The sequence below is a fragment of the Anser brachyrhynchus genome (assembly GCF_964034855.1).
Source record: "Anser brachyrhynchus genome assembly, chromosome: 3".
NCBI classification, from domain to species: domain Eukaryota; kingdom Metazoa; phylum Chordata; class Aves; order Anseriformes; family Anatidae; genus Anser; species Anser brachyrhynchus.
The window spans coordinates 63,230,202-63,373,453 of record NC_137696.1 but is presented as its reverse complement, the minus strand read 5'-3'; the positions used below and the strand labels follow the sequence as shown (position 1 = coordinate 63,373,453).

General features: G+C 42.7%; 4 protein-coding genes across 8 annotated transcripts in view; 2 read left to right on the top strand and 2 right to left on the bottom strand.

Moving 5' to 3' along the window:
• The first annotated feature begins 24,413 nt into the window (after nucleotides 1-24,413).
• HECA (hdc homolog, cell cycle regulator) lies at nucleotides 24,414-51,528 on the top strand. 3 transcript variants are annotated; one of them, XR_013949597.1, is made up of 5 exons: nucleotides 24,414-24,802; nucleotides 39,892-40,932; nucleotides 44,089-44,243; nucleotides 47,119-48,199; nucleotides 51,282-51,528. XR_013949597.1 is itself a non-coding variant. In XM_080588086.1 (5 exons), exons 1-4 carry the CDS (start codon nucleotides 24,553-24,555, stop codon nucleotides 47,281-47,283), a joined length of 1,611 nt encoding a protein of 536 aa, XP_080444212.1. In that variant the 5' UTR covers nucleotides 24,414-24,552; the 3' UTR covers nucleotides 47,284-47,317; nucleotides 48,031-51,528. The 3 variants fall into 3 exon arrangements, 2 of the variants coding, with proteins under 2 accessions (XP_080444212.1, XP_080444211.1); XM_080588086.1 differs by having other exon boundaries at nucleotides 47,119-47,317; nucleotides 48,031-51,528; XM_080588085.1 differs by having other exon boundaries at nucleotides 47,119-51,528.
• On the bottom strand, nucleotides 47,316-101,283 carry TXLNB (taxilin beta). 2 transcript variants are annotated; one of them, XM_080588074.1, is made up of 10 exons: nucleotides 100,241-101,283; nucleotides 94,126-94,557; nucleotides 92,069-92,160; nucleotides 86,828-86,998; nucleotides 80,171-80,365; nucleotides 78,386-78,505; nucleotides 73,101-73,175; nucleotides 68,294-68,386; nucleotides 67,993-68,088; nucleotides 47,316-66,879 (listed from the first exon to the last, which is right to left on the bottom strand). In XM_080588074.1, exons 2-10 carry the CDS (start codon nucleotides 94,541-94,543, stop codon nucleotides 66,088-66,090), a joined length of 2,052 nt encoding a protein of 683 aa, XP_080444200.1. In that variant the 5' UTR covers nucleotides 94,544-94,557; nucleotides 100,241-101,283; the 3' UTR covers nucleotides 47,316-66,087. The 2 variants fall into 2 exon arrangements, with proteins under 2 accessions (XP_080444200.1, XP_080444201.1); XM_080588075.1 differs by lacking the exon at nucleotides 100,241-101,283 and having other exon boundaries at nucleotides 94,126-100,221.
• A 16,167-nt stretch (nucleotides 101,284-117,450) lies between these two features.
• On the bottom strand, nucleotides 117,451-119,471 carry CITED2 (Cbp/p300 interacting transactivator with Glu/Asp rich carboxy-terminal domain 2; the record flags this gene model as incomplete). The annotated part of the gene is made up of 1 exon (XM_080588094.1): nucleotides 117,451-119,471. The coding sequence occupies one exon, from the start codon at nucleotides 119,469-119,471 to the stop codon at nucleotides 118,737-118,739; it is 735 nt and encodes a 244-aa protein (XP_080444220.1). The 3' UTR covers nucleotides 117,451-118,736.
• A 760-nt stretch (nucleotides 119,472-120,231) lies between these two features.
• LOC308193398 (uncharacterized protein) overlaps nucleotides 120,232-143,252 on the top strand; it is a gene marked incomplete at its 5' end in the record, with an annotated part of 251,784 nt that continues 228,763 nt past the window's right edge. For both annotated transcript variants that reach the window (XM_080588091.1, XM_080588090.1), the window contains one exon: nucleotides 120,232-121,998. In XM_080588091.1, coding sequence (XP_080444217.1) covers nucleotides 120,232-121,326 — 1,095 coding nt within the window. In that variant the 3' untranslated portion in view covers nucleotides 121,327-121,998. The remainder of the gene's footprint in view (nucleotides 121,999-143,252) is intronic.

Here is a 143,252-nt window from a genome sequence, read left to right as displayed (position 1 = left end):
ACTCATTGCCTTTTAATTGTATTTTTTGGTATTGTCTTTAATTTTTCTCATGCATCTTTAAGAGACAAATGTTCACTTGCTTGCATCGGATTTTGTTCAAGGACCAGATTGTGCACAGAAAGCCGTGAATGATAATGCACCTTGTTCATCTCTAGCAATGTGGCAATGTAATATGTTTTTTATTTTTTCCCTAAGTTTCTGAAAGAGGTAGGTGTGGAGCTCCCTGAATGCTTTCATGCAGTCTTCTCCAGGAGGGGTATAGAAACTCTAGGTTGTGATTATTTCCCCTCACAGAAATCTTAGGTTCTTTAGATCCCTTCAGGAGAGGAGAGGGGAAAAAAGCCATTCTGAAGGTTTTCTAGCTTACTGCTAATCCTTGGCAGGCAAAAATACCCTGTTGTGTGGGGAGAAAGAGTTGCTGCGTGGGGAAAGCAGCAGTGGGTAAGCAAGCAGTGTGCTGCTCTGTGCTGCCCATCCTTACAGCTCTTGCAGTTATCGGGTGGGTGAGTTTCATAGAACCACAGAATGGTTTGGGCTGGAAGGGACCCGAAAGGCCACCGAATTCCAACTGCCCTGCCCTGGGCAGGGATGCCACCCACTAGACCAGGTTGCCCGGGGTCTCATCCAACCTGAACGCCTCCAAGGATGGGACATTCACAACTTCTCTGGGTGACCTGTTCCAGTGCCTCACCACCCTCTGAGTAAACAACTTCCTCATATCTAATCTAAATCTACCTTTTTTTTTTTTTTTTTTAGTTTAAAGCCATTACTCCTTGTCCTATTGTGACACTCCCTGATGAAGAGTCGCTCCCCAGCTTTCCTGTATGCACCCTTTAGTTGATTTGTATTTTTTGCAGTCTTTTACTTGTGTTTTACAAGTGCAAAATACTTGAAAAAGTCTTACTTCCAGATGCAGGGAGTGCATGTATGATTATGGATTCTCCACAAAGCCGCGTTAAGCTCAGCTGCTGGTCCCTTTCATCTCTGTTTGCTCTGCTTGGTGCAACAGGAAAACAGCTGAAACCCTGTGTGCAAACAGATCTGGGCTGCCTCTGCCTGTGCTGGCCTCAGCATCTGGAGAACGTGGGGAAACTTGAGCCGTCTGGGTACGGGCCGGCTGTGGTCAGAAGCAGCGTGGGCTGCTGGCACGGCTTGCTGGTGTCAGCGATTCTGTTTGCTGACCTGAGTGCACGCACCGCTGTGCCCTGCTGCGGGGAAGAGGGGGGGCAGAGGCCAGGACCCCTGCATTTGGGAGGAGGTCTGGCAACTCTGTGTTACTGGATAACCACAATTGTTTTTTCCTCTGTGTTTTGTCGAAAGCCTGAGTCATTGTCTGGCTTCGCAGGATAGCCTGAGCATGCAGACAAACTGAGTGCTCTGTGATCTTTTGAGAAGTGAGTTTTGGCACGGAGAGTAGCAGCTTGCCCCAGCCAGGCTGTAGTTCTCTGTTCATGGCACCTCTTGAAGCACAGGACGGGCCTCCCTCCCTCTTAAAAACTGAGGCAACTGTAGATTGAAGGCTCAGTGCTGGGCTGGAGCTGAGACAGGATTATGAAGAGACTTTTATGTCTCATTTTAGATTTATCCTCTTAACTGTGCTGATAAATGTATTCAGTGCGTCTGCGAACACTTGGTAGCAAGAGACAGAGAAACTTGGCACTAAAACAAACCTGGGACAACCAGAGCAGCCTGTGACTATGTGCTGCTCAGGGGAGCTGGGACTCATTGTCCCTCTGTTTCTGAAAGTAGACGAGGAACAACGTGAACAAGAGTGCATCTCCAAGAACTAACTGCATTGTGCAATGTGTCTAGTGGCCACAGAAGTGTGCAGGCTTCTTTAGGCTCTATGCAAACACTCATGGCTTCATTTCTAATATATTTTTTTTCACGTGTGGGACCACACCTCTGCGAAGGAAATAATTACCACAGCTGACTGCCTGGATACAAGATGTGGTTCCTGGAGTACTTGACACAATAATAGAAAAGCTAAGTATGGGAAAGCCATTACCTATTTTTTGAGCAACAGGATGATCAGCAGTCCCCTGTGAGGCGTTCGTGACCTTACTAGCTGTGGGTCTGAGGGAGTTTTTGTAGGTTGGCCAGGAGCACCAGTGATTCCAGAATAGCAAGTGTCATCTCCTGACTGCCCTGAGCAGGAAGTCTTTGATAGGAGCATGAAAGAGTGACCAGTAGAGTGGTTGCCCGCATATGATGATGTTGGGAAATGAAAGAGTGGCTTAACTAATTTGGTTTCCTATCTGTGTAAGGCATGAGAGCATGGTGGAATCTGTGAGCAAGGTTAGACAAGCAAATCTAGCTGTTGCAGTTTAAGATGTTACTACTGTCTGTCTTCAGCAGGGATTGTTGGAGTAATTGTGGAGTGAAGCGTGTGCAATCACCTCAGCTGTTTCCATGCAAAATCCGGTGACTGAACATAGACGTGCCTTTCAAAGCAGTTTTGGCTAAGCTGATAATTTGCTGAGGCACAGGTTTGTATAACCTCTGCCAATGGGTGGTAACAGCTTCAACTGTCACAACTATTTCTCATGTGAGCGTGTTTTTTTTTGCTGAGAACTTGAGCAAACGAAGGGTAGAGATATATGCAATAATATCTTTTTTATGTCTTTTTCAAGTTGGAACGCATTTTGAAAATGCATGTTGTTTTTGCTTGTTTCTCATCTCCCCTCCAAAGCTTTTCTGGAGGTGTTCTTTCCACTTCGGGGGATTCCTCTCAGTGACAGCCATGCCACTTTTGCCATTCATATCTGTGTAAAGCTGGTTGTCTTCACTTGGTTTGTCACAAACAACACTTGAATGAAAGAAGAAGAGTAGGAGGAGCAGGAAGTTCGTCTATGCTAAAAACTGATTATATTGCCACTCATACTTAGCAGCTTTATTTACACATAGTTGGATGTTTCAGAAACAGGCTGAGATTCTCTTCTCCTCCAGCAGCACTGAGTAGTTAGTAAGCAAGTTTAAACAGTTGCAGAGCCTTTGTTAAGCCAATGCAGCATGAACCAGTGGATGCCACAGGCCTGGCCTTATGACTCGGTATCAAAAGATTAACCAGTAATGGTATCTTCATATCAGCCCCTCCTAGTATAAAAGAACAGTCCTAAGGGTTTGGTCTACACAGTTCAGCATGAGTCATGTTCACTGTTGCCTGAAAATCCTCCATCTGATATATGATGTCTGATGTATGGTGGGAATCACGGTTTCAAGGACTTAAAGCAGACCAGCCAACCAAACAACAACAAAAAAATGAATATGCTTTTCTTTCAGAAGCTGGCAAAGGCAATAACGTTATGAAAGTGTTCATGTCCTTCTCAAGCAAATATAGCACGTGTTTGCTCTGTAATGAAGGATTTTTTCTTACGGAGTATAAGAAAGCAATTAATCCCAATGTCAGCTGTGAAGGTTAGACCTAAATACGAACAATTTGAAGGAAAATGATCCTCTGGACCAAAAAATATGTTTCAGTGTCTGACAGCTGTCTGGAACAACATATGATCTGCCTTGATTAAAAATTAGTTTGGTGACCTGATGACATATTTAAGTCTGAATATATCTCAGTACAAAAGTCAGTATGGTATAGTTTGTTTCGCAACACAGAAGATGATGATATATGCCAAAATACTCTGTCTGTTTGTGCTGGCCTACAGACAAGTCTTTTTTTTTTTTTTTTTTACTTTGGAAACCATCCTCTAAGCTTATGATAAAGACCCAGACTTACCCCTTTGGGGCATTTATTGTGTATCACAAAAAAAAAAAAAAGACAAAAACACGAGGACAAAGGAAATGCTTAGTGCTCTCAAATATGTGCAGACAGGATTGAAGTTAAAACTGTTGATGTCACAGGTGACACTAAAAAACAAAACTCTTCCTTTGCTCAAAGATGCAACCCTTGTACCAACTTAGATCTTCTGAGGTTTGATTTTCAACGAAAGGTATCTTCTGCATTTTGATCTGAAACGGCATTCTTAAATAAAATCAATAGCAGACTGAAGAGTAGCTCCAGTACAATAATTTCAGAGAATTTGTTTGGTCAATATTTCCAGGTATTCCTTTTTTAAAAAAAAGAATGGTATGGGTTAGGTAAGGGTAAGTGCTTAACAGTGTTTCTAAAAAGCCAGTGGATTTAAGATCTAGTTACATAAACTACTCAATATGAAGTTGTTCTAATAAAGTTTTCCAGAGGGTGGCAGTTCAGTGTAGTACTCTAAATACAGCTTTAGCCTCAGATACAATACAGATGCATATTTCAGTAGCTGAAGCTAGGCTCCTGGCAGGTATTTTGAATACAACACCTGAAGTCCTGTTTTGTGATGCAGCATAGATATCATGCAGATGACGCTTATTTGAGCCAAAGCACCTGAATGACTCCAGAAGGTCAAGCACCAGGCTGGTACCCAGGGAGGGAGTGGTGCCACCTACAGAAGCATCCCCAGACTCTTGTCACATCAGGTCCAGATCCAACATCCTTTTGGATCAATGCTTAAAGCCAGATACAAATGTTTTCACAAATGCTGCGGATTTATTTTCATGACCTTGCTCCTTTTTGGAGCTCACTCACATACAAACACTGCATGACACTGAAAGTCTTACAGCCACCTTGCCATCCTTAATGTTCTTTCTCCAGATAGGACAATAGTATATACCATGTATTTGTATATGCATGTTATGTAAACATATTGGCACAACATGTACTCGAAAACGGACTGTTTTTTCCTGGTGGGGAACTGCTCAGTAAATGACAATTATAGAAAGAAAAAAAAAATATATATATATAGTGAGCAGCATTTACTGGTCTTTTCTAAGTCTTCTAAATGTTGCAGAAGATCACTTTGGAGGAATTTAAATAATCTGGATGCAGGACTCGAAGGTAAACTAAGTAAGTCTGCAGATGACACTAAATTGGGAGGAGCTGTTGACTCCCTCAAGGGTAGAGAGGCCTTGCGGAGAGACCTTGACTAGTGATAGGGCTGGGCAATCACCAACTGCATGAAGTTTAACAAGAGCAGGTGCCAGATTCTGCACCTGAGATGAGGCAACCCTGGATCACAGAGTCACAGAATCATCTAGGTTGGAAGAGACCTCCAAGATCACTGAGTCCAACCTCTGACCTAACACTAACAAGTCCTCCACTAAACCATATCACTAAGCTCTACATCTAAACGTCTTAATGACCTCCAGGGATGGTGACTGAACCACCTCCCTGGGCAGCCCATTCCAATGCCTAACAACCCTTTCAGTAAAGAAGTTCTTCCTGATATCCAACCTAAACCTCCCCTGGCGCAACTTTCGCCCATTCCCCCTCGTCCTGTCACCAGGCACGTGGGAGAATAGACCAACCCCTACCTCTCTACAGCCTCCTTTCAGGTACCTGTAGGGTGCGATAAGGTCGCCCCTGAGCCTCCTCTTCTCCAGGCTGAACAATCCCAGCTCCCTCAGCCGCTCCTCGTAAGACTTGTTCTCCAGACCCCTCACCAGCTTCGTTGCCATATGTACAAACCAGGGAACGAGGCTGGAGAGCAGCCCCGCAGAAAGGGATCTGGGGGCTCTGGTTGACATCGAGTTGAACGTGATTTGACATGTTAGCCAAAAGGGCTAACCACATCGTGGGTATATCAGGCATGGCATTGCTAGCCTGTCAAGGGAGGGGGTTGTCCTGCTCTGCTTTGCACTGCTGCAGCTTCACCTCGAGTACTGTGTGCAGGTTTGGGCACTACAATAGAAGGACATAAAACTAATACAGAGCATTCAAAGGAGGTCTACAAAGATGTCGAGGGCAAGTTGTAGGAGGAGCAGCTGAAGTCACTTGTGATTCATGACATTTACAGGGTAGTCAGGCAGCTACAAGTCCATAGGCATCTAAATTCTGACTGGAAAATTTTGATGGGAACCCAAAATCGCATGAGTCTCCATATAGCCAGAGATATTGCCACCTTATTAGTGTTAGAATATCAAAGTGCTTTTCTCAGATCCACGTCTGTGAGGGATCAGCACACACTCATGCCTGAATTCCCCCAGGATCTGTGCTGGGAAGCATGGACGCTCAGCCCCATACAGAAATATCTGTAATTTTCTTCCTGAGAGTCCACCAAGAGACCTTTCATTACCTGGGCAAATCTTTCTGGTTTGGAGGGGGCAGGAGCGTGCTTGGAGCAGGTGAGTGCAGGTAGTTGCTGGCCATACGTGCTTACCTCCTGCATGGCACGTAGTGTGCTGGAAAACATGTCAGCAGATGGAGAGAGGGCACTTTATAAAACCTTGTGCCTCAGGCTCCTAGGGGAGTTGGTCAGGGCTTCTCTGCTAACCACGCAGAAGGAAACAACTTGCTCAAGCAAATGCATCAGGGTGAGATTCCCGAATCCCCGTCTTACTCTGCCTTGCGGAAAACAAAGCACGCTTTGTGTATTTACATTTGTATTGTATTACGTTTATACAAGCCCAGGCAGCTGGCTAGATAGAGGGGAACTGCCATGGTGTGGCTTCTCAGAATTGTTTTCTTCTCTATAAACACATTTGGCAGCCTGCAGCCTGCATCAGCTTGGTTCCCCGTCAAATACCTTGCACAGTGAGGAAAAGAACTCCTAACTGTCCTTGGGACCCCATGCATAAATGCATGCCCTAATAAGGATCTCGACAGCTTTGCTGACATTATCGAACACATCTAGTCTCACAAGGCTAACAATATGCAGGCTAGAAAATGAAGGGTTAAAAAAAATGACAAAGCCACAGTCCCATTATCATCACTGTGTTTAGGCCAAGAGCCAACATACTTCTGTTACATTTTTAAATCAGCCAAACACAGCTGGCTCTGCTTTCGGGTTTAGAAGTTACACGTTCCCCTGAGGTCTGCAGCCCCAGCACAGTCAAGATGCACTGCTGCAGGAAAGCTGGGCTGAGACGTGGTGCGCTCTGCAGTTCTGCAGAAACGAAATCGAAACCAGCTTATTTCTACAGAAGCAAGAGGAAATAAATGGTATAAACAATGCAAAGTAAACGATACTGTGAATTTTTCCTTAATACAGACTGCTAGCAATCAGACAAGCACCTTTTTTTAAGTTGTTATATTGATCATCTCCATTTTAAGTGAAAAAAGAAACATCTGAAACTGTCTACAAAAATCCTGATTTGTGCCATACCTTGCAATGTATATATGTGTGTGTGTTGCTGTCAAGCTTTATGACACTCCCCTTTAAATTTAAGAAACAAAACTAATCATCTTTGCCCATCTATGTCATTATAGGCTATAGATGATAGCAACAATCTTGGCCAGTTAATAATGTCTTGAGGATAAAATGCAGACAGCTGGTGTTTTATCTATTTATAATCATTTTTAAAATGGCAGTGCCATCCCTTCACTCCCACTCTACCTCTCCCACACGCACTCAGCATTTTATGAGTCAGGCTGTGAAAATATGGAGAGGCTGATGTAAAGATGAGGTTTTAGAAAGTTCTTTTGTAAAGAATGGCTGAGTCTCTTCTTAGCTATCCTTTTTTCTGACTGTAAATGGGTCATGTCTTCAAGCCACTGTCTACAGGATGAGGGCAAGGCTTTTAAAATCTGAAAACTGAGGGTATTCTATGGTTAAGGTGAGGTCACAAGAAAAATACATTTTTTTGCATCAAATTTCCAAGAATGTTTCTGGATTTCACAGGACATTTATTTTTTTGCCAGTGTTTAGCAGTCAATGGGGCCATTCATATGATAAAAGGGTATGACCGTGGCTATAGGAGCAAGGGAACAGTCAGAGTGAAAATCACAGATATAATAACTGCATTCACTGTTTATGCATGTCCACATCCTCTGCACAAGTAGTTTGTGAGACATCCAGGCATAATGTCATGACCTTGTGGCCATGGCCAACAACAGTTAGTGGCACCGTACTCTGGATTAGTGACACCATACCATGGATGGTACCAAGGCCACAGCTCAGATGTTAAATGATGTTCTAGATACACAGTCTTTTATTGTGATTTTAACACCTGACAGGTGAGCAGCCCAGTCCTGCCCACGGTGATGAGATGGGGAAGTGGAGCGTGGGGACACGGTGTGGGGACATCCGCCCTGCTCCTCCTCGCTCGGTGGCACGCAGCAGGAGGGTGGGCATGCTGCTTCTCCACCACCACAGCTCTGAGATGTGGCTCGTGGGGTGACTGCCCCAAAGGGTGGCTGTCTCTTCCCTCGCTGGAGAAAGTTAAAGGCAGCTGATCAAAGAGACAGCCATCTGCCTTTCCGGATAGCACCAAGGATTTTTGCTGGAAATTCTTTGAAATAAGTATTGTTTCTTTGAATAAGTCTATGCATGCAGACCTGGATGCAGCACCCCAGTTGGGCCTCACAGGGGCAGAGTAGAAGGGGACAAACGGCTTCATAAAACATCCATTTTAATGATGCACAACAAAGAGAGGAATATAAATAGGGAGTAATTGAGACGATAGGCACCAGTTATTTGTGCAGCATCTGGCGGGCCCCAGATGGATTTTCCCGCAGCACCCTGTGCAGATCCCCTGCATGGAGAGGTTCCTCCTCTTTGGCCCTTTGAGATACTTTCTTTACAAGAAAACAACCCTATTCCTAAACCGTGTTCTCATGAGAACTTGTTACTGCATTCCCAGACAAGGGCAAGGCCACGCAGGTGGCCTAATCACCAGCAGTGAGTGGGAGATGCCTGCAGGCTCCTCTGCTGTGGTGAGGTGACCGGGTTTGTCCTGCGGCCAAGGGTGTGGGCAGCACAACGCAGCCCCCGAAGCCATGCTGTACGAGCAGCACGTGTGCTGTTGGACTGCTCAGGTTCACTGATGTGGGTCACTGAGTCCTCCACGTAGAGTGGTCCCCTGGTCAGGAGCACTGCAGAGATGCTTTCATGTCTTTATCTCTTACAGAGTGCTAAAGAGCTACTTGACTCACATCTGACAGTCTTTTATCTTACAGGTGGTTATGGCAAGGAGGACTGGGGAAGCACTTTCTGTTGTTGTTTTTCAAACAGTGACTGGTCTTTCAGAAAACTTGGGTGTTTCACGTGTTACGGTGGAGCTTAGAAGATGTCCCAGGGGAATTTTTCCAACTGCAAATTTTCTATTATGGAAGAACTGTACCGTATCACATGGAGTTAGGATATTAATAGCTACACAATCCCACTTGGTGCTGTGTCCTGTTTTTGTACCTTCCTTTTCTTACAGATTCAGTCTCGCCTGTTCTTTCGTAGCTGACAGATACTGTAATATTGGCCCATATTATACTGACTCTCCTACTTCTTTGCCCTGTCGAAAATGTAGATTCACTGCCAGTGAAACAGAGTGAGGGAGCTGTGGTTATGGTTGGGGAGGAAGTCTGCAGTAGTTGCAGGCATACAACTGAATTTTATTTTGTAATATTCACTTGCTTTATTCCAAAAGCCATGATCTCTATTGCAATCTCCCACTTTTGGTCTTTGCAGAAGTTTCATTTCCTATACGATGGAGCAAATGAAGCAAGGAGAATCATTACTTCCCAATCTTGCTTCTATTTCTTATCACAGTTCTCACCATATGACAAGATCCCTGTGGAAAATAATAATAATAATAATAATAATAATAATAATAATTAAAGGTTATCTCCCATTGCACATTCACAAGAAACTGCATTAAGGCTGCGTGGAAGGTACCATTGATAATTCTGACATGTTTAATCTCAGTTTAGAGCATATTATGTAAGTAGTGTGTGTAAGAGCATACGTACATATCAGTATCAATAGTTACATATCGCTAAGCATATATACACGTATGCTTATGCAAACACACACACACGCAGAGGTATATTTAATGCATATGCATTTCCTAAGGATATAAAATATGTGATTCCTTGTCTCTCTTTATTTCTCCCTTACAAGTTTTGAACCTATCAGCTGATTTCAACCAAACCTGATGGAGCAGTTGACGTCCTGGAGACATTACGTTCCTGCAAATTCTGCAAAAATTACAGTTTGGGTAAAGGAGATGATGGAGACAGGTGCTTTATCACTGACCATGCTGAGAAGCCTTTGGCATGGTGTGGAGCTCCTTCTTTTCCTACCCGTCTGCAGGCTGATGGGAACACTTTCTCTTCGCGGAGTCCTCTGCAGGGGAGGTGGCCAAGCAGGGTCTTGCTCTGGATCCATGTATGAGTGTTTGCAGTAGCACTCTCCATCCTCCTTCTTTGGCACATACGTGGGCACAGCCCTTTGGTAGGGCTCGTGCAGTTATTTTGGCAGGATCTTGGGTGTGCAAATGCCGATGGCGGAAGGACCGCGGCAACCTAGAAAATGCTGCTTGTCATCCCAGCTTGAACGGAGCTCTGTGGAAGGCAGGCAGAGCATTTGTCACCATTCCCCTCCAAACTTGCAGAGGCCTGCTGCAAGGCAGTGGTAGCGACTGAGCTCCTCCAAAAAGGTCAGACATCTTTTGCAATAGCAAATACTAACGGAGCTGAATACGCAGCTCCTCACAACCTGCACATACAAGTCCAGTTTGCTCTCACACCAGCTTTACTGCTGAACTAAGTCATGCCAAAAGGCAGGGAAACTTGTTCAGGAGAGAATGATTTTGGTATGCTTAGAAATTTGGTAAACCTAGTCTTCTCTGTGGATAAATGATGGCTTTAAGAAGTGAGTGGAATGTTTAAAAGCATCCTGTCCGATCCACTGTCACTAATTACATCATACTGAGCATCAATAATTGACAACTATTTGTTCTTGAATCCTGTTTAGAGCTTTCCTTTCTTAAAATTTCCCATTAGCACACTAGAGCTCTCAACCAGGGCAGGTCTAGCATAAATAACACATAAAACAGTTGCAAGCTGTGCTTTCCCTGCAGTCCTCAAGACTGACTGTGAGCAAGGTTAGAGGACAAGACAGTAAAGATGATGATGTTTACCTGCTCTCCATCTGATGTTACTAGTGGGAGTGAAGCTGCTGTGCTTCCATTTTTTTCTACTTCCATTTTATGTAACTTCCACAATTTTGCAGGCACCCTTCGTTTTGCCATCTTTTTCTGCTTATTATAGCCTGGCAATCTTGTCGAAGTGAGAAAAGTGTCACTCTAACTTCTTTCTCCTTACAGAATAAAAGCACTCGTTCACCATGGCTTTGCACCTCACGAAGATGGCAAAATGATGTACAATTATTACTGGATCAAAAGAGGTGTTTTCTGCTCAGTTTGCACAACAGCGGGTGATTACGCCAAGCGCAAACTGCTGTACAATTAGGCCCAGTGTTTCTAAATACATGCAGAGCTAGAAAGGCTAAGTTTTACTGAAAGTTTTCCAGCAGAAAGTATTTGATCTTGCAGCTTGTGCTTTGATGTTTGTTGCACATGTCTCAATCAGAGCTGGAGGACTGGGCTCAGCATATTCAAAGCGGTTTGAATCTTTCAAGATCACGCCTTTTTTCCATTTCCAAAGCTGATGGTTTCGAATCATCACATTCCGCTGTAGCTGAAGTGATTTATATGTTTCAGCAGTGCTGCAACTGCAGTCTTCCAACCTGGAACTCTCCCCGCGAGGTATTAATGCTCCCCAATGACTTCAAATCACTTCACACGCTGTAAAAAGGGCTATGTGATTAACACTCTTAAAAACTCCTACGTTTGGCAAAGATTTACATTTAAATCCTAGGCATGCAGAAAGCCAGGCTGATACAAACTACAAGACGTATTATTTTGTGCATTTGAATGTGAAAGGTATTTCCCAAGCTTTTTGCTCTATCGTTCAGCTAAATGTGTCAGAGTCTGTAAAATCGCACTCTGCCTCCTTACTTCAGCAAGTTTTAGTAAAAAAAGCCAAAGAAACTGGTGGAAATCTTTTGGCATAAATCACAAACACTGCCTCTGCTGTAGTATGCTTACCTGAACCGTACAGTGCCTCTGATTCTCACTGCCCTTTCTTCTCTCCTTGTTCCTCTCATGGGCAGGATAGAGTTGCCTGTTCAGCATGGGGCATTGCTCATACAGGCAAGGGGGTGGGTCAGACACCATACAAAGCAGATCCAAAGCTACATTCAGGGATTAAAGTAAATCCCGTGGATTTCTCCCTCCTCCTCCCTTTCTATGATCTGGTAAAATGAAGGGGCATAAAGTAAGAGCACGCAGAGCTGGATCAGGGGGTGTCGGTGTGTTGGCTGGAAGCAGATGGACCTTGGAGATTTGTTGCCAGTGGATACAAAGGTATTTGCACAGGTGGGCTAAGAAGTGTCCAGTGTCGAAATTCTCCAGTTTTGCTTTTTTATTATTTTCATTTTTAATGCAGAACAGGGTGCCTTTTTACCTTCCAGAAAGAAATAGGCAGAGCAGATAGACTTCCCCGACCAGCTGCAAGCACAAGACGTGTCCTCGCTGTCCGTGTGCACACAGACACCACTGTCACTTGTGCTCGTTCAGTCAGGAGGTAGACTTCTCAGGCCAGGTTCAAATCCCTGTCTCAACCTCATATTCCCTTTGTTGTATCACATTTGTTTTCTCATGCATCCACAGAGTTTTCCCACTGAGCTACTAATATCCACAGAGACCTCCTCCTTGTTGTTAGCCCTCCCAAACATGACAAATTCTCTGCACTTGCCTTATCCCATCAAACTGTGGCTAAATTCTGCTGTTGCCACATTGCTGGCTCGTTGCTACAGCCAGTCGCATCAAGGGTATCATGGAAGGGCAATATCAGCTACGTGCAGTACTTGCAATGCAAAGAGCACATTTTTTTTGATAAAAGGATTCCCTCCTGAGGATGTGGCTGGGGGATTTCAGCCCCAAAGCCAGGACACCAAACAAGCTGAACCAGACACTTTTTTGTAGCATGGAGAATTACTGATGTGTTAGTAGGATAAATCAGCTTTTGTCTCCCCCAGAGTTCCAGGCTTGGCCAAGCATTTGTTTTCTCTGCTAAGTTTGATGTTTGTTTGTTTGTTTATTTATTTATAATATTTTCTTTCCTTGTTCTGTTGCAAGAGGGAAGCACTGCAAGCTGAACAACACCTGCTGGCTTATTTCAAGACAGGCAGTCTCATGGGCCTGCAGGCAGCAAGTCTGTAGGACGAACTGACTTACAAGTACAGGGGCAAGAAGTTTGCATTGGTCTGCCTCTGAAAAGGACAGGGTTGGATATGGGACCTGTGAAGCATCTTCTGTGACACGTGAGTTGAAGAAAAGTCCAGGATACTGTTTGTTTGTTTGTTTGTTTATTAATGAGAAGCATTAATCTGCACCTATGTTTGCATGCATGTATGCGAAATTCTGCAAATTAAATAGAAATGAAACATTAGCTTGCCTTCGCAGCTTGTCAGTGCTATTTTTTGTGCTTGCTGCTTTGGTATTATAGATGCAACTGGAAGCCACTAGAGCTACTGCATGGGGCTGCAGGGCTAAAAGGGGGGACTTGAGTCATCAGATGTAGACTCCCATGGAGAGAGGCAGGGACCTGCTCTTTTATCCAGAATCCCTCAGAGAACATTGATGAGATGTTGCTCCTCAAGCCCCCAGCTCCCCCCAACAAATGACGAATGATCTAGGAGAAGCCAAAAGCTGGGAAGCGTGATGTGCTCCTGGCAAAGAGGGCGATTCTGCAGGGCCCTGCTGCCCAGGACAGTCCATGGGACATCAGGACAGGTTGGCTGCGGCCTTCCTCTGCTGCAGAGGAGCCAGCTGGAGTCTGACTCCATGGGAAATCAGTTTTGTTGTCTGAGAGAAGCTGGGCAAGAGCCAGCAAACTTGAGACTCTGGATACCTGTTTCCCAGCCCTGGCACCGGCCCCAGCTCTTTCGGCAATAACTTGATGACTCGTTTTTCCTGTAGGTAAGATGAGGGTAATAGCATTTACTAAGGTGGCAAAGTGAAATGATGATTATTTGGTCTTTATTTAACTGTCTGATGTGCAGAGTGTGAGAGTCACAACACATGCACACATCCCCTGGGCTGCTGGCAGTGTGAGCGTGAAAGCCAGTAACAGCGGCTGGCCTCCATCCTTCATCCTCATCCTCCTTCATCCTTCATCCTCATCCTCCTCCATCCTTCATCCTCCTTTCTGCACTGGGGAGCTGCGGGCAGGGGGCGTCTGCATCTTCCCTTCCTCAGCCCTGTGCAAAGGTCTGCGTCTGCCTTTTGTCCGAGGGATTCGCACGACGGGGGTATTCTGAAACCACCAGGTTAAACTGGCCCTATGCAGAGCGATGAAGATAGAGCGGGTGTGAGCTGGCAGCTTTCGGTGCCAAACTGTATTACAGGTTGCCCAGGAATATCATGCTTGTCTTCCAGCGAGGGCAACGTCTCTCATGAAGACAAATTTCAATCTAATTGTAACAATATTCAGTGAATATAATGAAACAATACCAAAAGATTGTGATGACAACAATATAAATCAGCACAGCAGCTAATGAGAAAACGCTACAGGCTGTTCATGCATATACTCCCATTAACTGGTCTTTGTTCTGTAACTGCTTTTTTTTTTTTTTTTTTTTTTTTTTTTCTGTTTCACTGCAGAGGATTTACAGGCCTGGACATTAAATATATTTGACTTTTGTACCAGAGCACTGAACAACACTGCAACCTAAAACTAAACTAAATACCTGACAAAAGTACTCTTGCTCATTAGAGACGAGAGAACTTGGGAAAAAAAGCTAATTTTTTCCAAGAAACTTCAGCCATTCTCTGTTTCCAAAGACTGAACGTAACTCTCACTCTCTCTGCCCTTCTGATCATGTACCTGGGGTTTTCCTCCATAAAGCTCTATGGAGTCTTATCACAATGCTGGGGACCACAGCATCCCCACGGGTTCCAACGCTGGGCTCATTTTCCCGTTGTGCCTCCACCTATATGACAGCAAAGAAGGAAGGAGTCTTAATGATCCACCCCAGAGTCACTTGGAGAAATCAAGGAGTGATGGCAAATTAGAGAATGAAAAAGGCCTCTCAATTTTCTCCTAGTTCCTCCTTTTTGACTGGTACCAGATTATTGGGGGTTCTAGAATGTATATCTATACTACATTTTCATTATTTTCATTTGTGCTGAGTTTGTGCATGCTTCCTGGTGTGGTCATCTGTGATACACGATCCACTTTTCCTCTGGGAGTTAATCAACAGGCTTCTCCTTCTTACAGCAACACGGGAGGTTCAGGTTGCGTGAAGGTGTGTTGAGAGCCAGGGGTGGCTGCTGTGTGAGGCCGAGATGCTGCTGGTGCCTGTGGGAAGTTATCGACCACTTTTACCCAGCACGACCCTGCATGCATCATCCCGACCTGCTGCCTGCACGGTGTCCCCATGAGCCCTGCCTGAGAGACAGGAGGGATGGCCAAGGACACGTTTTGGCATGGGAAAACCTCCCGGGGTGGGAGCTGCCCCTTCTGAGTGGCCACCTCCAGCTCGCTACAATGACGTCCACCTCTCTTATCATTAATTGCTCTTCCTGACATAAAATAACTACAGAATCTGGAATTTTGGCTAAGGTTTAGGGTTAAAAAAAAATAGAAAAAAAAATAAAAAAGAGAAGAGGAACAGTAATTTAAATGCATGAGGTGCGTCTGGTTCTCTGCAGGCATCCTGCAAGATTAATTTTCTTTTCCTCCTTACCTCCTACCTGAGGCACCCATTGTCTACAGTGCATGATTCACTTGGGAATGTGATTTTTTTTTTGGAAACTCTCCGTCTTTGGTATTTCTGTGTGTTTTTTATTTTGTTTTGCTTTTGTTTTCCTTTCCTTGGAACATCCCAGTTGCAGGAAATATTAATCACTTCCGAGTTTGCTGTGATTTGGTCCAAAACCAAAAATAAAAATAAAAAGGCAAATTGTAAAAAAGACATACGGGAAATGTGTTCTTTTCAGACAGCTTTATCTAATTAGAATATTCATGAGTGAATGTGTGTGTTTTTGTCTAATTTTAGGATAGCTTTCTGAGGTTGTTAGAAATCTCTGTGTAAATGTTGGTGATTTTTCAGTGTAAGGTTTGACTTCATACATGGATTTCAAGGCATTTTACAAGGGACAGACACACGACGGTCCTTATTTTAAGGAAGGAAGAATCTTAAGCTACAGAGAGAGGTTGGTTTGCTCTACACCATGCTGCAAACCTGTGGAACTGCTGAGATGAGCATGCCGATCTCCTGCACTGAGAGCCAATGCCCACAAAAAATAGCCAGCGGTCCCGATTGCTGTGTCTCTGCGTGAACCGACAGTTTAACTGGCTGTGCGCGCACATCTGAGTCACTAACACAAGGGCTATCGAAACTGAAGCTGTTTCTGAGTGGGCTCTCAAAGCTGGTGGTTTCATTTATTCAGGGCGTTTATTACTGTCTTCAGGAGCATACTGTTAGTCTTTTTTTGTTGTTGTTTAGCCTGTAGAAGAAGGTAACGTGCTACTCTGCAGACACCTGAGTCTACACAAAGAACGACAGACTATTGGCAGATAAAACTGGAAAAATACAAAATAACTAAGCTAGATTAGGCATCTACTGATCAAGTTAGATTAGCTGGGAGAGAAAGGTCAAAGTACTGGCAAATTCCTTCTCTCAGCTGGGGGAAGCAAGCAGAAATCTTAGGAGCAGAAATACATCCCTCGGTGGGGAAATTTGACTTAGAATAGAATCGCCTGAGCTGGGAGAAGGAAGAGGGGAAGGAAAATCTTCACTGGTGTAAGTTATATTTAACTGATATAGCTATAAGGCAGTAGGTTTTGTTTCTATTTAATATTCATGCAAAAGGTTTGGAAGTAAAACTACTTGAAAAATTAAATTAAAAGCAATTAGTTGGAAGACATCTGTCAATGACATCATTGAGGTTAAGTCTATGCCTAAGAAGATTTTCCCAGTTTTAATTTTTCGTTGGGTTTTTTTTTCATTGTTTTCCTACAGCTGCAAATTATATCTCCCCTTTTGTTACAAAATGTCTTGTTCAAAGCAATTTTCTAAAATCTCACACATAATGTTTTGGTGAACAGCAGAACTTGAAACCAGAACCAGAAATTCTCTGAAAACACAGACAGTCTTATTTGATTTTTAAATGGGAAACTACAGATTTGATTCTCCTTAAAGCAAGTGACTAGAGCCTGGATCCTCAATATGGGCTTCAAAGTGCTCATGACAGTACACCTATCTTATTTTCTTTCCTTTGCCACCCATTCGCTACGAACTCCTTAAGAACAGCACCGTCTCTTCTTTTTGGTTGGGGTCCACATAAGAATATGCCCAAATGGGCATTGTCCTAGGACCTTGAAGCTGCCCCCTGCAGACTGGTACCTGTGCTCATAAGCAGGTCCAAGGCAGGTCCCCTGCTGGCTAGGGGGCCTTTGTAGGGCTGGGATGTACATCCACCTGTTTTTGTCAGGTACTGGACTTGTGACTGCTGTCACTTGGGATTTCAGTCACGGTTTGAGCCATATGCTGGAGCACAGAACGTGATGGGCAGCTACGGCAGGTTAACAATCCACTACTGCTAATTATTGCATCCTACCAACCCACATCTCCCATGGGCCTGAGGGGGAAAAGAAAAAAAAAGCTCACAGACTTACAAGCTATTCTATGAGAGATTTAAAGCCTGGAATATGCATTTCTACAAAATATACTTACCCCTCGCTATACTTACACACGCTTCCAGAACAAGCAGCCTGGATGAGCTCTTAAAATAAAATTAAACTCGCAGCAGCAGCCCTAACAGGGTTCTCATCAGCAGGACCCAGACTTGGTGCATGCTGAGGGGAACAGCTGGTGCAGAGAAATTAATAGCCAGGCATTGTCCTTGCACCTGGCTGGTACCAGTTCTCGCAGCCGGAGACGATAAACAGGGTGACCACTGAGACGACTGGTGCATTTTTCTGGAGAGGCATAAATTAAACTATAATTGTGGCAGAAATATGTGATGTGTAAGAATTATGCATAAAAGAGTTGTGATGAACACGATCTTTTGCCCTCCCATCAATGAAAGCTTTTTAGCGCTCTTGTCTGAGGGACAGACAGCCGTACGTGTGCGTGTAGGGTGCTGCTTTTATACAAGGGAAAAAGGGGAGCAGCCAGACCAGGGAATGCAAATGAGCCTCCCGGCACGCTGGGCCGGACTCTAAGCCTCATTATTCTTTGTAGACGCAGTGGTAATTTTGATCGTTGCTTTTGATAGCTGAATGCATCCGAAACCTAACTTGTGCATACGGCCCATCTGTTTGCAGGAGCGAGGGTGCTGGGAGCATAGCGAGCGCTGCCCTGCTGCTTGAAGAGCAGCGTGCCCTTAATTACCGCAAAAGTCGGCGGTGTCTCCAGAGATGCAACATGCCATAGCTGGTGGCTGTTGCCACGCAGGGCTTTCCCCCGTGCTAGGAGGAGGTAAGCCTGCTGCCGTGGCTGTGCTCAGCAAGCCCCATGTCCGGGATGCAGCCACAGCCACCTGGTCGCAATGCTGGGAAATGCAGCGGGTACCAGGCTCGGCACAGGCTGAACCTCGTGCTCCTGCTTTGCTGGAGACAGGTCCTTCAGTTCTGATTGTCAGTGCTCAAGCTCACTTGAGCACAAGGGATTACACACAACAGCACTTCTCTTAATTTCGTGTAAAGCTCCACAGTGCTTTGTAGTTTGCCTGCCACAGATGTCTAAACAATCTTCCTGTTCAAACGAGTAACAGCAATTAGCAGCAGCAGAACCCATCTCCTGAGAGCTCAGTACAAACCCCCAAACCCAGACGTTTACACATAGTTAGTTATAGCAGGAGGCTGACACCGTGTCCCTCCCCTCAGAGCCAGACGGCAGGGGTGGCAAATGCTTCCCCACTGCATGTTTTGAAACGCAACCCTATTTTTAAGAAGTAAACACCACGACAGTGATCTGAAGACTTCATTGGTTCCCCTGCAATGGTTGTTGGTGTGGCACCTTCCTACAGATGCCAAGAAGACTTGACTGTGCATTGCTTGGGGCCTTTGTGAAAAATAGAATCCATTATTCAATGAATGAATAACAGATTACATATTGTCCCATATTGTCCTTTTTTTTTTTTTTTTGGGGGGGGTGGGGGGGGGAGGTTGGTTTTGTTTTGTTAAGAAATGACCAGAAGAAATGCTAACAGAGACATGGAAAAACTTCCAGGTTGTGGATAATTTTGTGTGTTGCAATTTCCTACAATAAGGATATTTTTCACAGGCACACGATATTCCCTTGGAAAATCTGTGAACTGCCTGTCATCTCAGCAATAACTATGTGAAATCGATATGATTTCCTCTAACTTCATCACCTACCCTCTTCTGAATAGCAGCGGTGAAGGTTACAAATGCCACCAATTTTCCCTCAGTAGTTGCAAAAGGTTTGAATGTGCTTCTCTGGAACTGGAGCTCCTGGGACTTAAAAAAATACTCGGGGCTTCGCAAGAGGCTCCATTCAGTCAGCTGCCACAAATCATTTCTGAGCCGAGGCGCTCATATTTTCTGATTAAACCACTTTTCCCTGGCAAACTTCACTGACCAACTGCAACCAGAACAGCCTGCTCGCCATTATTCCACATTAAGGAGAAAGATGCTTTGGGAAACACAGCTCTCGTTGTCTTTAACATTGGAAGGACTCATATAACACTACTTGGGAGAAATTATAGGAGGAAAAAAGAGAGAGCAGGTCGAAGAACCAATGTCACTTCATCTCTCACATCCGCCGTTGCTTTTCTGAGTCTCAGCCAAGGCCGTGGAGGGCAGGGGAGCTGCAGCACACGCGTTCCCAGGCAGGCACCGGGCACTTCAATAACCGAGGATGGGAGGAGATGGTGAGCCAGTGGAACCACACGTGCGGACTGCAGAGGCAGAGAATGAGGGATCTGCCTGTCTTCTGCAGGAGTTTTTTTGAAAGATTATTACCTGGAGCCCAGCAGTGACTTTTTAGCCACCTGAGTGAGCGGCATCCTGGTATCTGGATAGGGGAGAATGAAAACTAGCAGTAATACAAACAGTTCGAACTAGACTATTTAGTCTCCTGCAAAAGACCTTTTATTTTTCTGTCTTGGTTATGAGTGGTTTTATTTGATCAGCTTGAAATTTGACTTGAATGAGCATTTTAAAGTTGTATAGGAGAACTGCAGAGGTCTGAGTTTGACTTTTCACTGTTTTAACCTTAATCTAATTCTTTCTTTGCCATCCTATGCTTCCACACAAGTGCCAAAATAAAAATTTTATAATACTGTATATTTGTTTTGAGTATTTCAGGCAGGAAAATCACAAAATGATTCACAACCTCTTCCTATTAGCTCCCTTACTCTTTTTGACAGCCATGGAGTAGAATATGGCTTTCTCCCTATGTCAGCAATTTAAGCAAAATGGCACTATTTTATCTACTCCCATTTCCTGTCATTTGAGTCTCTTCTCAGAGTATGACCCTGATTTCAAGCGTGTACTCTGTATCCATTGAGAAAGTTTTGCTTCCTCCTATACCATCGTGCTGATTAGGCGCAGTCATTTATTTCTGTTATGGATACTTTCAGCTCATTTTTAACCTCAAAAGAGATTACATCAAGAATGAAATACTGGCCAATACCAGTAAAACCAAAATATACTACTTATGGGAATTTTTCTTCTCCACAGATGCAGTCTTCATACATTTTCCTGAAGTCTCTTGATCCTTTCTATGTACATCTTTTTTGAAGTACAAAAACATGGTAGTTCTGGCTACTGCAACTGGGTGTGTAGGTGTTTTTTATTTTCTAAATAAAAAGTCAGCGTGACCAAACAATTTATGAACATCTGCAAATCAATTAAGCCTAGGTCAGCTAGTGTTTTGTATAGGGAAAAGAATAAAATATCAAAAATTAAAACCAAATAAGAATAAAAGGCTGTGAAAAGTGGCTTTTTTTTTTTTCTTACACCTTCGTTCTTTATTAAAGGAGGAAATCATATCTATTCTGATAAGGGAACTCCTGAGAAAGTATGATAAATGGAAGAGATGCAGGCGTGAACAGACATAAGGTTAAGTTTTTCAAAATTTGTGCAAATACTGTAACTACTTACTTGGCTTTTAAATAACACATTTCAGAGTGAAATGGTCAGAACTACTCTCTGCACAACTTCTATCATCTTTAAGAAAAAGGGGTGCTTACTTCTTGATTATGAAATACAAAATGTCTGCAAAGGACTGGATTGTGGAGAGGAATTTGTACCACCGGATGATATGGACAAATGTCAGAAAGCCTTGAACCTTCTCCTGCCTGACACTCCTGCTCCTACTCACTGGTCTGCTAGAAACTTGTCCTAGATCACAGTCCCAGCTGATGTGTGCCTCAGAGCCACAGGAATTGCTGAATTGCCTAGGTGTATCTACTCAAATCACAGAATCACAGAATGACCGATAGAAGAGACCTCTGGAGGTCATCTGATCCAACCTCCTGCTCAAGCAGGGTCACCCAGAGCAGGTTGCCCAGGACCATGTCCAGGCAGCTTTTGGAGATTTCCAAGGAGGGAGATCCACAGCCTCTCTGGGCATCCTGTGCCACTGCTCTGTCACCCGCACAGTAAAGAAGTGCTGCCTGGTGTTCATACGGAACCTCCTGTGCCCTGGTTTGTGCCCACAGCCTCTTCTCCTGGCACTGGGCACTACTGAAAAGAGCCTGGCTCCATCCTCTTTGCACCCTCTCTTCAGGTATTTATACACATTGATAACATCCCTCCTGAGCCTCTTTTCCAGACTGAACAGTCACAGCTCTCTCAGCCTCTCCTCACAGGAGAAGGGCTCCAGTCCCTGGACTACTTTGGTAGCCGTCCACTGGACTCTTGCCAGTATGTCCATGTCTCTCTTGTATTTGGGGGCCCAGAACTGGGCACTCTGGGAGTGGCCTCACCAATCCTTGAGCAGAGCAGAAGGGTCGCCTCTCTTGACCTGGCGGTGATACTTTGCCTAACGTAGACAAGAATACCATTAGCCTTCTTGGCAGCAAGGGCCCGTTGCTGACTCATGTTCAACTTGGTGTCCACCAGGACCCCTAGGTCCTTTTCTGCAGTGCTGCTTTCCAGCTGGGTGGCCCCAGCATGTACTGGTGCTTGGGGCTGTTCCTCGCCAGGTGCAGGTCTCCGCAATTTTCCTTGCTGAACTTCATGAGATTCTTGTCAGCCCACCTCTCTGAGACCCCTCTAGATGGCTGCATGACCCTCTGGTCAACCAGCCACTCCCCCCAGTTTCATGTTGTCTGCACATTTACTCCACCCCATCATCCAGACCCTTAATGAAGAAGTTAAACAGGGCTGGACCTCATCTTGACCCCTGGGGAAAAGGGGCACTACTCCCATTCCCACGGCACAGGTTTGCTCTTGTGGCTGGCCTCATACCTACCACTAGCAATGCCCACTTTATCTTTACACAGTCAGCTTGGAGATAACAGACCACTGCAGAGGGGAGATTTCACCTGCTGGTATTATCTAGGAGCCCCCTTTGGCCTTCCTCCCACTGCTCACAACCCTTCTGCTCCTTGTTAACCCACATACTGCTTGGGTACATTAAGCTTTGCCACTTAGCTACAAATCTTTCCTCAGAAATTTTACCAAGAGGCCTTTCATCCATGATTTCACCCCGAAGAGGTCTCACCTACCTGTGGCATGACACGTGCAGGTACAAGGGCTGAATGGACCTCGCCTGGCAAACCAGGAAGCCAAAATTTGCACAGCTGATGCTAGAGACATTACGTGGGTACCCAGGCACAGTGTTGCAGCAGTTACTCCTCCAGTGACTCTGAGGCACAGTGAGCGGCTTCTCCCTCCACTCAGACTGGAACACTTAGTCTGAAACTCCACACTCACTCTGGGTATGAGAATAAGGCCCCAATCTCACGCCCATGGTTATTTTTTATGTTTTGGTTTTATAGGAACATGAAGACTTGGAAAGATTTCCTGATCCATGTCATGGCAGGCAGGCAAGCACGTTTACGAGACTGTGAGCACAGCAGTGGAACAGATCCATTTCTTTGTCTTGGAAACCTGAAGAACTAGGGGTGAGACCTGCTCTTGCCAAAATAAATGGAAATTCTGCTATTGAGATGACTGGGATTAGGATTTGCCCAAACTTGTAGCCTCAGAAATTGGCCACACTTTCTCTGTTCCTCTCGTTTCTAGACAGAAATGCAATTTAGAAGCTTCAAAGCTGTGTGCTAAGGTAGGCAGGACATTTAGCTACGGGAATACAAGATACTGCAAAGCAAATTACTTCAGAAGGTTTCCACCAACACAAGAAACTGCTTTAAAGTCTCTCTAAAATGTTGATGTCTGCAGGCAAAGAAACCAGGCCCTGTGACTACAAACTCTATTTGATAGCTGCTTCAAAGGGTATTTGAAAATACAGCGGCTAATTTTCTTGGTGAACTAAGGCACCAGCTGCAGGTACAAGGTGGTGCAGGAGGTACGTCCAGCTTCTAGCAGGAGCACATTTGAGAACTCTTTGACTGTAGATAAAACGTGACTTACAAAATGTGGCAACTTCGCAACGGGCAGACCTCACTTAATACAATTTTTGTCCTACCCACTTTGACTTAACCTCTGCAGCCCAGGCAGCCCGGGTAAGCTCTCTTCCCTGCAGACTGGGCCACTAGCTGTGCACGCCTCCATGAGGGCACATTCTTGCACGTCTGGGTACTTCTTCCTCAAGGAAATCATGGAAACCTAATCTGCAGGATTTGGGTCAGAAGGAAAAAAGGTTAAATTCTGTGCAAGGAAAAGCGTGCCAGGCTCAGAATAACTGTGCAGGATGGAGGTTGGTATGCTGGTCCTATGACAAGTTGTATTTTTTATTCTCAGGTTGGGTAAACTGGTAGGTACCTATGTGAGCACACCCACGGGCAGGCAATGCTTGGGAGTGGGGAACCTCTGCTTGTCAAAGGCATGCCGTGAGTGCAGTGTTTTGCAGCTGACTGGCAGATCTCACCTCTCAGTGCAGGAATCTCGGGAATATTTGTTATCAATTTTATACAGTGCCTCCCACTGAGCCTGGGCTCCTGCAGCCGCTGAGGCTGCCGCCCCTCCACCAAGCCCCCTTCCAGCTCTTCATGAGGCGAGCAGAGCACTTTGACAGCCTTCATCCAACTTGCTCCCGAAGGTTCACCTCTGCTGTCCCTCACCAGTAGTGAAATTAATTTTAGGGTCTCAGCACTGCAAGGCTTCTTCCCTCCTCCTCCTCCTCACACACGACTGCGTTATTTTGATATATATATATTTATTTTTATTATTCCTGCTCCTTTGGGTGACGTTTCCCCTCCCGGGGGGTGCTGTAGTTTGTGTCCCACCCCACCTCGGCCGCCCGAGGCCTGCCCGCGGGGGCTCGGGGATCCGCCGAAGAGCGGGGCCGGGACCCCCCCCGCCGCGCCCGGGGCCCCGTGCCCGGCCTCCCCCCGCCTCAGCGCCGCCCCTGCCGCTCCCCTCGCCGCCCGCCCGGGGAGGAAGCGCGGATCGGCGGCGGCGGCCGAGCGGGCCCCGCCTTTCGGCCTCCCCTCCCCGTCCCTCCCTCCCCCGGGCCCCGCCGCCCACCGCGGGCGCGGCGCAGCGCAGGGCGGCCGCCGCGGCCCCGCCATGAGCCGGAGGTAGCGGCGGAGCCTTCCGCAGCCGCCGCCCGCCCGCCCGCCATGCCGAACCAGAAGGGCGGCAAGGGCAAGAAGAACAAGCGCGCCAACAGCAGCGGCGACGAGCAGGAGAACGGGGCGGCGGCGGGCGGCGGCGGCGCCGCGGCGGCGGCGGGAGGCGGCGGCGGCGGCGGTGGCGGCGCCGCGGCGGGCGGCGGGGCCGGAGGAGCGGCGGCGGCCGCGGGCGGCGGCGGCGGAGGCGGCGGCGGCGGCGGCGGCGGAGGAGCGGCGGCGGGCGGCGACGCCAAGAGCGGTGAGCGGCCGGCCCGGCCCCGCGGCCTCCTCCCGCCGTGGCGCAGGCCCCGGGCGGGCGGAGGAGGAGGAAGGGGAGGGAGGGCTCGGAGGGAGCCGGGCGGCTGGGGCAGGCGGCGAGGTGGGGTGAGGCTGCTGCGGGGGGTGCCGGGTGGGCAGCAGCGGGCGTCGGCCGCCCGTGGGCAGCGCCCGGTGCGGAAATGGCAGCGCAGCGCCCGGGGCAACAATCCCCGCTTTATGCCGCCGCGGCCGGCCCCCCGCGGGCGGTGTGCTCCCGAGCTGGGCCGGGTGTTGTGCTGCCGCTTCGGTCGGGGGCTGGTTGGGGCTGGGGGGGGGGGTTCGGTAAGGTTTTATCCTGCAGAAACTTGCTTTGCTGTTCGTGCTCGGAGATAGCCCTGCTGCAAAACGGTATTTAAGGCCAGAACGGGAGGTTGGCGAGCGTTTCCTTACGCCCTTTGCTAAGCAAAAAAGAGAATTCTCAGGTCCGACATTAGCTCTACAACGAGCTCCGCAGAGCTCCCCGTCTTGCCTTTTCCCCCTCCCAAATCAAAGGCTTTGGAAAAGCTGCGAGGGGGTAGCTACGACTGGCTTTATATTTTCTGGCAGTAGTTTTGCCTGGCTGCTGCTAGTCGATGAAGAATCCTTTCCAAGAATCCTACTACAGTTTTCAAGATGTCCAATTCCCGCGTATCGTTTAATGGAAACTTTTCCTTAGGAATATTAGCGATTAATTACGCGTTGCTTCGGCTCATAAGGTTTTTGCCAGACTGCTTTTATGAGAATATTACTTACTCCAGAGAGTCATGGAGAATGCTTAGAATTTCTTTTTTTTTTTTTTTTTTGGTCTGTTTCTTCTGAGTGAGTGAGCAAGGGAAAAAAGAAAAAAAAAACACCATAGAAATTAGTAGGAGTTGGAGGAATGGGCTGCCCAGGGAAGTGGTTGAGTCACCATCCCTGGAGGTTTTTAAAAGACATTTAGATGTAGAGCTTAGTGATATGGTTTAGTGGAGTACTTAGTGTTAGGTCGGAGGTTGGACTAGGTGATCTCGGAGATCTCTTCCAACCTAGATGATTCTGTGTGAATTCTGTGATTTCTAGAGCATTTTTATCATGACTTCAGTCCAGTGACATGTACTTTGCAGGTAATGTCTTGCACAAGACCGTGTTGGTTAGTGTGTTGGCTTGTCTTTTGAGGTGGGGAGAAATGGCATTCCCAATTTTTTTTTTTCTCTAAAGCACAACAGAAAATGGTGCGTTCAGGTGTGGATGCTTTGTGGGGGGAGCACAAAGCCATGTTCCACATGCAGTGTCCGGAAAGTGCTACCAGTTCTGCAGTGAACACACGTAGCACTACGGCTTGCTGGTGGGACAGGTTTTCTGCCTTCACCTCTGAGACAGTGTCCCAGGTGCCTTGCACATCCCTACTCTAAGCTTGCCAGACTTCTATGAAGTCAGAGTTGCATTTCTAAGAGCTAACCTGAGATCATAGAATAGTTTGGGTTGGAAAGGACCTTAAAAGACCATCTAATTCCAACCCCCCTGCCATGGGCAGGGACACCTCCCACCAGACCAGGCTGCCCAAAGCCCCATCCAGCCTGGCCTTGAACACCTCCAGGGATGGGGCATCCACAGCTTCTCTGGGCAACCTGTGCCAGTGCCTCACCACCCTCTGAGCGAAGAATTTCCTCCTAACATCTAATGTAAATCGCCCCTCTTCTAGTTTAAAACCATTTCCCCTTGTCTTATGTCTGTCTGTAAAAAGTCTCTCTCCATCTTTTCTGTAGGCTCCCTTCAAGTACTGGAAGGCCACCATAAGGTCTCCCCTGAGCCTTTTCTTCTCCAGGCTGAACATCCCCAGCTCCCTCAGTCATTCTCCATAGGAGAGGTGCTCCAGCCTTCTGATTATCCTTGTGGCCCTCCTCTGGACCCGCTCTAACAGCCCCACATCCTTCTTGTGCTGGGGGCTCCAGACCTGGACGCAGCACTCCAGTTGGGGCCTCACCCGGGCAGAATAGAGGGGCACAATCACCTCCCTCCACCAGCTCCCACCAAGCTCCCTCTGTTGATCCAGCCCAGGATGCAGTTGGTCTTCAGGGCTTCAAGCGCGCACTGCTGGCTCATGTTGAGCTTTTTGTCCACCAGAACCCCAGAGTCGTCCTCTGCAGGGCTCCTCTCAATGAATTCTTCTCCCGGTCTGTGCACGTCTGGGATTGCCCCGGCCCAGGTGCAGCACCTTGCACTTGGACTGGTTGAACCTCATGCAGTTCAGATGCTTTTTATTCTCTCCCTTCCTGCTTCCTCATGACTTCAGTGGTCAGAAACATCTTTGTCTCTTTTGTTATACCTCTGCTCCTTTTTTTTTTTTTTTGTCCTCACAACAGAGGTATGAAGTTGGTTTCGGTATTTACTTGAAGCGCCTGGTGAGCGCACCTGATCTGTGACTTGTCACTGTGTCTAGCCATATCTTTCGTTTCAGGTACTCCTAAAGGCTGGAGGAGTAGGTGTGGTTGCTAGTTTTATTTTACCTAGGCTACCGCCCATCAGATAATCCTCAGCTGGAAGCTTCGTAAATTGTATTTTTACTGAGACATCCAAAGCTTTCAACAGGTTTGGTTCAGGAAATGAAAGAAAAAGTGGCTCCTGTCATGCAGCGAGGCTGGGAATCCAGTTCTCATGTGCAGGGAAAGGACTAGATGATGATAATAGGTTCCCTCTTGTCTATAAAACTCATGAATCCGAAATGAAGCTGTGTAGTGTAGCTGGGCCTTGGAGGCAAGTATCCCGTTACCAGACTCGAGATGTTTGTAAGAGGCTGTGTGCTTACGGTTAATTGATCACTAAGCAGTTTACCGAGGACACGGCCTGCTGCAGCGAGTTGTGAGGTTAATAGAGTTCTGCTGTACACAGTCAACTCTCGATTATTCATGGGAGATTATCTGTGTTGAGGATTAAGTGTGCTGGGTGCAGGGAGGCTCTTCCCTATGCTGCTCCTTGTGGGCCAAGCGAGCCTTGGCTTTGCATCGTGATGTCAGTGTGACAGTCTAGTTACATGGTCACATCAGGACCCTGCTTCATCCGGGGAAGGGACAGTGACTCAGATTTATTTATTTATTTATTTATTTATTTATGTAAGTCTTCATTGTTCTCTTTGTGGTCCATATATTGTTTCTGCCTCCCGTCCAAATGCCAGAATGAAACAGAAATTTTAACTTCTCCTGGGCTTCTCTCTGCAGCCGGGACTAGCGGTGCTGCGTTACACAGAGCTGCTCTTATAGCAGCCCTTTACAGCAGAAAGGTGTTGCTCTCTTTTACATTATGGAAACTTTTGCTTTATACAATTTTCCCTCCAAGTGTCAGCCAATTTTTGGCATGATGATTGAGAAACACAGACTGATCTTCCTCTGCCCAGGAGGGCACCCGTTTGTTTTGTTTTGGTGGTGTTTTAATGAGTGCATGTTTACAGCTCAGACTGTGGTGGAAGTCAGCAGAAGGGTTCAGGCTTATGAGTCTGATTTTGGATGGTGGGGATTGAGAGGATGGGTCATAAATACTGACTGGATGTGATGACTCTTCTCCATGTTGGACTGCCACTTTTGGCAGCTATTGTGATGAAGGCCACAAGGAGCATTCTCGCTCTGTAGCTGTGCCTTCCATTCCTCTGTTTCCTCTTACTTCTTTTCCTGTGCCTTCCCATTTCTTTTCCTGGAGAATTTCCATGTGTACATCTTCCCTCAGAGCAAGGAGAAATTTTCTATATGATAGCTCAATTTTTCTTGACCAAAGTGACATCTATATTCTGTGCTGAATGAGGAGCAGGTCATGGCGGGCTAATGGACTAATTTACCAGCGTCATAATGCACAAGGAAACTGAAATTTGGTTTAGTGGGAAGCCTCGTTAGTTAGATTCCTGTCTTCAGAAGTAGATTTTTGTCTTCAGAGCGGTTGAATTCCAAATAAAGTTGTATTTTTCTAGATAATTTTCTAGGTTAGTTTTCTTAATCAAATTGGAAAATCTCAGCTATCATATAAAATTACATCCGTAACTACCTTGGTTTATGCCTCAGTGACTTCAGCCCTGTGGGTTACAGAAATTGGCAATAGCAGTAGTTGGTAATCTTCATCTACAGGCATAAATGAATGTGGGGAGGCAAGGTGTTTTGTGGATCATTTGCTCTGAGCAGCAGCAGAGGAAGGTCCGTCCACAGGGTTTATGTCAGATCTGATATTTCTGAATGGCAAATTCCTTCTCCATTTGTGCCCTGATGAGCTTGGGCACTTTTACTTCGTTAGCTCCTGCCAGTCTAGCTTTTATCCCTTTTATCCCATAAACTTCTTGATCCAGACCCCTCATACAGTTGTTTCTGGCCCTAAAATTCTTTGCTCCATCCATTTTCTTTGCCTTGCATTCATGTTTGGTCTCATTATCCAGTAGACCCAAGTCCTTTTCCTCCTCTTGCTGGTCCCTACCTTAGCATCTTCCTGATTTGTTCCCGTGTCCTCGTCTCTCCAGCATTGGTGCCATGAGAAGATGAGAGAAAAGGAGAATCTAGCTGTCTGCTCTCCACGTCTGTAGTTTTCCCCTTTAACAGAGGTTCATTAGAGCCAACTAAGCTAAAGTTGAGAGGGGAAAAAAAAAAAAGTATATCTGTCTCTGAATTGCTATTTTACAGTGTGCTTAAGTTCATGCATTTTCCCCACTGGCAAAGGTGAGACCTTAAATTGCAAATTGGTAGGATGTGTGGTGGAATTGGCAGGTGCAGATTTATGCAGAATCCTTGTCATGAAAACCCTTCAGGGGAGGAAAGGCGGGGGGGAGCTGATGGAGGTGGGTGTTTTAGGTCCCATTGGGACGTCGTTGTGCTGTGCCAGCTGAAGGGTTGTGTGAGCAGTGCCCATGTTGATGGGGCTGGGCTGCCTGGGTCACTTCTGTACCTCCCAGTTGTACTTCTGCCTTGGTCTGGCTGCCTTTACCATCAGGAACCCCCTGTGGATCGCCTTGCTGAGGACCAGACCCCAGAAGGACACAGCTAAAATTATAATGTGCCTTCCTCGTAAATGACGTGTTCCCTGAGAGATGTGCAGCAGGTACACTTCATGCAGTGGGCGTATTGGAGTATACATCTGCTCTGTACGATGTACTCTGTACCAGAGTGAGTTGAATATTTATAACTTCTCAAATAAGAAATTCTCCAAGAAGCTTAAAAACTGTATTTTAATATCCTCATGTTCATATGAGATCTCTAGAGAACTTTTTCCTAGGTACCTGGCTTTAAAATGGCCAGCTGGGCTTCTGCATACTCTTCGCCTGTGTTGTACAAGTTTGTAAGGCTTTGATTTACTTTCAAATAAAAATATTAACATAAGACAAGTGTATGGAGAAAGCAAATCATTCAGCACTAGGGTGACTAATATATAGAAAGCTGTGACCAGCCAACCAGTAAGATTTACAAAAAAAACACTTATATTCTGGAGGTGGGGTAGTTAGAGGGCCAGAAGATTTGCCGGTGCAGTATTCAATTAAAAAATGTATTTTTAGAGCATGAATCACTCTAATATATAAGTGTGGATTAGTATTTGCTGATGAATATTCCCTGCTGCATATAACATCTAATTCCAGTTTGGCAGTCTAGTGATGTTGGGTGTTGGAACCTCCTTACTATTTAGCTTGAGGGAGGGAGTCCCACTGATGTCGGTGAAGCCACCTGGAAAATGAGGTTTCTGTTTGGTTGCAGTGAGTGTCAGAATCTAATTCGTACACACTTTGTAAAGGAGAACCATTTTTCTTCCTAATTCCATTGAGTTCTAACTGCAGAAATCAGCTGAATGCAAATTCCACTGTCTCTATCAATGCAGATTGGTTTTGAAAGCACTTTATCTTAGTTTTGGAATTTTTAAAGCTATGCAGTTACATCCTTTTGTGACAAATGCAAGGCATTTGCAAATGGGATCATGTCTATGGTGTTGCTGAATAAAATAAATATCCTTTCATACAAGCAAGTACACATTTAATTTTTTTTAAGTTGCTTGCTATCAGAATGGGTATCAGGGCCCGACTGCATTGTGCTCATGTGATCAGTCACTGGTTGAAGCATAACGCTTACATGAGTAAGGGTTATGCTTGACGTTTGTTAGGTTCCATGTGAGGAAACACAGTTTTTGAACTGATTGCTTGACTTTGTGTGTACTCATCCCGTATCTTCCTCCCAGTGATCTAACAAGCAGTGACAAACCAGCTTCTAGTCCTGGGAGACGTTTGTAAGTTTTCTTCAGCCTTGCATATTGACACATCCTTTGATATGAAAGTAGCATAAAGACTGGCAGGCATCCTTCCTTCTCTGCTTTTCTTCCTACAGCACATGCGAGGAAAAATAGAGGTAAACCTTGCGTATAGCTCAGGGAAAGATAATCCAGCTAATCTTCAAGGTATCTGAATTACAACAGCATTAGTAGGGCACGGGCTTTCTTTAAACAGTTTGCATAGAAATCCAAATAATTTCAAACAGGCCTCTTGAAGTAGTAATCTAGTCACTGGAGTGGATAATTCTGTTTTGAAAGCTGGCAGGATTTTGAGCAGAGCACTGGCATTTCCCAGTAGACTTTAGTGACATTTATCTTGAGAGCATTCACTCTAACCTTTATCTTTCTCTCTCTCTCTCGCGATGGCAGAGTCTTTCAGTCCTCCTGCCAGGGCTTGAGTGGGATATTGCTGCTGTTCCCGTCTCGAATGCTTGCTGGGAGAGGAGATAGCTTCAGTGAGAGCCTGGCTGTTGAGTGTGCCTGGCATTCCCCGGCTGCGCTGCTGTGCTCCAGGATACCATTTTGGGAGCGGTGTGCAGCTGAGGCCCCTGCGTGCTGCGCGGGTGCCAGAGGTGGCACACAGGCCGGGCTGGGAGCCAGCACAGCATCGCGAGAGAGACGTCTATTGGAAGTGACAGCTCCGACCTCCGGAGCTGTCGTCTTGCCGAGACGCTAGATGCAGCAGCTAGGGAGGCTGCATCCCCAGCTTCCCACTGAGTTTCTACCAGCTTCTTTAGCCTTTTACATGAGAATAAAAATACTGTCATATTGAAACCTGGAAAGTATGGACCAATGAGACAAACACCGCTAGACTTAAAGCTGGAAACGATACCATTTGATTCAGCCTTCCGTCCCTTTACTGTTACCTTCCTTGTGCATTTGGGCAGGGCCTCGTGGCTAGCTGGCTCTGATTCTGGGCAAATCCAGTCCACATCTGTGCTTGGTATTAAGACACCTACTTCTTCACTTGCCTTGCCACATTTATCCCTTTATTTCCAGCATAAGCTGGAATTTGGCACTGAAAACTTGCCAGGGCAGGTGCATTATAGTCCACTTTAGTTATTAGGATATCTGTTTCGTCAGACACGAGGGTGAGTTTACTGTAACATTTCAAGGTATTGAAGGCTGTTGTAAGGCTACAGTAAAAGAATTTATCGGTGGAAATGCTTTGCTGTGAGGATGATTCTATGATTCAGGTGTGGACAAAGCAACAGCTAAGGTTCAGAAGACATTAAAGCCCACCGCTCTTGAGGTAGTCACCAATCTCTGCATTCACCATGATAGAGGACACCATAAACATCCACCCTATATGGAGCAGTGCGAGGAGTCTTCCTGACCTTGGCACAATTGCTTGTGGTACAGAGGACTGCTCCTTACCTGGCCTGGTGATGCCAACCCAGGATTTGCGTGGTAGTATCAGGAGTGCGTTGGCATTAGTTATCCTGAGGGGTCTGTTCCCCTTGGTATGGTGAACTGGTGATGTTTTTGGTTGGACTGAGGGGATACATCAAGTCAGGGCAGGATTTTTCCTGTGCAGAGAGACTCTGTACATCCTAAGCCAAAGCTGGCGACTGAGTTGTTCTGTGTTTTGATGACTAAATGGAAAGATTTGGCTAGGTTAGCTAGATGATGATAACCTTGCAGATTTTGGTAATTTCTGTAAGACCATATGAATTCTATGATGGGTTTCAGCTGTGTAGGCAGAGTTGGTCCAGCTTGGAGCGCAGATGGCTGTGCAAGCAAACTGCAAAGCTACTGTGCTGATGTAGGTGCCTCCTGTCCTTGGTTTGTACAGTGCTGCTCTTGATTTCCTGACTGACTTTGGTGATGTGATGGCTGAACTGGGAGTGGGTGGTTGAGTGAGAGCCATAGATAACACCAACCGTGTATCATGTGCTAATCGCAGATTTCATAAACAGGCATTTGTTCTGGCTGTGCTTCAAGTTAGAAGGTGTTAATGTGACAGGTACGACTTAAGCCTTCATGATTTCCGTTGCCTCTTTCCTCTGCTTTGTGGTTAGGCCTTCCTCAGATTTTCTGAGGGAAGAGAGGCCTTTGGAGGCTGAGCGTGAAGTGCACGGAGGTGGTTCTAGCCTCTGCTGCACCCTCCAGGACTCCTGTCATCTGAATTTCCAGCTGAACCAGGGTTTAGTAACTCCAGCTTACCTGAAATCTTCTTGAAATCTTCTTGAGGAAGGGAAGGTGGTCACTTCATGTGACTACTCACTTCTGACATCCTGCCCATTGGGTGAGCTGCCAGGTACAGCCAGGCTGCTTATGGCTTTTATTCTCTTTAAGACCCTTCCAAGTGTAAATATTGACCACTGCTACTATGCTGTGCCAGGTGAAACATCAGCCTGCGCTGTCCTGCTCCGCCGATTGCTGAAGATGGCCTTGTAGTGTTGGCTTTTCTTTCCAAGAATGTTATAGGGAGTCTCGTGAGACAAAAAGCCGATGTTTTGGGTGGCTGAGCAGATACTGCTGTCCTGTTTCTTCCCCTCCCTTCAAGAGAAGGTCTGGAAACTTTAATCTTAATCAGTCTGCATAGATTGCCTAAGAAGTTTTGGATAGGCATCAGTCATCGTCAGTGAGCGCTATCAATGCAAGCAGTGAGCCAAGCTGTTTTGAAAGACTTTTCTTACTGTTTTTCTGCTGTTATATGTTGTTGCTGCTGCTGCACTGAACATGCAAGCCTGCCTTTTGAATCCACTTGTGAAACATTTTTTCCCAGTGTATTCTTCCTGCTGCGTTCAGGCTTTTAGGAAGGTGACTGATTGTTTCTGTAGTGCTGTATGATTTGTGCTGCTTAGCTCTATGCATATGGCAATACCCTTTTGTCACTTCTTGGTAATCTTTTGCATGTCAGATTATATTTCAAGGTTTACCAGAGCAGACACATTGGGCAATTAATACAAGTTTTCAGCCCGTTTCATTGCTGTTGTGTCTTTACTTTTTTTTTTCTTTTTCTTTTTATAGTTGCGCTACAGCATTAGCACGATAATACTGTCTGACTTCAATTAAAATAAAGCTATCCTGATGGTAGGAGAAGCTCTCAAGATTCATGCAGATGGTTGGTGGGGTGTAGCCTTCCACAGATGGGACTCAACTCCGGTTCAGGCTGACAGAGTGAACAATTTTTGGATGTGTAGGGTTGTGAAGAGAGCCCTGTTCACGTGAAGCTGGTAATATAGGTTAAAGTGTAATGTATGTGTCCCACAGGTATCCTTTCTAGCCTAAGTAATGTGCTGGCAAAGTGTCCGTGGTGTAGATGGTGAGGTGCTAGAGTGACGGTAGACCAAAAGCAGGCTGTAGTAGGTGTCTTACAGCTGACTCAATGCCAAGACCTAAGCTTTTTTTTTTTTTTTTGGACATATCTTTTTCCAGATCCATAAAAACCTACTGTCTCCTCACAGTTGCTTTAAAATGATAATAGGACTGCCTCTTCCAGCAGCACCACACTTCTCCTTCCTCTGCCCCAGCCTCATGTTGTTAATACCACCCTTGAGCTTTACTAGCGATCCTAAGCGTGGGAGGGGAGCTGAAACCTACGCTGGAGAGTACAGGAAATAATTATCTGTTTCTGTCCACTGACTGAAAGTCTCTGGTGCTTGCACAATGGGTAATGTGGGAACATGGGGGGAAGAGCAAAATTTGCTTCAGGCATCCGCATCTGGGATTTAGAACAAATGAGAGCAGTCACAAAACCGAGGCTATAGAGCCTGGTTGCATCTTTGGTTTTCTGATGAGTGTGTAAACAGAAGTAAACATTCTCCTCCATTTACTTCACCAGAAAAGTTCCTCAGACAGTTGTTATTCTGCTGCTTTCGTTTGTGTCATTATACGGCAAGGGTGGTCTTCATATACTGTCTTAAAGGCTTTTTTTTTAATGTAGAAACAGGTTGATGTGTTCCATGTTGAAGGACATTTATCTCAATCCTCTGTTTGTGTTCCTGACTTCTGCTGATGTTTAAACCTGAACGGAAAATCTGAGAAAAAGCCAAACACACAAACAAGCTCCTGCAGTCTTCCATCGTGCTCTTGTTTTTGAAAGAAAAGTTAATTTTATGGAAGTTCTGTCAAAAATATAAACTTGTTTAAGCAGTGAGCTATCTTTGCTCGGATGTATGTTTGTTTGGAATATTGTTATTTCTGTTTTAGAGAGCATGTATGTGCTGCTCCATACGCCTAGTTTCAGAATTACTGATCAAAATTACTACAGAGGAGTATGAGAGAACATCTATTGCGGAACTGTAACTTCTTGGAAGAGTCACTGTGCGGCTGTGGTTCCAAATCAGCAGCCTTTCCGCTACAGCAGGACACTTGTTTCTAAACACCAAAGCTGTTCTGCTGCACAAAACTACGTGCTGCCGTGTTTTGTTCTCTCAGGCTGTGAAAGAGATCTTGAAACTGAAAGGTAAAATAGAGGTACTTTTATGGTCAGTTAGGCTTTCTTTCAAAAGGGTCTGCTAGGAGAATGGATGCTTCCCTGATACCTGTTAGCCTTTAATTTTTCCTGAAGTTTATTTTTTTGTAACCAGAAATCTGACAAGTGTTAGTTACTTGGAGTCTATTTATATTTAGGTGACAAACCAGCTTGGGGCTGCCATGTGTGGATGGGCAGTTTGGCTCATGTGAAATTCTGTTTACACAGAAGAGGCTTATTGTGGGTCGCTCTTGACAGTAACTGCAGTACAGTTACCATAAAACATGAGTACAGTGATCTTACCTCTGTCTTTTTGAGGAATAATCTTAAAATTCATTTCTAATTGATTGGAACTAGAAGGGCTTGATAATGAGAATGTTTAAAGTTTTGTAATTCCGTAATAAGCGCTTAGTCTCATTTATAAAATGTTGATTAAATAACGCGGAGCACTTTCGAGGGTGTGAATTGATGGGAAGAGCTCTTCACATTTACTAGTGTGGATCCCATACTAAGTAATCTGAATGCTGGTGTTTCTGCTCCTAAGACTTATCTGTTCCTGTGAGCTGGTAAAGTTTGACAAAAAGTTGCTTTGCTTTCTGTTTCTTACTTATTTTTTTATGCAGGGACATGTTTTTTGTGAGACATGAATGGAGAGAAGTTTGCAAGGGATGTCCAGTCCTGAAGACTCTGTTTTGCACAAATAGACGTGATGAAGTTTGAAATATTAGACAGAGCTGAATGTTGGCTTGATAATTTCTGTACGGTTTCCAATTAGTGGAGTTTTCTGCCTTCTTAGATAGTTTGATGGTATAGAATTGGTAGGACCTAATGCTGAAAGCTTTAGCTGTAATGGGCACTCCAAATTCTGTTGTGGGAATACTGCAGCATTTTTATCAAGATCTTCTCAAAACTACTGGACTTTGTAATAATAAACCTGTGTCAGTGAAAGCAGGGAAAAAAAAAAAACTGGTTGCCTTGAGTAGATTGTCATTACTCTTGCTGCAGGAGTGTGGGCACGTGGTAGAGAGACCTGCTGGTTTTCTAGTGGTTCTTGTGCTACTGCAGGGACAGCAGTGAAATTTCAGGTATTCTCCCAGAAGATGTTAGTAAGGAACAGCTGCTTGTCTTGGTAATGATGTTTTCCAGGGTGACTTCGGTTCCACTGTTTAGCAGTTTGGTGGAGTCTTTTGTGTGGGAGAAGACTCTTTGTTTGCTCTGTTGTTGTCTTCTGGCTATCCTACGCTTGCTTCTGCTATGATGGTTGTGTGACCAGCTAATTTACATTGAGTGGGTAGAAGATGAGGTGAGGAAATGTCTGATAAAGTCATTGCTGTCCAAAAATTGAATGTTTTTCTTCCTCATAGTTATGATAGGTAGCAAATTCTCAGGTAATATGACAGCTTTAAGTTCTCAAGGAAGAGCTGGAGAAGATCACATTTTACAGTCCTGGTGATAGACCAGTAAAAAGGGGAAGAATGTGTTGAAAGTCACACTTTAAAAGAGCCTCTAGACATACAGAACATTATTATAATCAAATAGTTGTGAATTCATTGTGTGGAATACACAGACTGGTTTGTTTGTTTGTTTCCCCGTGTTTCAGCCACTTTATTAATCTAATTTCTTGTCCCCATGACAAAGAGGCAGTAAACTTCTTAGAGAGTTGGAGATCAAGTATTTTTTCCATCCAAAATCAGAACCGTGTTCAAAGTCTCATTAATGAAATTCTTTTATTTTCTAGTCGGTTAACTATGCTGGTATGGACGAACAAGTGTAAAGTCTTTATTCTTAACTGGAGATTCTCTAGACGTGGCTGTGTAGTAGTAACTCTCTAGGCTGTCAGCTATAATTACATGCACGACTGTTAGAACATTTACACTCTGAAACACAGGGGGAGCATAAGTGGATTGTTGGCATGTCCTTTCTTCCTGCCTTCTGGCAGTGGTGGAAATGAATATGTACCGGAATAGATAAATGTGGGAAATGCATAGTGAGAACTGTTCGTAGTGGTACCTCTTATATCTTGCTGCACATCTGACTTTCGATGAGGAGCTTTGAATGGTTTCAATTTAACTGACTTTTCTGAGATAAACTGCATCGGATGCTACTATTGCAAACTATGCTTTCAGATCTTAAGTGTGATAAAAGAATGGCAAATAACGAAAAACTTTGCAGAGGTGCTTGGTGTGGCGTAGTGTGACTTGAATCAAAGGTAACGGTCTGGGAGAATGGATGGAGAACTCTGTGAATTGGTGAAATGACAGATTTTGACTCAGAGTAGATAAATTACTCACTTTTGCATTTAGACAGTGACATTACGCTCAATAATACAGAGTAAAAACACGGAGGAAAAATTAGTCATTGGTTGCCTATAAAATTCATGCCTCTCAAATGACATCCCAAAGCCTGCGTGTTCTCAGCAGGCTTTTCAGAGACCTGAGACAAGCAGTGGGAATATCATGTCGCCTGTATAGGAGGAACTTCCAAAAAGTCCCAAGGCAATGCTTCTCTTAACTAGCACTGTTCTCTCCAGTTTGGTAATCTGTCTTCTTTTCCTTTTGAATGACTGAACGAGTCAGTATTGTGAACTGAAATAGGCTTTTTTTTTTTGCTTCAGGAGAACGTTCTTGGGAACGCACCTTTGTTGCAGTTTATAGTCAGTCCCTGAAGGAAGGGTATTGCAGCAAGTTCTCCTTGCAACTGTGCTGTTTCTGGCATGTGAAGCAGAGGCAGAAAAATGAGATGAGGATGTAGCACGTTCCAGGGAACAGCTTGGGAAAATTTTCTTGTACTCCTTGTGCCTGTGTGTTCTGGGTAAATAAGTCTGAAGAACTTCCGTGGTCTTGAATTTACTGAAGGTGTTTTGTTTGCTTGCTTATAGCATTTTTGGAAAGGGGCAAAAACTCTAGCATGCCAATGACCTGTTGTTGCAAAACATACTTTGAGTTGCTGCTGTGTGCCTATTATTGATCGTCTTGAGTACCAGCAAAGGAAACAGCATAAAACCTGTTACCCCAGTGCAGATTATGTTGTATTATTCACTCAAGCAGTGACGAGCTGGATTAAGAACAACACAACTGAAGTTTCTTTTTCCCCTTTATCAGGTAGAAGCTTGAAATCCTAAGGAAAAATACCCAGTCGGCAGCAGGCTCTTGCAGTGAGGCTCCATGTGTCTCCCTCGCAAGTCCTGGAGCTCTAAGCAGGATTCGGGAGCTCCCGGCAGCCTTTTGCGCTGGGTGAGGCAGCACTTGACCGGGGAAAACCCTAAAGAAGTGTGTGATTGTTTGAATGCAGTAATGCAGAGGTAAAAAGGCAGCCTGCCAGTCCTATTGGAGCGGTGTCTTTTGAGGAAGTAAGACGGTAGAAATATAAAGAAATCTTGGTAATATTTGACTAAGCATCTGAGAACCTTGTTTTGGAGTGAGAATTAGACTCACTTAAGATCCAGTAAAAAGTCCCAATGAGAATTTCCTTTTTTCTTTTTTTTTTTTTTGTGCCTTCCAACTGCGCCGATGCAGTCAGAAATTGGAGTAGTTTGTAATCTGTGGTATTCAGGTGAGGGAGGAGAAAATGTCCTTGGTCGTAAATACAGAACATCTTTGTGTAGGTGATACTGTTACAGGGAGAGAATTGAAATAGTCTGTTCTTTGCTCAAGGTTATAGCAAAGGCTGCTGTTTTGCTCATAAAAGACCACGTGGTGTTTGGTCTTTATGTTACAGAACTATCTGGTTTGTGAAGTTTAGCTATCAGGTAGGTCAGTAATGGTGGTATATCCTGAAAACATAACGAAGGACCTCCTTCCTGTACAAGAAACATGACCTGTTTGTCTCGCTGTTCAAAGTCCCGTGGTTCCCATTTCTCTCGCTATCTATCGTCTCTTGCTCGGTCCCAAAGAAAAGATCAATGCCTGCCTCTCCTTATGATTGCAAAGCCCAGCTGTATATCCTGCTTGTTTTTCAAACAAGCACTTCTGTGTGTTCTTCCCATGTTGCCTCTCAGGCTTCAAAGCAACCCTCCAGAAACGTCCACAAAGCTTTCTCCTTATTTCTTAATGCTTGCCTTCGCAACAGTGTCCACAGAGCCTTGAGGAGGGTTAATGCTTCTGAGGTGCTTCGGCTTTGAGTGCTGAACAAGCTGTGTTGTCTTTTTGTTTTCTTCTTCCTTCATTGCTATAGCTCCTTTTGTGTACTTTTTTTTTTTTTTGGCAAAGATTATTTGTTATTCTGACCCAGACCTGGTGCTTCTGGGCTCTTTGATAGTACGGATCACGCGTAAGAACTCGTGTTTGTATTTGGCACGGCATTTACATGAGTAGTGTCATGTGCAGGCCAGGAGCAGCCTGTTATTAATATGTCTGCTTTATGTTCCACAGAAGCCCCTTGTGCTACTCCACTGATCTGTAGCTTTGGAAGGCCAGTGGACCTTGAGAAGGATGACTACCAGAAGGTCATATGCAACAACGAGCACTGCCCTTACAGCACCTGGATGCACCTTCAGTGCTTCTACGAGTGGGAGAGCAGCATTCTTGTCCAGTTCAATTGCATCGGCAGAGCGAGGAGCTGGAACGAAAAGCAGTGTCGCCAAAACATGTGGACAAAGAAGGGATACGACCTCGCTTTCCGCTTCTGCTCCTGCCGGTGTGGGCAGGGTCATTTGAAGAAAGACACTGACTGGTACCAGGTGAAACGGATGCAGGATGACAAGAAGAAAAAGTCCGTGTTGGAGAAGAGCACGGGAAGGTCCATGGCGGAGTCAGCAGAAGAGGCCAAAAAGGGCAGGCCAGCCAACAAGCCGCAGAAAGGCTTAAGTCACGACATCCAGCGAAGGCACTCGATGGACAGGCAGAACTCCCAAGAGAAGGGTGTCATTGGCGGGAGCTATGCGGTTCGCTCCCCGTGCGTCTCTCCCGGCCAGTCCCCACCGACCGGCTACTCGATTCTTGCCCCCACCCATTTCAGCGGCCCCCGTTCCTCGCGATACTTGGGAGAATTCCTGAAGAACGCCATTCACCTGGAGCCACACAAGAAGAACATGGCCGGTGGGGGCATGTTCAGGAACGCGCACTTCGATTACGGGGCAGCCGGTTTGCAAGCACATCGATCGGGACACTTCGATGCCCCCGTGCAGTTTCTGAGGAGGCTCGACCTGTCTGAGCTTCTCACTCACATCCCCAGGCATAAATTGAATACTTTCCATGTGCGAATGGAAGATGACGCCCAAGTGGGCCAAGGGGAGGACCTGCGGAAGTTTATTCTTGCTGCTCTTAGCGCCAGCCACAGGAACGTTGTAAACTGTGCGCTGTGCCACAGGGCACTGCCAGTGTTTGAACAGTTTCCGCTGGTGGATGGAACCCTGTTCCTTAGCCCATCAAGACACGATGAAATTGAATATGATGTTCCCTGTCACCTTCAAGGTACAGGTTGTCTGTCAGTCATGCTAGGTTTCATTCTGTGATGGGACTGCTTTCTCTTACTCATCTTTCCTCACCCTCCCCCCCATTTTAGATTTTCATCGTGATTCTGCATTTTTGAGCAGTTTTGTAAAGGCTGGAGTCATGTCCAAATTATGATGTGGGTCAGGCTGAAACGCTTAGGAATGAATTACAAAAAGCAAAAGATGTGTAGAGAGATCCATGCCTTGCTTTTGGTTTTATAACCAGCAGATATTTCATCTAGTTTCTAAGTAGACTATAGCCACCCTGTTCTGCAGTGTGTATGTACTGATTTATGTGTTGTGAGTTTTGCTCCAAGACATACATCAGCCTTTTAAACAACTTTTTATGTTAAGCATGCTGTACTGCAGCATCAATGAAAGTCATATTTGTATCGCCAGTTGTGCCTCTCATCTGCTTTCAGACTAGAGAATATTGGTTTCGTTTTATTGCACATGGTGGTTAGTGTTGTGTGTTTTTTTTTAACATGGCAAAGACTATAGTTTGGCATGTGTTAGTGCAGTCTTGGCAAGGACTGTTTCTGTGGCCTGGAGAAGTTAGACATAGTGAAAGTAAGCTTTTATTATGCTGGGATGAAGTGGCATTGAGGTAGTGGGGGCTTTAGATTTGGTTCCAAATTGCCGCTGGTTTGAACAGCATCCTGACCGTGTCCCAGCTCCCTGCTGAGCTGGGAGCAAGGCATGTATCATTTTTCTCCTCCTAGAGGAAAAATAGAAACAAAACAACAACAAAACATGGGCTGGGATGAGCCTCAGCTCTTCCTGAGAGATATGTCCCAAACTAAGTGATTAAGGTGGTACATGGCAAAACACGTCTGTTCTGCAGTCTGCTGGCAGCCAGTATGGCTAACATAAGTCAGAGACACTATTCCTAGTTTGTTTTTCAAAAACATAAAATTACATGTTGAAAAGTGTAATGGGAATGCATTAGCAGGAGGTATTTTAACATTTAAGTTTCTCTCCTTTCAATAAAATGTTGTATCTCATGCATGGTTATAATATCTATCATGTAACATTCCTTTGCTCAACAAACTTTGTATTTTTTTCCTTTATTTAAATCATAGTGCACTAAGTCACTGAACTGTATTCATGCTAACATTATTGTTTCTGTCTTACCTAATGTATTTTCAAGGGGAAAAAGTGACAGACAAACATACAAGCTGAAAAATCTCCAGGATAAGCAGAATATACCTATGTGAGATAACAGTGCTTATTTGCTTTTGTGAGGAGGCATGCACAATGTGCTTGTGATCTTATCAGTGCTAATAGATGGTTTAGTAATAGTGAAACTTGCCACTTCTTATTGTTTGCCACTAAGAATGAAACTCTGCTGAATTATTTTTTTTTATATTTTAGTTAATTGCTCTTTACCCATTGGATGATACACCTGAAAAACTTGCTCAGACAACGTGCTGTGAATAATTAATTGTTAAAATTTTTACCTCCTTGTCCTGGGTAAAATGGTTTATTATCAGGAATATGCTTTGAAATGAAATTACGCTTGAAAGGGTGCTGTTCCAGGGTGTTATTTTCTCTTTAGTAATGAAAATCACTTCTTTTATCAGGCATGTTTAAGATATCAGGAGTCTCATTCCCTATATAGCAAGGATTGTGAAAATCAAGTGGTGGGGAAATGTAACATCTTAATATGCAGAAGCAGAGCAGAACTTCAGGAAAATTATTTGTCTTCCTACACAACACAAAGCTTTAGCACATGGAGTTATTTGAAAGGCTCCAATCTCGTGTTGTTTGCTTTAGGAACAGCGCTTACTATATTTGCTCTTCAGTCTCATCACATCACTTTCTCTAGAGCTGAACAGCCCAATGTGGAGTTACTGGATTTATCAGCTCACACTGGCAACTTTATTGTTTATATATATCTTAGGTAGAATCTGATTTTCCTTCTCATTTTTTCTAAAACAATTGGCTTAAAAAAGAAAACAAGTTAAAAAACAATCCGTTATCTTTAAAGTATCTAGTTACTAGTCAGCAATTTTTAATATTTTATTCCATATAACTAGAAAAAAGGTATACGATGTGCGTGCTCCTTAAATTATGAATTGTGATGTGTGCAGGCCTTTGATGCTAAAGGGCACAAATCATAATCCAACATAAGCACAGACTATATGCAGTCCTGTTTTGTACTTGCATTAGTAGTTTTGTTTGTAACTGCATTACTACGTAACCTTTTCTTGTATGGCAGTGCAAAATATGGTATATTACAGAATTATACTCTGTGTCAGTCCACTTAAAGCCTACTCTAAACTACTAGTCACTACAAATCAGGCCTAATCTAGATGGCAGATCTTTGTAGTTTGTGTAAGGCATTTTGTTTTGCGGGAAATTTGCATATTGGATTTCAAATTGTTGAGTTTAGTGACCTTTTTGTGGAGAAAGTATTTTGTGTTAAAGTCTGAGCCACTTGATTTTTACAGAAGGCAGTGTAACTCAGTTTTCGAAATCACTGTTCGTACAGAACCTAAGTTCGTGGGAGAGCTTGATAGATTTGTAGTTCTGTATGGCACGTTAAAGTTGTATGTGTAACATATGTTTTTAAATATAGTTACTGTAAATGAATCAACAGGAAAAAGCGCAGGAAAGAAAGCTCTTCTGGCTGTTACTTTTTTCCACGAAGAGTATTAGGTCCTTAGTTACCTGTTTGCTGAAAGATTTTGGCAAGTTGTTAAATGAGTCTGTGCCTGGCTTGTTAAAAAGCTTCAACACTTCTCCACTTCTGTCGGGTGGGGATGAAGCTAGGGTAGTTGTCTTTGTGGAAAAATGGCAGCTGACCACATAGCTTAACCTGGCATCTGCTCATGTAGCTTAAGCAACTCCTTTTACAAAATACTTTGCTAAGGTCTACCAGCAAATAAAGGAATGGGGTTTGGGGTGGGCAGGATGATGACTGGTTCCTGAGTTTTGCATTCATGGAAAATAGCTTCAGTTAAGTCCTGTGTATTTGTGATAGAGAAACATCTTTTACTTATCGTTCACCCTTTTCAAAAAGATTTTAATAAGGTGTGATTTGTAACACTAAAGGGCAAATAACACATTGCAGGAAATGTCTGTTTTAATCTTCTGTTACAGTCTCCTTAAGAAGTGTGTTTCCTGTCCACAGGAAGGCTTATGCATCTCTATGCTGTTTGTGTAGACTGCTTAGAAGGGGTTCACAAAATTATCTGCATTAAGTGCAAGTCCCGGTGGGATGGAAGCTGGCATCAGCTGGGAACTATGTATACCTACGATATTCTGGCAGCATCTCCCTGTTGTCAGGTCAGTATCCTAGATAAGTAAGATTTCTAACGTGAAATTCCAACTAATGATAAATAAAGCAAAGGTTTGTGTTTCTCTCCTCCCTTCCCTTCCTCCATCCTTCTTTTTCAGCCTATGCGTGCAGTACAAGAAAGCTGAGTCCATGGCCCTTTATCTTAACTTATGGAGCACAAAGGCCTATAGCTAGACAAAAGCTAATGTAATGGTCAGTGGTTACGTTTTTTTTTTTTTAATAAAGCCCCTTTAAATGCATTCACAATTAAAGCTGGTGCTTGGGATGATCATTAAGCATTACCTTTGGCATCAGGTAAAATTCTAGTAGTATTTTAATAATATTTGCACATTTTTAGCAGAAGATATGTGCATTCAAGGTCCTTCTAGTTGCTTGAGTTGAGTTCTGTCATAAGATAATCATTGCAAAAAAGCTGAGGAAATCTAAAGGTCTAAGAGTCTTTGTCCTTGGAGATTACCCATCTCTCCTTAATCTTTGCTGCAATTGACTGTGCTGATGGTACTCTGCCACAGCCTGAAGAAGCTTAGCTTTTGTTAAGTGCTCACCTCATATCTTGGGTGAGGAAGAGCCTAGGTTTACTCCAAAGTAGATACATAACACGCCTGAGGCAGCAGGACCATTGGCATCCAAAAGGTTTTTCTTCTGTTTGATGTGTCAAAGCTCAGTAGAGTTGTGTTGTGGAGGTAGGGATGACCCATGGTAGGCAGCTGTGTAAATAGCACTGGGTGCTGTTTTTGTAGGTGCAGCGCAGGGGTCCCTTTTGGCATGTCTGAAGGCAGTGGCTGGCTCCTGACACACAGGATTTGTAACTGGGTTAGAGCAGGTGCCTTGCCAAGATGTTCACATTCCAAGAATGGTCACTTCATGGTTTGTGGATGCTTTCCATAAAGATTTGCAGTCTCCTAATTTCTTAAGATCAAAAATAAGTAAAATTTCTAAGCTCCAGCAGTCTTAGTTCTGAGTGAGGCTTAAAAGGAAGACAGTCCCTGCCCTTGAAGATGTGGCGATACAAGAGCAATCTCTAATAGAGCTTTACCAATATGTGAGACACAGTTTAATTTTAAATTTAACATTTTTACCAAGATGCGTTGATCACAAGACAAGTGGAGTTGCTGGTACTGGATAAAATTACATTGTTAACGACTGCAACAAAAAGCAGAGATGCCTCCCTTTTTGTGCCTCTTGAGACTGCAGCTTTTTTTAAATAGGGACTTTTAAAGATAAAACACAGATGCTAACTTACTAGCTCTGTAAAATTCAGGAAATTTAAATTTGAATTGCTTCTTTTGAATGTACAAGACAGGAATTAAGGTCTCGTTATAAAAGAGTCTTAATTGTATGATTAATGGACAGTATGACAGTACATGGTAAGTAATAGATCTGAATATAAAACCACTAGCTTCAGCAACTGATTGCTGGGTAATATGCGTCATTGTTTCACTCTTATTGTTACAGATGATTCTGCATATAGAGGAATGACATTTAAATATGGTATATAATTTAACTCTGAATTGCCTTGCTAATTTTTGTTTTGAATAATTTCATACCTTATTTCAAAATATTTCATTATGCTTCAAGAATGTGCATGTAGGATAATGAACTACATCCACTGTCAGGTTGATGGAAGCTGGCTGATGGGCTGGACACCAGCGAGGGGAAAACCCACACTTTAAGAAAATTACCATAAATCTATGCCCCATTAGACTGCATTTCTTAGAATTTCTGCTTTTCAAGCAAAGCAGATATCTATGGACTTCATAATTTGTTTCTTTTTGAGTCTTGTCTCAACAGCAGTAGTACTTTAATAATTGCTTCCTCCCCTCCTCCCAAGAAAGTCCCTTAAGTCAAGGTTGCTATAGAAAATCATTTGGTGTTCTTTTCAATGAAGAGCTGAAGCTTTCGTTAGCACGTGAGGCTGTGAGGTTAAACTATGGTACAGATCAAGCCCTCGCTGCTCATTTGCTGTTTTTACTCTTAACCTCCTTTGTGGTCTTAAATCTCCTGCTTCTCCTGAGTGTTTTGTACTCCCTGCTGAGCTTTCACACTGCCTGTTGCTTTCTGCACAGAAAATGGGCTGGATATCTCAGCTAGATGTCTCCTGAAGACACTTGTTGCTGTTGTTACTGCTGACTATGAATAGCTCTGCCTCTCATCACCCTTCACCTTTAATTATTTCTTCTACCTATCCAGTTAATGTTGGTCCTGTCTCAGCTGGATTTTGTAGAATAGTTTGTGTTAAGTTTATATAACCTGATACGTATTATAAATGTTTAAATAGATAGTTAAAGTGATACAATGCCATGCTGATAAAGTAGATCAAGTTATACGTTTGTTAAACCAAAAGATTAAAATGCTGATACATCTCAAGGAGAGATCATGTTCAAACATAGACCTAAACAAATACACAGTGGGAACTCTAAGGTAAGGATTGCATGGCACAAATGTGAAGTTTCACAAATGTGAAGTTTCTCTCCTCAATTTAGGGCTTCATTTGTGGCTTATTGAGACAGCACTTCTTACGATGAGCTCATGAATTGGTTCAGAGGTGAACTAGCACAAAACAACCTATACATATATATGTAAGGTCTGAAATTCTGTACCTCCTGCCAGAGTGGGAAATAACTTGCTCTCCAGACTTTGCTGGGCTGTAGGTGTTACTTCATGTGAAAACCATTCTGCGTGCCTGTGAGTTACTGGTCTGGGTGAAAAACATCCTTACCGGCAGGCCCCATGGTTGTCATTTTCCTGACTGAAGCTGTGGCCTTGCCAGAGGCTGGGGCTGAGTGTCTCTCTAGCTAAGGCAAGGAATGGAGGTGAATCTGGTTATTTCAAAAGTGTTTTTGTTTTCTTTTTTTTCCACAGGCTCGACTGAACTGTAAGCACTGTGGGAAGCCAGTAATAGATGTACGGATTGGCATGCAGTATTTCTCCGAATACAGCAACGTCCAGCAGTGTCCTCACTGTGGAAATCTAGACTACCACTTTGTGAAGCCATTTTCTTCATTTAAAGTTTTGGAGGCTTATTGACGAAAGCTTTGCTTTAGTAATAGCTATTTTATGGGTATTTCAACTTTATTACATATCTTTTTATAGGATTCATTCTGTGATGAAATTCCTTTCTTTTCTAACTGAAAGAGCAGCTTCTTTGTCTGTATACATATGAATATGTATATATACATGTTGTTAAACCAGAATCCTCCTGACGAGATCTCTGAAGGTTGGAGGCATGCCAATTTAATGGCCTTTGAATATATCCCAAGTGTGGGGTAAAGTTCAGCTAAAATGATTTGGTTTTATTTTTTGTATTATTGTAATACAGTTTGTAAGAAGGACATGGGTCAGAGAACTATGTCCAGTTGGAAAGTGGGTAACTGTGTAGGCTTGTTGTCCCTCTGGCTTGGTGGAAATGGGAAATCCTTGGAAAGAAATAATCCTGTAGCTGTTGAATTCATTGAGTCTTTTGCATTGGTCCCAGTGGGCACAGGAGCATGCCCCAGACTGTCATCTTAGTGGGCTTTCTTTCAGGTTTCCCAAGATGGGATAAACTAAGATAATGTGACAAGTGAATGTAAATCTATGCTAGAAAAAGTGACCTTGAGTTATTTTTTGGCATAGCGTCTTCCTGCCGTATACGTTTGTGTGTTTCTCTCTGACGGATTGTACGGCAATAGTACTGCTTCCACCAGTGTTGTAATGTTAGCGGTCAGGTTATTTGTTTATACCAAAACAAGCTGGAGATCTTAAAATGCTTTATTTAAAGGTATTTCTTCACAGATATTTTAGGACCTTGTGATAAATGGAAGGAACAGGCTGAACTGAACGGGGATGTTTGTATGTGTCTGCTGGGACTGAGGCTTTGCTGCCTACTGCAGGCTGGTGTGACTGGCTTGGAAAGAGGACCACGAAGTGGGATCTGGGCCATCAGACCAGTAAGAGCTGAGAGGTACTTAGTATGACACATGGCATCAGTTTTTAAGTCAATTAATTGCTGCACCTTTGTCTTTCAAAATCATGTAAGTCCAGGACCTAAAACCTTGGAGACTTTTTAAGAAAGCAAATTTAGTGTATTTACTTTCTACATGCCTCTGTGCTGTATATAGTAGTCAATGCATTAGGCAGTGAATTTGTGTCATAGGGTTTGGCCCTGTAGAATCTGCAATTTTTGTTTCTTGCTCCCAACTTTTCCCTTACATAAATAAAAGTTTTAAAATAGGTCGTTAATCTTTTACTTGGCTTCTAAAGCCAGATGAGATTTTTGTAAGTTTTTTTGTTGTTTATGGAGTGATCGGTCACTCGAGGTATGGGTTTTGTTTCTCTTTATGAGGTGGGTTTATTTTTTGTTTCTTCTGAAGTTTTTTTGGTTTTCCCAAATCAGAATCTCAAAGAGTGTATCCGTTGAAATCATGATCTTAAAAATGTCCCTGATAATCTGCACACTCTGGGAAGGAAAACAGAAAAGTCAGAAGCCAAGAAAGTGTTGCATATACTGGACAGAGAATTACGCTTTCTGCTAAGTTAAGAAATTAATGTGCACGTGAAATTTGAACTGAATATCCATGTTTCTCTGTGCGTAAAAAATGCCAAGTTCACAGTTTTATTTCCTGGCTGTCTTCACTGCAGAATTAGCTCCTTTAAGCATTAGCCACTCTTCAAGTAATACTCAGGCTGCGTAGAGGGCTTATGTTGGCACACATCACTTACTGCTAACTTGGGTGGTAATGTCCTTAGAAGCCAGCTAAGTCAGGTTAATGATTTTCACATCTGGGTAGGACTGGGCTATCTCATAACGGTTATGTTGGTGATCCACCACCGCTGGTCTGAACAGCGACATTAACAGGCTGTGATAGTCTACATCACTGGCTCTCCCCTTGCTCTGTCCTCTCTTCTGTCCGTGTGTTTGTGTCTGGAGCACATTCTTGGGGTTTTGTGCAGTTGTTCCTTGGGGGTCTATTTGTGACAGTTTGGGGAAAACTGTTTCCTTTTTAAGACAAATTGTGGGAAGAACTTTGGGACACTTCTAACACTGTCCTGGTGTGGCTATCACAAACCAAGTTATGCCCGCTCCAGTTACAGTGGCACCAGCACTGTAACCGTTGGCCATAGGAGCAGGATCTGGCCCAGGTGTACGTGGGCTGGAAGAAGTTAGCTAGCAGATAAAACTTGGTTAGCTGTGCAGTGTAGACTTCCCTTATGGAGAACAATCAAGTTATAATTCAAATTAATTACTTGGGGAGGATGAGCCCTTCACCTTTAATGGTATATTTCCACAACCTGTTGGAGTTAGGGTTGTTTGGAGTTAAGTTGTCTGGCAGTACCATGGGTACCAGATCACATACACAAATGCTGGACTCTTGTAGCAGAAAGACAAAGCTCCTGTAATGATAAAAATTAAAGAATACATATAGCATTTGATCTTGAGTGCTAGTCACTCATGCGTTGAGCCTAAGGTATTAATCCCCACATACACTGAAAGGGTAACAAAATAGTAGCATTCTGTACCTATTTTTTTTCACCCATTTGGTGAGGGGAGGTGTCACTGCAATGCACATGGTAGGGCAGAAACAGGATATGGAGTTCTTCTAAATACTTGTTCACTTACTTTCCTTAATATAGCTTAATTTATAATTCTTTATGTTCTTAGATGCCTCTCCAGGTATGTGTGTATGACAATCGAGAATGAGTAGAAGTGGAGAAAAGGAATTTGGCCACTTCTTAAAAACACAAACATGTGAAAGGTTGTACAATATATTCAAGTCAAAATTAAGAATGCAGCAGACCAAGAAAGTGAGGAGGGGAAAGCATGTTTAAAGTCTTAATAGCAACAAGAAGTTGTTTACAAATCTATCCAAGGCAACAATTTAGTTCTCAATCACCTTTTCCTTTTAATTCTGATTTTAAGTGAGTCTTAACTACCACTTGAGGAAACGCCTATTTTCTTGCAAAGCACATCTCTCAACTGGAGGCTAACAGCACATGTAGTACCGTAAAATGATTCTCGATGGAAACCAGCTGAGCTAGAGAAAGATTCCTCTGAACTTTTCCTCTAAAGTAAATTGTCCCTAATTTATAGGGAATACTTTCTCTGCTTCTTGCTGATGCTGAAAACTGGTCTTGTGTTACTGCACAATGCAAGTAAAGATATATATATATTTTTTAATAAGATGCATCAGACTCCAGTCAAGCAGACAGGCCCACCCTTTGGCCATGAAAGTTTTGGCTAGGCATTGCATAAGTACAAAGTCAGAGTGAACTTTGGGACTTAATGGCTACTTAAGAGGTTGAACTAGACAACAGTTGGTTTGCTATCTGGCATGATGAGCACTGGTAGTAGTCATTGAGCTTTTAAATGTGTCAAAAGGGAAATGGTTTGTCAGTGTAGGGAGCTGCTTGCTTTGCTTGTTTGGCTAAAGTTTACTCTTCACTACCTTTCATTTTTCTGATGCTGTGTGTTCTTTTTAGTCTGGCCTGTGGTCGGATTAAACTGTGCCTGAAGTATGTTTTGTAAACGAGAATACAGTCCTCTGGATTTGGAGGTTCATTCTACTCTTCTTAAATGCACGATACTCCTTGTGATAGTAATAGGAGTTGCATGTGCAAATGCTTTTCTTTCCAGTAGTTAACAGTGTTTTCCATAGGAGAGGCTTGCATTTAGATAGACTTAATATTTTGGATGTGTAAATGAATTCATCCATCAGTAGGGCATTTAAAAGTAAATTTTGATAACCATAACTAACACAGAAGACATCTTTTACATGCTGATACATAAGTTGACATCTACCAGCGTGAGCAGGCTGAAATTCATGTTCTGTCTAATGCTGCAGAGACATTAAAATTACAGTGCTCTATAGCCCATTGACTATTTCATAGTCTATTTGCATTCATGTGTCCAGTAGTGAGCAGTGTATTCATAATGAAATTAGTTGGGAAAATAGGGAATATTCCTACGAGGGAGGCATCTAACACAATTTCTTTTTTTTTCTTTTCTTTTTTTCCCCCCTCATGTACTCTTCATTTTGCTGTACCAGGTAACTGAGAACAAACATGCTGTTGTAAGGCCACCGGTGAGAAAACACCTCAAAAATATACTTGTCCGTAAAGGTTTCTTGTTGAGACATTTTTGGATTGCACTTTTGCAGATGGAAGAATATGTACATAGAAAATGAATGTTGATGAAATCAAAATAATTGGTTATGATATCATTCGCGTGTGTTGTTAGAGAATATTTTGTTGTGACTTCTCTGTATTAAAAAATAATAAATACCAGACACCTAATACTGTCGGTTCTTCTTTCCCTGCTCTTCTGTCAACTAGTTTCTCACACCTGCTGTTTATTGAGAGACTTAATCTATTCACCTTAAATATTAAAGGTAAACAGTTCTTGGGTGTCATTTAAAATGAAGCTTTGATGTAGTCATTTTGAAGACTGCTGCACCAAATGGGAGTGTGACGAGTCCCTTTGCACAACAGAAGTCCTGTTCGGTGTGTTGACATTTGAAATGCCCTTCCTGCATCCTAGTGTGGTTGTGTGGGAGTTGTCTCGGGAGTGCTTGTGTGCTGCCAGGACGGATGAACGGAGGGCAGAGTGCTGAATCCTTTGCCTTTCGTTGCATCTGTTAATGGGAACGTGCCCTCTGTTGCCAGAGAAATCTCAGAAGGGATTCTGTGGACGGCAGTGCGGCAGAGTGGTCCTAGGCAGAAGGGCTTCCCGTGTTACGACTGAACACTTCATCTCCGAAACCTGTTGCAGGGGAGGGAGCCTCACATCCCTGCTTCCTGTGTAAGGTTCTCGGCGGTCTGACTAATCATCTAATCTAGCAAACCTTTCTCCATATGCTTACAGCAAGATTTTTCAACCTTTGCATATTACCGCAGAATTCAGGAAGGATGTAAGTGATGGAAGCAATCCAAACTTACAAAAGGTAAAGCAAATACTGCTACGGGTGAAGGAGGGCCACAGCTCAAAAGAGATGAGGTGTGATTAGGAGGTTGGAAGCGCTCTGAAAAGCTGGCTGTAGCTGTTCAGATTTAATTTTGGAAGCAAATACTGTGACTGACTTGAATAACATTCAAGTTGAATAACTGCATGTTGTGTTAACTGTAGAAAGCATTTTGGATACCTGCCTCTTAACATATGAAGATCTATTTATGAGATGGAAATGTAAATAAGCCACAGTCAGGTAATTGCAAGTAAATGCAGTGATTCCATATTCGTATTTTGCTAAAGGGATCTTAGGTAATGGTTTAAGCCTTAAGCCTGAGTGGGAAAACAAAATGGGAAGTAATGCGAAGGGGAGACTGTTCTTCCCCTGGTTTAATTACTGCAGTCTCTGCCACTTTTTGGGAGGCATATGGTATTGAGCTTCAAATTGCAGAACTTCGGGTTTGATCTGGAATGGTAATTACTGTGTTGCTAAAAGAAACTGAATAGCATTGGGAGAATGTGGAGGAAAGAAGTCAAAAAAAAAAAAAAAAAAAACCCTTGTCAAGCTGTTACATGATATAGTATGTAGTTAAATAGGGGTGGCACTGGCAAATTGGGTTAAAAGCAAGCCTGGGCTCATGTTCTGGCTGGAGGCATCCCTAATTGTATCAGGGGAGGGGAACAAACTATTCAGGCTGCATATGTGTGTGGGAGTGTGTACCTAAAAATAAATGTCCAGGTTTCACACAGCTATATTCGCATTTGATTACTATCCTGACAGTATTCTGTGAAACAACTTCTGTTCATTCTGATGCTAGTAAAACCTGGCCATATAAAACAAAACCTGGTCTCCTGTTAAGGCTGCAGCTGCTGTGTTTTGTCATTGACTTGATACATTAGTATTTTTTGGCGTTAAATGCATTTATTAGTCACTGTGTTTGCTGCATATTTTCTTTTCATTCAGTGATGTCCAAGTAACATCAATGGGATACGCAGAGAAATTACGGCTGCTGGTATAGCTCATTAACCCAGAGACAGCCTGATGCTGTGCTCATGTGAGCAAAGCTTCTGGGTGTAAACCAGCTGTGGTGGCATTCATGAACAGCTCTTAAGCAATGTTTCAAGAAAAAATTTGTTACTGCCTCCTGTGAACAGAAAGGTTTCGTTTTTCTAATGGACCTGCCTGGAGTGCTATACATTCAAGAGTTTACATCTGGGTCCGTTATATAACGTAACCCTGAAGCTACTTCCTTTTGTTAAACATGCATTGCACTTGTTTTCTTGTGAGAAAAACACGTGTGCAGATCACATCCATCTTACTGCTTTCTGTGTCCCATTTTCCTGGCTACATACTCATTTAACAAGCATTTGAAGGAGGGGAAAAAAAAAAAAAGCTCCAGCAGGATCTTTTCAAAATAAAAATCTCCCTGGTTATCCAGATAGTTACAGAATAACAAATCAATGCTGCCCTTTGTGTAATGACTCTTAACTAATACAAGAGTCATGACTGTGGAATGGAGTCTTTGGAGATGGGAGGTAATCCGGCCGTAAAATCAAGGAGACTTAAATAATAATAATATAGAATTGCCAAATGCTTCCATCTTTTTTTTTGCTTTTTTTCTTTTTCTGTGCCTAAGGTTTTAAATGAGTTTGGCTCCGAACTAAGTAATACCTTGTTTGGAATGTGAATAATAGTAGGCTCGGTTTAATTGCCTGAGACTTGTTGTAAGAAACATCCCTGCTAGCCGATTACTTGTATTATGTTCACAAGCGTCTGAATCCCCGCATGACAATCTGATCCTTTGGTATTCGTATGTTTTGGAAGCATAATTCTATTAATAATTCTGTCAGCACAAGACATGAATACTAGCTGAGGATATTCGGTGGCTCTGAGCTGAGCTCTTCCTTTCCTGTGTCTCCTGCAAAACCTGCAGGCAGACCTGAGCCAGTAGGAAGATCAAGAAGCTGAATCAGAATCAAGGATCAACATTTTAATAACAAGGGATTTTTTTTTTCCTTAAAGCTCTGTTTAAATGATTGCTATGGTTACAGGCCCTGTAACCAGGATACTCTAGTTACACAAATAGTAATTGAGTTTAGCCTGCTTTTAATCTCAGTTTTCTGCCAAAGAATATATTGAACCGTGTGGGAGTCTTTCCTCACCATCGGGCAGTCTTTCCATTCAGCGCAGCCCCGTGCTAGGCTGGCTGGCGGCAGGACAGGAGCAGGCCGAAGACCTTGGCGCGTGGTAGTGAAGGACATCAGAAGCTAATGGGCAGTAGCAACATATTGCCTGAGCTGTAACTCACCGCTTAAGTCAGCGCGGCAGCCAGGTTTGTTGAGAGCGCAAGTCAAGTGCTGTTCCTAATGTTTTAGTAAGCAGTCCTCACTTCAAATTTGGTAGTGTTTGTTGAATTTAACTTCCTGTTGGTAGCTCTGGGTGCATCTGGGATCTGGAAGGGTCCCTGTTCCCCTTCTGCACCTCTTCCCTTGCACCTGGCCTGGCTCATGGCCAGCGGTGGTAGGGCCAAGGTGATGGTTACGGCTGGGAAAAAGGGCCTGGCTCCTTCCAGACCCACTGTGCTGGCTCGGCACCTCCAAGGCGCTGAAGCAGGCCCTGGAGAGAGCCAGCATGGGTGTGAATTACTCTGCCTCTGTGTTCTCCCTCCTTCATCTGTAAAGTGCTTGTGACATGTTTCCGAGGACTCTTTATCTTAAAGTTTATGTAGAAAATGAAGGGAAAAAAAGAGCATTTAACTGCCCTGTGGCAACATGTTGACATCATAGTACCTGTTGTCCAGGGGAACGAAAAGCATTGTGAGCTTGCTCAAGTTCCCCACATCACAAAGCTTTCTCATGAGGTTTCTTCCTTAGTCATGTGCTGGAAGAGGATCGGTGGGGACACGCTCCTGTGTCTGTGATTTGACTGCTTCAGCTGAGGTGCCTGGAGGCTGAGCAGCTACACAGCAGGTGCGACAGGAGCTCCCAGGCACCTTTCTTCCTGGGGAGATTTTTATAGATGTAGTTTTGCCCATTTGTTGTTGAAACAAATGAAAAAGGTATAGCTTGCAGCAGAGCCAGGAAGCCAAGCCAGGATTTTGGCAAGGTAGCTGCCCTCTGTCTTCTAAGTCTGTGGAGGTGATGGTGTGCCTCTTTAGGCCAGAAGAGAGTTTCTACTAGTGCTTCCGTTTAACTGCTGGACATCCAAAATTCAGAGTACTGGCATTGCTGAGAGTAAGCACTGTATAAATTGGGAGATTTCTTACTAACATAGAATTCTTAATAAGAATCATAATGTTCTTACTAATGAGGAATTACACTTGTAAATCCCTTTCATGGGAAGAAAAGTCTCAGAAGTCTGATTCACAAAGCAAGGTGAGGACATTTGGCGGAAGGCATGCAGATCAAAAGAGGTGATGGGAGAAATGACATTTCAGTTCCCCTTCTGGGCAGCGTACAACAGAGCATGGTGAGAGGGGATGCAGCAGCCGGGGAGAAAAAGATGGAATTAGCGTTTTGGTGAAGACCGGGAGATGTTCAAACAAGGCATTGATTGCCTAGATTAATTTACTTGCAATGAAAAATTTAGCTTTGGAGAAACCCTTTTCAAATCCAAGAGGCTTGCTTTGATCTCTCTTTCCTGTCATTACCATCATCAGAGCTGGCATGGGTTAACACTGCAGTATTTGGCACAGGCCAATGAAGAGTGCCTTGAGAAGGGGGGAGAGCCTTCGGGTTTCACTCTGATTTTGCACAGGAAGGTGGCTGCTTTCTGTCTCTCTCCTCCTCTGGGATGGCAGTGGTGTCAAAGCCTTGCTGGAAGTTTGTTATTTGTGTGGATTTTGGCACATTTGTGGATTCTGACCTTCTCTGATGAAAATGTACTGGCAAGAGAGGAGTGCGGCATAGCCCAGCCCTGCTCTGCTCCTGGGCTGAAAGCTCTGCCATTCACCACACAGGGGCCAAGTCTGTGCAAACACACACCTTTCCTTAAAGCAGCTGGACTCTCCTCTTTTCCTCCTGCACTCAGATGCTTGCTCGTGGAAACATAGCTCTGGGAGCCAAGCCAGAGAGAGCGGGCCAAACTCTGAAGTGGATGCGTATAATCTCCAGAAAAAAAAAAAAATTATAACTGCAAACTCTCATTTTCTTCTGATTGCTTTGAAAAAGGTCAGGGCACAATAAACAAGCATGCAAGAACTTGCACTGGTTTAGCTGCATCAGTTTGAAAATGGATGGGCATGAACAAGACTAAGAAACTCCTGTGTTGCACTTCTGAAAAGCTGTGGTGTGGTCAAAAGAAGCCTGACTTTCTTCCCTAGCACCATAACTCCCTCTGACTGCCATAGATGAACACTGCACTGGCACAGTGGAAGGTACTTTGACCATGTTTTGACTCCTGGGGTCAGTAGTGCAAGGGCACAACACATGTGAACTTACTCATAGTGTCTTAACCTTGCCCCTGGCTTTTGGGACCAAGTAGCAAACACCTCACAACTCTTACTAGCTAAGTATTAGTTAATTGTCATTTGCTAATCATCATCTGTGACTGAGACTTTAAACTAAGTTATTTCAGCAAAAGTTTAAAACAAAAATATGTATCCAGTGGTCTTCAAAATGGTCACCATATGCTTACTGTTTAGACTCTGCTTGTTAGAGTAGCCCTGAGAGATGCACAGCCTGGCACACCTCCTAGAATGGCTTCTCTGTGATAGGCAGGTATAACGAGACTGGCTTTTGTCTTTACAGGACTGACTTAAGCTTCTTAACCTCTGAGGTTTATAAAAGGCTTTTACTTGCTTTATCTAGTTGAATGTAACATGTATGGGTAGGCTTTACTGGAGTTCTCAGTGATGCTACAGTTTTCTTTGTGTTAATATTTGTGACATTTTGCATGGCAAGTAAGAACAGAACACGTGGGAAGTTCGTACACCTGTGTAAATATTGTTAACAATTACTACTCTGCTGAGGATTTGGAATGTTTTGTCAATGCCTCAGAAGAACTTTATCAAGTGTAGGAACCTGAGCTGGTGGGAGGTAGAACGCAAGTAACTGGTGCTGTGCCACATGTCCTTTTGGAGCTGCAGCTGCAGGGGCTGAGAAGTTTGCATTCCCAGTGGATCTGGACAAACACACACACCTCCCAAAGGTTGCTCCCTAATCTGCCAGCACAGCTGCCCCGTAAGTCATGCCACCAAGCAAAGCCAGGTGAAAATGATCTGATTTGCTTGAGTGTTTTCATACTAAATCTAAAGCCACCTGACACAATTTTACCAAGCTGGGTTAGGAGATGATCACGTGAGCTGTTACAACAGCAAAATCAGGAGTTAGGAAGGGGAGGTGACCTCTAGAGGTCCCTATCAACATGAAGTATTCTATTATTGTAGTTGTTTATGGCTCTTTACATTGGATGAAAGCAATTAATCTTACTGAGAAGTAAAAGTTGATAAGCAAACTTGCATTCAAAATAACTGGCAACCTGGTGTGGTGTCCCAGTTTTACATCAGGAAGCTGAGGCAGAAAGATCATTCATTTGCCTGAGACATGGGGCCCTGGGAGCAGGGGTTTGTATATAATGCAAAGATTGCAGGGGTTCCAGGTGTGCAGCCTGGAATGTCTCTCTCCGTGCTATCTGCCAGCACTGATGGGGCTGTGTAGGGTGCCATGAGGATCCCAGGTCATCCCTGAGGGGAGAAGGACACCAAGTGGAGCAGCAGTGCTCCAGCTGCAGCTCCCACTACTGCTGCTGCCCAGGAAGTTGCAGTGTGCCCCTGCAGCTGTGGTATTACAAGGCTGGAGCCATTAAAATGTCTTTTACAGCTCTGCAGGTCTATAGCTGTGACAGAACACGCTACATGAATTACATATGGTATGTTACATTAGTGTATAATTAAGATGCTAGTGTAGTATATTGTTAATTCACTGGTAACTGCAAATGAAGCTATATTCCATCAAGAATCTAAACTAGCGTGTGATTAATACAGACATAAAGATACGTAATGGCAGACAAAATAGACCAAAGGTGTGGAGGGCCTGGTTGGGTTAATGGGAGCCACTGTTCTGCTCACACAAAGTAAATGGTGTCTTTTTTAGAAGGGGAAGTTCAATCTTCCTTCTGGTGAAGCCAACTGTTTGTAAGTTGAGGTTATTTTGATCTGTATTTTAAAGCGATGTGGGTGTATTGAATGATACTGAAAATGATAAGTGAAGAGGAATGGGTTGACCTAGGCACTTGGAGAGAAGAGCCGCTGACTAAGACATCTTTGTGGTGGCAGGTACCTCTCTTCCTGACCCTACGTCATGCGGCTATTTCTGTCAGCAAGACTTGCTGTACAGGCTTTCTAGCTGTATGGAATAGCACCAGTCACGTGTGGTTTGGTGCAAGAGTCTGGCAGTTTAGCAATGGTCTAGCAGCTCAAATTTAAAACCAACATGGTCTCCAGTTGAGGTAATTCAGATGTGACCCTGATTTCAGGAGATAACCACTGCATTACTAACACAAAAAAAGGCTGCTTCTAAGACAAATATCATTGACCACACCATTTAATTTATTTTTTTCCCTTTCCTGGGGACAAATGCCTCATCTTCTTTCCATTCCATTCAGCCTCTGATGTAATGAAAAAACAGGTCTTTGGTGTTCTGTGGTCTATAGGCATTGATTTAATAACATTTAGTGGTATGATAAGCAAAGAAAGAAAAAAACTCAGCCCAGGGTGTCTGCATCAAAGCAGGATAGCTTTTATTTCCTGTACCATCAAAAGATGCAATGCACAGCTCCAAACTGTGTAGTTGCTCACTATCATAGCGAAATGTATATTGTATCTTCCCTGTCTTTTGTATAGCATAAGATTCATTTTTAAAATACAAATTTCCCTCTTCAAATTCAGTTTTCAGTCCACAAGTAGTGGAGGTTTCTGCAAAATAATCAATGGAAATGCTAGTATTAACTCTGAGAACAGCATTATGCTCCAGAGTTAACATCCAAATAATGCACAGCTGCATACATTTGTCTCCACTGCTTTGGGCGAAGGACTGATGAAGTTCAATTAGCAGTTGCTGTGACCAGAATTTAGGTCATAGCTTCATGAGATATTTTCATTTAAAAGAAAAAGAAAAAACACCCTGCTATGATCTGAGTTAAAAAATAGCTCTTCTTGATATGTGGGGGGAATTTTTAACCCAGATTTTTTGGGTGACCTAGTTGAAGTGCAGCCACACATCAGCGCACTGGGGAGGGCAGGGGCTGTAGTGCACAGGCAGGAGCAATGCCTTGAGTGGGGCAGGAAGCTGTAAGTCACGTTACTGCTAATGCCAGCGTTTCATTTTTAGTTCTGGGTAAAGGGGTGGAAACACCAGGGAGGAGGTGGTAGCTGCATAACAAGATGGCTAGCACAACTTGACTCTTCCCTTGGGACTTGCTCAAGGTTTTTCCTTTGTAAACCTTTGTACAAGGTTTTTTCCTTGTACAACTTAAGCCAGTTTTGGGAGCTACACTAAGAATTCATTCTTAATTATTTATTTATTTTTACAAAGTAGCACTGCAACCTAGTGAGTGGAGCAGGACTTCCCCCTTCATTCTCCGTTATCACCAGTGACAGGACCCGCGGGAACAGTGTTAAGCTGAGGCAGGGGAAGTTTAGGCTGGACATCAGGAAGAGGTTTTTCACCGAAAGGGTGGTTGCACACTGGAACAGGCTCCCCAGTGAAGTAGTCACTGCACCCAGCCTTTCTGAATTTAAGAAGCGATTGGACTGTGCACTTAGTCACACGGTCTGAACTTTTGGGCAGACCTGTGCGGTGCCAGGAGTTGGACTTGATGATCCTTATGGGGCCCTTCCAACTCGGGATATTCTATGATTCTATGATTCTTCATGGTGTCAGTGAGCTGTTGCATCCGTAAGCTCAAACCATCTCGTCAGACTTGACCTAGATCTGGTGTGAAATGAAATCTAAAACTAATCATGTTTTGGTCTATTTTTAACAAGGTATATCCAGCAAGCTTCAGTAAGCAGAATGGGTTTAGACTAGTCATTGGGTAGGAGAAGCGTGAGAAAGAATGAAGAGCTGCAGGAAGTGGTTATAGTGGTTCACGAAATTGTGTTCTGTCCTTGATCGTCTTTGAGGAAAGGATGTTAGCTGGAACACAGAAGCACTCGATGTTTGGATGAGCTGCAAGGCTGAGGCCATGGCCACCTGTGGTCAATAAAGATTGCGTCTTGGCACTTTTCCTAAAATAGGTTCGTTAAGTGTGACTTGTTGGCCAAATTCTAATTGAGTGAATCCATTCTGACTCTCTCAGGGCCCCTGAAATATCAGCTGGGTAAAATGTTCACTCACAGGAACAGAGAACTTGCTAATGGCTCAGTAATTCAGTAATTGGAGTATATTCTCATTTGATGTTAATGCGTGTAGCTCAACTGGCTCCAAAGGAGCTGCTCTGTCTTACACCTGCAAAGAGTTGGACCTTTGTTTTCTGCTGATAGCAGTACCAGAATTATCAGAGCAAAATACAGAAAAAAAAGGCAATTAGAGAATAAACTGATCATTGAAAATGTTTCTTTCTAATACCAGGCAGGTACTGGTAGGGTTCTGCTCTGAAGGTTTATATCTAATAAGAGCCTCTGCCCAACTCTCTCTATTTCTGCTGTGCACTGCTGCTGAATTACAGCCCAGAGCAGGTGGCTCTCCAGCCCGGACTGAAGTCATTCCTCAATACTTACAGCTTGAAAAGCATTTTAGGATCCTCTGAGATGAAAGGCACTCCATGGCATATTTTGGGAATCAATGTATAAAATGATTCATGCAGATAAGAGGGCTTCCTGAACACCTTTTTTTTTTTTTTTTAAATTATAAAAAGGAATATTTTACTATTTCAGAACTTATTTTCTTGTACTTACACTTGTGTTTTATTTTTCAGCAAATGTGAGATATTTTCCTCATCTTTTCCTTTTCTCATGACTCGTGGCTGCAAGGTGTGACATTTTAGTCCAACTCCAGAATCTTTTTTTTTGTGCTGAGCATATCATGTTTTGCTAAGGCTGTCCTTCTTTCAGGCTGCATTGCAAGTGTTTCATCTGCATCTCAAAGCTAAATCCTAATAACTTTGTCAGAGACAGACTTGCAGTTAAGCCTCTTCCTGATTTTTTTTTTTTTAAAAAAAAGCGTAAAAATATTTTCAATGGGATAAACTGAGAAAGTAAGCTACTTCGCTGGTGTAGAAAATTGTTCATGAATGGCACGCTTCCTGGTGTCTTTCTGGCCTTTCTCCCGGGGCTGGCTGGTGACATTTCTGGGCCTTCCTAGGGGTTTGACATAGTTGTCTTCTCCATCTTTGGAAGTGATGCACTAAGTCTTTTCTCAGTAGACAAGACAGCGTTGCACAGTGGTGAACTGTGTTAGTGCAAGCTGTTGAGGGTAAGGGGAGTGTCAAACGCCTTTTCTCCATCTACCCTCTCTGCTCCCTTGTCCAGCCTCCTCCAATCCCTCTGTTTGCCCCCTTGCTAAGCAAAGGTAATGGTTGAAGGCTATTGTGAATGGCAACGCAGGGTTAGTCCGTGGGCCCAGGAGAGAAACGAGTCCTGTTGTAATTCTCTAATAGAGCAAAAAGTCTAAATGCCATACTGATGAGTGCAACGCTGCTCGTTGTGGAGTGAGAGAGGTGGCATGAACATCATCTGTGGTTGGCTGCAGTCTGATGGACTGTGAATTTAAAGATGTTGTTAACAGTGAAGCTTATGAAAACATTGCCCCATATTATATGTCCCTGTTCTGCGCCGCCAATACTGTTGCTGAAGTTCAGTCATCTGGTGTATATATTTCCATGCCTGTGTCTACTTCTGTTCAGTTTCTGTGGGAAAAGTTAAGCTGAAACAGATCAGTTGTTTCGGAGATGACAGTTAAAAACTATTTTTCCTGGGTTGTAATGTTTCTTACCAATCTCTGGCCAACAAGATTTATCATTGCTGCGGTCTGCCACAGTGATCAGAAATTAGGTGAGAGGGTTGTGTTAACATCATGGATGTGATTTTAGCTGTCGTCATGAAAATCCCCTCACATTTGGATAAATTATGGGTTGTTGAAAAATGTTGTTTTACATGTTCAGCAGGGGAGCTGTTAAATTTTTGAGGTGACAAAGGTCAGGCATGCAGAATAGGGAAATATTATGCTTCTTTGTTTGCAGCTTTTGCAAATCAAAGGCCATGGCTGGTTTGGAAGCACCACAGCAATGGGTGGTTTTAGCAAGGATACAGGATACGGGAGGATAGAGCTACCATAACCCTTTCCTCCCCAAAAATCTGTGCTCAATGGTATGGGAAAAAAGTATATGAAAAAAAAAGCAAGACTGAAAAAGGCAACCACAGCCCATACCAGGATTGATGAGGCTGGCAACGTCAGTAGGAGAATGATGATAGGAACGAACAGTGGGGAAGTCATATGTGCCACTGCTACTTACTGCCTTCGAGTGACCGCATAAGGGTGCTGGGGTTTCTGGGCCTTGAGTCCAGAGGTAACTGAGGGATGTGCAGCAGAGCTGCTGTACAGACTGCAATCCCAAAGGCTTTTCATGATGACAGTGCTACCATGCAGAGGCAGCTTTTATATAAGGCACCAGTACAGGAAGAGAGCAAGAGGAGGCCGGCAGTCAGTGTTGAAGAAGAATTTGAGAAAATGGATTCACGCATGGGAATCTGTGATGGTGGTGTTGGCTTAAACTTCAGTCTGATGCAACAGATAATGAACAGGTACATGGCCAAATTTTCTAGATTTTCTTTCTCTACTGAGGATGCTCCCTCCCACGGACCATAAGATGACAGACAAACCACCCCCGTGGTGTGACTGTAAATGCTCCATCCAGCCTGGATCAGCCAAAATCTCCCCTGCAACTCTTTCTGCCATCTATTGAGAACAACGGAGGCCAAGTCCTGAACTGAAAGCAGGGAGATTCCATCTCCTGTGCTTTCAGTGTTGTGTGTAAGTATTGAGAAGGAGGAGGAAACTGCTGGGATAAAGTGCAAACAGGTAGACAGCATGGAAGAGCAGAAGGAACAGGTATGTGGGTAGAAGCTCATGGAGTAATAAGAATTGCAAGTATGTGAGTGCAATTTTACATGCAAATATTAAAAAAGGCCCAAATGAAGAAGGAGGGATAGAGTGGGAGTGATTTTCCCAGAAGGTTGTGTAATTATTCATGAGGGATGAGGCTGTAAGAATCAATCATGACTATGTAGGAAGGTTTTATCTGTAGGATCCTCACCTCCCTGCTTGCTGAAGTTGGAAGGTATGAGGTAACTATTATATAATTAAAGACGTGGCTGTAATGATTAATGTAAAAAGGAACCGAGTTAAAGTTATGAGGGCATGTTGATCATTATTATTATGTAATTGAATATTTGACTGTATAAGAAAACCCCAACAATTAAAGGTATTCCAAGGGCCTACTTAAAGAAAAAGAAGCTGGTTACATGCCAGCAAATACCAAAATGGCAACAGAATAAACATAACCAAGAAAGGAAAAAAAAAAGTTATTTAAATTACATTAATTTTAAAAGCCACTCTAAAGCCAAACAAAACTCATAACTGAAACTAGATTTCTACAGACTCGAGTCAATGGAAACTAAAGAAAGTAAATCAAGTGAGTACAGCTTTCTGTCTTAGGATGAAGACTTGTTACAAGTTAATGTTTTCACAGGCACATAAGTGGCTTGCATTTCAGAGAGGATGATTTGCTTAGGGCCTTGAAGCTGAATGTCTGGTGAGATTCCTCTTGCCTTATTTAGACACCTAATAATCATCATTTTTAATTTAAACTAGTTGTCTTAGGCTAGCCCTAGAATCATTGAAGAGAAATGGCACCTTCAGAGAGAAAGTCACTTTCCTCTGTCTTGGATGCCAGTCTTACCGTAAGATGACTTGTCCTTAAAAGATGCCTATTCATCTCCATTACTTATAAAAGGAGCTTAAGATAACTAAGACTTGAATAATCCATTTTCAATCCACCATGATTAAAGACATGAAATAAATCCTGCCGGTCTGCGTATCGATCATAAGGCATCTACGTTTTTAAACTGTAGCCCAAATAGCTACTTTGTAAGGCCATATCAAAACAACCTACAGTTGCAAATTGTGGTCTTTGGTATCCTTCGTGGTGTCCTTGAAAGGTTAGCTCTCGAAAAGGCTGGACAAGCAGTGCAGGCATGTTGGCAGGAAGCAAAGATTCAAACCTTGGTTTTGGAGGGTGATGTGCAGGAAGGACTCTGTGAACTGTCTCCCATGCTTTGCCAAAAGTGGCATCTTTTCTCTTGGTTCAACTCTATTTCAACTTTGGGATTCTCTTCAGGGGCTCCTTGGGATTTGTCTCTAAACATGTGTTTGTTTGATTGTAACATTTCTCTTTCCGGCATACGGACATCCCATGTAATTGCCCTTTTCAGGTTCTTAAGGTGTTCAGATCGGGATCCAAAACACCTAGACTGAATTCAGAAGAAGGGGATGAGAAACAAGAAATGCTCCAGCAGGATTTTTTAACCTTTTCTCCAAAGCCTTCTTACTCTCCTTGCTTGAGACTGTACAGCTGTCTTGGTAGGTGCACTCTCTTACCTGCTTCCTTCCTCGTCCTTGTTCTCGATGCCAGAATCAGGATTTCTGGCTTGGCAGTTCTGACAAGGTGGCAAAACTATTTGCCAATGGTGTGCTGGCAGGCAGGTAGGAAGGGCTGGTTAGACGAGAGAGGGGATGGGAATACAGCTGGTCTCCCGAAGGTAAGAGGGATTCCTGCTTTCCTGGTACCTATTCTCTTATTTACTTGGACAGGACGATAGGCACTTGCATCAGTGCATCACTACATGCAGCAGGGCCAGAAGGAAGTTTCACTGAACGTGTGGCTGTGAGGAAGTTTCACTGTTCATATGGCTGTGACCGGGAGGGATCACACTCTCCTGAAGCATGACCACAAGGGGATCTTCTGGGGTACCTTCTGGTACCTTCTTGTGTAGCTTCGCTCTGTTTTCTGCCCCTGGCCTAAGTTCCAGGATCTGCATCCAACTTCTGAACTTACAAACTCGTTTGCTGGCTGGAAGAAGGCACGCGTCCCTCTGTTGCAACTGTGATCTCAAATGGTAAAACAAACCGGAAAACTAGTTTCTGTTGGATGCAGGAGAAGGGTTGTTATCCCTACCTTGGGAATTGCCATTAGTTTGGAAGTTGCTGTTGTTTTCAGACATTTTATGAAGAATATAGAAAATACATTTTTCCTTCCCCCATTGTTCTCTTGGTAACAAAACCTCTTTTTGAGCAATAAGCAGAAAAAACAAATCCAGGGTAAGGCTAAGGGGTTGTGGTTGTTCAGTCCACATAGTGCTGAGCAGTAGTTTACTCTTACAAAAATTCCCCTTTTGTTTTACACCTCACCTTGGATCTGGCTGACCACATTGATGGTTTCACTATTTTACTTTATAATCACAGATTCCTTTCCCCTCATTTATTGAGATCTCTACATTTCCAAGTAGGGCATCTTTTATGCAACATCAAACCGAACAGATACAATTAATTCTGAGGCTTTAAATATATGTATGAGAATTGCAGTGACTTTTCAAACATGAAACTTCAACAATTTAAAATTATTTTGTTGAATGAGATGACTCATTATGCCTGGGAAAAAAAGATACTGTAATTTTGTTGTATTTTCCTGTCATTAAGAAAATATTATGCTTCAAGCAGATGAAGGACAGCAAAATATGCAGACTCAATGTTACTGGATAGTGGTAGCAAAGAGAAGCACTTTGCGTTTGCTCACAGGTATGTATGAGTGTGTTTCTACTTTTTGTTTCTTTAAAAAGAAAAAAAGATATCAATCTTGGGGAACAAAGTAGAGCTGTGGTTTCTAAAAGACAGGCCTGAACACATCAGTGTCTTCAATCTACCGCTTCCATGTCTGTATCCCTTGTTTGCTCTGCAAGCTGACCTTCAGCAGACTTCTCTGCTAGGTCTTCCATATGTTCTGCAGCTTTTGATGGACTTGTTGTGGATGCTGGCATATTTCCAAGGGGAGCAGGCATGTTTAGAGTGGGTGTTGGCATGCTCTCAGGGGTTGCTGGCATGTTTTCAATGGGTTTTGCCTCATTCCCAGTGGGAACTGGCATGGTTTCGGGAGGTATTGGCACACTTTCTGTGGGTGCTGGCACCCTTTCTGGGAGTGTGGGCATGTTTTTGGTGGGCTTTGGCACATTCTTGGTGGGCGTTGTATTTTCAGTGGGTGCTGGCACATGTTCAGGAGGTGTTGATGTGCTCGTGCTGGGCTGCTCACAGACATTCCCAGCCTCTGACCATGGGGTGAGATGAGAGGGGAGCTCTGGCTCCGAGACGGCATTACATGTTTGAGCATCACGGGGCTCTGGGTTGCTGCTGTTGCTTGGGAGGGACTCATCCACCTTGTGGGACACCCTGAAAGCCTCAGCCAGCTCCTTTAGCATGCTATCATCAGTGGCACGCAACTCAATGCTTGCCTGCTCAGAGGAGGAAGGGTTTGTATCAGCATCGTCTTCTTCTTCTTCTAAGATGTCATTTCCATTCACCTCTTCAGGGAACTGTGCTTGTTTTATTTTTTTGTACAATTCATTCCTCTCTTCCTGCAGAGCTCGGCAAAGGTTCTCTAGTCTCTGGATTTTCAGCACGAAGCACTCATATTCCTTGGTCCTCATGGCTTTCTGTGGTCAAAGATATTAGACACAGGCATAGGCTAAGTTTGTGTGCATGCAAATCATTGGTGGCATTGGCAATTAGAAAATAATTTGAGATCTAGTCAGCCCTCACAGGACTCTTTGAGGTAGCTGGCTTTCACTAATTGCTCTACAATAACTATGATCTTTTGTACTGAGGCTGCAAAAGGAAATTCACCCCTGTTACTGTAGTGTATCAAAATTCTCCATACAGATTTAGATCAATTTCATCCCAAAATGTTTGAAGGAATACCTGTTGATAATCTGTGCAGATGGAAGAGCATACTATATGTTCATACAGATATGCATCCAAAAGCCTACCTGGACATATGGGGGTGGGGGGCGGGGCTGGATATGAATTTTGAGTGTGGTTGTTATGTTTTTAGTTTATTTTTCTTCTGGGTTCTGTGAGAGTAGCCTGAAAAGGAATATTTTCTTGCTTCTACACCCAGTGAGGAACCAAGAAATACAAAAAATCCATAGAAATAGAAATAGTACACAGCTTCTGGCTAACCGTCAAGACCTGGTCCAAGTTCAGTGTAAGTCTGGAGTGAAACTTCAGGCAGCTTCTTATCTTATTTGAATGAGTTCCAGCATGCTTACTAATTTCCTCTGCATCGCCTCTGTGACAGCATGTTTAAAATTACAATGAGCCACAGTGCTTGCTTTCGGCTCTTAGAGTTTGTCTACAAAAGAAGTTAACGAAAGGTATGAATGTAAAGTTCATTAGGGCACATTAATTCCCTGGGTGGATGCTCTTATGCAGAAAGAAAGTAGCATAAAGTGAACTAATGCCAATTTGCGTCTCTATTACAGCATTAAGAGTTATGCATTTTTAGAGCACTTAAAATTCACAGTTACATAATTCAATTTCTCATGGACATGATGCATATTTCTGCACAATCTAAAAGTTTTAGCAGATGTGAGTTTTGTCTTTCTCTTTAAAGAGATCTTACTATCAAGGTAGCTTGAAAAAAAAAAAGACCCTTAGATTCAAGAACAGTTTTTAATTGACTTTTGGCAGTTTCAGATCATTGCATTTCCCAGTTAAAGCATTATATGGTGGAAGGGGTGCATCATGAGAAGAAAAAGAACACTCACCTCTTCAATCATGTCCAGTAATGCTCTGTTACAGTTCTCAAACCTGGATTTCCATGTAGCAGTATCCTTTTCCAATTTCTTCATTTTCTTTGTCATCTATAGAACCAGGAAGAAAAGCTGAATCTCAACAGGGATCCCACACTGCAAATGGAATTAGGGCAGACCTTTGGCTGTACTCATAACTCTGCTCTCCAAAATATGCAAAAATCTCCTCATCCCAGATGAAATTATTGCAGTGAGAAATACCAAAATTTAAAAGGAGAGAGCTAAGCACAGAGTTCAGATATGAGCAGCTACTCACTTTCTCCATCTCCTGTTTGAAAGTGGCAAACACTTCATTGCTTTTGGTCAATGTTTTCTGAAATTCTTCAAACCTTTCAGAGTAGAGAGTGATCTACATCAATGGGAAAAATAAAAACAGAGTGATTTCAGAGACACCAGAACAGTGAACTGAATGATGATACCTCACTTTGGTAGAAGATAATAAAATGGGTATTGTTTTTTACCATGTAAATATTTGGAGACCAAGAAGCACCAACATAAGCGAACTAAAACTGTATCTTTTTAAGGCTGCAAATTATTATGATGCCTCTGTTGCAGAAAGAAAATCTGAGGAAGAATGGAAAGACACAAGCCAGTGATTTTGAAAAGACCTGGGAATTATGGATGCTGTATTCTTGTGAATTTTGCAGCGCTGGTGCCTCTATGCAGGTTGACCAGAAATGAAAAGCTTTCCTAGAAGTGGAGACTAGTGGAAACATTTCCCTAAGTAACTCCTTGGAGTCTTCAGGAGGACAGTAATAAATCCAGTCCCTTGCTTTCCTCACAAGCCATGTATGCAATTGTGGCTGACATCTGTCGGAGAAGACTCCTAGGATGACCTACTGAATGGAAAATAGTAATGTGGTAACTGAGCCATCTCTGTGGGTGCACTGGGCTACTGGGACGTGGGCAGGGACTATCCTGAGCTGGTCTGACCACTGATGCTGCACAGGACCAGGCAGTGGGGTTAGATCCAGGTAAGAGTCAGAGCTGTGCCTGAGCCAACATTAAACCCTGCTTATTCACCTGTTCACCCAGCATCTTGATTACCTGGCAAGCCAGGCTGGGAGCTACATGCCAGCCCAGCTACACTGCTGCTGATATCCGAGCAATCTAGGGGTGAGGCATCCCCACATCTTGTTGCAGCCACAGTTTCCCCTCTCTCATCTTTCCAGTCCCCACTTGTGGCACAAGTCATGGACAGCAGTGACATCAGGCAGCATTTGATGCTTCGCTGGACACCACCACGGAAAAGGAGTGTCTCTGCTCTCTTCCTATGTTATCTGACATGGGGGCAGCCCTGCTGCTGAGCGAAGCCCACTCTTGGCATCATGCCACCATGATCCTGCTCTGGGTGCTGCCAACCTGCATCCTTGGCACCATGACGTGAGAGAGCTGAGAGGGCACCCTGTCAGCTCTGTTTTGCAGCCAGCGTGTGTACTGCAGCTGCAGGCAAGGCCACCAAAGGTGGAGAAAATAATTTCCTGGCAACCTCTTCTGCCAGCTTCAATTCACTTCATGAAGTAGACCAGAAAAAAAAAAAAAAAAAGGTCTTTTACAATGTACCAGCTTTTAAGACTAGCAGGGGTCTGTATTTTGCTTATCAGTTTACCTCTGGTAGCCACGTGAAAATTCATCTGTGGCTGCATTTTGTCAGAAAACCATATTTCCATGTTCTTCTATCTAATGTTTGTGGATGTTTTTGAAAAATCTGTTCTAAAGATCTGAGACTATTTTTTCAAAGTACTCTCAAAACTCCAAAACCATGCAGGGTGCTATATAAAGTACAGCTATCAGCTCTTCTGAAAAGAAGACCACCAGCCCCAGCTCAGACACTTCATCCTGGTTCCCAGGAAAGCCCAGCAACGCTGAGGTGATCGGACAGTTCGTCTGTCCAGCCTGACAACTCTCATTAGAGAGAGTGCAATTGGCGTGGCACACACTGCCTGGGACAGGGTGGGCGCAGAGCAGGCGGGGGCTCCAAGCAGCCAGGGAGCTGCCACCTGCGGGGAGCTGATGAAAAGATTAACCAGGAGCTTTATTTCCTGTGGTGCCAGCCAGCCGACACACCTCCCCTGGCGCTACTGTTCAGGTGCTGAAGAAAAGAGGATGTAGAAAGTGTTGCTAATAACGGGGTAGGTTTAGTTCTGATTTTCAAACCGGATAGAGTTATGTTATGATTTATGTTCCTTCTGGTTAGCTGTCATGGCGCCCCTGGGAACACGTCATTGCCATAATTGCAGTGTTGTGTGGATATGCCTGAGCTAAGCTGAAACTGGGCAGTTAGGGTCTTGGTGGCTGTGAATCCTCCCTGGCTGCAGCCCTTCCCTGCCAAGCTGTGTAAATGCACGGGAGGTTAATCCCTGCCGAGCTCTGCGCTGCGGATAGCGGAGCTCCCTGACATACAGCATACCCCTGAATTTGTATGAGGCTGAAGCCAGAGCTGGGACATGTGCATTAACAGAAACTCAGAGACATTTACTTTAGCAGCCTGAGTGCTGCCGTGTAGGTGGGACCTGATGCCAAGCAGGCCGTTTTCGGCAGACTGGCTGTCCCTATAGAGAAATGCCTGGTGTGAGGTGATGGAGCTGGGGTGGCAGCCCAGAGACTTTGTCCTGAAAAAGCTTACCTCAGTTCTGTCTCTGCTTTTCCCTCCCAACTTTCACCTATTGTTTAATTAGATAAAAAACCTGTCAGGTTTGAACAGGGCCAGCTCTGATCTCAGCTGGGGCCCTAGGCAGTACCACGGCACAAAGAATAGCTGCTGCACTTTAAATTTGAATAATAAATGAGCGAATGTTTTTACAGTGGCTGGGAGCAGGCCGAGGGAGCTGTCTCTCACAGGAGCGTGTGCTTGCGCTCCATGGTCTGGGAGACGAGGGCCAAGCAGCAGATGAGGACCCCTCCAGCCCCGCTGTGAGGTCCTAGGGCAGAGCAGAGGGGCCGCTGCTGACAGGGACAGCTGGCGAGCGTATGGCTTCGGGAAATGGTGACGTTTGCACATTTCCATGCTCTGAGGCTGACCCTGGTGTGTTGCTACAGTGACGACTCCCCTTCATCTCCTTCATGTTCCTCTCAGCTGACATAGGCCTGTGGTTGTGTTATGCTGGCTACCAAAAATGGAAGGCCTTGGCTGACTTTTGTCTTCTTGCTTAGTTTCAAAACATGATGCTAAAGAAGTCCACATAAGCAATGTTCCCGGGGAGGGTGTGCATTCTCTGGGAGGTGCCATCACAGTTTGGGTGTATTCCTTGAGCAGGCACCAATTCCCTGCAACCATTTGGAGGGCTGGATTTGGCTGTCTCAAACACGCTGTGCTGACCAGAGACAGGACTGCATGAAGCTGTTGTCCTCAGGTTCCCTTCAGCTCAAGGAAGCACAGGGTGTTCCATCACCTCCTCCACACTGGGGTGTTATATCACTCAGTACAGTATGCAGTGAGTGCTATATTAAGGCTTCTAATTGTCTCATTGATCAGTATCTTCTCATAATGTCCATGCAGTCATTTCTCTGTTAATATCTATTGGTCATTTTATGCTGCTGTTTGCATCAAGGAGCTCCTTATGCTTTTTCTGTTCTGCACTTGTACAGCACCTTGCACAATGGCGTCTGGTCCATGTGGGAGGCCCTTCAGTGCTACCAGGCTGTAAATAATGCTAATTATTGTTATTATTCCCAGTAATTCCAAATGGAGGCTGCTGTGCAAGTGATAGTGTGCATACGTGAACAGAACACCTAACTGCACGTTTCATTTCAGCAAGTGAACCCCTTAATTTTCATCTAAACAGTTCTGCAAGGGGCACATGTATTATCAACGCCTTTGCACACTTGTTTGACTGGATTTTTCTAAAAACAATTTTACCATTTCAAATGTATGCTTAATGTACTCTGTTTTTTATCAACATGTTCACCTTCATTAAACTGGCTACAGAGGTCTGCCTGCATACAAAACTCTTTTTAGTTGACCATAAAAGTTTAATTAAAACCACTCTGAGAAAATTGGGACTGCATTTGGGACTGACTCAGCCGGAGGCCTTTGAGGTTTGATTGCAGAACCTGTCCAACAGGTGTCGGCAGCAGTTCACCTGATATTCTTCGGTGTGCTACCTGCTTATCTTAGCCTTTGAAACACCACATAAAGGACAACATATTTCCGGGTTGTCATTTTAACACTAGCCCATCTTGACTGATCGACAGGTAGGAGTTAGATCGTCTACAAGAGGTAAGCTTGAACAACTTAGCAGTATGCTGAACTGTGAGCAAGGGCTTTGAAAGTACTTGCTGATGGGTGAGGAGCTGAGTGGCTGCAGGACTGACTGCCCCAAAACTCTGCTGGGAGGGACCATCCTCACAGATATGTAGATGAAGATAAGAATCCATGACAGTTTCTGTAAGTCCAGGAAAATCTACTGACACTGTCTTGTTTTATAGTGAAAGTCTGTCATATCACCTAGTTTTCTCACTTGTGTTTGAGGCTGAATTATTGTGTAGGGGGAAACCTTTTTCTACCTATTTTCTGTTTCTTGCTCTTACTGTCTTACTCCAGCCTGACTTTTAATATAATTTGGGGAAGTCATGTTATTTTATTGAATGTTTCAGAATCCAAGTACCAAAAGCCTAGAGGCTCCTTTGTATAAACCCTCTGTAGGCAAAGTTCAAGCTAAAGTTAAAGAAAACTCTGCTGTCACACCCCGGTCCAGAAAAGCGCATCGCACATCAGCTCGTTTGGTAGATATGTTCCATGATATGCTTGTACCTCAGTGCTTTGCTGGGTTAGAAGCCTGCCTGAAGGATAGTTCTGGTAAATAATCAAGCCAAGGCACCCACGTTGTTGTGAGGTTTAGCACTGTAAACACTCATAAATACCACAACATGATCTGCAGTAGGGGACGTTGCCTTAGAGTTAGCTCAAAAATAACCTTTTTCCTTCACCATAGTCTGTGTGATGTCGAACGAGACTAGAAGGAATACACAGAAAACAGTTTGTATACTTTACCTGAAATGTGTCTCATGGACTAAAAGTGGGCAAACAAAGGCACACCATGCAATCACCTCTCCTACGTCACCTGTGCCTGCAGGACAGTCTCTTGTTCCTTTAACATTTTGGCTTGGAGCTTCCATTCTGCAGCTTGGTTCAGGAGCTGTGGTTTGGGCAACAGAGAGAAAATTGTTAGATCCCCATTTTTTCAGTTGGAAATCCTCAACCTCCAGCTACATGTGCTTCTGTTGCTGCTACCTTGGTAAGGAGTAACTTAACTCTCAGATGAATGTGGGAAGAGGCGTCAGGCAAGATCGAATACTTATTGCTATCCTCAGAAGAGGAATGGGGCATTTGATTAGAATAGGCATATCTGAATATTAGTTTAAAAACTGCTTGGAATGAAGTGTGTAGTACAGTATGCCCTAAGAAGTATGGTATTTAAGCATATCTTCATGTGACCTGTAGAGTGTGGTTACGACACCTTCTGGCATTGTCATTTCAGCACGGCTCAGGCTAAATTTCAGCTCTCCTGTGAATGGCAGACTCCTTTTTGCAATAATGATCAGGACTTAGCATACAGATGTGGTCACAGTCAGGCATGTCTCAAAAAATCTTCTAGCTTCCAAAAAGGGAATGCCCAGTAAATGTCACGCAAAATCAAGCTCTGGTGTCTGTTATCTTAGGGCTCCATTTGCATTGACATGCCATCAGCAGAGACTCCCAGCTCGGGGTGAAAAATGCCTCACTTAGATCAAGGAGGCAGCCCAAGAAGAGTTTGATTGCAGTTTCATCCCTGGCTGCTCCTGGGAAGATGTTATCCCTACTTCAAGGCATTAGCAAAATGATATTGGGACGTGTAGACTGCACATTGGAGGATCAGCTGAGGGTGAATGAATTGTAGGAAAAGGTGTGTGGACACTTCTACAGGTTGCAGTTTGGAATCAGCACTTCCAAACTATTCTAGCAGTTGGTTTATCTGAAACTGGGGAACATTTATTGAAGTGTTAAAAAAAACTTCTAGTGCCTAACCATCATGTATACAGTGTTACTTTTACTGGTTAGGCTAAATGTATTTCAGGAAAAAAAAATGCTAATGATAGCTTGAGAAATGAAATATAAACAATTTCATTTGCCACTGGATTTTCTTCTGTTGGACTAAATCGTACCATTTAAAATAACACAACTGGGCTTTGAAAATATGTTGAAAATTACTGTATAAGTCAATAGAACCCACTCATGCTGGAAGTGAAAGATGAGTAGAACCACATACAGAAAATATATTTGATCCTAGTAAAAACCTTGATTCTAAACATTTAGTTAGAAATAACACATGCAAACTACTTGAATTTCACCTGGCAAAAGGGCTGAGGATGTATGCTATAAATGCTGATCGAACAATATAATGACTTCTCTCCTTCTCCAGCTATTTGTGGCACAGAGACTCAATTAGACTTGTATATATATACATATTTATATATAAGCTCTAAAAGGTACACTTTCTCCATCCATTTGGCCTTTTGATTCAAACCCACTGAATTATTAGCATCTACAGTTTCCAGGATAAGAATGATTTGCAGCTTAGCCATGTATTGTATGAAGAAATACCATGTTCTGTTAGTTTTATACTTGCCTCTTAATAATTATTTTAAGAATTTAATTTGATGTCTGTTTCAATTGAGGTAAGTCAAATTCTGAGTTTAGATCTTGTGGGCTAAAATTTCAAGATTTCGAATAGGTCATGTCAGCATGTCCTAGCTATTAAAATGATGTGATAGGAAAAGGCCTAGGTTAAAAGGGTTTCCTGGGAGAATGTATGTTCCTTGCACATAAAAATATATTTTTTAAGTTTGGATGAAATCTGGATTTTTAAGTTTCAGGTTTCTGTGATATCTAGTTGGTGATTTAAAAAAAAAAAAATAAATTCATTTGAGTATTTATAGGGTGTCTGGGTTGAACATTTATTGGAAGTTCTTTGAAAACCTCCAGGGCCACTCAGTCTCCAGGCCAGTCATTGCTTCCAAGAACTGGGCTTTTATCTGTATTCCTTAAATCTTGGCTAGGGTTACCCTCTTATCCAGTGTGCCTGGGATAATGAAGAGGCCTTGCTTCCCCTGCCATGTCTTCTGCCACAGTATGATAGACATGAGATGGGCAGAGAAAGCAAAGTTGCTTCTTTTGCCTAGTAATGAAATGTTTCTTCTCTACTATTGACCCACATAGCTTCTGTAGCTAGTTAAAATCCAAGAGTTAATAAACTCTTCTGTAAGGAAAGCAAGCTGCAGAGAGGTTTGCTCAAATTAATGTGCACTCTTATGCAGCTTGGGGTCATCTACAAACACCAAGCTGAGAGAAACTGCATCAGGAGAACTGACACATTTATTAATTGGCTATGAAGTGGTAACAAGGAGGCTGAAGTATAAAGAAATGATTCAATATTGCATGAGGTGTTTACAAAACAGAACTTCTGTGAAGCCTGGTGTTGTTAGACTATATAATTAGAGCTAAGATAGCTGCTGGAGACCCAGGCAGTCACATCATGCTCTGGTCTGAAAGAGCCAGTCCCCAGGAACACACATTCTCATTTAATGACATGGACCTAGGGGCTGGTTTAGTGAAAATTAGGCTTCCCCTTTTTGCTGCCAGATTTTACAAAATTCCGATTATGTAGAAATCTGATCATTACCGTCCAGTCACATGCTTGAAAGCCACAGAGGCTTTAAACTATAGTTAACTACAAATCAAAGTTTGCTTTACGAGTGCTGAAAATGCATGGTATGTCGAGGAAGTCCCAGGTAGTGCTGACCAGTAATGGGATGATAGTAAAACTGCATCTTTAGGTCAGGCTGACCCTTTGGGAAGGCCACACAGCAAAACAAACGATTGCTGCTTACTCAGGGAATCACATTCTTGTTGCATGTGAAGAATGAATTGTGTGAGAATGAGTCAATCTGCCTGTTGAGCTGTGATGTGCAGAGGCTGCAGGAGAGGACATCTCTCCCTGAATGAGGTAAAGAAATTTTGTATACGAGCAAAGATTCCTACATGGAAGAACTGCATAGAAAAACATCAAAGCGAGCCTCCAAGGAGCAATCAAATTGATAAAAGAATATAAAAATTCTCATTTAAAGATATTTGCGAAATCCTGCAGCAAACTGATGCACAGGGATGTCAAAAAATGGTATGCGGAGAACTGGTATGTACAGGAGGCTGGAGTGCAGCAAGGCTCTGACTTTGCACATTTGAGCTGGAGAGAGAGCGAGTTAAATGAGAGGACTCAGTCAAAAACACCTTAATTTCATACATATATATACATACCCCCACACAATAGCTGGGTGGGCGGGGGTAAGAGCTCAGCAGTATGACTGAGAGGGGAGATGTGTAGGCTAGCTCTCAGTACTGGGCTACCTGTGATGAATTGTGACATACTGGTCGTGCCTTGTCTCATGGCATGGCTTTGGCCAGTCACTGAAGTTTTCCAGCTAAAGCTACCTTGCTCTGAGGTGATGTTAGTAATATATCACCAAACTATCTCAAAGGCAGGGTTCTGAGCATTAGCTTGGGAAGTATGAAAAAAATCTTTGAACACGGTGCATTTAATTATACACCCACTACTTAAAGTCTGTGTGTCTTGTTTTCGAACCTGTTATTTCATAGGTGCTAGTCATACATTCAGCAAAGCCACCAAGGAAATCTCCCACTCCCAAATGTAGATGGTGGTGACTTTCATGGCTTTAAAAGAAACAAAAATAATAAAACTGTGTGCATCAACTCTGAATAAAATGCAGAGAGAAGATTTGGCTACAATCAGGGCCAGGTACTGCAGCAGACAGCACCAAAGCTCATATTCTCTGAGGCACTGCAAGAATGGTCATTGACACAAGGCTGTGTTTGTGAGTTTTCCACATGGTCAATCTGTCTTTTGGATTTTATTTTATTTTTTCAGTATCTGAAATCTGAGACTCAGTAGCAAAACTCACAGTGGCAGTAGTAAAGTAAGCCCAACTTTGCCTTGTCATTGTAAAGCATTTCTTGGAAATGTTTCCCGGGGTTTGCACCTGCTTAGGATGAACTGTCATGAGTGAAATTTTGGACTTTGGCTTTAAATAGACCCCACAGTGAAAGGGCAGACTCAGCTGGACCATACACTGTTATGCAGAGACATGTGGATGTGCACCTGGAGAAGTCTCAGCTCCTCTTCCCCCTCAGTTTTTCAGCTGGCAGTAAAGCTTGAGCAGGAATGGGTGTCCCAGCCACAAGATCAGTGTAGAGAAAGAGGATAAATTCTCTTAGGAACAACTTTTGGTGAGAGGTGTTTGCTGTGTTTCCCTTGTGCTCTCTCCAGAGGGCTTAGAGCCCCACAGTTTCATCCACATTTTACGGCATTTTGGTTAAGCTTGTACTAACGTATCTCTTTTCAGACAAAAAAGGGGATAAATATCCCTTCAGAGCTCTCTAGTGCAGCTCCTGAGCTAGCTACAGGACTGGTGAGGACTAAAGGTTTCCTCCAGCTGCTGAGAGCCCGATGCTCCCCTGTACATAGCCTCGGCTGCTGCCACCACAGAGAAAAGGGTCTGGGTGCCAGTGGTGAACGCTGGTAGAATGACTGTGAAAATACCAGGCAGCATGAGGAAGCGAGTTTTGGTCTGCGTAAGTCTCAAGACATGTGAGGCCAGGGTGGGGTGTCCTCCCCCTGTTCCACCTGTGCCTGTGGGGACATCCTGCCTGGAGCTGCTCTCTGCTGTCCCCCTACCAGAGGTGTCCCTCCACCAGGCAGGGAGGAGCAGCAAAGGAATCTGTGAAATGAACCTGGGTTCTTCCTGCCTGGAAGAGACACTGGCAGAGCAATGTGGGGAGGGAGCCTCTGCAGAAGAAAAGGGAGCCTTGATGCTCCTCTGGTCTCCTCCACTGGCAAAACCAGACCCACAGGAGGACATCTGGGGAGGCTGAGTCAGGGGTGGGTACCAGCCTTCAGCTGACTTAATCATATGTTCTTGTTCTCCTTGTTCTTGCTTAAATGTGCTCATTCACCATGTGAGGAGCTGGAGCATCCAATATCAGAGCCGTTTGGAAACTAATGGCATCATCTGACACAACATCATGATGAATCAACTGTGCAGTAGCAGTGAGTTAGCTGGAGCAGACTGTGCTCTAACCTACTGCTCACAGTTTGTGTCAAAGGCTGTAAACACTGCTGAAAGCAGTCTTCAGAGGCTGTTCTTTTACATCAAGCACTGAGAGTAGCATTAAAAACTTCTCTTGTGTTTCTCTACTACTGTGTCACAGCTCTGACCTGTAGAACATTAGTGAAATATCATGCAGGGCTCATTTTGGCCTGAAGTTAGATAAAAGACAAGTTAGTGAGATAGTTACATATTCCTTTTCTTTCTGGTGTCGCTCCTCTGCTTCCTTCATCATTTCCTGAGACTGCTCCAACTTGGCATCCACCAATTTCTGTTGAAGTTCTCTGTGCTTGAATATTTTATCAAGGTGCTGTAAGAAAACAAATCCTGCTGAATGTGCAGGTTTAGTTACGTACACAGACCTTCATGCTCATGCATGTACAGCTATCTACCGGAACAAGACAAGACAAAAATATTGCAAAACAGGAAGACTCCCAACCCACTGCAGTTACAAAAAAGCTGTGGTGCTGATAAGAAAAACTGTGCCAGAATTTGCATAGGAAGGGAAATGTGTTTACATGATCTATTTTGATTTGTAACAAAAAGAAAAATAAAAGGGGGGGGGGGAGAGAAAGAGAAAGAAAAGCCTCAGCATCTTTGCCAGTTCTATGATCTAAATATAAAGTCATCAGTATATTCCAATTTGATTACAGATCAAATAATTGGCCATCAATAATAAACATGCAAGGAATGCACTTTTTTGTAGCTGCTAAGTGGCCAGTCGATCTAAGTCACTGTGTAGATAAATGTGTAGAAACACATTGCACCTGCAGTACTTGGGAGCATATGCACATCTCCTACTGCCCTCTCTGTTAACACATGCCCTGTACATCCCATTTGCTCTGTCCTCACGTGCATAATGTGGGCTCGGAGGGCTTGGGTAAAAGTACATGAGTGGGGATGTGGAAGAGATCAGACCAGATGAACCATAGGTCTCCTGTGGCCTGTAAAACTTCTGGCTCCATGGTGACCTTCAGGAGGTAAGCGTTGCTGATAGCACTCCTAAATTGTGCTGCATTTAAATAAGACTAAATATTCTGAGCACATCCCTCTGCTTTACATTGTCCTTTTATAGAAACCACAAGACAGGGATGTACATTCCCTTCGTTCAACATAAGGCTTCATACAAGATGCAACAGATTTAGAAATGAGTGTATTGTATCGGGCATTGCAGATTGTAATGACAGGTTACTTATGTTTTATTCAGCATGATAATGTTGTCTGGTTGCATTGAGACTCACAATCAACACATTTAGAAACAATAAAAAGACCCACTGTGATATTTGTTAGCATTTTCATAAAATCAAAACAAAAATAGTAGCTTGGGACTTTTCCAGAGTTGTTTTTTTTTGTGTGTCAAAATTATCTGACCTATTCTAATATTTACATTTAATGCAATTTTCCATCCGTGTGTTATCTGCTAGTTTTTATGGTAAATGTTGTTCCTGCAAAGAAGAATATATTCCAAAGCAAAGGGCCCCTCTCTCTCTTTTGTTATTAGTTTTCTGCTTCTGGGAAGAGCGGAAGCATTCACACCAGGACTCTTCTCAGCAACCTGTGTCTTGGGGGATCAGAAGTGCATCTGGCATCACCAGTGGGCCAGACTGTGCAAAAAGATGGTGCTCACTGGGGACTTTGGGGTTCCTTATGGACTTGGGGGAGCTGTGTGTGGACTGGGGTGCAGCTTAGCAGGTACCCTGCTGCTTGGGCACCTTGGTCCCTCTCCCCACCCATCATAGGCAAAGATGCTGTGGGTGCTGCAGGCAGGATGCCGGTCTGGACAACTCTTCACCCACGTTCGCCATATGGGATCCCACTGGCTCGATGCATGCATAGCTCCAACCAGTTTGCAAAGCACGGTGGAAGTCGCCCGAGATACCCAAACGATATCGTGCGGGGGGACAGGTTGGCAATGTGTTCTGCTTTCCCCTGGGAAGCTGGGTTTGCTGCCTGTCTCCGTGGGTGTTGCGCTCACCTCTTCCCGCAGCTCGTACTGGTCAATGATGCTTTTCAGCTTCTCTGCCAGCTCTGTGTTCTCCTGGCAGAGCTTCATGTTCCTCTCGCTTTGCTGCTCGATCTGAGCCTGGATTTCACTCAGCGTGCCCTGGAAATGATTAGTAATTTCTTTCCTCTTCTCATCTTCCTCCCGTGCCCGCTGAATCGTTTCCTCCTGTTATAAACAGGAGAGAAGGCAGTAATGTAAGATGCATAATAAGCAGTTCCAAAAAGATACTGTTTCAGAGTAGCATAAAGCTATTCTTTGAAGGGTTTATACATCTTTACATTCCTCTTTGGAGATTTTCTTCCTTTCATGTGCTCCAGCATTAGGCATGATTCTAAATTTACAGAGCAAATTATACAGCGGTCTTGAAAAAATTGCAGAACTAAGAATTTGCATTTATAAAGATGGATGTAGAACAGAGTTTCAGATCAAAGTGATCCTGGAAAAGGGGACGTTCATGCAGGTCTTAATTCATGATACTGTAGCACAGCTTTTACTTTGGAAGATATTTTGTGGAAGTAGTCAAAAGCTCTTTTATCAGAATGCTTTTTGATTGAATTATGAATTCACCCTTTAAAATGCCTCCATTTAACTAGAAACCCTCATATCAAATTTATGGAATTTTGGATTATCATTTATTAAGAGGAATTCCCTGTTTTCTGTAGAATCCCTCCCCATTCCTCACATTTCCTAGCCTTGCTTTCTAACTGTCACTAATATTGGGTTGAACTTATTAGGTGGTAGAATCAAGGAGAGCTTGTGGGCTGGTTCTTAGAGACTCAAAGTAGAGAGTCAGAATTTGTCTTGGAGAAAGATTGATGGATTATGTTTTAACCAACTGTTGAAATTCTGTTTTGAAATTCTTTTTATATATAAAAGAGAATGTGGAAAGAATCTAGATTCTTTGCTTTCAGTGAAGAACCGTGGACAAGTTTTATTTCCTTTTACCCATTTGCTTCCAGGGCAATCTGCCCTTCTGGGGAATGTAATCCTCATATGCAGTGGCAAGTACAATATCTACTGTCGTTACGAATCATGCCAGAACCATTTTAAGAAACCTCTCCACAGCATGCAAATGGCGGACTCTAATAAGGTTTCAACTAGTGTAGTCATTTACATAAAAATCTCTGATAACACTGCATATGAATATTTTCTGTAAATAGATCTGAATAAAGCCTTCACTGACTCTAATGAAGTATAATTTATATCATAAATGTGACATAAAGGGTGTTGGTTCAGGTCCTACTCTTAAAGTAAGTTGAATACCGAGTGACCCAATTTCTACTTAACATGCAAATCACAAGACTGATCTTGAAACACTCCCGTTCAAGGTAGAAGACGTTTGTCCTTTTGCTGCCAGGAAGCAATAAGGATGACAATGCTTTGGATGACAGGAGGAAAGCTGTTGGAGCTATGTGTGATAATATTACAGCAGTGGACAGAAATCACTGTAAAACCCTGTTGTGCGCTGAATTTTACAAAAGAACATGCGTGTGTGTTCACTAACAGTGTAAAACGAAGTGTGAGCCCAGAACTCTTAAATGGAGGAAAGAATGACAGAGGGAGCTGGGCAAATGGCTGGGGGGGTTCCTGGTTCAATACCTGGGGTGGAAATTGGACACACAAAAAATATGGAGCAAGATGAAAGAGAAATTCTCTAATTTTTATTTTTATTTTTTGGAATTGGTAAGAATGATTTTGAGTTATCCTGAAATATTTTGCTTGATGAGAATTTGAGCTGTGTTCTGTTTGTACTTTCTTTTTTGTTTAACTCTTTTAAGGATGATTTTAGAACAGAAATACTGTTCTAAAATAGAGTTTAAAACGCTACTTAGAAAGCATGTTAAAACAACGGTTTCAGCATTCCCAAGATGAAACATTTAATTTTCTTCTGAAAAGTGATATTTATATATATATAATATATATATAAAAGTAGTCCTTTTTGTTCTTGTTTGAAACTTTTATTCTTGTTTGAAACTTTGCCAAATTTAACTCGAACTCCTTGATGGGTTTAGTCAAGTCAGAATTCTGTTTTACCTTTAATACACTGTTTAAAAAACTGCTCATGGCTCTTTCTTCTCCATTGCTTAGGTGCAGCTCTGAGCAGGGAGAAGATTGACCAGGTGCCTCCACTTCAAGTAGTCAAATACAAGAGTGAGAAACTGAACATGTTTGGAGTCCTATTTCTATGGCTTCAAAACACCCTTCCTCAAAAATACTTCATTGTTTCAATGGACCAAACAGTGTTATAACGCAATGTCACTGCTGTGATTTAAAGCTCACCGGAGTAATAAATCCATCTGAATATAAAATAAAAAAATGGTGTCTTTCACATAAGTCACACTGAACAGCTCTGTTACAAGGTGAAATGAGACATCCTGAGAGTAGCAATCATGCAAATATTTAAAAAAAGAAAAGTGCGTGTGTTACCCAGAGGATCTTATTTTCTGCTCATCTTTTTTTTTTTTTCCTGAGCAGAATAATTACACAGAGGACAGAGAGAATACAAAGTTTCATGGTTATAAATGCTGAGAACTAAGATGCGTTTTGTTGCAGGGCAGTGAATTTCTCTTGACCTCTTCTCTGGAGAACAAGCCTATGGGGGCTGGGGTGTGCCCCAGCGAGCTCCTCAGAGTCCCTGTGCCAGGGAACAAAAGCCCTCTGTGCCTGACGCTGTGCCATACCAGGGAGCTGCCTGCGATGCTGCTGCTCCCATCTGATGCTAGACTGTTGCCTGGGCCCAAAGGTAAAAAGGGTTCAGCTTCAGAGGTTTGTCAGCAGTACTGATAATACCATGGGAATAGTGATGGGTCTGTGGAGGTGTCTACTTTAACACTGAGCCTTTACTAGCTGTAAAAGCTGATGGCTGAGGTTGCACTGGAGCCAGGGAGGGGTCTGGATGCCCATGGAGCCCTGCTCTCCTGCCAGCTCCCCTTCACCCACCTCACAGTCTGACAGACCCCCAAGTCATCAGCATCACACAGATTTTGTTATCACAAGGCCACAGCTGTTTCTTTAGACCTGGCCCCATAATGTGAGAAAATACCCTTTTTCCAGTAGGTTCCTTAGTCCCTCCCATTTCAAGACTCCATACTGCAAAGTAAAATCCTTGTAAAATTAAGGTTGTCCCCTGACTGGAAGACTGAAGACTGCCCTCCACCCTGTGTTATTGCTGCTACAGCTGCATTAGCTGCACAGAGCCTGGAACTCCTGCCCTGCTTGGTTGTAGGGAGCAGAGCTGAGAGCGTCTGGGGTGGTGACTTCTCAGCATCACCACAGTGAATTCATAATGTGTGAACCACACTCCCGCACTCTCTGTTTATTTCTTTTAACAGTTTTAAATTAAACATTCAGTTTTAGTGAGGGGAAGGAAAATAAATAAAAAAAAATTGTAAATTCTTTTAAGATTTCTGGTTGTAGAAGACTAATATCCAGCCACTATTGTTTCTTTCCCTCTGTCCTTTCTTAATCTTTGTGCTCTGTATCTACCCCTGCTGCAGCACCGCTATCACTCTCATGTGTTTTGCTGCTAACAACGTAAAAATGCATTGAACAAAACCTTGTAAAATTAAGACAAGGATATTTTGCACTTTGGGATTTAGCACTGGAATGTGAAATAATTTGCAAATAGAAGGGCAATGTTATCTCTGGTCCTCATCTCTCTCTAGGGCAAATCAAGACAACTGTTAGTCTGCTGAAGCCGTATCAGCAGAGATGATGTGAGTGCAGACTCCTCATTTTCAGTGAACTGCTCTCCCCACTCCCAGGCAGCTTGGTCTGAGCCTTAGGTCTGCAGTTTGGAGCCGAGCCCATATTCAAAGCTGTTGACTGTTGTGACATTTGTATGAAAGTCACTGCTTAATGCCAGTAGCAGGAAGGACAAGGGACCTGAGATATGTTACTACAAGACACTAAGTAGCCACCAGACCTTCAGCTAATTGGCAGAACACTAACACAATGCAGAGAAATGAGATGCTATTGCTCTTAGCAGAGCTATTCTCCATTGCAGTGGGAATATGTTGTTACTTCACGAACATTTATTTTGCTTTTCTTGGAGGGAGAATTAAACATCTGTTTTCTGCTGTGAGCTGTAACTGCTAGGAAATAATCTGAATAGCTGGACTGTAAGTAAGTGAAATTTTGAGGCCAGTATCTAATACTAACCAGAAATTCTCTTCTCTGATCTGCACTGTGGATTTTCAGTGCAGCTCCGCATTGCATATTCATCACCACTTGGCTGCACCAATCTCCAATTAATGGGAGTTCCACACACCAGATGAGTGAAGATGACATTTACATGACATGATGTGCATATAATGTACCACATGGCAAGTCAGAGGATATTCATGATCTGGATAGGCCAGGCTTCTTTGCTCTTAAAATGACACAATCTCCAACAATTTTTATTTTCCATTCCTTTGGAACGTAATCAGAAAAGCTAATCCCAAATGTTAAAAAAATTATGAATCAGCTTCTCTGTCCTGCTAAAGCCAAAATAAAAATTACTTAAGCATGGGGTTTTAAAAATAACGCACAATAGCCCTGTTTTGAGCCCTCTCAATATAGTCATAAGCAAAAGAAAATTACACTAATTTAAATAAACAGAAGATGAGATTCTGGATACTCACAGATCTCCAGAAGCTAAAGCTTAAAGGCAAATATTCCAAGAATTGTGGTAAAATTGTTAGAGAGACAAAACCAGATAAATATATTGAATTTCTTTATTTATTAATTTATTCTGCAAATATATTTGTTATACTATTTTTTTTTTTTAATGCTGAAGACACAGGAAAGAGAGGAAAGCCAGTATTCAGTGTTTCTTAAAAGTTCTCCAGCTTCTTAGAAAGAAGAGCCCAAATTTCAAACACTTCTTCCTTAGCTGAAATATCAGCTTAGGTACCTTTCCTGACTCCCCTGGCTTAAGTACAAGGGAAAAAATCAGAACTGAATGAGGAATTGATGATTTTATTTAGGGGACTTAGTTGCAAAGTAAAACAGACCAACAAGTAGGAAGATGTTGGAAAGAGACTTTCCTAAATGTAAAGGCAAAATGCATGATGAACTATTTGTATGCAAAGAGAAAGAAAAACAGTTATTCTCTACTAGTGGGATTAATAAGCATATGATAGCTGGGAGATAGTGCAAGTCATTCAACAAAACCTGTTTCAAATACGTTTTCTGAATATAATTAGTTTTTCTCTATACCTTTTTCCACTGACTTGGGCATATGATTTGATTGCTTTAGAAGTCTCAGTTAAGTCTATACAAAGCACTGTACTCTTAAATCACTTTAAAATTGGTTTGTATTTCTGCTGAGAGATTTTGCAAAAGATGCTCTGGTAGATCAGTGTGGATCGATACTGAGATATAGCTTAATATACACTAGGTTTGGTACAAATGATAGGCAAGAATTTATTTGACACTGACAGTTTTGAGCTACTGTAACTGAGCACACAGAGATAGATATGCTTCCTGTCTGTTAAACTGCTTTACACCTACTCATGCATAGTTTGTGTTTAGACATGGCTGTTTCCTCTCACAGATATATTCTTACGAACACACAGTAAAAGTTAAGGCTAGCCCCTGAACGCCCACTCCTGAGGTGGTAGAAATGAATGAGAATCTATACAGTTAATAGAAGTTATGTGAGGTGAGGTTGTTGCTGCTAAGAATTCATATGTGTTGTTCTACACATAACTATACCTCCATAAAGGATTTTGAATAGAGCAAGCAGAGGCTTTTTGTATAACACTACTGTCACTAACATATTCTCAAAAGTAAAAAGAAAGATCACAACAGAAATATATACCTTCAACCTAGAATTTTTTAAGAACCATAATCAGATTATAAATTTCACATTTATATGGCATGGTGCACCAAGGAATAGGCAGATCTGGTATATGGGTCCCAGCGTCTTGACACTCTTGAGGATTTCCTTTCTGAACTGGTGTTTGTAATCCAGACAACTTCCACAAACAGTGTCAGCATCCTTGCTGTTTTGAAGCCTGATGTCTTGAGGAAAATGTCCTGACTGACAGACATCACAGATCGCTTGAAAATGCCCAGGAGCTCAAATCATATGAAAACAGCTGCCAGCCTTCTGTGAGTCCTGTACAGCAAATCTGTTGTTTGTATAATTCTGGCCACACACCTGTATTCACATTTGTAGTCACAGGGATCTGAGAAGATATCTTCTGGAAGACCCAGCTGCTACAGATTAAAAAACACCCCTCCCCAGCTGCCTGCTTCACACTTGGACCCTCCATGCCGGCAGGTTGGAGCTGAGAGCTGGAGCAACATGGACACTTCTCGCAGCTAGGCCTGGTGCTGGGTGACTGACCCTGCTGGGAGGGAGAGGGTGACCTGCCACAGCAAATTTGGCATGACTTATCTGTTGGCACTACTTATTTTTCCTGTGCTGGACTACCTGGTAACACACGAATGGCTTACAGCTGATGTAGGTGAACTCAGAATCACAAGATCAGACCGGCTGAGGTTGGAAGGGACCTCTGGAGATCACCTGGTCACATCGCCCTGCTAAAGCAGGACCACCTGGAGACAGCTGCCCAGTACCATGTACTGGGCATCTTCCTTCTCTCTGCTGGGCGCCTCGATAAGTCCAACACTCACCTTGAGGTTTTTGTTGTGCCTCTGGAGCTCCCTGCACAGGCTCTCGAGTTTGCTGCGGGCAAGGATGGCTCGGCTGTGCTCACTCTGCAGCTGGTCCTTCTCCTTGGTAATCTGGGCCTGCCTCTTCTGCAGGTACTTGAGCTGCTTCTGCTCAGCACGATGTTCTTCAAGCTGGGCAGGGAATGGGGGTTAAAACACATGAAGAGGAAAAGGAAAGAAAAGGAAATTAATTTATTTGAAGGGCAGCTGTGAGATTTTGTTTTTGTTTTAGTGTTAAGAACAAGAGCAGTTGGTAGCTCTTAATGCAATGAGATTTCTCCAGATCATCAAGATAACTCAATAGTAGCTCATTCTATTTTGCAACTTCATGAAAGAGAAGTCCCCAGATTTCCTAGATACCCAGAAAACTGTTGAAAACAAAACAACAGTGACAACAACAACAAAACAGCAGAAAAGGTGCTGGACACCAAGGATAGAGTCTGTGTGAGGGCTTTGCTGCTGTTGGAGGCAGAAGGCTTTTTGTGGTTTAATTCGTCAGGCAGTTAAACACAATACAGCTGTTCACTCACATTCTCCACAGTGGGATAGGGGAGAAAATTGAAAAGTGCACAAACTTGTGGATTGAGATAGGAACAGTTTCTTGAGAACCCCAGCCTCCTATCTGGCAAAGCAGCATAAGAAGCTGAAAAGTCCTTGACTTGTAAGTACTGCTCAGCAACAACTAAAAACATCGGTGTGTTATCAGCATTATTCTCATCCTAAATCCAAAACATGGCACCATACCAGCTACTAGGAAGAAAATTAACTCTATCCCAGCTGAAACCAGGACAAGGCTCTTCAGGGAAGAGCTCTCCAGAACAACCTGTGGGCACTTCCTCTTGGCCAGGCTTTTCTCACTCGCAGACACATGTGGGAGCATTTGCCATTTATGTTTCTGAAGGTCCCCCTCATGGGGGTGGGTTACAGTGAGTCAAGCCTCTTTCCAGCTCTTTGGCTCCACGTAATTGCTGAGGAAATTATGGCCAGGCCATGAAGTTCACTTAGGAACTGTTTCTGTGGATGCGTAGCTCCTGCGTTCCCCGAAGGGCTGGTGGGGAGCGTGACGCTGGAGGTGGGATGAGAGGGAGCAAGGGCCTTGCTAATGGACTGGTCATTTCTTCTGACACATGCCTATTATTGGCTGTTTGGAGAAATTTGCTGCACTACAAATTAACACCATAACAGAAATGTCAAAGAACCATTTCTCTTCTAAAGCTTTTAAAGATTTCTTCTTCCATTCCAACCCACAGCAGCCCTCCTCGCTGTATTACAGGCATGAATGCATTGTGAGACATTTCTAAAGTCCAGATGTTTTCCAGTTATTCACGAGCTGCGATATGCAAACTTTAATAATAATGGCTGTTATTAGGATATATTATGTAATAATATGGTATCGCTGGTATTAATTATTAACCCCCGCATGACTGGGAAAGTTTGTGAGTGCAGAGGAGCAATGTGCAGCTCAAACAAGGCAGACAACAGAAATAATATGTTGCACTTTCTCTGCCCAAGGATCTGTTCTCTGCAGATGTTCTGTAATTTATGCTTACAGTACAGAGCTCTGTGTATTATCAATCAAATCACAGCTAGTCATACCACAAACCAATGCAATCGCCAGCTTGAAGTATATTTACAGTTTACGCTCAACTTTCAGCATGTGTTTTGTGTATTTTTACCCCAAAAGATTAGAATAGGGGCCTCTACATCTAATCAAGCTGCACTAGCTGAAGTAATTTTTCTAGTATTGTAAGGAGAAAAAAAAACCCTCTCTGTAATTAAGGCTGAGATTTGTTTTCTTTTATAAGCTTGATTTTGGCCCCTTCCCCTTTCCTTTTTAAAAACACACACAAAATGTTCTTTTTGTTTCACATTTTGCATGTGCAGTCTGTGCTTAGCAGTTAATGCTTTGTCCAAATTTTCGATGATTCACTCAAGCTGTGCTTGAGGTAGGGGGCTTAGAATGAAACTGATCTTAATCATGATAGGAAATGTCTTCCTAGCATTTTTTGCCTTTTCCCCCCCCCCCCCCCCCAATAAAAATGGCTTGCTGTAGAAAATTATGTTTGAAAGTTCTCAGAAATATCTAGGATACGACATTACTTTTGCACTGAAGAAGGATACTCACTAGTAAATAAGAGTGACACAAGAGCACCAGGGATGATTTAAAAAAAATAATAATTGATGAAATATTAGCTAAAATTAACTTCAAATAGAAGGAATTCTGATTTTTGAAGGCTGACCTAGTTAGATAAACTCTCAATTTATGGGGAAAAAAAGTTTTATCTTAATCCTGCTGCAGACTGACAATACTTATGTCTATGTATTAGTGTATAGTTGCTGTATACAGAACTTGAGAGACACTCAGGGCTTCTGAAAATACGAGAGAGTGAGGAATCTGCTCCAGAAGTGGTGCTGAGTGAGCGCTTGCAGCATGTGGGGCCAGTGCTTGAGAAGGGGGTGTGCTGTGGTGGTGGTGGAGGTGGCTCGGGCATTGGTTCTTTAGACACTGGCACAGGTTGCCCAGAGAGGCTGTGGATGCCCCATGCCTGGGGGTGTTCAAGGCCAGGCTGGATGGAGCCTTGGCCAACCCGATCTAGTGGGTGGCATCCCTGTCAATGGCAGGGGGGTGGGAACTGGCTGATCTTTGAAGTCCCTTCCAACCCAAGCCATTCTATGGTTCTATGAATTCTGTAACAACTGTAGGCAAAAGCTAAAATAAAGCACAGTCTGCTCTACCAACCTGAACCACTTTGACTACAACAGTATCAGCAGATAAAATGCTCTCTGGTAGTGAGTAGTGTGGTGCAGCTTGTGCCCAAGTAACTAAACTGCCTTCCTCCCTGTCCCTGGGGGCATGACTTTATTCACTCCAGCAGGGATGCGGCCCAAGCTATTCCCTGATGCCACCCATTTTCTCTTGTACTCATTGCTATACACTGTGCCAAGGCACGTACTAACAGTTAAATAACATAAATAACATAAATAATATAAATAGCTGGGTGACTGTAGGGACAGGCTGGTACTACATTGGGTCCCCAGGCATGAGCAGCATCTTCAGCCAGAGCCACCAGCAGCACCACCTAATGCAGCTGAAGCCATTGCCAGCACCCAATTCATCCTGACATAGCACTGTACCATCCCCGGAGCTGTGCCGCAACAAGTGCTTCTGACACCACATGGTTCACTGGACCAGGGAGCTGATCCATCTGGAAAAGGACTCAGCAAAAGCAAAAAGTGACCTTCAGTGTGTGATGGGATTGGGAAAGAGGACAGAGTGGCTGCTACTAGTGCTGACTGCTAACAACCTGTTAACCACACTACGTTCCTTAGCTGTGCTGAACAAGCAGTGGAAGGTTTTTGTTTGTTTGTTTGTTTGTTTGTTTGTTTTTTCCAACAAGCTTTTAATTATATAAATTAAACGATTCATTTTAGTGATATTGCACAGAATGTCAAAACTGAATACACAGTATTTTTGTTTTAGCAGTTTCCTCCTGCATGGATTAGTGGCAATATGGGTCCTCTTTTATAAAGTGTTCCATCAATGTTTGAATGCAGTGGAGAGTACATCACAGAGAAAGTCCTATTTCAGTTAACCTGTTAGCATGAAGTTCCTTTAGGCAAGGGCTAAACTATGAACTGCCAGAGCCCAATTTCTGAAGTCAGAGAATTTTAGATGAAAAAAAAAAAAAGGAAAGTTGAACTTTATATTATGATAAAACTTGAACACATCCATGCATAAAACTGATTACAAAGTCAATGGCCTACTTCACATATTTTTCAGTGCTCAACAAACTGTAAAATGTTGCAGCCGTTTCATTTGTAAGATTTCCACTGCTTATGATCATAGAGCCCTTTAACTACTGAGAAGAAAATCCTTCATCTGTAAATAACGCATCTCCAGTGTGGAAAAAAAACAGAGAAGGGGAGTCAAGTAGCTGGCATCATTACAGGGGCAACATTATGGTGGCAGAGAATTTGACTGTTCATTTCACTGTTTTGGTTTCTCTGATGATTAGCTTCAGTTCTCTATTTTCTACTTTCTAACATTTTATACTAAATCTCATACTGTTTTTTCGTTGATCAAATCACTGATGTGTAATGTAAAACAACACCTGCATGCAGAGATATGCAAGGCTCCTTGCAGAAGGGGAAGACGAGAGTGCCAGCCACTCTGAGCTGCTGTGGGCTGGCAAACCAGAGCCTGAAAGCAGGGCTTGTGCTCATCTGCAGCTCGTGGGTTGGTCTGGTGCTGTGGAACAGCTTCGTATCTCTATTCTTCTTAACCTTGCAAATGAATCTATCCTGTCTTTTTTAGCTATCTGGACATGTTAGCAGTGCCTGAGTGCCAGCTTGAAGGCTGTGCTGTAAGACTTGAGCCTATTGCATCCCTACTGCCTGCAGAAGAAAGGCAGTTTTGCTGTGAAGTACGATGTATGTACAAGGAAAAGGAAGATTGTATTATTTTCAAAAGATGATAATAGAGAAAAGGCTTGCCTTTTTTTTTTTTTTTCTGTGTTAAAATATCTAGGGTTTCAAAATTCATTGGCCTATTCCAATACCTGTTACATAAAGATCTGGTATTATATGAATTCCAGTGAATACTCTAGGGATGCATAAAATGAATATTTAGTCTAAAATAATCATGGATAATCTCTTAACAAAAACAGTTTCTACAACAGAAGAACCATACAGGCCTTGAATAAGGGAGAGATGTGTAGAGGATTAGAATAAAATCATCTTCTCCCTGAAAAATTGAATTATACTTACAGTATTAAAATAAATATATCAACTTATGAAAACTATATTAAGAATAATGGTGAATAAACAGATTTAACTAAGAGGTGGTTTTTTTTGTTACGGCTATAATCTCTCATTTGAGTGATGAACCTATGCCTTCAGTTAATCTTCATTCTACCAGAATTGTTTACACAAATTTCCCTTTAAGTACAAATATTCTGCCTCATCAACTTTTTAGCCCCTTCCAAATTTAACCCAAAGTCCAGCTTGTTTTCCTTACTTTTTTTTTTTTTTTTTTTCCCCACTCCTTCTCACTCATAATTGGTTATTTAACCATGAGAATTATTTTTGGATAAAATTAATAGGACAGATTCTACTATGACGTGAGGTTTGACCATGCTATGTGGCATGTGTGTTTATACCTTCCTGTATAGACAGTTATGAGAGAACCAGTGCTGTACTAACCAGCTCAGCATACTTCTTAAATAACAGGTCCAGCTTCTCCTCTGGGGTACTCAGCTTGTTCAAGCTTTGCATCAGCAGGGTAGCTTCTTTCCCTTAAAAAGAAGAAGAAGATATTTGATGGTAGATGTAGTTTGTACCTGATGTGCTGTCATGATTTTTTATTAGTAGTATTTTTTTTAGTACATGAAGCCGTAAAAACTCAGGGCGTTTTGGAAGGAAAGGAACTGTTTTTGCTGTGAATTTCTTGTTTGTTCCCCTGTACAAAAAAGCATGCTGGAATTTTCTTCCAATTTCAGACCTCAGTAATGTGCTGTCTTCTAGCAAAATCATTGGCAAGTAAAATGACTTTTTCCTGTGTAATCTGTTTTTCATTTCATATTTTAGTAACATCACTGGATCGCGTATACGGTACACTTGACTGGAATAGGATGCAAAGGGCCTGGCCCCAAAGAAGATCTCTTTGCAGGAACAAACAGATAAAGGCTGGTGTACTCCTGTGCTGCTCAACCCATGGAAGATACAAGGAAGATTAAGTTAGGTACAGAGACTATGGTGCACATGGAAACAAACAGGTAGCAGATATTGCTGGCCAGGTCTGGGCTATATGAGTGTGGTGTAAATTAGTTCCCTCACTTGGTGCAGAGAATATGGATACCAGAGACAATGCATTCACAGTCTAATAACTATATTGGCATACATAGCTAAATCACTGTGTAGCCACTTAGGTATTGCTTCAATGTTGATACCTCCTGGTATTCATTTCAGTCCCGAGTGTGAGCTGGAGTTTGAACACCACTTGTTCTTAGAATACAAAATGTCCCTGGCATCCCTTGGAGATGAGGATGGCTGTGGTGCAAACGGCTTGCCCATGCTTTTCCAAATGCACCTCTTTCCTGAAAGGCTGTGAGGACAAATCACTTTCTGTCTTAGGCTGGACCTGTTCTACTTCAAGTCTGGTGCAGTTCAGAGGTACTGCCTGTGGAGAAAACCCACAATTTCAGACTAAGTTCTCTCTACAGCTCTGGTATAAATAAATTAATGTAAGCTAAAAACAATCCTGGAGTGAAAACTGTTGCAAGTGGAGCTGGAGAACTGTGCTTTGATAGCATTTCCACTCATCTTGGAGAGGTATCACTAACTGCACCAAAGCCAAGGTCATAGAAACAGGAACTTTATTTCTCCTAGACATTCAAGGAACTTGGAAAAAAAAAAAAGAAAGAAAAAAAAAAAGCCCTGTCCTACGTTTAGTCCCTTTTCTGTAAGCACATCCTGCAGTGAATTTTCTGTAGGATTAGTCTACTGTTGGGTTTGAGTTTTCAAGCATAAGAGAAGTATGAAGATCAGCAGAAGTTAAGCGTAGGAAGGTAAATAAATTACACATCTGCCAGATTGGGATGTAGCTACATTGCTCTCTAGTGGCTGTCCTGCAGAAAGGACAGATTTTACGAACACTTATTGAGACTTCTTTCTAGCTCAGCTAAGAGGATCCTGCAGTGGCCAAGGGGCTCAATGACTGTGCTTAGGGAGAACAAGCACGTTGGCTTAATGCCAACATCAGTCTGTGAGAAGTCTGATGGAAGAAAAATAACCTGAGTGTGAAAGTGAATTTGTTCTGCAGATTCCCTCTTGACCACTCCATGCAGTAGCGCTATTAGCAGAGTTATGAGCAGTGAGAAGTCATATCTGAGGAAGCAGGGGAAGAAATAAATGCACAAGGGCATAAACGAGATCAGATTTATCTTTCCTTAAGAAGCAGTTTTCTGCAGTGTCATCAGACTCACAGCTTTGGCTACTAGTTTGGGTGGCCCAGGAGTCATGTGATAAGATCCTAAGCTTTCCTCTTTGTAGGACTAATGTCTGATACAGCCTACTGTATTTTTTGGGGGTAATTGCTGAACATTATCAAGTAGAAAAGAAGTTATAACAATTACTGTCATTTTCAGTGGTAGCTAGAAGTCCCTATCAGCCACAGTAGAGGCTTAACAAGGGAAAGAACAAGGACCAGGGTGGTTTTATTTCTGTTTGCAGAAGGGCTGTGTAAGCATATAAGCACTTGCCTAGGCCTTTCAGGATTTTCTTCTCCAGTTTTTGCTCCTTGCTGGGACTGGGCTCCTTTGCTCTTGAAGCATCTCCAGGAGCTGGCTTGTCTTTCTCACTTTCCTCATTTGCATCCTCATACTCTGCATCCTCCAGGCTGCCCGATTCTCCCTTCTCAGGCTTGTCAGTTCCTGCTGCAGTGCTTTCCTTCTCCATCAGACTTGCTGCAGATCCATAGGTATTAATGATATCCTCCAGCTGCCGGCTCAGCTCCTCTGAGATATCACACACGGCCACCTCGGGACAGGTGCTTGGCTGGTCCATGGGGGCCTGGGGCTGCGAGCTGGGGACAGGTTTCTCCTTGCTTTGCCCCTGGACATCCAGTCTGGGTGAGGTGGGAGCCTGTGGCTGCTGCTCGGTGGACTGGTCATTCTCCATGCTTGGTGCAATACCTAATGAAAAGCAAACACAGAGTTAATGTAAAAGCAGAGGAATTAGTCTTCTTGCTGATCACAAAGCTCAGCCAGGACATGAGTGATTTGGTGGGGAATTTGGGGAAGCAGATCATACTCTGGCTCTGGCTCGAAGAATACATCACACTGAAATGAACCATCAAGGTGATTTACCTACAGGGACAAAAGCAAATTTTACACCTGCCAAGAAGAGAAGTCTGCCCAAAGCTAATACTGAAAAATCAAAACCTCTTGTTCTTGTTGCCAGTGATAAAGCACAAAATGGCACCAGAGCCATTCATACTACTTCCCTCCCTGAACATACTGTTTGCCACTTTTTTTTTTTTCCTAGATTTTTATTATTTTTATTTTTTTTTACCTGCTAGGCTGCCTACCCACATGGGCAGCTTCACTTCATATTTGCATCAGTTTCATTTCCTGTTTCTCACCCATCAGCACATCTTAAGTCAATAATCAGGAAAAAAGGATGAGTTTAAATGAAACTAGAGAACTGAAAATTGTGCTGCACTCTTGGAGGGCCCAGCATGATTCTTGATCTATGAGTGGCCTGGCCTGGCACTGCCAAAGTAACAGCAATGAACAGTTCATAATAAGATAAACAACTATAAACCACCTTTCTCTTGCACTTGTGGTGTGCTGCTGACAGCTTGTCTGATAAGGTACAAAATACAAACTAAGCAACAGGATTGTAAAAACAACCAGGTGTAACATGGGTTGATAATCTACAGTGGTTTCTGGTGTGAATTTCACATAATTAGCTCCAAATTTGCAATGGGAACTTTACATTTTCCCATCCCTTTGAACACTGCAACTAGTCCTCACTTCTGCTCAACTAAAGATTGTGATACTTACTGCCATGAGCCCTTTCCTCTCTCTTTTTCAGCCTGATTTTGTTCCTCCTTGTAATGATATGATACACAATATTGTCAGTCAGGTGGGTAGTAGAAGTCTGGTAGTGTCAGTCCCTGGTAGGGACTAAGGAGAGGAAGATTGCTTTGTTTGTTCTGTTCCAGTGTCTAGGGTGCTTACTTTCTTGTTTTTGAAAAGACAAGTTGTTTATAAAATATGGAACTGAGAAGCATTTCGTTCCCTCTTCAGTTGGCTGTAATGTATTTTTTCTATGGTGTCTGAATTTCTGCAGCTTTCAGAATGATAAACAAATTTGGCCAAAGGCAGTATATGATAAGAGAGTTGTAATTTATTGTAATATATGACATGGTGTTTGTTATTAAACTCTTCTCAGTCAAAGTGATTCTTGGTACTGCAGTGATGACCATTACTAAGGCAATATTTTTCAAGATTCAATTGGTGAGCTATTTGGTCAGGCTTATGGATATGATATCCAAATATTATGTTTCATCATCTCTAGAGCAATTGATTGTGGGACTATATTTGAAAGGTTTGATGTGTGTATATTTGAAGCTTTGTGGGGGGCTCTGGGTGTGCCTGAAAGCCAGTATATAAAGAACCATGACCTGGCAGTCCTCCTACAGGTAAAACACACCAGCAGCAATGGCTTGGGAAAGCAGATGGCCCTGTTCTCAAGGATCCTGTGAGTCTGATGCATCTGATACCTTCCTTCCTACTTTTGTCATGGTTGTTATACTACCACAAAGTGATTATAAAATTGTGTCTGATTTGATATCCTATTGACTTTAATTTACACTGAAAGATTAGACCCCACATGTGAAGTTTGGTTAAGTAATTCCAGTTAGCAAGAATGTTAGACTAGAGTTTGTGATCTTGTTTTAACTGGAGTTAATTAACTGTCAATTAATTCCAGTTCAGTAACATTATTGTAAATGCTAAGCTAGAAGTTCCACAAAATATGTTTGTTTCTGACATGTTTACACTAATATTTACAATCTGTTTTCATTAATTTGAGCTAATTGGCAATTGGCAATCAAGCAGCTAGAAAAACTAGGATCATCAGCTCTTTCTTAGACAGAAAAAAGTTTCATGAAGTATATTCCCAATTTAAACCAAGTAGTTTTGTAACACGTTCAGCACAGAAGGAGAATTGGACCACTAAATCCTTCATTTCCGAATATGAATTTCTCTTCTTCCTGTCTTCCTGTCTTTGTAAGAAGGCACAGGTCGATGTTCCTGTGGTCAGGGCCCTGTGCATCCCTGGGGTCTTCTTGGTGAAGTGAAGGAGGTTGGTTGTGTCCCAGGTCAGCTCTTCTCCACTAGGAGCTCTTGTGAAGAAAGCCAAAAGACAGGACCTGCCCTTACTTTCCCTCGGGAGCTGCTTTTCAGCTGTGGCCATACCACTGCCCCCCTCCAACGCAGTCAGGTCCCAGCGACATCCATGCCCATTTTGAACCTCCACTGGCTCCAGCCCTGACCTGGATCCAGCACCAGAGCTTCCCAGCTGGCCCATGGACATGCCTTGTCACTGTGGACGTGCTGGTGGATTTGCAGGCTGTATCTGTCCCAGACCACCCCACAGACCCAATCCTGACCCTGACCTGCCACCTCACATTCAGGCTCCTTGCGGGTGAAGTCCCAGATCCCATCAACCACGTCATCGTGCTGGCTCCAAGCCCCTCCAAGTCCTAACTCATGAAGCAGTGCTGTCTGGCTTAAGTTTTCCTCCTAAGAGAACCACTAAGTTTGCCTACAAACACAGTAGGCTCTAAATCAACAACAGTGATCAAGTTATAAACGGTGTTTCTCAGTAATAATGAAACGTGGATGAGTTGAAGAGAAACTGGATGTTTAGAACCAAGGACACAAGTTATTTAAAGGTTGGTCTCACAGGAAATCTTTCCTAATATAATCTATATCATTCCTGACTAGAAGGGGATTCATTATAATCAGTCTCTGAAGCCACGGCAATTTACAGTTGCTGAGGTTTAGGCCACCAGCTTGGAATGTTAAGCAGACAGAAACCACAGAAATACGACGAACCACAATGACGAACCTTTAACTCAAGGGTTCCCACCTGCTGGATCATACTGGGGATCATGTTTACACAGACAAGTAAATATTTTAATGTTTTTGTCCATTCTCCTTTTGGGCAGATCAGAGATCTGATAACTACTTTCAGCACAGACGCAATGTCTGTTAAGACTTCTGCACCTTGTTTTGTGTAATGGCTTCCATAGTGTCAGAGTTTATATTTAGGAAGACGGGGCAGCTTTCATCTGCTGAGAACAGCCTTTGGTGCGGGGAAATTTTACTGCAGTTGGCCCCAGTCCTCCTCTTGCTCCAGCCTGCTTAACCTTGATATACATCAGGAATCCTTTCTTATCAGACCATTGAAAACTTACGGTGTCATTCTCAGCACAAGTGTTTACATTAAATGCTGTCTCAGACAAAGTAATGCCTAAAAATTAGGTGACTGAGCCAGCAGAGAAATTCCTTGGCTCCTCGGCTTCAAACAGACTGATCGAAGGGAAACACAGCCTGATTTAAATGACCCTCCTCTTGACTTTTGTGACTCCTACTACCACCACTGTTGTCTCCACACACCTGAATTTCTGACTGGGCCTTAAGCTATTTTATGGCGAGGGGGTGGACTGACCAGTCATCTGATTGAGTCTGAGTGTTGGGTCTTGTTTACTCTTTTCCTCCTGTGTTCCCAGATCCTGGACCCATTCCATGACCCTGAGATCAGTACTTTCTAAGCCCTAATTTTGATACCAGACACCTGTAGTTTCTTCCTTACAGATACTTATTTTAATGGGAAAGTACAGTTAATAAAACCATACAATGGGTTTTCCCTACATCAGCCTTGGAGTTTTTAGCTCCCTGTCTGCTTGAGATAGCCAGACTGAATTTCAAGCCCAGATTCTAGGTGCGTGTTTCACCTTGATTCTCAGCCTAAGTTTAAAACCCTAAGCCTGTCCCCCTCACTAGCAAAGTTAGAGAAAGCCAAGCTGGAGTCTCTGGGGTTGCAAACTGCAAGTCATTGCTGGGAGGAAGTGTGGGCATTGCAATTAACTGCACCTCAGCCCTTGGTTGCCCCGACCATGACAAAACTCAGGGCCTGGCTCCAGATATGGTCCTCCTCTCCACCACTGGGAAGCACCCTGAGATCCAGTGCTGACCATGGCAGAGCCTCTTCTCCATTCCCCTCCTTCCTCTGTTAAATGCTTGGCATAACTCAGGACGACAGTGGACCTCCTCAGGATGCTGCCCCAGTCTTGGGTGGGAGGTGAGAGATGCCAATCCCAGGCTGATGCCTTTCTGTAGGAGGACTCCTGGCCTGTACTGAGACTGGTGCCCAGCACAGCAGCAGTCAGCAGGTTGGCCTCAAAGACACACAAATGGGATAAGCCTGCAGCACAGCCAGAAGCAACAGAAAAAATTGTGCATATTCAGTCTGGTGTCATGTTGAGTTTCTTTGGATCTGACCATTAGCATCTCACGTTTATGGCACAATCTGTGTTCACCGTGATTTGATATCTGTCCATGTTTCAACATCAGTCTGTGCTTCCAAGGCAAAAGGCCAGTCAGCAAGAGCCCACGCATGACTTAGCAAAGACGCAGTAGCCATGCTGCTGCTGCTGCTGGACAAACAACCCCTGCTGCTGGACAAACAGCTCCCATGCAGCACTCCGTGCCAGCCCGCCTTGCCCTGCTGGCGTGGATGCTGTCACTGTGTTGGGAGACACCGTCCCAGCACAAACGGAGGACAAAATACATGTCCTGAGCTTGGGCTTTCATGGTGTTGCAATTTATTTATTTTTTTTATCGCTTTTAAACAGTATTTCTCTTTCCTTCTCATGGGAATCTTTTATCCTTCCCTTCTTGCAGCCCAGACTTCTAGAGGGTTTACTACATTGCCTATATTTAGCTCTTGCCTCCCCATGTATCCAGCAGAAAGACACATGGCACCTGCTCTGCAGCCAGAAGTTATTTTAAGCACTTCTAAAATGGGCAATGGTATTTAGCACTTTATGCTCAAAATTCACATACTCTCACACATAAATTCCCTAAAACAAAGTGTTCCATATAATTACACCAGACAGCATATGCTGATAAAGCCTAAAGCTTTACCTCGGTATAACACCAGACTGAGCTACAGTAACACCTCAAAGCAGCAAGTATTAAACCCTGGAATGGCCTTCACTGGTGTAGCTCCAATTACCCTCCAGAAATATAGAAGTGCCTTGTTATAACCTAGACGCTGTCATATATATTACTTCTGAAAGCTGCGACAAAATCAGCTTCATCAACGACATGCTACACTTGGATAGCTTTATGATTTATGTACAATTTTCTAGTACAAAACCACACAAAACTTCGGGAGTGTGGTGGCACATTTTCTTACAGGCATGGAAAGAGCCCAGATCCGGAGACTTTCTGATGTCACCTGCCTCACATCTCATGTGGCATCTGAGTCTTGATCACTTAGTGTTGTATCAGACCAGCCCCTATTCTCACTCAAAAGCAACCTCTACCAAAGTTGATTTTTTAAAAAATTTATTATTATTATTCTTATTATTTTTATCACTCATTAGAAAAGTATTTATTAATTTCAGAAACAGCCTCACCTACTCCCCTGTTTTCCTCACACGCCACACAGTGCCCAGGTTTTTAAACCTATTCCAAGAAAATGTGGGCTGACCATCTCTAAGGGAAGTACTTAGATTAAAGTCCTTACGTCATGCCACCAAGCAGTGACAACGAGGAAGCTGTTTGTCAGACTTACCAGAGCAAAGAGAAGAGCTGAACGGAGAAAAAAGTCAGGCAGAAAGCTCAGACAAGGGCACGACAGCAACAGGACACTGGTCCTATGATCCTACCACCAAGAGAAGAGGGACAGGAAGACCAAGCGAGGAGGGAAGGACAGAATGACACAGCAGGAGCAACCGCTGCAGAGACTGAATGCACGCTCTGCAGGGGACTGGCTCTGATAGGCGAGCAGGGAGGCTGCCTGCTTGTTGGCAGCGTAACCCAGCTATGTTGGCTATTCCCTTCTCTGACAGAGATAGCATGAGAGACCAGAGACTCAAGCCCTTAGAAAGAGATAATACAGGCAGGACTCATATACAGCTGCTATCCTTGAAAGCTAAGTCTTAGTCCTTCAAAGATTTGATGTGTTGTGCTCCCTGAAATTTGTCTGTATTCACTGTGGACTTGTCAAACTCTGTGTAATTCTTCTGTCTGCACCAAAAAGACTGGGCTGGCTTTCCACTATGTGAGCTCACACCTGTGACTGCTCTTTGCAACCTGGGATTTGGACTGGATCTATTATAAACCTGACTGATTCTTAATCATAGACTCACAGACTGGAAGGGACCACTGGAGGTCTCTCAGCCAACCTCTTGCTCAAAGCAAGCTTAGCTGTGAGTTCAGACTAGGTCTCTTAGGGCCATATATCTGTCTTTAAAATCTCCAAGGATGGAGACTTCATGAGCTCTCTGGGCAACCTGTTCTCCTGCTTGACTCTTCTCATGGTGAAAAAGTTTCTCCTTAAATCTAGTCTGAACTTCACATGGCTCAGCTTCTAGTTCTCCCACCTTACACCCTTATGAAGAGTCCATTTCTATCTTCTTGATAATCTCCTGATAGGTACTGCAGGGCTGAAGTTAGGAGTCCCCAGAGCTCTCTTTTCCAGGCTGAACATCCCACTTTTCCCAGCCTCTCCTCATGGGCAAGTAATCCAACCCTGGCCACCATAGTTTACCCATTTCTGCCATTGGGGCAACAACACTGGTGGAGATGGCTGGTGTAGTCATCCCTCTGAATCCAGCAGTTCTCAAATAAATGTTTTCATTGCTGCCAAGGTAACCTGTCTGGCCTACTTTGTGCATGTTACCGTGCCGGCTCACGTTGGCCTGAAGTTGTTTGTATAAACAGCAGAGCGCTCCCCAGGGAGTTCAGCTGCATGCTGTTTGTCCAGTGACCAGCATCTCCCAATTCTGTGAACCAAAGCTGCTCAGGCAGCATCTTGAGATGCCAGATGGCCTAGGGACCATCTGCCGCGCACTCCCCAGGGAGAGATGTAGGTCAGTTCAATGCACAAAAACGCAAACAACTGGGCAGTGATAGGCTGGTGCTGGAAGTGGCAGGCAGTGCTATGAGAAAAGAAATGTGACTTTGGTTCTGGTGGAAAATAATAAAGCTCAGAACAACAATAGGAGTAAAAATATGCGTATACTACAATGATTTGGAGTAATTCCTTAAACTGACCCATTGTTGTGTGGCACTAGAGGATCCAGAAATGTTCCATAGCCATATCTGATTTATAAGGGATATAAGAGAAAACTGCACTGGGCAGCTCAGTATCAAGAACTACTGGCTCAGAAATGTTCAGTACATTAGGAGCATCCCAGTCTTTCACTACAGAGGACTAAAGGTGTGGTTATATTTGTGGAAATAGTTATCTGCTTGGAAAAGGCAGCTCATATTATCTTTGGATGTGTGGGTATTGTGGCTTAGTGAAAAAGCAGTTCTTCAAACCTTCTTCAGACACTAGTGGTGGCTCAGTAGTGCTCTTAAAGAAGTCACAGATTTAAGGACAATCAAAAGGAGCTTGCAAGGTCAGGGACTTCTGCTGGGAATCTTTTGGAGGAGTTTGGAAACTGGCTGGACATGTTCTGAGAGAAGATAAAACTGTGGTTTGTGATATGGCAGAGTGAGTGAACAGAATACAAGTGAAGATAAGAGTGTACAGGCTCCTTGTTTTGCTTCTGTCTTGACTGGAGAATTCTCCTGCTCCAGGCCCTTGTTCATTTTTTCTTTTGAAATAAAATCAGCTCCAGGGTTTCTGGGATCAAAATGCACAACTGATCTACCAAAGAGCTAAGCAACAGCCGAGCTGCGGAAAGTCACTCAAGCATATTCTCACTCCTTGGCAAACATAAGGCAAGACACGTTCAGCTTCACCCTCTTTCACTGTGGTTAAGGCTATTATGCGTTAGCTCGTGTTTGCAACAGACTAACAGCATGCACACAGACCGTTTTCACAGCTCAGATGACATGCAAATATTCGGTAAGCAGTGGTAACTTCGTCATGTATCTGAGCCATTAGAAAGTACTGATAATAGGAAATTAGTTGAGAACATCATTATAAAAATTAGCCACAAGAAATCCAAAGCTATGTGTTCTGAATTGTTCCTAATTATCCAATAAGGAAAACAGCTTCTGGTAGTCAGGAAATGGAACAGGCCAAACAAAATCCTTGTTCCTGAGTACGTGGGTAGCGTGTATGTGCAGGTCCTGAAGATTATAAGGGATCTGCTGGATTTTGGCCTGTGAATTGAAACAACCACCTTAAGAATGAAAAGGGGAACTCAGGCACTGAGAAATTTAGAGAGCGTGTTGAAACTGTCACGCAGTCAATGTACATGCTGAGAATGAAAGCATCCTGAATGTGCACGCTGGGATGGTTACATCTGATGAGCTGAGACTAAAGCTGAGGAGAGAGCATGCTGCAAACACTCTCTGTAAAACCTGCACTGCTTTTGAGGTTTCTGCTTTTGGAATGCCTAGGGCTTTTCATGTCCCTGTTTTCATGTCCCCTGTAAGAGAAAGAAAAGCTTTCTCTAATCCATGCGAAAGAAGAAAAATATACCTTCCTCATTTTAAAGATAGACCACTTCTTGATAATTTCCTGTAGTGAGGCTGATTTTTTTCTTCAACTGTGTTCTGCGAGACGGATTACACATCCATAACCAGCACTGTGGCATTTTTACTGATGTCATTGGTAATGATACATAGAAACTGCTCGCCTTGTAGCCTGTGTCTGGATTAAACATAATCATCAGCAGCATAAAGCTACTGAAGAAACAGGCTTCCCAGGGGGGAAAAAAAAATCTAATAAGTAATTTTTACCTACATTTCTCATTTGCTTGATATGACATTCAGTGGATTCGGCCTTACCAAGTTCACCATTAAGTCACTGCTGTTGAAGATTTTTGATTTTCTTTCCATATATATATACATATATATATATGTAAATATATATATACATAAATATATATATATGTGTGTGTATATATACTTTTTTCCTTTCTTTCCACAGGCTGTTTTCCTCACCTGCAACATTCAGCTCTCACCTGCTGATGTTCCCCACTCCCACCAACGCTAAAGACGCTGGCACTGAAATGCCTACTTGGGGGGGGGGGCTGAGGGTGGGGGGGCGGTTATTCATTTGGTGTGCCATGGGAAGCTTCAGGTTCAAGACCTAAGTTCAAATTTAGAGTCTCCCTCTCAAATGTTCAAGGGCTTTATAAAAATGCAGACTCTGTCTGCAAGCAATACTGCGTTGGTTAAAGTCACTTAAAAACCTTTGAAGGTTTTTCTTTTTCCTCCTAAATGAAAGTTTATCTACCACTTAAGCCTTAATATCCTCTAGAAGCCATATGGACTGATTTGGCCTGCAGGCCTGTCTCTTTCTAGACGGTGAAGAGGCTGGATAGGGTCTTCTGCCTTCTGCACTGGCCGGAAGAGAGCATTTGCACCCCTTTGCAAATTATAGCTGCTTGCTAGCAGCACAGGAAAATCTGGAGACAACTGTTCTTTATCAAGTCATATGGGGGGATGCAGACTGCAGAGGACTGCCATGGGCTGGCACTTCAGTGCCAAATCTGTATCAGGGAGAGTATCATTTCTGGATTTTAGCAAGGAAACCCTGCTAACAATGTGGAGGCGTTCTTCACTGCTTTCCTGCTGAACAATTTTGTATTTATTTTTGGGAAGATGCAAGTCTTTCAAATTATATTGTGCCTGGGCAGAGTCATTCTCTGTAACACTAGCACTTCACCTAATTATATTGGAAATAAAATTGATCCATTCTGTTTAAACATGTACTATAATATACTTATGCTATTATATACTGTCATAATACACTTATACCAGGATAATAAACCATAATATATAGTAACAAGCATGTATGTAAGATATATAATAAAAGTATAACATAAAGTAGTTCAGAAATATCTCTCATAAAGGTCTCGAGAGGGCATAGGGATATGTACAAAAAGCATAGTCATATGTACACAGTGGTCTAAAAGTCAGAAGCTTGCTGAATCTGGCAGTGTTCCCCTGCTGTGGGAAGGGAGTGTTGTGAGAAGAGTCCTACGAGGTCCCAATGCCAAGTCTGTCAAGACTGATCTCCACTGGGCTTAATTTATTTCTATACAAATGTTGTAAACATCTGGACTAATCAGACATTTTGCATGGTGACCTCTTGAGAATCATTTCTCTCCTGATTAGTCCTGTGTTGAAAAAAAAAAAAAAAAAGGACACCAAAACTAACCAACCAAAAAAAACTAATAAAAAAACCCACCATATTTTCCTTTATTTGCATACACAAAGCAGGTACTCCATACTGCATCCATTTCCTACAGCTTTCCTAGCTCCAAATCATTCTCTAAAGGTTGAGAGGTTATGATTTGCCTTCTAATAAGATTTTATGTCCTGAAGGGTTTGTCATATACCTAAGATTTGCCAGGTTTTCTCTTTATACCTCAAAGATCCTGGCCACAAATTACAGTTAATAACACAGGCAAATTAGCTGACACAGAAAATCCCAATAGGAAATAGACATAACTATTTTAAGCAAATAATTTAATTCTTAATCTACATCAGAAAGAATATAATTTCTGAATTTTAGCAAGGAAAAGAATCTGAAGGAATTCCCCATGGTTTGCCTTTAAACAGTTTTTGATTTATTCTTGGAAAGATTCAAGTCTTTTGAAACCTTAAGAGCAAACAAAATCAATTATCAGGGTTTCAATTTTCTCCAGGCAATTTCCACCGCTTCAGCTTGCCCAAGAGATAGACTCTCCATAAATACATTATGCTATGCGCTATTTGAAGAATTTGGCAAAGTGGAGAATAGCTTCACTTGAAAAATCACACTTGAGGCAAAGGAATCCCTCAGGTGAGGCATGCAGTCACACCTGAATGCATCTCTGCAGTTTGGAAATAGCCCTTCTCCAATACGTACAGATAATTTATTGGGAAGGAAAAGAGCAGTATTATCTGTTTCCAGTTTTCCTGGTACTGCAGTGAACTTACTGCTGATTTACACCATTATAAGCTAATATATAATCTACTATGAAACTTCTAAAAGGTACTGAATGCTGACACTGTCTATTTTTAATCTAATCTGATTTAAAAATGATGCCCCTCCAGCTAGAAATGACCTTCTATCAATAGACAGTGGGAGCAGAGTTGGGCCCAATCAATTGTCAACCTTGAACATTTTGTGATCCTGCCAGGGGAAATCTCTGGGACCAATTCAGATGCAATCATGCTGTAAATCACATATCAAATATAATTTGGAAGTCTTTTAAATGTCAATGGTACATCAGTTAAAGATGAGTTATAGAGAAGAAAATTATCTATTCCAGTAAGATAGGGTAAACTGACTTGCCTTGTATAAGATTGCTTTTTCTCTTTCTTTTTCTAGCCCCTTCCATTTGCTGGTAATGTTCACTTGCATCAGTTTTGTTATCACCGTGCAACATTGTATTATTATTTTTTTTTAGATTGCTGCTTGAACTGGCTTGTAAAAATTAGAAATGGAAAAGACTTATTAAAGGCTCGGTCCTGCAGCTGCTCCGTATGTGGAGCTCCCATTGATTTCGCAAGCAACACCTGCTGGTGAGCAGAATAGAGAATAAAGCAAATTAGAAATTGAAGGCTAGCTCTCTCAGCTGTACAGGCTGTACAAGGGTGGTAAAGCATTTCATAACTGGATCCAAACATCTTTCTCTGGAAAGGACAAGGTCCAAATTCTGCTGACAATCCTAAGCAAGCTGTGGGTGTGGTGGGCTGAGCAGCTAGCTAAGAATACAGGAGGGAAGAATGGAGACTGACACAATGGGAATGACACAGACTGAGATAATACTTTAACAAAGCTTGGAAGTGATAGGGACATTTGTGCTGAAAGATAAAGGCATGTAGAAAGAAGGGGAAAAATAATAGAGGCAGATAGTGAAATAGGTCATAATGAGACCCTTATTTTATAGGATAATGACAGAGTGGCTGATGAACTGTTATTTCAGAAGGAACCATGCAGTGACTTGCAGAGCTGGCAGTACTACTGTGTAATGACTAAAATAACCATTGTAGATGTAAATACTAATGACCTATTTTAAGACACACATGGAAAGAGAATCACTGCATGGAAAATGCGAAGGGGTGCAAAAGGTGTATTGGTATTAACAGCTAAAAACTATGAAGTGGTTTTAATTGTATATGTAGATAAGGTTTTTCTATCAGTCTTGGTAGGATCAGCCTCTTAAACACGCCATGTTTTGGGGGAATAAATAAATAAAGACAGAGGAAGACAAGAATCCCAACATATGTTGGGAATAACATAAATAAGAAAACCTGGGAAGAAAATAAAACCCAACATCTGAAGGGATGAACAAAGAAAAGAGTGATTGAGAGTGACTTTCATATTTTTCTGAGCTGAAAGACAAATATGACAAAGGCAACAACAATGTCAATAATTTTGTTAGAATATAGCAAACCTTCATTTTGTGTAGGTAAAAAGCCTAAACAAGTCACATTTATTATGAGAGGTAAATTTGGTCTCTAACTTAGATCATAGGCTTGAATAGGAGTATACAGATACCTTCAGATATGCCTTGGATATCTTCATATGTGCCTCCAAAACTCTGCTAATACATGGATTTTAAATGTTTTTTGTTTTTTTTTTTTAAATCCCCCTTAAAACATTTTGAAAGACATGTTTTTAGATTGCAGTGCTTCTAAATACCTTCAGAATCAAAGAATATCCTGAGTTGGAAGGGACCCATAAGGATCATCAAGTCCAACTCCTTATGGAATGGTTATGGTAACTCAGACACACCCAAACCAGTTGAAGTATGTAGAATTGCTGAACAAGGGAAAAATCAACTATTCAGCACCCTCCTTGGAATCAAAGAGAACAATTCTATTTCACTCTGGTGCTCTGAAATCACCATCAGCCATCTGCAATATTGTCTATGTATAGCACCAGAAGACACATCACTAGCTACTGTTTACCCTATTATTTTTTTTCCTTTGGATGTTATTTATTGTTTTCTGAGTCCAAAATGTATCTTACTACAGATCATGGTTGTCCATGGTTAAAATATTTAGAACAAACTTTTTAAATTAAAGATGTAGGAACAAACTTCTGTGGCAGTGATTTCTAGTTGTGTAGTATCTTGCATGCAAGCATCTAATATAATCTATTAAGCAAGTTCAACCTCAAGCAGTAATGAACAACAAAAAACACATTGTACTCATTATTTGAAAGGGTAAACAGTGACAAAAAGTGTTACGTGTTAATACACAATAAATAAAGACTTGCCCAAGGTCATGCAGATGGGAACAAGATGTGTTCAGATTCTTTTCTACTTAAATTGTGGTGTGCTTGCTCTCTTAGAGTGAAAGGGAGTTCCACCTCACAGAAATGGTCTTTGTGGGCTTTTACTAATTGCAAATGGTTTGCATTGGTTGTCAAATTCACAGAACCTGGCTAGTCAGCTTGAATAAAGACAGTCTGAAAACCACATTGCTTTGTACGAAGTAGGAGGGCTAAGTTAGGTAAATGATGTGACTAGTGAGTCTAAATGTTAGTCAGTATAAAGTAATATTACCTATACAAAAGAAATGTCCTTCACATGACCATAGAAAATTGATCTTCTAATTTTCATTAAATTCATATAGCATCTAGAGATCTCTGAGTCATTTTTGGGGTTACACCTATGACAACCCACCCTGGGCTGTCATATTTTCACACTATTAACTAATAAATACAACATTTTCTCATTTTTTCCCTTAACATTTGTTCTTCCACCTGCCTTTCCTGCCTTATAGGATAGCCAGTGAGCAAGTTCCCCAGTGCCAGGACCACCCTTTTGTCACATGCATGTACTGTACCTGCACCATAGGCTCCAGCTCCCTTTAGGCTCCGGAGCAGCACAAAATAACAACTGCAGCAAGCCACTTGCTCTCCTTAGTGTTATTGTCTATTTCTCAGTGAAAAGGTCCCTTAAAATTCTTATATCTTACAGCTAGTTGAATTACGAAGAAGAAGAGGGGTTAGAATTAAAAACTGTGTTTACTAAAGAAAATAAATAAAAACCCTGCACTTATTAAACAACCAACCAACCAAACAAACAAAAAAATATTATGAACTTGTATTAGAAACTGCACTTGGATTTATGTTCATTCTATCTGCACTTCTTCCATGCTAGCTGGGCAAAATTTGTTCCTTTTAAATTGCATCATGATCAGTAACTTTTTCTACAAACCTGCCAGGCACCTTAAGCATTGCATTTGAGAACATTATTAAGATAGGAAATACATGCACGCAGAGCTGTTTTGTACAGTCTTTCTGTCAGAAAGAGGTCAGTGGTGACTATTCCTCTACCCTGATATGTTTCACTCAGATCTTGAGACCAATTTTGCGCAATACAACCAGCATGAAGCAGACTGCCAGTGTCCAGCAGTACCAAGTGGACATTTTTTCCTGGTATTAGGGATTTCATGTGGAACATGTGAATTCTCCCTGTGTCTACACAGGCTAGATATAGCAGAGAAAAATACTGGTGGTGTAATCCCTTCTCACAGTGAGATCATCCCGTAGAGTAGACAGGAAGGATAGTCACCATTTATAAGTCTGTGGACTGTTTCACCAGCCAGAGCATGGGAAAGAAAATAAGTCTTTAGTCCTACTCTTCTTTCTAACTTATTTGCTAAACAGTCACAAAAAAGAAAAAGCTATCAGAGGGCATGTTGGACAAGAAGCTCCCGAGAAAATACCAACTACCCATGTGCCAGCCAACACCAAACAAGAACATACAGCTCCTTTACATCTGGCTTGCTCTCTCTTCTCTTTCCTTATATGTCACCAACTAATGTTTGTCTAGCTGCATCCTTTATCAATTTCAAAGTCCTGTTCTGTCATCCTGTTCCTTCCTAGACTGTCAGGTGTCAAGGATACACACAGGTCATCAGTCTTCCAGGTAACCTTGATCAAAACGTGGAAGAAGAGGAGAATACAGCATTTCAGCATGATCACCCATCTCCGGCAACAAATAATGAGGAATCACGAAGCCAGTAACTGCTGCACAAGCAAGTATAAGCTGGCAACTTGCCTTTTCAAAGGAAAGTATGAAAATCCTCTGATAACAATGAATGCTTTACTGGCAACCTGAATAGTTTGGAATACTAAATAAGACACACATCTACTTCTTCATTAATTTAGCAGAACAAGCAGAAAAAGAAAAGTATCTATACCCCTACGTTGTGACATACATGAAAGTGAAGACCTCAGCATGCATATACTTAAGGTTCCTTAAAAAGTAACATGCAATTTCCTCAGAATGAAAGAGGATGGCAGACGCCACTGACCAAAAGCAGTTTGGAGCTCTCCACTTTTGTAGGAAAACAAAATGACCAACAACAAAAAACACAAACATTTTAGGAAAAAGTTAGTCGGATTTAGCAGAAAACATCTAACAGCTTTCCATCTACCTTCCTTTCCTTTTCAGTAGTTACAGGCTACCTGCTACTAGGGTGATGCAAACAAACAAACAAAACAAACAACAGCAACAACAACAAAACTAGGAAAAAAGACATTTTCAGATAATTTCATTTCATGCAGAGGAAAAAAAAAGTCCCACTAAGTCAATAATGGTATGATTATAAAATAATTTAAAACAATAAACTAATGACAGAGGAAAATATGGATTGAAAAATATTCCAATCTATTCCTGATGCAAACGCCACACTAAGAATATACTCAAATATGTAATATTATACATGAGTTCAGTTAATAAGGACCTTGGATTGGCTCCTGGTCATCATAGTAATTGTGAATCCTGACTTGATCCAATCTTAAATTTTGATCATAACACGAAGTGTTGGAGTTACAGAGGATGGTTAATATCTGTACCTGTGGTGCTGTGGTCATGCAATGTTTTGGCTTGCTCCAGTGGTACCATTCCAGAGTCTCAAGAAGGATTGACAAGACCAGAGACTGGCTTTCACCAATACAGCGTGCCCTGGCCAAGTCATGAATAGTCCACTTAAAATGAATAATGGTTGCAGAGCACTTCCAGGCCCACTGACACTGGTGGGTGGCTTAAGTGGACACTGAACAACTGTGTTAGACTCAGAATATGCAATGCAGTCTTGTCATAAAGTACTGCCTGCATTCCAAAAGGGACCCTAAAGGTATAGCTTTACTGGGTAATCTGTCAGCCAAGCCTTGATCTTTGACTTGGACACCACTGGCTAAGCAGTTATCTAGCTCAGAACCCAGAGAATCATCTATCTAGATTTTGGTGATGAAGTTTATCTGGGAAAATCACAGGGGAATGATGATCTTAATTCCTGTTAATCTTCACAATTCACAAATCAATATCACTGTCTTTTGAAAGCTAACCGTAAAAGAAAACAATAAAATAAAACAATAATATGGGGAACAAGCCTCCTGAATTTGTCTTGCACACCAGGTCTTTTCTTGCTTTGCCTTCTCTCCAGTCAGAGCAATGAGGTTACCACTCAGGGTAAAGCTGTTATGTACAGCAAGAGGTAGAGAGACCTGAAAAAGAAGCAAGGAAGCAAAATGTTATCCCTTTCTTCCTTAGGACAAAATAAAAACTGTGAGTTAGCTTAGGGTTTTAGAAGTGCTTCACTTTACTGGTTTCTCTGGAGCCAGTCTCCTCATTGAAACAGAGCCTCTGGTAATAGTGTCTGGGAAAAGACACAACCAAAACCAAGCCTTCTAATAGCTTTCTATTGTCTTTTCTGTATGTCAAAAGGACTTTTGGATTAGAAGGTTAGGAGACAGGATTCCTGTGCACATTAATCTATTTTTGTGATGATATTGCTGCGTGCTTGAGATGCAATTCTTGCATTAGGTGAAGGCTCTACTCTATAAGCATTTATCACTTTTCATTCTGACTACCTTCCATTCAGTTAAAATATATACTATAAATCAAATTAGAAGGCTTCTCTTTTAGACTTTAATCAATAAGAAATGCAGAGTTTCAGCTACACCTAGTGGACAAACGTCAAGTACTGCAGCCTTTCCACAACCATTAGCTCATCTGTCTTGTTAAATTACTCCTGCTTTGTTTCAATATTTAAACTGTGAATTGAACCTAAACACCTCCAGGTAAGTATCTACAATTTAAATAGCCGCTTTAAAAAAATCCGTGTGATTATCTGCACACTGTTGTCTTTAATGTGAAGTGCTTGATTAAAAGGTCTGGCAAAGAGGACCTCGGCTCAGAAGGTGAGAGCAAAGGAAGGGAAAAACAACCCTGCCATGGGCATTGCTGGCTTCCAGCGAAGCACACCCGGTCCCCATCTGTGCACCAGGGGACAGGGCGAGATGCCCGTCAGAGGCTGCTCTTGGCCTTATTCGGCAAAGTCACACACAAGGTGACCTGTGACAGATCAGCTGTCACCCTCCCCTGCAATCCTAGGGCACAGCTGCAATGAACCACCACACAAGCTCACCGTGCATCCCAAAGGCAAACACACCGCCACCTCACAACACTTTCAATGGCTTGTTTCTGCCCTGATTTAACTGAAGCGAGGACAAGAGAAAACACAGGGCCTGTGATGCTTCCTGGCCACCAAAAATCAACCTTGCCAGATGAGACTGAAATATTGGGTTACAGGGGATTTAAAAATAGAGAAAGTGTTTTTTTAGAAGGATTGAGCCCTTCAAGTTCATGTTTTGGCTAAAACAGCTTTTAGCATGGTGACTGACCTGGGAACAGTACCGTTTCCCAGTCATCTTCTAGCAGCAAGGATGTAGATCTCCTGCCCATCCTTGAGATCAGAGCAGCCAGGACATGTTTGCAGGCTTCATTGGCTTCATCCAATGGCAGTTTCACTCATATACCTCCATCAGAGTAAATTCAGATTTATGTTGTAAATACTGATCTGTGAGAAAGGCTAACACCACATTTTTTTGAATGATTCTCCATTTATCGGGGGTACAATTTTGTGCACTGTCAGACATGAAAAGCAAAACCAGGTTGTTCCAGTCATACCACAGACAGGCACCTTTTTTTCTTGTTGTTGGTTAGGTCTGACTGTTTTTTAGACCTAATCCCTAAAACTTTCTCTGTGGTGATTGTAACTACTTTTCTTCTGCCTACCACTTAGAAATGCTTTATACTCGTCTCCACACCTTGTCCTTCATCTCCTTGTTGGATCACATGTTAGCCTTAGAGCAGCCTGCAGATAACCAACCCAGAAGCCTGCCTATAAGCAACACAAAATATAAATATTTAGCTACTGTACAAAGCAGACATGCAGAGGCTTGATGTAATTTTCTATCTTTGGAAAATTCCAGGAATCCATTCCTGCCTTCAAAATATATATTTTATGGCATACAAAGTTGATGGAGGACATGTTTGTAGACAGATATAATATCAATTATTGGGCTAAATAATGTAGTTTGAAGAAAACAGAAAAGATTTTGAGTAACTAGCCTTTAAATACTTATCTCAGCAAAGGGAGAGGGGAAAAAAATCTGAAATCCTCTGTGTTACTTATATTTAAGTAGCAGCAGATAAGACATTTTATAGACTTTCAAGAACTCCACCCTCTCCTGGGCAGTATGTTCATGTTGGCTAAGTAGGCTGCAGCATAAAATTCACAGAGCAATTGTTAGGAGGCTCAGTGTCAAAACTGCAGATAAGTAGGTGCAACTCCAAAATCTCATTGTGATGAGTATCTCCTAAATATGTAGCTTTTGTGTTAAGAAATGCTATGTACTCACTCTGTTATCTTCAGCCAGAGTTTTAGGTTGACAATTCTGAAAGTTTCTTTTATTTTACTTTATGACTGATAAAGTAGGGAATATATTGCCAGATGAAAACTCCAATAGACAGAAATAACATGCCCCGGTGAAAGAAAAAGGTGAGAAAAGTTATCAGCATTTTATGAAGCTTGATAAGCTGGAAAATCTTTTGCTTATTTTTAATATGCTAAATATGTATCTTTCAAAATCAGTTACAGGTTTGTGATGAAATTGCCCCTCTGTAATTTTTTAAGGGGGGAAGGGCACAGCAGATGGACTGGGACTGAAATACCTGATCCATCTCTATTATAAACCTGGTAATGCAAATTTCTTTCTAAAATGAGGCAGAGCAAATAACAGAGAACCTACCATAACAGTGGCTCATCTGTTCAGTCATTTGATGCATCTCATTATTGTTGCAGCTATTGCAACAATATTGTTGCAGAGACTCTGCTTTATCTTGTAGCATGAGCACAATAGTGGCACCATATTGAAATGTGTAAATATATTTTAAGAAACTATGTAAAACACCTCCTCTGTACTGACAAAATGATGCACTTAGAATACACAAAACCCTGAGAAAATGCTACTGCCTTGAGTTTCCAATTCCTTTGATTTGTCATCTTAGTTTTATTGCATATGCAGTGTTATCTGACAAATATATTTGCCTGAATATTTAAAAAAAAAAAAAAAAAAACAAACTTTGTCATCATTTAAACAGCTCTTGTCAATGTTGCTTAGTCCTTGTTCATACTTCTATCCCTAGGAGTGATGATACAGAAATAGATCAGGTTAAGGTCAGTATGTGTAGCCCAGATCTGTAACACAGGCATTTCTTATTCTCGTCCACGGTAGCACTGCAGTGAGTATTTCAGAGGAAATGAAGGCTTCAGAAAGGATAGCCATAAGGCCATGGGCAAAAACTGCTTTTTCTGACATCACTTCCCTCCTCTCCATGCCCCTGCCCACACCCCGTTCTGCACAGGTTTTAAGCTCAAGGGGGAACTGGTCCTCTCAGTACCAGCTCCCACATTAAGCCCTGCTGGGCAGCACAGCCAGGAGGGAGCGGAGGCAGAAGGCAGAAACGGGAGCAGGACGACTGCTAAAGTAGGACGATGATGCAGAAACTATCCGTGCCATGGAGAAGTGTAACCATGTGGCACCACAGATACATGCCGTAGCCTTCGGCCAAACACCAGTGATCCGCAGTTACTTTGGCATGCAACTTCCCTTGCAGATCTGGTGTGTGGAAAACATCTCCTGGGGAAAAAAAAGAAAAAAAAAAAAAAAGAATGAAAGAAAAAATATGTAAAAAAAAAAAAAATAGAAGGAACGCTGCAAATCCAGATGTTGGAATTTTCCAATCCCCCTAGCAAGACAAGATAAGCAGGGGATAATCCTCGTTTATATAACTTTTTTTTTTTTTTTAAATAAAACCTGAGACCAACAGGCATGTTTTCACAAGGTTTGTTTGCTTATTCTCTAAAAGCCACAGTGAGAAATTTCGGGAGGCCCCGCACCGCCTCCGGCAGCCGCGCCGAGCCGGGTGCCGGGAAGCGTCGCAGCCTGCGGCCACCCCTCGTCCAGCCTGCGGGCCCTCGGGGCAGGTGGTGCCGGAGACCGACGCCTCGAGGGCCCCGGCCCCCTTCTCCTTCCTCACAAGGCCGACGGCCTTGCCCCGAGCCCGGCGGCGGCTGCGCGGAGCCCGGTGCCGCGACCGCAGGCCGGCGGCCGCCCACACGGGGGCGCCATGTTGCCGCCGCGCAGCCCCGCGCAGGTGGCTGCGGCGGAGCCGGGCCGGGCCGGACCGGGCCGGGCACCCGCGGGCCCGTCGCGTAATGGCGGCCGCAGCGGGCCCCGTGGTTGAGGGGGAGCCGCTGCCGCCGACGCCCGCCCCAGCGGCCAGCCTTAAATTCGGCATTCCCGGCGAAAAAGGCAGATGACGGCGTCCATCGGCACCTATTTTTCCGCCTCGGGTGGCGGGGAGGCTTAGGGCTGATGTGCGTTCCAAATAAAGCCGCGCGTCTATTTATGGACGTGGCTTAAAGAGGAGCAGATCTCGTGTACCATGGTGGAAGTTTTTGAAAAGCAGCCAAAGTACAGAGGTCAAGTTTCCTGTACTAAAAGCAACTTAATGGGACGCGAGGCTGCAATGTCGTTTGCGAGTATCTGGCGGTAGCTGGAAAACTGGGTCATCGTGCATTTTTCACTAACCACCGGGTTCAAATAATAAATTATTTTAACTTATTTATAAACAACGTAGTGGCTAGATAGGATCAACTCAAAGGCCTGTTACTGCTTCAGCTGTGAGAGCCATTGGGAGCATTGCCAAGGGGTTCAGCTCGGGAAGATTAGGGTCAGGCCCCCAATATTGTTTGGTAGATGGTATTATGAATAAGAGTATACAGAACCATGATATCCACTGGGATCTGACTCTTCATTAGAAATTAAGGGACAATGTAGCCAATATGATTGTTTTACAGATTTCCCCAGGGTCCACTTTTAAGAAATCGCAAAAATCCTTGACAATGCCTTGTCCAAAGCCAGTGCTTTCAGTAGCTGCTGTTGTTTGGAGGCACCGGCTCTCAGGAGTTTTACAAGCAGTTGTACATAAAATAGACTTTACCAGCATGCCCGTGAAACTGCCTGTTCTTGGAAAAGATTATATGGAAGGATTTAATGTTGACAGATGTAAGTAGTGATGTCTCAACTGTGAAGAATCTGTTGCTTAACCAACTTTATGAAGCAAAAGCACTTTATCATTAAAACAAGAATATTCCCTTTTGTTTTAGATCATGTAGGATTTAAACATCTACGCAATTTGGTATGCACAGAATTTGAGAGCCTGTTTTGTAAGAAGTTGATTAGAATCAGAATCACCCTCCCAAACTCTAGCAGAAGAAAGCAATGCGATGTGTGCAGATCAAACAGGCTTAAAATGGAAAAAGGATTTATATAGTGGCAAGATGGGCAATGGCTCTTAAAACTACACCTTTATTCTTCTAAACACTCTTTAATGTTATTGGTGAGTTGATAAATTAAGATTCACTCCCATTTGATGTTAAATTTACTGTCATAAAACATTAGCAATCACTGGCTGAAACCAGATGGTTGGTTTTTAAATTCTTGGATGTTGAGAGTTGTCTAAGAATGGGCTGTTACCAACTACAGAGATCATTTTATCACCAGATTTTCCCAGAAGTGTACACTTCACAATTTTTAATTTTGTTAATACTTTAGTACAAGTATTATTATTATTATTATATATATATATATATTTTTTTTTTACAGTCATAAAACATATTAGCTCCTTCATGTCTGTGTAAGGCAAAGAAGGCCAAGTATCACTTTTCTCACCATCTGGGACAATTTTAGCAATAGTAATGAGTTTAATTTCCCAGCTTGATTCAAAACACTGCTATTTACACTCCCATTGTGTGGTGATATCCTCCCCTGTTTACGTGTGCAGGTTTAAAATTTAACTACATCCACCATGCTGTTTTTCTTTCTAATAATTTCAGAACACAAGACTGAAAAATTAAGCAAAAAGAAAGCAAGGTGGTATTGGTCCTATAATGAGCTTGGGAAGTGAGGCTAAATGGGATTAAGTGTATTATCAGGGTCCCAATCCTGCAATCCTCACTAAAGTAATAACTTATATGGGAGTTTTGCCAAAGACTAAGGGGGGGGGGGGGGGGCGGGCAGAAGGCTGCAACAGTTGACACTTAAGGAACAAGATGTCAGTTGCCTTATAATAACAGGCTTTTTTTTTTTTTTCTCCCAAATATTCAAAGTAGATATTTATAAATTTGTCTCAGTGGTGTTAGTTGGTAGCAATTTCTCAGAGAAAGGTTTTAGAGATGTCCAATGGTGGAATACTTTTAGGAAGATGTGCTAGCTACTGCCTCCTTCACCTAAGTCACTAGAAATGACACGTAGTCCTGATGCGATGCAGATCTGGATTGCACTCTTCTGTGCTAACCATCTCAGGGGAGAGAGAAAGGAGGAAGCCCACCACCCTCTTTTCCCAAGTTACAAATACTTATTATATGTTAAACACTCTTTTTCTTTAAATAGTTCTTCCAGGTGAGATAATAAATATACAAAAGAACAAAATCTACTATATAAATGAAAGCAGATTTATAAAATTACAAGTTTAATAGATAAATATAATAAATACTTTATGCATCATAACTCTGGACAACTACATTTAAAGCAAGTATGTTGGCAAGTCACAAAAAAGTTGCACCTCAGCAACTTTAAATTTCATAAAACCACACTGACAGGCATATTACAATGTTACGTATGAGGCTTTATGCTGTAAGTATGTTTAAATCCCGCTCACCTACCAAGTTCACCATGACATATACATGGGTGTAGTATACTTTATATGTTGGAATGTCTTTTTGAACACCGACATGGTAGTACAGATAGATGCTCTACTTACCAGGGACAGTGGGGAGAGTTTTGAAGAAAAATACTGGTAAATGACTTCTAGAAAAACTAAAGCATTTCTTAACTTTTTATTGACATTGGCAAATTAAAATAGAATAAATTAACAATATTTTCTCAAAAAAATGTTTTGTACAAAAATACTGTCAAAATTTCCTGAAAAGCTTTCAACACAGTAGTATCTTTTCATGTACTGAATAAACTATATTAGCACAGTGTCAAAATGCTGAAGACAGAAACAAAATAATTCTAACTAAAAAAAAAAAAAAAAACCTGTGAAATGTTTGCCACTAGTCAGCATTCCATCCACACCATATTATTGTCTGTACATATGGGGGAGGGGGAATGGGTAGCAGACTTTTAAGTAACAGTATTACTTTTCCTGATCTGGAAAGGTTTGGCCCACATCTGTTAAGCTTCCAGTTGAGCATATTTGGGAAAAAAAAAATTATTAGTCTGCACTGCAATGCATAGTTAAAAATTAAGCAAGATGGCAGCATTTGTGCAGTAGAATCTGCCCTTCAAAGTTCATGCAACCAACTAATGTGATTTTTTTCCCTGTTCACTCAGAATTTGAATGCAGTTCAAGTCATTGGAAATCGTCGTTTACAAAATCCACAAGATTAAGCAATTTGCCAAGATTAATATCTAACAGTTCAGCACTGTGGGAATTATGGGCATGTTACTGCGAGGAAATAAAGAGAGAGGAGGGGAGGGGGCGAACAACGTAAAAAGGCAGAGTTTGCTAGAAATTATTACTACGGGAGGGGACGTGAATGTCAAAGCTACAAAAAAAAAAAAGTGGCAGCAATTAAAAGAAAAACAAAACAAAACAAAAAGAATTTATACAAGCGCATAGTTTACTCTTGCTTTCCAGATTCTCACCTTTTCAAGCACTGAAAAGTGAGACACCGCGTCTAGGGGAATGTTTTCATTCACACCGATAGAAAGTCCTTTGTTTGTTTTAAATGAATCAGCAGCTCACCCTGCTGGGCTGCTGTTTGCAAACGAAGTCTGTCATGAAGTCAAACTCGTTCTGTCCCAACCACAGCTCGGGGAGCTCCTTGATGCGATCCAGCCCCATCTCGATGACTAAGGACATGAGGACCTCCTCGTCGATGAAGTCAGTGTCTATGACATTGGGCGGCAGCATCGCCGCGGGGACGTGGGGGACGGCGGGCGGCAAGCCGCTGCCGCTGCCGCCGTGCTTGGGGTTGCAGTCCCTGAAATGCTGGCTGCTGCCGTTCAGCTGGTGGCTGCCGGGGTGCAAGTCCGGCATGTAGTGGCTGTGGGGGTACGGGTGGTGGCTGAAGTACTGGTTGTTCAGCTTCTGGAGCTGCATGCTGGCGCTCAGCTGCCCTCCCGGGCTGCCCACGGCGGGGGCCAGGAACTGGGAGCCGCTGAAGCGGGCGGCGGGCGGCATGCTGCCGGCCGGGTGCCCCCCGGCCACGCTGCCCGGCCCCATGGCGTGCCGGACCCCGCCGCTCGCGTTCATATTCCCCGCTCCGTAATGTATATGGTCGCCCATCAGGGCGCTGAAGGCGTGCGGCTGCTGCTGCTGCTGCTGCTGCTGCTGGTGCTGCTGCTGCTGGTGGTGATGGGGGGTGGGAAACTGCCCCATGCCCAGCCGGTGCGCAGGGTGGTGGTGGAGCCCGCCGGAGCCGTCGGGGAATCGCCCGTGGTTCATGGCCATCATGTGCTCTGCCATCGCCCACCTGGAAAGTTAGCGAGCGAGCGGGTTAAGGAAAGCGCCCCCTCGGACATCCAGCCGCCCGCTCTTGGACCCGCTGCGGCTAGCTGGCGCTGGGAGAAGCGACCGCGCCGGTGCCGCCGTCCTCGCTTTCGGGGGGGGGGGAGATTGGGGGGAGAGAAAAAACCTCCTACCGCGACTCCGCCGTGGAGCACAAAGGGAGAAACGAAAAAGGAAGAGGAGCCCGCGGCACGAAAAGCCCGGTCCCCTCGGCTCATCCAGCCAGCAGCACGCCTTCCCACTTCAACTTGTGCATACCTATCAGCGGGAAGTGTTGCATACGGCAACAGCCGCCTCCTCCCGGCCACGTCCAAAACGCTGCCGAGCCCCCCGGATTTGTCAGCGAAGGCAGCGTTTTTAAAAGGCACTCTTGCTAACTTGCAGGCAACGAGCAAAGAATTAGGAAGTCCCACCTAGCCGCTGGCAGCAACTTTTGCAATTAAGTCCCGATTAAAAAAAAAAAATAAAAAAGAAAAATACCAGAATGCACAGATAAGGAGACTGAGCCAGGCAGCCGAGAAACACCTTTCCTCGGGTATTTAACCGGTCCCCGTTTTCCTGTTGCACACAAAAGGGACACACAGCACCAGCTACACAACCTCCGCACTCACCTCCCGGTTTCTTTCTTCTTTTGCTTCAAAGGTGGCGGTGAAATCAGTCAGTAAAAGTCACCCAGCATAGAGAGGGCTTCCCTGGCTCTCTCCTCGGCGCTTACGTGATGGTGATATTATCGCTGCCGCTGCCGCAGCCCCAAAGCTGTTTTTCACTCCTCGGCGAGGCTCATCGGCACTTGCCAACAATGAGCTGTGTTTCTTACCCAGCTTTGGCCACAGCTAATATAGGATTTCAGAAGGGAGGAGCAAAACCCTTACAGGCAACCAGAAGTAAAACCTGGAGCAAGCGAGGGGAAAAAAAAAAAAAAAAAAAGAAACAACACCCAGCACACACACACACACACGCACACACACACGCACACGGGGAGGCTCAGGAAGGGGCCAGGCGGGGCTGGACGGCATCCAAAGGGCCCCGCTCCTCCTCGCCTGGGCCACACGTGTTTGCCTGCGGGTCGCCCTCGCCCCTCTCGGCGCCTCCCCCCGGGAACAAAGCGGGGCTCCGCGGCCCGGAGCGCAGCCCCGGCGCAGGGCGCTGCCCACCGGCCCCGCTCCGCTCACGGCCACCCCCCGGCCGCGGACACGCGTGGGGCCGGGCGCCCCCGCGGGGCTCCCCGCGCCCGGCGCTGCCCCCGCTCCCGGCGGCATCCCGGCCTCCAGGTGCCCGGCCCCAGCCCCGTGGGACCCCCGCGGACCCCCGTGGGCTCTCCCCGCGGCCGGCCCCTCTCCCGGCGGCGAGATCCGAGATCCACCTTTTTCCACAGCCGCGGGCGCCGCATGCGGGAGGCGAGGGGGTGCGGGCACACGCAGCCCCTGCGGCCCTCCCTGCCTCTGCTCCCGGCTTTGGGCCGCTAAATTGCGGCCGCCCCAGGTGTGCGGGCTGTGGTTGGCTTTGTGAGGTTTCTTACAGTGAATTGTTTCCTTGCGTTGGCAGGCAAAATAGGATAATACAGACCGTGGGGAAGGGCTTTGTAAACGTGATCGTCCTGCCTGGCCGTGGCCCTGCCACCTATTTGGTGCCCCGCAGTGCTGTGGCGAGACTCTCCCTGTGCTGCCCCAGCAGGGACATGCGTGTCCCAAATGCCCCCGCCATCAGCGCTCCCGCACTGTGTGCCTCTCGCCCCAAAGCCACCGGCTCTTCTCGGAAGGGTGCCTGTGCTGAAGTAGCCGAGAAGATGGGGGGAGGCCTGCTGCAGGGATGAGCTGGGTGTTGTCCTATTTTCAATAGCATCTTCATCTGGCTTTCCCTCTCTCTGCTTTCCCCCTATCCTCTGCCAAACGAGCACGGAGGGGGAAGCCGTAGGCAAGACACACTCCCCGGACACGAGGCTTGTCTTTTGAGGTCAAAGCAGCCAACATGAAGGCTGAGCTGGAGTTTCTGCCCCTCCACGTGCTGTGCAAGGACACAGCAGTGCAGGACATGCACAGAGTTTCTGGGGGGAGGCATCAGTAAGGGCAAAGGGGATCCTTGGAGATGCTGGCCACGCGGCAGCCCTCTTGCCCTCCTTTGGGCCCTTACCTGGCCACAGTGAATTATGGAGGTGAAACCAAAAGGAGGGGTAACTCCAGCTCATCTCCACTGTGGTGGAAGCAGAGCTGGGTTCCTGAGTGCAGAGAGGTGTGATGGAGGAGAGGAGAGGGACAATCCCCTGCGTGGCTGCCGCAATCCTCATGCATACAAGATACCAGAAAAACATCCCACTGAACCCCCAGCTGTGAGGCACGGCAAGGATGGAATTAGAGCCTTTGGAGGACAGGCAGCTTTGCAAGTGTCAGAGTTACCTCAAGGAAGTGACTTCATCCTGCAGCTCTGTTTCCTGCAGGGATTACATATGATGCCCACCACGATTTCATGTTTTGGTCTTCTGATGCGTGTGAGTAAGTACACTTTTGGGAGGGCACTTACTGAACCAGGGCCTCCAGTCTGGCCAGGGGTGGTTGGAAGAGTGACACTACCTTTCTGGAGATTTTTCTTTCTCAATGTTCTGTAGGTTTTACAGGGCAAAACAATGAATAATAAGAAGATCCTGTTCCATTTGGCAAGTAGTCAGCTGTGTATCATGACAAGTGGTTTGTTTAATGTCACATATCCATGGTGATATTGGTATGCCTTTTTGCTCTCCCATGCTTTGAGTTTGAGATCCTTTTTAAAGCCAGGCACACATCATATCACAGCCCTGCAAATGCCATTTCCTATTTTCAGCTTTCAGATGTTGGAAGGTGGTATCAGATGCCAAAGTGAGTTATGGAGAATTGGCAAGAGACTGCCAGAAGCAATAGTATGCATGTCACAGCCTCCATGGCACCTCGCTCATATGAAACATATCTCCAGGTATTTACAGCCTGTATGCAAAGAAGCAGGCAGGATGGAGCTTTCTTCATTGGGGGTTGCAATGTGGTCCAGATAAGGCTCAGCAGCGTGGTGCAAGATGAGCCAAGTTTTTCATTGTTACAGGGTTTATGGCCATAGCAAAATGGGAACACAATCAATTGGTTGCTTTCCAGGAAATGGCTGGTGACAGCCATTCAGGAAATCACTTGGTGACAGGCAGCTAAGGGAATGCAGGACAAAGCATGAGGAGCCCATCACCACGGAGCTGGTAGCAAGCTCTGAATCTCCTCTGTTTGTCACTCCCGACCCGAGCCACAGTTATTTAAAGCAATCTTGTCACCCGTAGTCTACAGAGTCATCTGCATAACTGAGTTGATTCTTTAGGCAAACAACAAAAAAGCAGGGCAGTGAGTATCCGGAAAAAGCTGGAGGTGGCCAGGGGTGGGAATGAAAGCAGAGAGTTCACAGAGATGCTCCTCAGTGAAGACGCGGAGTACAGTTGAAAGCAAAATGCTGCTTCTATGCACATTTAGGAAGAATCCCTGAGAACTATCAAACACAGCAATGGAAAAATGAGGAAAAGATTGATCCTCAGTTGGGTGTTAACATTTTAGATGAGAAGGTCACACAGGAATTGATGGATTCCGGATGTGGCCCAGTTCACTCCTTCCAGGCTGGAACGCCTGCAGCGCGTGGTGGAACAGAAAGGAAAATCATAAAGGAGAATCCCAGATGGTGTTTTTCCAGGTATTCACTGGAAATGCTCAAGTCAACTGAATACTTGTGGTTCTAGGGATCTGTCACTGGAACTGGGAATACAGAGCAATGAGCTCTGGAAGGATTTGGATCTCTAAATCCTTGTTTGCAACTCTGAAAATATAATCTGTAACTCTGTGTGACTTGTTTCTCCCACATCACCCCTGGATGTGAGTTTCTGTGCGTTCCCTCCCACGCTGACACAAAGCAGTCAGGAAAACCTAGTTCATGACATCTGCTAGGGTTATCTGATAGGAAATTTTATATTAGAATGATATCCTGGAAGAAATGCCCCTTCTGTAGAAATGATTAAGCTATTCTATTGAGATGACAGCCATGATTTTCTGGCTGCTCTTACTTCTGACCTCGTCACAGCTTCCTTCAATCCCGCCCTTCCCCGGGGCAACTGTGGCACAGGAGGGTCCCAGCGCCTTGCCCTACCAGCTCCAAGGCTGGATGCCTGCTGCGTTTCACTGCCCATCCCTAGGAAAAACAATGAACTTGACAAGTTTCTTCCAGATGGGCACCCAGGAAGCACAGAAATCTGTTTCAGTCTCTAAAAATGCATTTTTTTCTCTCCTGGAGTTCCCTTTGTCAGGAGAACAGTGGGTTTATTGTCTGTGGGGTGAAAACACAGGGTTTTTGACTAGGAGGCGGGTTCCTTTTTCTGACATGCTTTACTGAGAGACCTATTGTTCTTAAATGGTTTGGGGGGGAAGGGCAGACACGGGGTTAGCTATGGGCCTGGGCATGAGATCCTCCAAGTATCCAGGTGGGAAGGAATGACCTTGGCAAGTTCTGCTGTTTGACAAGCACCAAAGTCAAGACTATGGTAGAAGACACAGTATTAACTCAGTTAAATTCATTCAATACGAGCTTCCTAAAGCCATCACAATTCCCCACTGCTGATTCCAGGCACCAGCCAGGCATTCTACAGAGCTCAGCATAAGCCCTCCTATTCCAGCAGCCTTTTCTTCTTGGGAAGGCTGCAGTCTGGTGAGGTAATGTACCTGTAATGACCCCACTGATGGTGACTTATGTTAGAAGGAATTACTGGAATGATGTCAAAGCAACAGAAAATTTGTGCCATGCTCCCCACAGCTGGCTAGTGTGGGAAAGTGGGTGGCAATGTGGGGAGGAACAGAGCATGCGCTCTCCATTAGTCAGCACAGGGCTCATTTTCTCTTTGCTAGGCTTCGCAAGGTAATCGATCTCTGTGCTGATTAGAAGAGGTTACTCTGCTGAGAACGGTGGTTACCAGCCTGTTTGTTAGCAACAAATCTTTATGAGAAGCAAAGAATTACACGGAGCAAGGAACTTGCTGAGCCATTTGGGAGTACATTAAAGGGTTTCATGGGCTCGCATCCCATGTTTATGTGCCAGGAACTGAAGATGCAGTCATCAAAGTGGTGTTCTAAATAAAGGAATATGGGCTATGCAAATTGTGTTGCTCTCCCTCCACTCACCATTTCCTGTTTGTTTAGATGGCTCAAGATAGTAATATGCTGGTATATTTTATACTGGTGACAGTGAATGTGGCTTTGCACCTTTTATCCAAGTTGTTTTATTCATGTGAGAAAGTCTTGGTGATAGGCTCTGTTGTTTTACTGTTATGCCCTCTCAATGCAGTGCTTCAAGACTGTGTAATCACTGCTGAGGCTCTTCCATAAGTGTAATTTTATTGCAAGGTATTTTCTTTGAAAACAAAATTCTGTAAAACATAGGAATGCTTACTAAGAACATTATTTCATGAAGAGGTCCAAGAGAATGTAATTATACAAAAAGTAAACACATAAATACATCAGTCACTGATCAAGTATCACTTCATTCTGTTCTGTCACACAGGACCCCAACATGGACTTTTTTTGCTACTCTTTACTTTTGGGTATCAGTGGGAAATAAAAAAATAATAAAATAACAAAAATAACAAAATAACAGAAATAACAAAAGGAAAACATTCATGTGCCTTTGAAAATGTGGTAGTATCTTCTGTCGTAAACAAAATGACACCAGGTTCAAACTAAGCACAGAGATGAAAAACAGTCACCAGCAAGGCTGTATGAACATAATCTTGTTCCGTTTGGTGGCTGAGCCAACTAATAATAATACTGTTTTGGGTCAACAAAGGCTTTTAAAAATGTTCAGGTAGAATGAAATATTTTATTTAATTAAAATTTATTAGAAAGCAGAGTACATACTTTTAAGTATGTATTAGACCTGGATGATTACACCTAAAGTGTTCATTGCGTACATTCTGTAATTAATTGAGCTGGTAGTTGACAAGTAATTTATTTGAAGTCCACTGAATAATTGAAGTTTATTATTAGAATGAATTGGAATTTTACAAAAAAAAAAAAGGAAAAAAAAAGATTTATGATTACAAATATAGGTCCCAGTCCAGGATACATTTGTACACATTTTTTAGGCAGATCAACAGCAACATTTTTTAGGCAGATCATTTCTCACAGTTACTTTACTTTCTTGCATCTGCATAGAAATACTGTATTTAAAATCAGTGAGTCTATGCAGGAAGTAAGACACTTCTCAGTATGAGTAAAGGTGACAAAATATAACTTCTCATACCACCAGCTGACCAAATTGATGCAACTTAAAGACAGTGATGGTTTGTACTTGGTGCTGGATTTCCAGGTGGTTGCATCTTTACAGCACAACAGTATGCATGAGGCACTGACCTGTGTGAGTCTCTGGCCTGGAACTGAATACTATCCAATCTAAAATCTAATTGTATTATCCTATTGCTTTTATTCTAAGTCCACATTTTCCCTTTACACTTTCAATATTTCTGAAATGAAGAAAATGTTAGTAGAATTAACATAATGTTTATATAAGACAAATGTTCTGTTACTATGCTGAATATCAATTTAGATTTGGGTAAGCACATACTTTAGGAATGCTTAATGGACCTCATGGTATCATATGCAGGAGAATCTTTCTAAATCAGAGGAGAAATACCGACTCCCATGGGACTCTACAAGAGCTCAGTACACAGCAAACAAATATGTGTTAAAGCAGTATTGTAGCATGTAGCAAGTAATTCTGTAATATAATCACAGTGGTCACTAAGGCTTCTCCAGCATCCTTGCCATTTTTAATTTTATTTAAATAAATAGGGAAGTAGTTTAATCCTCCCCATGATGATAAAGGGTTACAAGCAGCTGTGGTGTTGGTCACGTGTAACACATAGTCAGCAGACAGTTGCAGTTTCAGTTACATTTTCTCCTTTGATTTGATTATGTTTTTCTCCTAAATTAAATAATTGTAATGTGTGTACTATGTGGTAATGGCAGCAGCATTCATTCCAGGCCTTTAAGAATATGCAGTGGTTCAGGAGAATTTCTAAGCAGTAAACCTTCTCATCTTATTCAGCATTTTAGGCAACTTTATTCGTGTATACCTTCTCCAGTTCCGTTTCCTTTTACAAGCATGAACTATCCATGAATCATTCCAGTACGACCCATCTTTTCAGTGGATTTACACTGCATTTCATTAGTTGAAAACCTGTAACCCAAACCTCTATTTTTAGTCTTTATATATCAACTTGGGTCTCATCTCAATCCAGTACTTCACATCGTCTTTCTCTGGAACAGTGATATCTTATCTCTGTTCTCTGTGGCAAGGGTTAATCTTGCTCAGACAGGCCATTCTCAGTGTAGAAGATGCCTATCTAGGCTTCTCCCTTCCTGAATGCTTGCTGCAGACAAGGCTCGCTGCTATTCCTCTCAAGATTAGTTACACGCTTTCTATGCGGATTACTTCCTGTTTTCCCTCAGCCTTTCATTTTGGTTGGCACCAGCCAGGGCTGTTTCCACTTGTGCAAGTGGCTGTTTCGTGGGCTGTGGGATTCAGAAGCAACAGACCCAATTTCAGTACCTTTCAAGTTTTGCTCTGAAATGTGTACAGTATAAGTCAGCTGGATGCCTGGAAAACAATGAAATACCAACAAACTAAACGTAAACATTTTTAAATAGTTTATATTTCCCCAAATTAGTTAAAATCCAAGTTTTGTAGCCGCTTATTTGGAATCTCAGAGATTAACCTTCTTTTCTTATCAGGCATATCTTCATGGGTTCTGCAAATTTATGATACACTGATTTTTTCTACTGATTAATTTTGCTTTAGGATGTTTTTAGGAAGGCACAGCAGATGTACGTGATTTTTCACACTTTGCTGTTCTTGTGCGTCAGCCTGATGATATCATACTCAAGCACTAATAATGCTACTAGTTGCCTTTTACATAAATTAGCAATTTACAGCTCCAGTGCATAATACCAACTACCTAATTACTCTAGAATTGAGCACACAGTCTTTTCCTTTTAAAGGAGAAGCTGATGGATTCAAATGCTGATATGTAATCAGAAAGGAAAACAAGACCTTTAGCAGCCTGTTTAGTGGTTTCACCAACAGACCAGGAGCCAGGGTATTTGTTCTCCTCCCCTCTCCTCCACCTTCCCAATTACAGCAGTGTAATGAAATTCAGTCTTAAGCACCCAAATTCCTTTCTCTTTGTGAAAGTCTCAAACAGACCCCATTTTATCTTTCTATAAAATGGAAAAAAATAATACTCCCCTCCTAGAAAATGCCTAGCGGATATCTTTTTGATGTGAACATGTGAATATTATTACTGTGGCCATGGATATTTGATGTCAAAAAGATTGTAAAGCTATCCTATTTTGCTGCTTTATTTTGGATTGTGAGTGGGACCCTGGCCACCTTAATGTCAGTAGAAAGTTATTATCATCATAAGATGCAGTGGAGGCAAGGTCCACCTGGGCACTTTGAATATCACACTAAAGTTCTTTTCCAAAAACCTCTTGGCTACAGTTCCTTGCAGCACTCACTCCTGCTCAAGCAGCAGGACAAAGTGCTCCCCACTCTTCTTGACCTTCCCTGTGTCCTAAATAGTCCATTCCTAGTGCTTCTTACTGATTACCCCTGCAAGACTCTCTGGAGGCTCTTGCTTCTTTTCTGCTCCAGGGTGAATTATCCCTGCAGACTTTCAATCCTCATAGCTCTTGCCCAGGAAGATCACAGAAATTTTCCTTCAAAATAGCCCCTTTCCTGCAGCTACATGCAACACATTCACCCCCAAAACCCTCTCACCCAGTGAGTTGCAGAAGTTCAACAACATATTATACGTGATTGTGAAGTTGTAACCTTTCATAACTTCTTTACATAACTCCGTCCACAACCTCTTTCTTCCCTCCAGACTCCGACACCCCAATAACCAATTTCCATTCATGCAGCAAATGCTAAATCCACTTTCCCTGACTATAAGACCACATACAATAAAAAAAAAATCCTATAGTTTTCTCTATTATGGAAGGTGTGCTGTGATAGAATATGTGTTAGGGCTCTTACGTATGTCTGAAGTTTTCCTCAAGATCTTTGGTGAAATATTTCCTCAAAGTATGAGACTGGCCTACCCTTCTACCTCCTGAGATTGCCTGCTCTTCGCACCTCTCCTTGCCAGTCCCATGTCAGGGCAGGAAGACTACTAACCATATACATATAGCTTATACTCCTCCAAGAGCCTGAGAAATATTCACTACTCTGCATTTTCATTTACAGATTTTCTGGAAGTCCTCATATTTGAGGATAAAACTCCTGCCAGTTTACAATGTTTTATGAATGTTTCATTCATTGTCTTCAGTGTATAAATCTCAAGGCTACTTGATTGCTTGAGAATATTTATGTCACTTGTGGAATAAAACAAACAGCTCTGTGACTAATACTGGCTTAAATTGATTGTATAGCTCTGATTAATGCTATTTTTAACTGTAATATTAGGTTCATTGCCGCTCATGTATTATGGGTAGCTATCCCTGGCTCAATTTTTGTTAGCACAGCACAAGGGAACTTGATTTCAGAAAGAACAAATAGCTAAAAGGATATCTGAAATTCAGTCACACGTATTTTGCCTGAAGATAGGTACTCACAGCACAGAAAAAGCTGCTGGTACAGTAAGTTCAGTATCTGCCTACTAGCAGTGCCAACACTAACATCTTCTAAAGAACTCATAATGCACCAGGCACTGAACAATACTATAATCTGGGGAAGGATTCCTTTGTGGCCATAAAACTGAGAAGACAAACCTATAATACAATGCAACTAGCTAGTTATATCATCACTGATAGAGATGTAAATCTGAGGGATTTCTGTCTTAACCTTGTCGAGTTTTGAACATTGTAAGCTGAAGGCTCTTGTCATTTTTATTTTCTTTATAACAACAGATGAAATGGTACCTCCCTGGCTCGTATAATCAGTTCTGCTGATTACAGCAGTTAATGGACTGACTCAATTTACATCATCTGAAAGACTGTTTCCTGCTTTTTTTTTTTAATGTATGTGTCTCCTTATTTCAGTGGTAAACTAAGTTATTTCCTATAGTAACAATTTATGACTAGTTTTCCACAGATTAGTTATATGTTGCATTGATAAGCTATGTCCTTTTGAATGTTTTATTACTATTGAACAAGATATATGCTATGTCTGTTCCATCCGTCATTGTATAAACTTTCTTGTACTCTTCAAAAATGATGATTCTGCTGTGTAAAGATTCTGAGAGCCTAAGATGCCCAGTAGTCAGTAACAGAGGAGATAATTTAGCACTTGTAAGGACTGATCTCTGCAAGGTCATTTGGTTTATTTTGTAGGCAAGTTTCTCTTCTTCATCCTTCTAAGGGTACTAGGGTACTTAAAAGAAACTTTCTATCAATGCTTTACATAATCACATTACAGTATTTTCTGTCTTTTTCTGTCTTTTTTTTATTTTTTTAATTATTGTTACAGCTTATTTTCTGGGTTTGACTGTTGCAGCACACTGAGCAGTTATCTTCATTAAGCTGTCCACACTGATGCCTCAATCTTTTTGTTGAAAGGTTACAATTAATTCAGAACCCATCTGTGTATACCAGTAGTTTAAATCATGCCTTCCATGGCATGTTACTCTGCGCTTATCTACACTGCATCCCATCTGCCATTGCATTCCTCAATAACTTGGCTTTGTCAAGACTTTCTCAGGTGCCTCACCATCCGCTAGCCTCATCTTGCCTGCCATGCTACATATCTAACATCCGTGGTAGGTTCTCATGAAGTGTGTTGCAAAACACCACAGTTAGTATTGATCCATGGGGCACCCCACTACTGAGGTTTTTGAAGAGAAATGAGCAATTATTCCTACTCTGCCCCTATGTGCTAGATTTGCATCCACCACTGGCAGGATGCTACCTCTTCCGCTCCTGTGAACTAGTTTTCCTTGGTAGCCCTTTGTGAAATATCTTTATTGAAAGCCTTTTGTCTAAATAACTTCCTTTGGTTACCCCTTATCTTGCATTTTGCTATCGCTTCACAAAGTTGCTCCAAAATCCAAAGATCGTTGACTAAAACCTTTGATTTTACAAACTCTTGGTTGACCCAGAGGTTTTTATTGCCAAGGACGTTGTTATTCCAGTGTCCTGCCAAGGCAGGTGAGCTTCAGGAACATTTTACTGCAGTGCTGCTGCGAAGGGGAGCTGCTTTGTAAACTAAATTCACCCAAAGGACTGATTGCTTCTGTGCGAGGAAAAATCTCTTCAGAAGCAATTCTCTCAGCCACTTGAGAGTATCAGGAATAAAATAAAATTGAGAAATTAGGCTTTCTCAGCAAGGACACATCCAAGTACCCACATCCCGGTTTGGGGCTGGCTGAGGGTGCACTTTTAAGGGGTCCCGTGCTTGTACAGCCAATTCTGACGCAGGCCATTCAGTAGCTATCACCAGCAGCTATCACTCCGTGTGGGGCACTCTCACCTCCAGCCCTTCGTCCTGTTTCCCTCAGCGGCCCACTGCCTGCCTGCTCGCCTCCCTCTGCCCCTCACTGTGCAGCTGTGGCCTAGAGGGCAGGGGAGGCACATCTAGGGCCTGCAGGGACCTTGTGGGGAGAGGGAAAAGGGCTGGACTGACCCCAGGCAGGGCCAGGCCGGGCCTGCAGCCCCAGGGTTATTGAAGACCCCCACCAGGCCAGGTGTTCCACCAAGGGCTGTGAGGGTGAAGTGTAATGCAAAGGCAAAACCTCCTCTTGGGGCCTTGCTTTTATGATCGTGTTTCACACTGGTTTTGTTCAAAATGAATGCATGATCTTTCTTTTGCTCCCAAAGCCAGGAGTCAGGACCACCAAATTGGCAAGTTCGGCTAAGAGAAGTGGCACGATTTATGCTTTTTTTTTTTCCCAAGCTCTTCTTCATAGGTATAGAGAATGGAAAATTAATTTTAAAAGAGGAAGGAGGGCTCAAATTATCACCCAGTGCAAAAAATAATGGCAGAAAGTATTATAGACCTGTGACAATCTGTTGGAAGTAGAAGAGCAACTGGAAAGAAAAGCTGCTCTAAAATTAGGGGACAAGCTTAATCTTCCCTAGGAGATTTTGATTTTTTACTGGTGGTAGTGTTGGATTTTGTAGTGTTTTTTTTTTTTTTTTTTTTTTGGGACCTTAGCAAATTTAGCACTTCAGTGTCAGGCCATGAAGTCTCAATGGCAGTGTTTAAAATACGGGCAGCTGGGGAACTTCATCTAAAGCTGTACTCCCAAGCACTGCTAATACAAATGGGGTTAGGCTGGCCTTGTCAGTCCTGAGAGATGCTAGAAAAAACACTTGTATAGACAAGGCCACTGTGCCCCAACTGGCAGACATTGCAGTTTTGAAGGTTGTTTTGTTTACTACTTGTTGGCTTTTCCTAGCAGAAGATAAGAGGTTTAAATATGCAAGCACAGCTGTGATTCTAGTCAAGACGTGACCATTGTGCCTCCAAGGGCAGGAGGGAAATGGAAGTCTGGTGGCTTGGGTGAAGGCTGGATCACCTATTTTGCTGGCTTAAATGAAGTGGAGCAGCTGCATTACAGGATGCGGGTTCCATCAAGTAAAACATATCCTGATACCTTTTTCATTATTCCAGGTAGCATAAAGAAGAGAAGCAGCATTTCCTCATTCTGTTCCCTCAATAGGATATGCTTTGGGCATATATATATGTGCTGTGGCTGGTACTGTTGTTATCACCTTGGTTTCCCAAAGCTTTTGGTTCATGGTGTTCTAGTCGGGTCAACAAAAATCTTTAAAACTTTTTACATTTGCTTTCATGTTAACCTCAGCCAAGACCTGACAAATCCGACACGCTGAAAATAAGTGATACTCATTTGGGTTAATTTTAAGGCATTCTTATAAAGCATTAGCTTTCCCCCTTGTGATAAAAGAATTTTGCAGTTGGTTTCAATGATATATTTAAAATCTTGCTTTGCTTTCGAGGTTCGTTTTGTAATCTAATTTAAATTTCTACTGTTTACAAGGCCTGCTAAGAATTCCTAATTGCTGTATGGAACAGTAAATATAAAAACAAACAGCAAAGATCAGTGAAACAGAACAAACCAGCTGGAATGGAATTTATTGCCCCTCTTCTAGCAATACAAACTTTTTTCTTTAACTGAATGCTGTAATTCAGTTCTCTTCCATAACCCTTTACCCTCTTCTTACACATATAGGATTTTTCTTTTCTGAATTATTTTTGCAATAATGGTTCTACAAAATTTGATTTCTTCTTTTCACACCTCTATATCTCTCACAACATCCTTGAAGCCAAGAAATTAATTTCTTTCTCTAATAATTGCAATGTGGAGTGGAGATTATATCATAGACATTCAAGATGCAAATGGCAAGTTAGGTCATTCAGCAGTGTATCTGCACTGTTTATGCCTGATGATTCTCGACATTTTAACATGTTCTCTAGTGTTTTTCCAATCCATTTTCATAAATTGTGTTGATTTTGATTTAAATTGGGAAGTTGTTCTGTAATACAGTAGATATCACCAAGTGGAATGTCCTACATATGGGAGAGAGGAGGGGATTTTTTTTTTTTAATAAAGTCAAGTTTTTGTTTTATAAGATTTTAAAACTTCTTGTTAACACTATATTGAGGAATGTGCAGAATCTATCTAAGAACACTGGAATGGTGATGCAGCTTGTAATGACTTTGAAGGAAAACTGAGGATTAATCTTGTCAATAAGTGCATTATGGGGACTGCTTCTACAGCAGTTCTTCCCACACAAGCACACATTGCCCAAAATAGGGGTTGCGCAAGTGCGATAGCTGCAAAAATTATGCAGCATCCACTGAATAACAAACAAAAAGTATGTGTAGTATTAGTTTATCTACAGTCTGAAAGTCTCTCAGTTGTTTTAGCATTTGAAGTGATGAAGTACAAAATGATTATACAAACGCCTAAGCAGAGATCCATTAATCTAACCCCAGAAAATTTTAAATTATTTGCCCTACTTTGTTTGGTGGAAAAGGAAACAGGCACAAATTTATTTAGGCGTCTCACTGAGAATGAGTGATTTCCGTGTGAGCTCGCCATCTAGACAGCTGCTGGCTTCCTTAGACCTTTGTAGCTTTTGGCCTAAATATTTGGCCTCCAGTCCCAAGCTCTAAACACTTCTTTGGAACTTTCTAATTCAGTAATTTGTCATACGAGACATTAGAAAGAATGTACTAAGCTTTTCTCTCTCTATATATATTAATTAATTGGCCTTTTTTATGTAGTTTAATGTTACATATTTATTTCTTAAGATAAACAGTCCGTGGGTACTGTTGGTACTTTGCTGCTTTGGAAGTCAAGATTATTTTTTTTTAGGTGCCTGAGGCTGTGTATAGTGTTCCAGGCTGGAGCAGTGATGCGGTTTTGAAGTTAATTCCCCAGTTGTCTCTGCTTACCATGCTCTGGTTTAGTTTGTAAAGTGTTTTTGGTATGTGCTAACTAAATTTTACTTCCTCTCAGAGAAACTAAACCAGATTTGCTCTGCTTGTACACCAGCAACACTTTGACAGCCAAGCCTGTGACTGGTTCTTTGAATAACATTGAATCAGCTGGGGGGGGGATGCACACTCAGTTTAGGGGACAGGACTAAGCCTAGTCTGAAGCAAGTCCCCCAGACTGCTTGAATTGCAGATATAGGAGGCCTAACTACCAGCAACTTTGATTGACTGACCTGCACCAATCAAATTATTGGCTAATGATAAACATAATCTGAGATTTAAAGAATATAATTTTGGCACCTCTGTCTGGCAGTCTGGCCCCTTGTTTGCATTAGGGACTCACTATATGCCTCTTCCAATTCCACTGGAAGAATAAGTCATCTTTCTCTCTGGCTTAATCACTTGGAAACTACATCATCTCAAATTAAAATTGCTTTTTCCTATTTACAAAACCAGGAATGGTTTCTAAGAGCTCTACTCCTCCCACATTGCTTTATTTTCCAGCTGGGTCCATCATGATTCCAGTGCTCAGATAACAAAGCACCATCCACGGGGTGATGCGGGTGGAGGCACATTGGGAGGGTGTAACTGCCCACCACACATTTAGATCTCTTTTCAGCGAATCAGGTGAAAAAGATAGTACTTAATGTCTTTAAGAAAGGGCTGCCTGCGTGACAAGTACAAATTATACTTCATGTTCCTGTAATTTGACCAGTCAACACCTGGTCTAAAACAAGTGATATACTGTTAAAAGAGAATTCCAAAGCCACATCTAACACACAGACGTATCATTTACACTATGAAGTAAACAGGCAGTTAAACTCCCTTTTGCACCCTAAGCCTCCAGAAAACCTCAGACCAAGTAAGATTTACAAAAATGAAGAAAACGTAAGTCATAGCACAACAATTTCTATTTACTGAACTGTTCCCTTTATTATTATTATTATTAATGTTTTTATAAATCAACGTTCAGTTTTTGAATCATCATAAAGATAGAAACATTTTAGGATAAAACTAGGAAAATAAACATTCACAAGATAGAGTCTCCATCAAAATAAATGTGTTTTATCTTAGCTAGTAAATTTAAGTACTACTTTAGTTTTGTGTATATAAATAAGAAAACTGGAGTGCTCAGATGACATTGGTTTAATAACTTCTGCTGAGAATTATTCTTTAAATTCTGTTCACTGCCAGAACCGAATGTAGGTGCCCAGCAGACTAAAAACAAAAACAAAACAGTAAATAATTGTTCAAGAAAGTACTTTTGATTGTGGCACTTGGAGTAATAACAGTTTGGCTCTCTATAATACAATATGTAATTGAACCAGGTTTGAAAACAAAACAAAACAAACTTGCTGAGGAACCAGTTTGTCTCCATGCCTCAGAAACATGTGGGAAGAAAGAACTGGAGAGAACAAGAACATAAAACCAGGGCAGAGAAGGAAGGATTATGGAAGATTCAGTGGCTACGTAGGAATAAATGAGTTTGGAGGTTGGTAGTGAGGAAAATGCTCCCTCAGTCTGCTTTAGGCAGTCAGCTGAGTGAGCTCACCTCCCTCCCCCTTTCTTTGCTCTCTGAGCAAAATCATCAAAGCTTGAACAGGCTTGGAACTGAGTCATTTGAGCCCTCCAGTTCTTTGAGGGCATGGATGTACATCAGAAGAGAGCAATTAGAGAACATTCACACACTTGTCTCCAAATTGAGCATCTGCTCACAGCATTATGTTAAAGGCAACTGCCATCAGCTTTAAGAAAAGTAGCTGGGACTGTGCTTTACATTGGGTTAGGTATATGTTCTGAGGCTGTTTCGTGGCTGGAGCCAGGGACTGAGGACCGTGTTACGTTATGTTACATTAGAAGTATCTGCCTCAAGAGGTGCCAGGCATGGGCCATTCCTGCTGATCTTGTTAGGACTTAGTGTGAATAAAGGCTTGTCTACACATAAAGCTATTTCTGATTAATGCCACATGTGAATGCTCTGGCCACACATGACATTAATCAAGAACAATTAATCAGGAACAACTCCATGTGTAGACAAGCCCAAATTTAATGTGAGGGTGGTCACAGAATGGTGCTCTACACAAGAGAGACCTTAGAGCAGATGAGTAATTGCCTGTCGTTTCCATGTGGATAATAATACTCTCTTGGCAGGGAATGAATAGATATTTGAGAATGACTTCATTTTTCATTGCCAGGTACACACACCCACACCCACCCACCCACCCTCCATCGTCAACAATACCCAGTCCCATGAACATGAGTGTGGATCACTAAAATGGGCATCTCTCACTGTTGCTGCCTGGTATGTTCAGCATTAGGCTTTTTATTAGGCATTTTACTAGACACTTGCAGGTATAGCTGTGTTGGCTAGAGGTGTGAGGAAGTGCATTTATTCCTTTATCTTGGGAAAGGATAAGCTAACAGAGCCTAACCCTTTGTCACTAAATGGCTTATTTTGCTCAGGGCAAGCTTGGGTTAAATTTTCTTGATTTAAAGCAAAGTATTTCTAGTCTAAGGCTGCTGACAAATGCTTATCTAGACAGCTTTTAAAGATTGGGATGGTTCAAAGTACCACAGGATAACCTCTTCTTGTTACCATCATGAGAGTCTCTTGAGCTGGGACTGATAGGAAGCAGAATAAATCTGGAGGTGGGTTGGTGTACTAAAGGAATATTTTTCAATACCTGAACTGGCTCCCAAGCTGGCTATCGCAATTCTTTTTATTCAAGCTCTTCTGTGTACCATTTTGTGGAGAGCTGATTGCCCATGCTTAGCTCACTCTGGGTGTGCCCAATACTAATTTGTCCCCTTCTCCCTGCCTTTTGGTGCTTAGACCAAGAAATCACTGCCCTGCTTCTGTGTCTGGTTGGGTTGGTAGGGTCCAGGTTGCACACTGCTGGAATGATTTGCTTTTTCTAGTCAAAATTTTGACTGGAGTTCATTCCAGTATACAATTTCTTATGAAGCAATATGAAATGCCTTGAAAGATAGTGCATCGCAGGCTTATATTGTTTATATTATTATTTAATTTTAATTTTAATTTAATTTAATTTTAAATTTTGTTTTATTTTGTGATGGAGGACACAAAATAACAGGCCAATATTCAGATTTGTATTTGGTCTGATTTGGAGCAACACATGAACACTGATTTCCAATATCTGAGGCTGTGGTATATTTTTGGGCAAGTATCTTCTACTGAAGCTGTTCTTCATTGGGAAAGGGAGCCCGTGAGACTAACCTGCTGGTTAAAGTGGTCATATGGGAGACCAAGATTCACATGTGTTCCAATAACTGTACAAATGTTTATACAAAGTGGAACGGCTATAGCAGGACAGATTGAGACAGATTCTCTCAAAACACTGAATAGCTTTGACATTTGGCCATTTCGCAGAGAAGCAGGAGAATGGGTTCAAGTTCATTCAATGAATCAGGCAGAAAGGAGCTTCGGAGTATATTTCCCAATATATACTCCACTCAAGTGCTCTAATCCTGACAGATGTGTGCCCTGACCCTGCTGCTCCCTCTTAGCTTCCCCCAAAATGTTGAAAGTGAGTTTTCCAGCAGGGATTAAGCATGAGGTAGGGCTTTGAGCAGTTTCACAATCTGGCCTGTGGATACCTGTTGATATCCTACTCCCCCCTCAAATTTAAGCAGCAATTGAAAGGGATTTGTGGATTGAGGTAATGCTGAAATGTTAACGTGAGGTACCTAAAGATAGAGTTAGGCATCCAAGTCGTTTGTAGGTTTAGTTCATAAAATCTAAAGCGTGATATAGCTTAATAATTGGTTTCTATAATAAGCACTTCATTTTAGCAATAAAAATGTGTTTCATGTATGTATAAATTGGCATTTTTAATTACCCATTTTTCTAATACTCCTGTGAGGATATAATTTATTTTGTAATGTCACAGCACTCCAATGTAATTCTAGGAATAGCATTTTTGGTATGAACATTTTTTTTTCATGTTACATTTTAGTGAACCATTTAAAATTATAGTCAGCTGAGGGAGAGTGTGCTGCTTTTATTACAGATCCTTTCTTAAGCTGATTCTAGATGTCCAAAAAGCTGAAAAATAGTGACTTGGCATTCGTAACCTTTCCTTTCAGTAGATTTATGCTTTTAAAACCTCATCATTAGCTCATAGCAAAATGCTCTTCATGGTGCCACACCTTAGAGGCCGTCTAGAGCTCCCGCTGGAACAAAATGTGCATGTTCTCCTGTTTCCTATACAGAACAGTGCAAAGCTCTTGTTCTCTGATCTGTGCTGCCTTTTGATATGTTTAGGGTGGTGAGATAAAGAATTAGCTTTAAATCCCAAAGCCATAAATATATTTTCCCTAGTTAACAAAAAGAACGGCTCCTCTCCATCTGTGATAATACTGCATTAGAGATATCTGAGAAGCTTGAGCTAATGGTCAGATGAGGGGCTGAATGCAGGGCACATATAAGTTGGAAATCTATTACCATGGAATCTGCTTCCTCCGTTTATTGCCAGAGCATGAATCTGTTGACCTTTGGGTCGTGCTTCCTCTTCTACGACATCTTCCTTGGGGAGGAAAAATGAGAGGATTAAAGGCATGTTCTTGAAGACTTTTTTTTATTATTATTATTATTTTTTATTTTGGGTGGTTTAAAGTAGGAAGGTCTAAGTGTTTGGAGATGAGTTCTGTTTATTAGAACTTAGTTTAAAATGGATGGAACACTGATATTTTGACTACATTTAAATAAATAAACAATATCATAAAGGGACACAGCCTTTAAAAATGTCAGCTGTCCAAAGTTACTTTAATTTTGGTCACTTTAACTCATGGAACTGCCATTCAGATGACAGATACTCAAGGTTTTGCTGACCTTGGGAACATTTCTCAGTAATCAGTCATTAAGTAAGCATGAAGTGTTCTTGAACAATTTAGTCAATGTCCTATGCACTTAACATACTTTCCCTTGAAAGCACGCATCTTCTTCTTCCATTTTCTATTTCGGGATACAAATTTGTTCTAATTTAAAAGGAACACCGTTCTTAATTTTTTCTTGTTTGCTTTCTCCTGTCAGGTCTCTGCTTAATAGGAGTAACAGCCTTCTGTTCAAATTTTGATTTTGCATATGTTTCTTAATAAAATTATAATAAAACTTGAGTTTTACATCTTCAGAGAGCAACATAATCTTGAATGTAGAAGGACTGAGTTCTGCATTCAGATGAAATAAGGCATAACTCCCATTTAAATAAATGAAACTCAAGCATGTGTATATCTGAGAAAAGAATATGGATGTCAGCCTGTCTCTCACAAATTCTGTGGAGAAGGCAAGCAAAGCATTATTATACATTATTGCAGATAATCTGAGACAAAGAGGATTAATGAATTGTCGGGATCCATTGAGAGAATCATTAGTTAAAGCTATTTCTTTCACTTAGGATTTTCTGGGTTCCCAGTCCTATGTGCAATCCACTTGGTCATATTGCTGAAACTAAGGCACCCTAGGGTGGTGAATAGTTGTTTACCTTCTCCAATTTAGTATATGAACAACCAAATTAGTACTTGAACCTACACAGTTCTTTGCAGTGTATGGAAGCAAATCAGCAGTGCCTAAAAGGCTCTGAAGGCCATGGATAGAGGATGTGATATATACTGTTTAGGGTACTGCTGTGGCACTACTTATACTCAACACACACAAGTTGGAATAAGGTGAACAGGGGACATAGGGAGGGAACATCATGAGGAGAAAGAGTAGGATAGGATGGGATGGGAGTGGGAGGAAAAGGAAATGGGAGGAGTATGAGAGAAAAAGCAGAACGTGTTGGAAAGAGATCATGGTGCTAAATTAAACAAAATGTGTACTAATTTATGTCACATCTTGTGGTTTAAAAAGTGTCCATTATATATTTCCATCTGCTTATTTTTATGCATCATGACAATGGCACTTTTAAATAGGTATTCCAGGAATTATCAATTTCTTCTGCAATACAGAGAAATAAGTGTTTCAGACATTGTCACTTTGATTTTTCTGAGTTTAATAAAGTTAGTGCTGCAGTTTGTGATAGATTGTAACTAGCTGCTTTATGGCAGGCTTTTTCCTCTGGTTTATACTTTTTAGTGATCATCTCTGACGTTCTTACATGCTGTAACCACTGTTACACTGCTGTTACTGTACTTTAGGTGAGTCATGCCTCAGTTAACAGGGCTTGCCAGATAGTGTAATATGACTTTTGTAAAAGGCAGTCGTGATAATCTGAAGGGAGAAATTAAGGCAAATCATGGGGACCTCCCATTTTCTTCTGGTATATAAATATTTATAACTGGGAATTATCTCCCAGGCATTTGATTACCAGTCTAGGTGTCAGAATTGCTAGCTGAAGTACAATGAATTAAACCAATTCCTGAAAAAAATAAATGTTTGCACTTACTGCCACTGATATTAATATCAGATTTCAAATTGTCTTTAATTAAAGCAGGGTTGTGCCCTTACAGAAAAGCCATGATTTCCTAAGTATTACATCTTCTATTAAATGCAATGGACATCCCTTTCATGGATGGGAATGGAATTTATATGCCTGCATTTTATCACCAATACTCCTGTGTTAAAGCTACCCAGGACCACCAGACTGAATGTTATTTTATTCAGGACAACTGAAAGGGACCTTTCTGGAATTTTAAACTTCCTTGTGAGAAATACGCACTTTCTGGTGAAGTGCACTTAAGTAATATACTCTGAATTTATTATTAAAAAAAAAAAAGTTTTTAATTCCCTGATGAAATGCATAAGACTTTTGAATAAGGAAGAAATGAGAGATTGAACATGGAAAACATGCCTATACCAGCTTATTTAAGACGGACACATAATCAGATGTCAAAGAGAGGGTATATATTTCTCTGTTGTTTCTTTCAGTTACAGTAGCCTTAAGTGTTATTTTTACTGTTGTGGATACCACATTTGATAGGCGTAACAAAAATGTGGTTGTCAAGCTGACCCTTTTAAGGCAGAATAGCCTGAAGGAAATGCACCCATTCTGCTTCAAAGAAGATCTGTCAGTAGGAAGGAGGAATAATATACATGCATAAGTAATTAATAATGATCTGAAGCTTTGATATTTTGTAAGACCCAGAAAATTACATTTTTACAGGATGTAATATATTGTTGGGTTAAAAACGCATGGCTTAATTCCGTATCCTGGAACAAAATTTCTGTTGAGATAAATAGAAACTGAGCTTGAATAAAGACAGAAGCATCAAGAGGACTGGTTTGAGTGCTGCTTATGTCCTTTTATTACACTGGTGAATACAGTTTTGGGTATCACTGCAATCCTTAATAGGATAATATGGATGAGAAAGATCTTCAATACAGAGTATAATGAGGTGCTCAAATAGCCTGACTTTTCACGTAAATTGAAGAATTCATTCCCTTGAAAAGCTCAATTTTTACATACCTAATAGTACAACATGAAATTCAGAGGCCAAATCTCATTGACTAGATTTTGTTTGAATATGTTTTAAAACAGCTGCTTTGACTTCATTAGATGTCTTTAATGTAGTCATTTGTAAAGTCCTTTTCTTGTATAATAGATTAACTTGCAGAGAGGAACCAGCTGATACAGCAGTGTCTTTTGACAGTCCTATTTTTAGAAGCAGAGGGAGGTACAGTCAGATAAACCATGCTGCAATTGATAAGGTAGATCTCAAGCATGGATCATTATGGGGAAACTCCCTTTGTATTTGAGCAGTTTTCTGGGGCTTCCTGCCCCTTTTATAACCACAGAGAATCCTACAGGTGATTTTCAAATGGTGAGAAATTATCTCTATACTTATCCACTCCTGAATGTAATAGGTGTATATTAATATTTTTTTTCAGGGACAAAAGATGTAAACCTGACTATCAACTTTCAATATTCATTTATCTCACCTCTCATATGTTGTTTCAGCTGGACATGAGGATACTGAACTAACGGATAAACACCGTATTATTTACCACATCTCCATCAATACCGCTCTGGTACATTACACAGACCACAGTTTGAAAGCCTGGAGTGCTTAAACTACTTAGCGCCCAAACGGTCAGTTACATAGAAACCAAAAAAAAAAAAAAATACAGCAGATTCAATACTAAGCCCCAATAGTTTTAGTCAAAGGAAAATTGCAAGTCTACCTTTTGTATGCAATTTGGGTACTGGTTGATTTGGTTAGCCAGAATATGGTTATTGCCATAGAACAACTTTTCATTGAATGTGTCTGCCGATTAATGTTATCAGGAAAGAAAACATTAAAACATAAGGCTTTCTTGACTGAAAGCTTGGGTTGGCCAGATCTTTAAAGGTCCCTTCCAACCCAAGCCATTCTGTCATTCTGTGGTTTAGGAATACATCTCCTTTGGTGCACTGATAGTTGTCTGGTGAGAAAGGCTGAAGATCAAATCTGCAAATACAACTTCCATGCAGGCCAGCTACACTCAAGTGCCTCTGTTCTTCCAGTGACTTATACAATCCCTATACCTTTTCCCACAGATGCTTAGGTAAATTGGCTCCCACAGATGTTTAGATAAATTGTTTGTGCATTCCCACCAAGCACAAGAGAAGAATGTGCAAAGCAGCTGAGATTAATACAAGCTAATGGTGCAGGGGATGTGCTCCCAGAAGTCCTTCTAATGCATTGCATGATGGCATTACCTTTCTCAGTGCAGGCACTTGAATGCTGTTTTGTAGTATGTCTCCTCTAACTTAAATGTGGATAACTGAAACGTTCTCTAAGTATATGAGACATACATGATATTTCCAGTTATCACATATTTTTGGCCACGTTCAGACTGCACCATTCAAGGTCATTAGTAAACAACAGAGAGCTAGACAGGCATCCCCTAGGAACTCAACTTGTTACTTCTGTCTTCTGCAATCCATTGTCAGCACATTGACTTTTTGTTTATGCCTACTGGAACAGTTTGGTATCTAATTCTGTATACTTACATCCTGCAAACAAGTTATCTATTCTAATGCTCTGTCTAGACAAAGACTTAAAGGTGTGATGTTAGCACATGCAACTAACTTTAATCCATACTAACCTGGTAGATCCTAGGCTCCTTGTGAGGCTTTAAAACAGTCAGTTTAGTGTGTGTTAAAGGTAATGTGTCTTGTCTAAAGTTTAAGGAAAATATATTTTGTCAAAAGCTTTAGGAAGACAGCAGTGTACATCGCTAGTCTCTTTCTGTTGCAGTTTGATTTCATCTCCTTTAAATTGGCATTGTATATTTTT

What these genes read in the sequence shown, in the direction of transcription:
- TXLNB (XM_080588074.1), bottom strand. Translation starts at nt 94,543, where the DNA reads ATGGAGAATGACCAGTCCACCGAGCAGCAGCCACAGGCTCCCACCTCA. An exon ending in GAAAATCCTGAAAGGCCTAG is followed by an intron (nt 92,161 to 94,125) that starts GCAAGTGCTTAT and finishes CTTCTTTTTAAG; the next exon opens with GGAAAGAAGCTACCCTGCTG. An exon ending in TTAAGAAGTATGCTGAGCTG is followed by an intron (nt 86,999 to 92,068) that starts GTTAGTACAGCA and finishes TTCCCTGCCCAG; the next exon opens with CTTGAAGAACATCGTGCTGA.
- HECA (XM_080588086.1), top strand. Translation starts at nt 24,553, where the DNA reads ATGCCGAACCAGAAGGGCGGCAAGGGCAAGAAGAACAAGCGCGCCAAC. An exon ending in TGTTCCCTGTCACCTTCAAG is followed by an intron (nt 40,933 to 44,088) that starts GTACAGGTTGTC and finishes TCCTGTCCACAG; the next exon opens with GAAGGCTTATGCATCTCTAT. An exon ending in CAGCATCTCCCTGTTGTCAG is followed by an intron (nt 44,244 to 47,118) that starts GTCAGTATCCTA and finishes TTTTTTCCACAG; the next exon opens with GCTCGACTGAACTGTAAGCA.